General features: G+C 47.2%; 6 protein-coding genes and 1 long non-coding RNA gene across 8 annotated transcripts; 2 read left to right on the top strand and 5 right to left on the bottom strand.

Moving 5' to 3' along the window:
* The first annotated feature begins 32,221 nt into the window (after positions 1 to 32,221).
* On the top strand, positions 32,222 to 34,002 carry LOC109770355 (aquaporin NIP4-1-like). The gene is made up of 3 exons (XM_073495834.1): positions 32,222 to 33,022; positions 33,164 to 33,580; positions 33,697 to 34,002. Exons 1-3 carry the CDS (start codon positions 32,879 to 32,881, stop codon positions 34,000 to 34,002), a joined length of 867 nt encoding a protein of 288 aa, XP_073351935.1. The 5' UTR covers positions 32,222 to 32,878.
* Positions 34,003 to 35,919: 1,917 nt separating this feature from the next.
* LOC109770339 (uncharacterized) lies at positions 35,920 to 48,114 on the top strand. Its single transcript, XM_020329045.3, has 4 exons — positions 35,920 to 36,055; positions 36,132 to 36,333; positions 44,292 to 47,428; positions 47,539 to 48,114. The coding sequence occupies exons 2-4, from the start codon at positions 36,298 to 36,300 to the stop codon at positions 47,540 to 47,542; spliced, it is 3,177 nt and encodes a 1,058-aa protein (XP_020184634.1). The 5' UTR covers positions 35,920 to 36,055; positions 36,132 to 36,297; the 3' UTR covers positions 47,543 to 48,114.
* On the bottom strand, positions 41,470 to 49,879 carry LOC120976328 (uncharacterized). Its single transcript, XM_073509744.1, has 4 exons — positions 49,659 to 49,879; positions 49,341 to 49,410; positions 43,515 to 43,649; positions 41,470 to 43,426 (listed from the first exon to the last, which is right to left on the bottom strand). Exon 4 carries the CDS (start codon positions 42,417 to 42,419, stop codon positions 42,015 to 42,017), a length of 405 nt encoding a protein of 134 aa, XP_073365845.1. The 5' UTR covers positions 42,420 to 43,426; positions 43,515 to 43,649; positions 49,341 to 49,410; positions 49,659 to 49,879; the 3' UTR covers positions 41,470 to 42,014.
* Positions 49,880 to 50,829: 950 nt separating this feature from the next.
* On the bottom strand, positions 50,830 to 52,192 carry LOC109770347 (uncharacterized). The gene has a single exon (XM_020329051.4). The coding sequence runs from the start codon at positions 52,142 to 52,144 to the stop codon at positions 51,032 to 51,034; it is 1,113 nt and encodes a 370-aa protein (XP_020184640.1). The 5' UTR covers positions 52,145 to 52,192; the 3' UTR covers positions 50,830 to 51,031.
* A 12,041-nt stretch (positions 52,193 to 64,233) lies between these two features.
* LOC123493413 (uncharacterized) lies at positions 64,234 to 70,024 on the bottom strand. Of its 2 annotated transcripts, XM_045234504.2 has the most exons (2): positions 64,799 to 70,024; positions 64,234 to 64,694 (listed from the first exon to the last, which is right to left on the bottom strand). In XM_045234504.2, exons 1-2 carry the CDS (start codon positions 67,744 to 67,746, stop codon positions 64,691 to 64,693), a joined length of 2,952 nt encoding a protein of 983 aa, XP_045090439.1. In that variant the 5' UTR covers positions 67,747 to 70,024; the 3' UTR covers positions 64,234 to 64,690. The 2 variants fall into 2 exon arrangements, with proteins under 2 accessions (XP_045090439.1, XP_045090438.1); XM_045234503.2 differs by having other exon boundaries at positions 64,234 to 70,024.
* A 135-nt stretch (positions 70,025 to 70,159) lies between these two features.
* LOC109770330 (uncharacterized) lies at positions 70,160 to 74,092 on the bottom strand. The gene is made up of 4 exons (XR_006671520.2): positions 73,943 to 74,092; positions 73,503 to 73,738; positions 71,188 to 71,597; positions 70,160 to 71,025 (listed from the first exon to the last, which is right to left on the bottom strand). It is a non-coding gene; the product is annotated as an uncharacterized lncRNA (long non-coding RNA).
* A 37,700-nt stretch (positions 74,093 to 111,792) lies between these two features.
* Positions 111,793 to 113,214, bottom strand: LOC109773169 (aspartic proteinase nepenthesin-1-like). Its single transcript, XM_020331871.4, has one exon. It carries the CDS (start codon positions 113,165 to 113,167, stop codon positions 111,893 to 111,895), a length of 1,275 nt encoding a protein of 424 aa, XP_020187460.2. The 5' UTR covers positions 113,168 to 113,214; the 3' UTR covers positions 111,793 to 111,892.
* Positions 113,215 to 144,179: the final 30,965 nt, after the last annotated feature.

Here is a 144,179-nt window from a genome sequence, read left to right as displayed (position 1 = left end):
TGAAGACATTGCTTGAGACTGGGACGTATAAAAGTCTGAAAGGGCATCAGACACTATGTGATGTCCTCAAAAAGCAGATTCTGAACCGGAACCCTAGAAAAGAGGGTGTTGGGTTTGAGAGGAAAATGAATGTTGATGGTTCTTAGTGGAAGCCTGAGCAGTACCTCAAAACCACATGGGTTGCTGCAAAGGGACCTTCAGTGGATCCATCCACCTTATCTGGCTTCACTTGTGCTAACCCGATTGTCATTGATGAATCCTTTGATGCAAACTATAAATTGTTTAAGAATCAGAATGGTGAAGTGTTTGCCAGGTATATTGGTACTAACTGCAGTAATGGACCACCTATGGAGAAGATCTGGGTGCCCAAAAGGTGTCTTGAGAATCTTCCTGTGAATGTCATCATGACACCACAAGGGAAGAAGACAAACCCCAGACCAATGGCTTCATATGGTCCAAAGGCTTCATACAGACAGAGGACTCAAAAGAGTCACCCTAACGCCAATGTTTTGCAGGGAAATCATACTCAAACTTATGATTATGAGCGTGTGTCCTCAAACCGCTATGTTCATAAGACTAAGAACTATTCTGCTTATTCATATGAGTATTATTCACCTCCTGCAATGCTATTTGCTAGGGATCCAAAGCCGAAGTTCTCAGATGCTGCACTTAGACTCATTGCTTCTAAGCCACCCCTGGAGATGTGGGTGGTTAAGAAAAATTAACTTTCTTTTGCAGGGAAAGGTCTCCAGCCGGAAATCAAAGGCGTCCGATGCTTATGCCGGGGACCTAAAACATCTTGTGGGGCGCAAGATAAAATGCCCAAATGGTCTTACTATGTATTTTGTTCCTAAATCGCTTGCCAATCATCCTATCAGTCCTAATCTTGATCTGAGCTTTGATAATCCTCTTGTCCGTCAAATGTTTATGCTTCACCATACTCTTGGTGAAGCCTATCCCCCTAACTGTACTGTAGGGCATGACATCACATGCTTCAGAATGGATTATGGACAGTGGATGCACTAATCACATGACTGGTGATCGAAGTCTTCTCATGGACTCAACCTTACATCCATCTGACAAGAGTCACATCACATTTGCTGACACTGGTAAAAGCAAGGTATTGGGTCTAGGTAGAGTTGCAATCTCAAAGGATCAGCACATGAACAAAGTGATGCTTGTTGAATCCCTTAGTTTCTACTTAATGTCTGTTTCGATGCTTTGTGATTTAAACATGATTGTGATATTTGGGAAATATCGTTGCCTTGTTTTGATGGAATCTGACAAGTCTCTAGTCTTTGAAGGGTATCGGAAAGATGATCTATATATGGTAGATTTCTCAGCAGGACCACAGTTGGCCGTATATCTTCTAGCAAAAGCTTCAGATTGCTGGCTCTGGCATCGGAGGCTAGGACATGCTGGCATGAGGAACATGTACACTCTCGCGAAGAAGAAACACGTCATAGGCATCGAGGGCGTCAAGTTCAAGAAAGATCATCTGTGTGGTGCATGCGAAGCTGGAAAAATGACCAGGGCCAAGCATCCCTCGAAGACAATCATGACGACATCTCAACCCTTCGAGCTGCTACACTATGACTTATTTGGCCCTACTCACTATTCTACTCTTACTACCACTGCTTGCCTCTATGGCTTCGTCATTGTTGATGATTATTCAAGATATACATGGGTGCATATAATTCTCTACAAGAATGAAGTGCAGGATGTCTTCAGACGCTTCGCAAATCGTACCATGATAAACTATGGCATCAAGATCAAGCACATCAGAAGTGACAACGGCACAGACTTCAAGTACACCGGCCTCGATCTTTACCTTGATACATTAGGGATCACTCATGAGTTCTCTGCTCCATACACACCTCAGCAGAATGGCATCATGGAGCGCAAGAACAGGACACTCATTGAGATGGCTCAGACGATGCTTGATGAATACAAGACACCAAGGAAGTTCTGGCCCGAAGCCATTGATACTGCATGCCATGTCATCAACCGTGTTTATCTTCACAAGCTTCTGAAGAAGACATCCTATGAGCTCCTAATTGGTAAGAAGCCAAACGTCAGTTACTTCAGAGTATTTGGTGCTAGGTGCTGGATCAAGGATCCACATCACACTTCAAAATTTGCACCGAAAGCACATGAAGGTTTTATGCTTGGTTACGGAAAGGATTCGCACTCCTATAAAGTCTTCAACCTCTTTCACTATAAAGTGGTTGAAACTGTGGATGTGCGGTTCGATGAGACTAACGGCTCGCAAAGAGAGCACCTGCCAAATGTGCTACATGAAGTCCCTCATAGTGAATCAATCAAGCTGATGGGAACTGGAGAAATCATACCGTCTGAAGCATAGGCTGAACAGGAACTTATCATTTCTGCACCTAATCAACCTGAAGACAATGCTCAGCCTAAAGACAATGCTCAAAATGAAGACAATGATCAGCAAGAGCAAAATCTTCGTCCAACTCATCCTCGTGTTGCAAATGAAGTACAGATTGAGAAGATAATTAATAGCATCAATGCACCTGGTCCACTCACTCGTTCAAGAGCAACACAACTAGCAAATTTCTGTGGGCACTTTGCACTTGTCTCAATATCTGAACCCAAGAAAGTTTCTGAAGCCTTCATGGAACCTGAATGGATTCAAGCTATGCAAGAAGAGCTTCAACAGTTCGAGCTGAACAATGTATGGGAATTGGTCAAGCATCCTGATCCTCGTAAGCACAGTATCATTGGCACCAAATGGATACATCGCAACAAGAAAGATGAGCATGGTCAAGTTGTCAGAAACAAGGCTTGTCTCGTTGCTCAAGGATACACTCAAGTTGAAGGGATTGACTTCGATGAAACATTTGCTCCTGTAGCTAGGCTTGAAGCCATTCGCATAATGCTAGCCTATGCAAATCATCACAACATCCTTCTGTATCAAATGGATGTGAAGAGTGCCTTTCTCAACGGCAAGATTGAAGAAGAAGTGTATGTTGCACAACCACCTGGGTTTGAAGATCCAAAACATCCTGATATGGTATACAAGCTCAACAAGGCACTGTATGGCCTCAAACAAGCCCCTCGCACTTGGTATGATACACTCAAAGACTTCCTGAAGAGAAAAGGCTTCAAACCTGGTTCCCTGGATCCCACTCTCTTCACGAAGACATATGATGGTGAACTCTTTGTGTGCCAAATCCATGTGGATGACATTATCTTTGGCTGCACTAACCAGAAATACAGTGATGAGTTTGGACACATGATGCAAGAGCAATATCAGATGTCCATGATGGGTGAGCTGAAGTTCTTCCTAGGTCTTCAAATTCATCAGCAAAGCAACGACATCTTCATATCTCAAGAGAAATACCTCAAAGACTGCCTGAAGAAGTTTGGAATGCAAGATTGCAAAGGTTACACGATGCCAATGCCAACCAAAAGTCATCTGGGTCCTGACGCAAATGGTAAAGAGTTCGATCAAAAGGTATACCGCTCCATGATTGGTTCTTTACTTTATTTATCTGCATCTAGGCCAGATATCATGCTTAGTGTTTGCATGTGTGCCCGATTCCAAGCAGCACCAAAGGAATCGCATCACTTAGCTGTGAAGCAAATTCTTCGATATTTGGCTTACACCCCAACACTAGGATTATGGTATCCAAAGGGCTCAGAGTTTGATCTAGTTGGATTTTCGGATGCTGGTTATGCTGGTGACAGGGTGGATCGCAAGTCTACATCAGGCACATGTCACTTTCTGGGACGATCACTTGTCTATTGGTCTTCAAAGAAGCAGAACTGTGTATCGCTCTCCACAGCTGAATCTGAATACATTGCTGCTGGATCTTGCTGCGCTCAGCTTCTATGGATGAAGCAAACTCTCAAGTACTATGGCATCCATCTGAAGCAAGTACCACTCTACTTCGACAATGAAAGCGCCATCAAGATTGCCAACAATAACCCAGTTCAGCACTCGAAGACAAAGCACATTGAAATTCGTCATCACTTCCTCAGAGATCACGTTATGAAGGAAGATATTGATATCATTCACGTCAACACTGAAGAGCAATTGGCAGATATCTTCACAAAGCCCTTGGATGAGAAAAGGTTTTGCAAGTTGCGGTGTGAGCTAAATATTTTGGAATCCTCAAATGTCCTGTGATTAGGCACACATCCTAACACTTATGCATATTGATGACTTAGATGTGCAACACACGAAGTAATGTATATCTTCAATCAATGAAGACACGCACTCTAAGTGTGAATACATTAATGCGGAATTTGACTTCGGAGCGCCATGATAATTGTGCGCCGTGTCTGGGTCTAATACTTCCTATACGGTGGGTAACGCCACCACCAAACTTTAGTTTGGAGTGGTTCATTTGGCTTTACATTTGCTATGTCTTCGCATTTGATTTATCTTCAACATTGATTTGTCTTCATGTTGATCTTCACTTTGTTGTTTTAGTCTTACTCAGATATATACATATATTTGTGTTTTGTCCTCTACAACATTCACTTATAGCTATGTCTTCTCGTTTGAATCTTTTGGACTAAGTGAATGTGATCGGACCCTAACCTCTTCTATGCTTCTACCTCAAATTCTATCTATCCAAATCATATGCATTCTATTGAAACCGTCGAATGTCTTCTCTGCGTCCTTGTCAGCAGAAGATACAGAGACAAAAATTGAATCTGTTTTAAATGCTAAATCCTTATTGGCTGAAACTCGGAGAAGCCGTAATGACCACCCGACAGTCCAACCGTGCGTGGGAACATGGAACAACTTCCAATGTGTTGCATGTTTGCCACGTGTCCCTCAGATGTGAACCGCCAGGGGCACCTGCCTAATTGCGCTATGCTGTCCCTCTCCTTCTAAATACACATCTCATTGCGGTCAAAATACTTCTTCCACCTCTCAACCTCGCACGAACCCTAGCACCACCGCTAGCTCCCAACGACGCCGGCGACGAAGCGCTTAGCTGCCGCGACCTCACCGACGCCGTCCTCGCGCTGGCCGCGGACCTCGTCTTCTCCGCCGCCGCCGTAGGTGTCTTCCGTCGCCAAGTTAGGGCACGGAAGATCGAACTGCTCGGCCTCCTCTCTACTCCGTCTAGCAGTTCTTCATGTGGTAATTAAATCTTACTTTTACTGCCTTTTTGATCTGATAGATTCATCCTTCTCAACCAAAAGTGGTTTCTGTGCCTACAAATTTGGATCTATCCTGTTCTGCATCTCATAACATGCCTAGTATATTCACTTATGCTTCACACATAGTTAGATTCCTCACTTGTACCTATTCTTGGATTCGTACAAATCTGGAACCAACTCTCAACATATAAGTGAATGTCTTCGCGCTATGAGGTCAATGTCTTCAAAACTGATTTATCTTCTGAGAATGCATATGACCTCTTCCCCTTCCCTCGCATCTCTAATGCTGTCACAGGTACATGTCCGTGGGAGAATCCCTTGGTTCTCATAGTCTGCATTCATTTGCAGAGTTCTTACAGCATCACATACATTCACCAGAAGCTAGTTCCTGTCTGACCAGCAGATGGAAGCCTTTGCAAGTTTTGAAGCCATTCAGTTTGAACTACATGGCCAAAGAAAAGTCAGCTAGAAAGGGCGGCAGACAGCGCCGTGGGGGCACTTCAAGGGATTTGCCACCAGATCTCTATGAACTGTACAAGACTGATCCTGAAGAGGATTACAATCAACACAAAAGTCGAATCCAATGGATTCAGAGATATTGGGCCGAGCAATGGTTCAAATACAGGTTCATGACCCAGGAGTATGCTGAGAAAAATGCCATCAAGTGTTCGTGGGGTGATATTCTCTTTCGAAATCTTCAACCCAAGAACAGAGCTGAAGCTATTGCTCAGGGTTTCTATCCTTGTATGGTTCGTGGACCACAGCCTGCCAATGCCGACCCATCGTCATTGCTATGGTGTCGTGACGACAATCTTTTCAAGAGAAACTTCCAGACTGCAAAGGCATCGGCCAAAGAGAACAAGAAGTCACTGGGATTAGACTTCAACCCCGGTCCATCTGCTCCTCGGGCCGATGGCACACGTGATGCTGAACCCAATGTCATCGGGCCCTTCTACAACCTTGAAGGTCTTCTCACTCACATTGCTGTTCAGGGGCTAGTCGTTGAGCACTCTGCAGACGACGCTGATTCTGATGAAGCACCTGCTCCACCCAAGCCACAAAAGCAGAAGAAACCAAAGGCTTCAAAGCCCTCTGCTGCACCTAAAGCTTCGCGTGCGAAGCCACTGCACCTCCTGAAGCCAGTGTGCAGTCTGAAGATCTCTCTCGCATCTCCAAGAAGACCGAGAAGAAGAAGAAACCCATCCAAAGTTCTGGTCAAGCACTGACCCCTGCTGCCGTTCTGAGGAACGAGACTGAAGCCATTGATCTGTCAAGTGACGAAGATCTTGGTGATGATGCTCTTGAGCTGCTGATAAAGAGCAAGCAAGAGGCGGAGATCTTCAACAATCTGCCCCTCTTTGATGTGGACATCTTGAATAACTTCATTGATGAGTGGTTTGAAAATCCGAACCTCAGCATCGATGATCTTCAGCTTCCAATTGGCATTAGTGTCTCCTTCCATGGAGCCATTACTCATGAGCTGGCTCTGGCTCAGAAGATTGTCGAACTGAAGAACAAAATTGACTATGAAAAGGCTCAGTTCAAGGAGCACATGGCCAAGCCCAGCGTGGCTGATGTTCAAAAATTCAAGCAGATGCTGCATGACCTCAAGGAGGCGTTTCACAAGAAACGGGAAGAAGCCAAAGGTTCAAGAGAGCGAATGAAACACCTCACCGCCAAATCTGTTCAAGCTCACAATGAAGAGAAAAGCGCAAGGCTCTTGGGCGTCCAGGCATTGACCCCAAGATGGCTGCCAAGAAGAAGAAGCCAGCTGTGGCCCAAGCTGAAGCATCAGGGCGGGAAGCACCTCGCATTGTCTTCCCTGCTAGTATGACAGGCATGAAGCCTAAGGTCCCCACAGTTGCTTCGGAACTTAAGAAAACAAGGGCAGCCGAAGCCGAAGCCCGAAAGTGCAAGAACAAGAACACCACTGACGATGCTCCACCGACCAAGAAGAGGAAGACAAATAAGAAAGACCGGGCTGCTACCACAGAGCCCCTTGTCGTCGAGCCAATCTCAGTTGCTCGTCCTGCGTCCGAACACCGAGAGCGTCAGTTAATAGTTCACGAGCCTGCTACCACAGAGGCTCCTGAAGCTGAAGAAGATCCAGCTATTGACCCCACCGCAGCTGAAGACATTGGTCGCCAAGACAATGTAAATGATGATAAAGTCCTTCCTCAGATTGAGCACCAAACGTATCATCGCCTGTTCTCACGAACAGCGAACTCATCAGCATTGGTCGTCCTTTGACGCCAATCGCTCAGGATGATTCATGGGCTGATCGCCCTCAAGACTCCCCCCGTCAAGAAGAATCACCAAGTACTCCCCCAACTCAAGTCACCACTCCGATGCTTGATGATGACGACTATGTGGTCTAGCCAACTCCCTCTCCAAAAGTGTCGCCCGCATTTCGAAGGCTTCGCAAAGGACCAAGGCTACAAGTCGCTCTGTCGAGCGTTCCAGAAGGAGATGAGCACCACAACTCAGTGGCATGACAAGTGTTTCCTGACGCCACTCTGACTGTGAACGTCTCTGAGTCTAAAGCAAAAGCTGCTGAAGACATTCCGGCTGCATTAGCCGATGATCAGCAAGAACCCCGACAAGAAGAAGAGAGTGTTGCCACACCCCCTACCAACCAAGAAGATGTTCTTGAGGAGAACGTGTCCGACCCTCCAGCTACTCAAGTGGAGGTTGATAATACTGAGGCGGCCACCAACACCAATACTGAAGCCAATGACGTTGTCATGGCTGAAGCAAATGTGGCGCCTGAAGTTAATGTGGCGCCTGAAGTGAATGTGACCCTAGAAGCCACTGTTGCACCTGAAGCCATTGCGCAGCTCGAAGCCCATGTCAATGCCGATGCTCCTGTGCCCCCTCCAAGGCCTCGTACCATTGAGCTGGCATTTGACCGCGGCCAACCTGTCATGGTTCGTTGGCCTATTCTGGTTCCTCCTCCTGCTCCCGAACCACAATTTGATTATCATGTGGAGCACAGGCCTCGGGTCCAGAAGCCAAAACCTAGGCTGCCAAGGTTTCCAGGTACTGCAACTTCACTAGGATCGTTTAATGTGAATGGCTTCATGGCACACAACACCTTCTTTGACAGCGACAGGAACCCATATTCCAAGCCAAGAATATCATCTGATAGGTTCTGCAGTTATCAGCAGCGCAGTTACTATTCCTGCATTCTATACAATCAGGGGCGCATTTTTTCCCATATGCGTCTAGACTGCGAAGCCATTGCTGGCCTGCCATGCTTGGAAGAAGCCCTCGACTATTTCAGAGATGCAGGCCTTCTACAGTTTGTGACACACAAAGAAAATTGGAATGAAGAACTTCTGTTGCAATTCTATGCCACCCTCCACATTCGCGGCTACAACAGGGATCCAAAGACATGGGTCCTTGAGTGGATGACAGGCAATGTGCACCACGAAGCCAAAGCTCTTGATATTATTGAGCTCACTGCCTTGCCCACTCCAGGAGAACTCTATCAACCTGGTTGTCAGCTTCACCGCAATGCTTTGGAGAGCATCTTCCAAAAGCCAGAGCCAAACATGAGCCAAATGCTGAGCATGATAAAGCCACTGCCGCAAGACGCTGAATATCCAAAGGAGTTCTTTGTTGAAGACCTAGAGTATCCGCTCCGCACTATTTATCATATCATCAGGCGAACTCTATGGCCTATCAAAGGACATTCTCCTGCAGCAAAGCTTGAAGGAGCAATGAAGACATTGGTTTTCTATATCTTCAATGACATCAGTTTCAATGCTCAAGACTTCTTCATCAGGCAATTTGCTGCATCTGGCTCTGATCTTTTTGGACTGAAGTTTTATGCTCCGTGGGTAATGCGCCTCGTCAAGCTTCATTCTGCTGTCAACTATCAGCCTTCTGCACGCAATCATCTCATATTCTTGCCGGAAGTTGATCTGTCTGTCGAAGCCATCTACCCGGTGTTGGAAATATGCCCTAGAGGCAATAATAAAATGGCTATTATTATATTTCCTTGTTCATGATAATTGTCTGTTGTTCATGCTATAATTGTATTAACTGGAAACCGTAATACATGTGTGAATACATAGACCACAACATGTCCCTAGTAACCCTCTAGTTGACTAGCTCGTTGATCAATAGATGGTTATGGTTTCCTGACCATGGACATTGGATGTCATTGATAACGGGATCACATCATTAGGAGAATGATGTGATGGACAAGACCCAATCCTAAGCATAGCACAAGATCGCGTAGTTCGTTTGCTAGAGCTTTTCTAATGTCAAGTATCATTTCCTTAGACCATGAGATTGTGCAACTCCCGGATACCGTAGGAATGCTTTGGGTGTACCAAACGTCACAACGTAACTGGGTGGCTATAAAGGTGCACTACAGGTATCTCCGAAAGTGTCTGTTGGGTTGGCACGAATCGAGACTGGGATTTGTCACTCCGTATGACGGAGAGGTATCTCTAGGCCCACTCGGTAATGCATCATCATAATGAGCTCAATGTGACTAAGGAGTTAGCCACGGGATCATGCGTTATGGTACGAGTAAAGTGACTTGCCGGTAACGAGATTGAACAAGGTATTGGGATACCGACGATCGAATCTCGGGCAAGTAACGTACCGATTGACAAAGGGAATTGTATACGGGATTGATTGAATCCTCGACATTGTGGTTCATCCGATGAGATCATCGTGGAACATGTGGGAGCCAACATGGGTATCCAGATCCCGCTATTGGTTATTGACCGGAGAGTCGTCTCGGTCATGTCTGCATGTCTACCGAACCCGTAGGGTCTACACACTTAAGGTTCGGTGACGCTAGAGTTGTAGAGATATTAGTATGTGGAAATACGAAAGTCGTTCGGAGTCCCGGATGAGATCCCGGACGTCACGAGGAGTTCCGGGATGGTCCAGAGGTAAAGATTTATATATGGGAAGTCCTATTTTGGCCACCGGAAAATGTTCGGGATTTTTCGGTATTGTACCGGGAAGGTTCTAGAAGGTTCCGAAGAGGGGCCCACCTGCATGGGGGTACCCACATGAACGTGGGTAGTGGGGGCAAGGCCCCACACCCCTGGTCAAGGCGCACCAAGATCCCACCTTAGAAGGAATAAGATCATATCCCGAAGGGATAAGATCAAGATCCCTAAAAAAGGGGATAACAATCGGTGGGGAAGGGAAATGATGGGATTTCTTTCCCCCACCTTTGCCAACGCTCCAATGGACTTGGAGGGCAAGAAACCAGCCCCCTCCACCCCTATATATAGTGGGGAGGTGCATGGGAGCAGCACCCCAAGTCCTGGCGCCTCCCTCTCCCTCCCGTGACACATCTCCCTTCTCCCGCAGCGCTTGGCGAAGCCCTGTTGGAATCCCGCTACTTCCACCACCATGCCGTCGTGCTGCTGGATCTCCATCAACTTCTCCTCCCCCCTTGCTGGATCAAGAAGGAGGAGACGTCTTCCCAACCATACGTGTGTTCAACGCGGAGGTGCCGTCCGTTCGGCGCTAGGATCATCGGTGATTTGGATCACGACGAGTACGACTCCACCAACCCCGTTCTCTTGAACGCTTTCGCTCGCGATCTACAAGGGTATGTAGATGCACTCCTCCCCTCTCGTTGCTAGCATCTCCTAGATTGATCTTGGTGACACGTAGGAAAATTTTGAATTTCTGCTACGTTCCCCAACACCCGGAGCCTGCCAAGGAGCCAATTTATCTTCACAATGTCGATCACCAAAGCTTCACTCAACCCATTGAAGGAGTTCTTGCTGCTACTCATGTTTATCCTTTGGCTGGCAATACACGTGCACCTCATCGTGCACATACTGAAGCCACTGAAAGCACAATTGCTCAAAGGCCTCGGAAGCGATCTCGTGTTCTCGATGACCGAGAGCTACTCGTCGCCCTGCATCAAAAATAGGATAAGCATCATGACTGGCTGAAGCGGCAGATGCAAAGCCTCTTGGTGGATGTTAATCGCATTCGAAACCTTGCCACCAAGAATGCTTTTGTCACTCATGAAACCTGTCGACGGTCGTGGAAGAGTCTGACATTGCTGAGGTCTGAAGATGATCTTCACCAAGATGGCTTCACAGAGAGATTGAAGTTTGATTCCACTCCTCCCAGGAACGCTGTCTTGCGTCGGACTCCCTCACTCGAAGACTCTGACTAATCTTCCTCAGCAGCAACTGTTAATGCCAGAGTCATTGATGAGGAAGATGATGCTACTTCACCAACTACAACTTCGCCTCGCATCGACACTGCACCAAGTTCTTCTGCACCACCGGACCTCAACGACGACCCTGCTGCTTCACCTACTCCTCATGGGGACGAGTAGACGCTCTATGTCTTCAAACCTTTTTGGTCCTTACTGACAAAAGGGGGAGAAGCATATGAGTTGATAGTCTTCCAACGGGTCCATATGGGTGGTTGCTATACTTTTTGCTAAGTGCTTACAACTCTCGCTTTTGATACATTTGGTTCTTTGAGTTGTAACATTTAAACTTGATGGTCGTCTGCTACCTTTTCTGTCAACTATGTGATGCGATGATAAATTCCACATGTGCGACGATAAATTCCGCACGAAGTCATTTCGCAGACGTCCATTTTTCATTATGCATGTCATTATGTTTGTTACATCTTTTCATGCATGATGAATTGTCTTCATAAGTTGAAGATGATCTCCACAAGTACAACCTGCCATGTGCATTTGCATTCCAAAGCAAAACACTTATATGCACATCTTCAGGGGGAGCCTTTTGCTACTTACGAAGACAATACCTTAATCCTTTACAATTTCACATACTTTTATCCCCATTGAAAACTTCAACCAGTTTGTCATCAATCACCAAAAAGGGGGAGATTGTAAGTGCATCTAGTGCCACCCCTAGTTGGTTTTGGAGTATTGACGACAAACCCGGTTGAGGGACTAATGTGTTTGTGAGAATTGCAGGATAACATAGGTAGTAGTCCCTCATTGATTCGGTTTACCTACCGGAGATGACCCCTAAAAATGTGTGAAGACATTGAAGACAATGGTTGTATGTGAAGACAATCACAACGAAGATTATGACTCGAGAAGACATTTACATGAAGACTACGGAGTGCGAAGACATATTTGTTTCGTAGTTTCCTTTTCTTCTTTGTTGAGTCATAGGAACCACCGTACTGTTAAGTGGGGTCCAAGTGAACAAAGTCAGAGTGACTGAAGTGATGCTCAACCAAATCCTATGTCTTCGAGCGAAGACAATGAGAGCAAATCTTATCCAGAGTTGGATGAGTCAGCTTTACTTGTAGCCCAAGTCAAGCTGTCGCGTGTGTTTGAAATCTGACCGTTGGAACACGTGTCAGTTCCTTAGTGACCCAGGGTCATTTCGGATAAATCAGGTCGGGTTGCCTAGTGGCTATAAATAGCCCACCCCCTACACCACAAATTGGTGGCTGCTCAGAGTTAGTGCACGGCTTTTGTCGTTTGAGAGCAACCGACCTCGAAGCCTTTGAGAGAGAGAAATCCTTGCGAGGACAAAGCCCAAAACACCCAGAGCCAAAGAGTGTTAGGCATCACTGAAGTCTTTCTGTCGACGTGATCTGAAGACTTGTTACACTTGAGGACTGTGAATCCTCCAGCCGGTTAGGCGTCGCGTTCTGAGCATCCAAGAGTCATTGTGGATCGCCGGTGAACGAAGTCTGTGAAGGTCTGGAAGTCTACCTCGGAGACTTACCAGAGTGATTGGGCGAGGACTAGGTGTCCTTAGCTCAAGGGGAATAAGGTGAAGACGTGGTCTTCTGAGTTGAATCTCAGCCTCCCTAACCAGACGTACAGTTGTCACAGCAACTGGAACTGGTCCAACAAATCCTTGTCCTCACCAAGCAACTGGTTCTATCTCTTCCCTCACTTATTTACAGTTTGTCTTCGTGAAGTCATTTGCATGCTTGCCTGATCTGTTTGACTTCACTGTGTGACGACTATTGTGTTTGGCTTCATACTATCTTCCATCTTAATCCATACTACCTAGCTGCTAATAGTCTTCGTGCTTTAGCTTCATTACTTGCCTGACTATGGCCTGTCTAGTGTAGTCTACCTTCCGCTGCATATCAATAGGTTCATTTCAATTGTTTGTCTTTGAAACTCTCATGTTTTGAATACTTTAATAAAAATTACCTATTCACCCCCCTCTAGTCGATAACTAGCACTTTCACAAACACTTACAATGCATAGTCACACTCACAAGTCATACGCAGCTATAGGGGTGGAATTCGAGCCGAGTCGAGCCAGCTTGACTTGACTCGCTAAAGCTCGTTTCATTAACGAGCTAGCCCGACTCGACTCGTTACTATAACAAGCTCAAATCTAAGATTGGCTCGACTCGTATAACTCACGAGCTGGCTCGTTTAGCTTGTTAAGCTCGTTAAAGATATGAACATCAGACCTTACAAATACGATAAAAAGAAACTCAGAATTTAGCATGTGCATATGTGATCATGTACGCATGAGTCTCCTGGGTAGCTCGGCCTTGAGCGTCTGGGCCTTGTGTTGGGACGCAAGGTGTTTAGTGGTTGTATTTTACTACCCTTAAAAAACACTGATTTTGTTGGGACGCAAGGTGTTTAGTGGTTGTATTTTACTACCCTTAAAAACACTGATTTTCTTTTACCAAGCCTAACGAGTTACACAAGTACTCGTGAGATCGACTCGTTTAACTTGGTCTGTAAACGATCTTAAACTAAAACTCGGCTCAGCTCGTTATTCTTCGAGTTCGAGTCGATTCGAGCCGAGTCTCGAGTTACTCGTTTAGCTCGCGAGCTTCGAGCTTTTTTTCCAGCTCTACGCAGCTATGTAGAGATACATGCATGCACACACACATAGGCAGCAGTTACAATTCCACACACATAGTAAACAAGCAGTCATTATTTTTGCAAGACTGTGAGCCTCACACGTGGTACTCCCTCTATCTCATAGCGATAATCCTACACCTACGAAGACTAACGTAATTCTCTTACGTAACCTTCCATCAATACTCCCCCCCCCCTTTTAAGTGTGGTGGGGCCCACCTTCTCTCTAACCCCAATCATAATGTGCCACCAGTCTAATCACATAAGGATTACGTTAAACCATTCGTAGGTGTAGCATTACTCATCTTTTTTAGAATGAAAGGGCTGCGCCCCTGTTCCATTTCATAAAGAAACAAAACAACAGGTTCAGAGTATATTATATCAAGAGAGCTCACGACGGACAGCAGGCACGCTGCCGCAGTAAAAGCATCACAAAGCTATAGCAACGCAAAGCCAGAACTAAAACCAGCAAAGTAAAATAGCAAAATAGCAAACACCGCTAGAAGCACTTCCAAACAGAGTGAAGCTACAGGCATATTTGCCAAAAGAACAGATCTAAATGGTATTTCCACGCCTCAGCCAGGATCTGGCCACAGCAACAGAGGAGGGCTTCTCGCTTCCGTCTCGAACTCTTTCATAGCCCACCCCAGCTTGTCCCTGGCACATCCTGAGGAAAGGCACTCCCATGTAGATAGATTTGACGTTGTTCTCTTCCAAATAGCCTGTAAACCAGGCCAACAAACGTTATTGAAAACCATGTCGTTGCGAGTTTTCCAGACCGCCCACAGCCCAGCTGCATGGACAGTATTAATGGCAGAAAACTTGTCTCCCCTGAGCCAGTACGAGGAGATAGACATCATATTGATGTCTTCACTCACTCCAGTAACGGCACAGATGGCTTTCCAGAACTCGACAGCAACAACACAAGCACTAAATAAATGGGAACAAGATTCTTGCTCTGAGCAAAATACACAAGAAGGATCACCCACCTCTTGTCTTTTGCTCAAGTTATCTCTGGTCAGCGGTTTATTATTGACCAAAAGCCAGAGAAAGATCTGAATCCTGGGGGGGGGGGGGGGGATTTTAAGTTTCCAAACAGCAGGAGAACTAGTAGGCAGAACTCCTCTGAAATTTATAAACTTATAGAAGGATTTAACTGTATAAACCCCTTTAGAATTCAGATTCCAAACTGGGGAGTCATCCTCATCTAGCAAAAGAATGGAACTAGTAATTTCTACAAGTTCAAACCAAAGAGCCATCCGCTCCTGAGTAAAACATCTCCTAAAAGTAAGCTTCAGGGTATGGCCATCCCAGATTTTATCAATAGTGGCATTATGTTCATTAGCTAGGTTATATAGATCCCAGTACTGGGTAGCCAAAGTAGCATTGCCAAACCAATGATCCTCCCAGAATCTAGTCCTCTTACCATTGCCAACCTTCCAAGGAAGCCAATCTTGGCAGCTTGTGCTGCCCAGAGCACCCCTTTCCAGAAACGGGAGGCTCCAGCAGCAGAACAAGCAAAAATGTTATGATTCTGAGGATTATATTTGGAGTCAATAATATTCTTCCAAATTTTGCCCTCAGAGTTGTAGTATCTACTAATCCAAGAAGCTAATAGGGCCAAATTCATGTCTCCTATGTCAGTAATACCAAACCCCCAAACTCCTTCCTCATATTGATGGAGTTCCAGGCAGTCAAATGATACTTGTGATGGCCCTCATAATCATCCCAAAAGCAATGAGCTAATTGGGAGTTAATGAGTTTAATAGCCCACTTAGGAAATTTTATAAAGCCCATAAGATAAGTAGGGATACTAGCTAAGCAGGCTTGGACTAAAATGAGTCTCTTGCCAAAGGAAATCAGTCTCCCCCTCCATCCAGTTGCTTTCTTGATGATCTTACCAACAGTAGGTTGCAGATCCTCTTTTCTAATCTTGCTAAAATGCAGAGGGGCACCCAAGTACTTAATAGAAAAAACACTAATTTTACAAACCAAGGTTTGGGAAAAAACTAAAGCCTCATCCCTATCTATATTAATAGGAACAAGGTCACATTTGTGAAAATTGATCCTCATACCGGAAATCTGCTCAAAACAAGACAAAAGCAATTTAAGGTTTTTGGCAGCATTACTCATCTCAGAGTGTAAGACAGTTTTTCACACTAGGAAGTACCTTAAATAACATGACCAACATCACCGGCAGAGCTATGTGCACTTCAAGTTCAGCCCCCCCCCCCCCCCCCCCCCCCCCCCCCCCAGCCTTTGATTAATTCATGAAGGATCATTTTTTCAGAGGGCTTAGATTCTATTAAAAAAATCAGTATTTTCGCCCCCCAAGCTACTGATGACGGGTGGGGCGGTGGTGGGTATTTCCAAACGTGCCCGGTGTACTACATAGGATACAGGGGAGTCGATCCGGTCGGCGGAGGTAGCTCTTTCTGCCCCGCCGCGAAACCGGCCAAGATGGAGACAGTGGCTAGCGGCCGGCCCGGATGTCAGTGGGCCGGTGTGAGTGGAGAGTTATTTGGGTGTGAGTGGATAGTTATTTTGCATAAAACTCCTTAGGCTTTAATTAAACGTCACAAAAAAGGATCACTGTGTATTCCTAATTAACATGGAAATCTTACCAGCCTCGTACGGGGGTTGCGAACCTGGGACCTCCAGGTTACATAGCATGTACGCTAGTCGCCGGGAGAAACAGTACTTTGTGTTCAAATGTTAGCTGGAAACTTTTATCTCTTCGGTTACTAAGCTCCCAAGAAATAGCGATCGCAGAGCGATTCTGCGTTTTCTCTTACTGCCCTGTCCCCACCTGACAGATGGTAAAATGCCCGTGTCCACTGCCTGGGCTTTGCGCATGTCACCCATTTGCCATATCGCCGGTTCCTGATGGGCCAGGCGTTGCTTAGAGCATCTCCAGCCGCGCCCCCAACAAAGCCCCCCAGGCGATTTTTCGGCCGCCGGCGCCAAAAAATCGGCCCAGTCACGTCCCCAGGGGTCCTTTTTCACAGGCTCGGGCCGAAATTAGCGCCGGCGGACCCAACCCGAACCCGGCGCGCTGGGGGCGCTCGGGGGCGCCGGGCGAATCGTTTTTGGCGCGAAAGCGCCGCGGGCCAGCCGCGTCAGCGACACCGCCCGCCTCGTCTTCTCCCGACGCCTCGGTTTCCCGCGGGGAATCAATGGCAAGGCTGCCGCCGGTCAGCTTTGCCATTGATTCCTCACGGGCGGCGCGTTTACGGGGCGGCGCGCCGACGCCTCCCCTCCCTCGAACGCATACACACGAACGCGGCGCGGCTATATATGGCCTCGCTCGCTTGTGATGAGTGCCACCTCTCCACCTCTCCCGAGCGCCGCGGCCGAGCTCTTCTCCCCCAGCCCTCCCTCTCCCGAGCGCCGCCGCCGATCTCTTCTCCCCCAGCCACTCCATCTCCCGAGCGCCGTCGCCGATCTCTTCTCCCCAGCCACTCCATCTCCCCGATGGCTGAGCAGCGCCGCCGAGGCCGCGACGAAGGAGGAGTCGTCATCATCGACGACAGCGACGACGACGACGCGCCGCCGCCAAGCAGGGGCGCCCGAGTCAAGGAGGAGAAGGCCGACGATGGCGGCGACGACGGCGACTTCTCGGCCTTCAGCAAGTTTTTTTAATTAGTTTTTATATGTAATGGCGACTACTCGACTTAAATCTGCGAATATAAGCCCAAGTTTGCCGAAATTTGGCGTGTTTTAGCCGAACTTTGCGTAAATTTGCTACACAAAATTTTTTCCCCACGCATGGGGCCGGCCCGGGGGCGGCGGCTGGGGGCCAACTCGCCCCCAGGCCCATTTTTTTCGCTGGGTCACCCACAGGCGGCGATTTTAGGCGCCCCCTTGGGGCCAACGGCTGGAGATGCTCTTACATGGGCTTTCATCACCGCTTTTCTCAGCAGGCAGGCGGTTGCGTGGACGGTGATAAAAACACGCATTGAATGGCTGGCTCATGGGGATAAAAACACTTATTTTTTCCATTTGCGAGCAAGAAGGAGATGAAGGAAAAAACAAATTAAATCTTTTCAAAGGCCAGATGGTAGTGTAACAGAGGATACAACGGAGACGGAAGAAATGGCAACGAATTTTTATGGTTCTTTTTATAATTCAGAGGGAACTAATAATATGAACCAGGTTTTGGAGGCAGTCCCGGCGAAAGTCACTCAGGCGATGAACAATATTTTTAATGCTGAGTACACTCAGGACCAGATTAAAATCGCTCTGTTTCAAATGTTCCCGTCCAGGCAGATGGTTTTCCAGCCCACTTTTTTCAGCGTCACTGGGATGTCTGTGGGTCTGATGTCACGGGAGCTATATTGCGCATAATTAATGGTACTGAGTTTGCAGAAAGCATCAACGAAACTATTTTTGTTCTAATACCAAAGGTAAAGAATCCCACCTTACTATCAGAGTTCAGGCCTATTTCGTTGTGCAATGTTCTTTACAAAATTGCCTCTAAAGTTATATAACGTCCGGATAATCAAGCTACAGTAACCTCTGCTAATGATGCCACGTCACTCCGTTACTATCGCTAATCTCGCATTAGTTCAAAACGATTCGAATTCATATTTGAATTTTTCTCAAACGTCAAAGACTTTCAAATATTAAAACAAAAATGTTCGGTATGTGACTTAATTAAGTTTACTAAATTAGGTACAACCTATGTATTTTTACAAAACTAAAATGTTAGGTAGATAAAGAGAAAACAGAAAAGAAAATAAAGAAAAAAGAAAGTATAAAAAATAAAAAAAGGCCCCCTGGCCAACTAGGCCAGACGTCCCAGCTCACAGGCCAGGCCGGCCCACCTGGCCCAGCCGGCCGACCCACCCCCACTCCATATCCCCACCAGGGGAAACCCTAACCCACTACCGCTCTCCCACTCCCCCCCCCCCACGACGCCACTCCCTCTCCCCCTCTCCTCTCGATCCCATCTGGATCGGGGAGGGGCCCGACCCCGACGCAGCCCGGATCGACCGCGTCCACCGCCACCCGAGGACCGTGACACCGTCGTCGCCGGACTGCCTCCCCGTCGTCCTCTCCGTCACCTACTCGTCTCCGTCATCTCCGCGCGTCGTCCCCGTCCTCCCCCACGAGCCGCTACCCCCAGCCTCGCCGCCCCCTGTGCCCCTGCAAACACCGGTGAGGCCCTCGGCCTCCTCTTTCCCCCACTGCCACTGCGGTCCTCCATCGCACGCGCCGGCCGTGCCCGCGCCACCGCGCTCACCTCGCCGCGGACCTCGCGTCGCCGTTGGTACGCCCGGCCACCGCGCCCCCGCTCTGGCCTGCTCCGCAACGCCCAACACGCCGCCCCCCTATCGCGCCCGCCGTCGACCCTGGCCCCCGCACCGCGCTCCTCCCCTCTCTCGCTCGCGGCCTTAATCGCCCCCGCGACCCCCTGCCCCTGCTCGCGCGCCTCGTCGCGCTCACCCGCCCGGTCCCCGTGCTGCTCCTCCGCCTGCCTCTCGGCTGCGCCCGCACAGGCGCGCCGCCACGGCCTTCTCCCGCTCGCGCCTGCTGCCATGGTCGCGCGTGCCTGCCCCGACGCCCCTGCTCCTCGCGTCGCCGCCCCCGGTTCCCCTGCTGCTCGTCCTCCCCCGCGCCGCCGCATTCGGCCCGTCCCTGCTTGCCGCTTCCCCGACGCGGCTTTGGCCACTCCTCGCCCCCATCCACCATTCGCCTCCCTCGCCCTGCTGCCTTCCCGCCGGCGTCCCCCTCCGGCGACCGCCCGGCCTCGCCGGCCTCGTTCGCCGCGGCGCCCCTGGGCGTGCACCCGATCGGGTCGCACCCGAAATCCGCTAGCGCCCGAACCCGTTTGGCCCCTGGGCCTATGATAAACGGGCCCCAGCACCCCAGAACGGTTTTATAAAAAAAGGGAATTTAAAAAAAAATAATTAATTAAAAAATTAATTAACTTAATTAATTCTGTATTAGTTTAACCTAATCATTTTAGTTAACTAATTAAGCCTAATTAGTTTACCCTAAAACCTAATCAACCTATCAATGTATGCCAGGTGGGTCCCACTGGGCCCACACGTCAGTTTGGCCAGTCAACACCTCTGTTGACTGCTGACGTCATGATGACATTAGCAAACCCTATTCTGGATAATGTGAATTAAATTAATTAAATAAATTCTAAAAATGATTTAAAACTTTAGAAAATCTTATAAAATAAACCGTAGCTCAGATGAAAATACTTTCTACATGAAAGTTGCTCAGAACGACGAGACGAATCCAACTTCGCAGTCCGTTCGTCCGCCACACATCCCTAGCGTAGCGAACATACAACATTTCACCTCCGGTTCATCTGCCCAAAAAGCAAAACAGCGGGAATACTTCCCGGATGTTTGCCACCTTCGCTGGTATTACCTACCCCTGCGTTAGGTCACCCTAGCACTACGTATTGCCATGTTATACTTTGTGATGCTTTGATTGCTCTGTTATTTATTATGCTACCCCCTCCGTTACTTCTTTTCGGTAGACCTCGAGGCCATTGCCGTTACCCCTGTGATCGACTACATCGACGGCGACCCCTCCTTCTTGCCAGGGCAACCAGGCAAGCCCCCCCTTGATCACCAGATATCGCCTATTCTTCTCTATACTGCTTGCATTAGAGTAGTGTAGCATGTTACTGCTTTCCGATTAATCCTATTCTGATGCATAGCCTGTCTTTGCTACTACTGTTGTTACCTTTACCTGCAATCCTACATGCTTAGTATAGGATGCTAGTATTCCATCTGTGGCCCTACCTTCTTGTCCGTCTGCTGTGCTATACTACTGGGCCGTGATCACTTCGGGAGGTGATCACGGGCATATGCTATATACTTTATACTGTTACATTACTTATGATACTGTTCGGAGATGGGGGCTGAAGGGGCAGGTGGCTCCATCCCGGTAGAGGTGGGCCTGGGTTCCCGACGGCCCCCGACTGTTACTTTGTGGCGGAGCGACAGGGCAGGTTGAGACCACCTAGGAGAGAGGTGGGCCTGGCCCTGGTTGGCGTCCGCGGTTACTTTAAAATAACACGCTTAACGAGATCTTGGTATTTGATCTGAGTCTGGCCACTGGCCTATACGCACTAACCAACTACACGGGAACAGTTATGAGCACTCGACGTTGTGGTATCAGCCGAAGCCTTCTTGACGTCAGCGATTGAGCAGCGCGCACTGGATTGGACCGTAAGCCTGCGCTTGTATTAAGGGGGCTAGGTCTGCTTCCAGCCGCCCTCGCAGCGTGCAGGTGTGCAATGGGCGATGGGCACAGACCCATGCGCCATAGGATTTAGACCGGCGTGCTGACCTCTCTGTTGTGCCTAGGTAGGGCTGCGACGTGTTGATCCTCCGAGGTCGGGCATGACCCAGGAAAGTGTGTCCGGCCAAAGGGGATCGAGCGTGTTGGGTAATGTGGTGCACCCCTGCAGGGAAGTTTATCTATTCGAATAGCCGTGATCTTCGGTAACAGGACGACTTGGAGTTGTACCTTGACCTTATGAAAACTAGAACCGGATACTTAATAAAACACACCCTTCCAAGTGCCAGATATAACCCGGTGATCGCTCTCTCACAGGTCGACGAGGAAAGGATCGTCGGGTAGGATTATGCTATGCGATGCTACTTGGTGAACTTACCATCTACTCTCTTCTACATGCTGCAAGATGGAGGTGGCCTGAAGCGTAGTCTTCGACATGATTAGCTATCCCCCTCTTATTCTGGCATTCTGCAGTTCAGTCCATCGATATGGCCCTTTACACATATACCCATGCATATGTAGTGTAGCTCCTTGCTTGCGAGTACTTTGGATGAGTACTCACGGTTGCTTTTCTCCCTCTTTCCCCCTTTCCCTTCTACCTGGTTGTCGCAACTAGATGCCGGAGCCCAGGAGCCAGACGCCACCGTCGACGACGACTACTACTACTACACCGAGGGTGCCTACTACTGCGTGCAGTCCGCCAACGACGACCAGGAGTAGTTTAGGAGGATCCCAGGCAGGAGGCCTGCGCCTCTTTCGATCTGTATCCCAGTTTGTGCTAGCCATCTTATGGCAAACTTGTTTAACTTATGTCTGTACGCAGTTATTGTTGCTTCCGCTGACTCGTCTATGATCGAGCACTTGTATTCGAGCCCTCGAGGCCCCTGGCTTGTATTATGATGCTTGTATGACTTATTTTATTTTAGAGTTGTGTTGTGATATCTTCCCGTGAGTCCCTGATCTTGATCGTACACGTTTGCGTGTATGATTAGTGTACGATTGAATCGGGGGCATCACAAGTTGGTATCAGAGCCGACTGCCTGTAGGAATCCCCCTTTCACACTCCTTGGCCGAAGTCGAGTCTAGACATTGCAAAACTTTTACTAACATGGCTGTGTGGCTTACGGGCCCACGTCGCCATTGGGTGGTATTAGGATCTTTTACTCCTCGATCTTTACTCTGGGACTCTGAGCTCTCTTCTATTCGGGTTAAATGATTTTGCTAAAAACAAAACTAACTTTAGGTTCTCGAAAGTACTTTCTCCCGGAGAGCCCCTCACTTCAGATGATCGCCTGCTGCACTAGAAGATTCCGAAGTTACTCTACGATGTTCTCTCGAGTCTTTGTGCCATCGCATTTGTGATTTCCTTCCACCGCCAACCCCTATGAAAACTGCACTTCCATTCATACAATCATTCCCCGTTGATCTTATTATTACAAGATGTCCTGAAATACTCTCTGTTGTCCCGAGAATCCTTTGAGCTCACTGCCTTGCAGTTCTTTACCACATGAATCCCCCTACAGATAATTCCTCACACTTATCGAGTATCCGTTCATCCACAGTCGATTCCTGTATTTCACAAAAGTCTTCGAAATACCATTCGTTCTTCTAAAAATCCTTGACATCCTAATGCTCGTGAAATGCTTGCTTACTAGCATTATGATTAATCCCATAAGTCTGGTAATCTTATTAGCATCCTTTGTCAATATCATTTTCAGTCCATTGATTCAATATGTTGCGTATGCTCGCAATCCTCAATCATATCCTAGAATTCATCCTTCCCGCCCAGACGTCATTTTTTACATGTGCTGGATCTCAACAAATCAAATTATCGTCGGTTGTACCCCTAAGCTTACTCAAGTTATCCATCCTTAATCAGAGTGTTTGCTTCTGATCCCTTGATTTGGAAATCAAAAGTCCTTTGCATCTGAACTTTGAATTAGTCAGTTGTTTCTATAATCCAGTGCCTTTGCATTGTTTCTTCCTTTGATTGTGCCGGTACTCACATTAACACTGTTATGGACCGTCAGATACTTTGTTGGATTTTATCTGACAGCGTCCTTCATATTCAATAATCTTCTGAGCCGTCCGCGGATACATAATGCCTTGGGTAAATTGTATCCTCTTCTTTCTCAACCTTGTGCTACTTTCGAGCTTGTATTATTTACTCTGAAGTTTGTGGTATATGTTCCTAAGATGCCCCGATGGGTTGAACCAACGCCTTCCCTAATCTGTGTGAGTCCGGAAGATTTCACGGGTCATACTTATCTGGTATTGCACCAGGTAAAACTTTCAAGAACTAATGTCATTTTTGAAATACGAGAGGTGAATGGAAGGTTATACATTGAAGAAGTGGGAGTCGACCTTGAACTTGTGTTCATGCCCATGGACCCGATGTGGAACTTATCATGGAAGCTTCTTGCAAAATATTTAATCATTTGGGTAATTCTTTTGGTGTCATTAAATTGGATCCCCTGCAGCTATGCTTCCGACCATATTCTTCTTCTTTGATCCCATTTCTCGGACAAGTTGAAGTACTTGTCTTCTGCAGGTCAATACATCTATCCAACCTCTATTCTGCTCTACCTTCGAGTATACCCTCAGGTATCTCGAGAATATCACGGCTTCTTATGAGTTCTTCATCAACTATTATTCTCGCCGATTCCAGTGCCCCGAGGTTATGAGTTAATAGTCATTTGAGAACACCGATAAGTGAATCGATTCAGCACGCCGATTCAATAACTCTATTCATGGCTTATGAGTTTAATAATCCTTCAAGTCATTCCTAGCCTGATTGGCTATATCATTATCGTGCTAAATTTTAACCGTGCCACCCGTTCCTTATTACCGGAGCACATCTTTCGACAATAAGCTAAGCTTACGTCGATTTCCTTGTCTTATCGTTTCACCTCGAACCACAATCTGGATTCTGAGTTTATGACGTACCCTTGGTTCCAATAACCCTTCGTTTCATCATTCCTTTGGCATGATGTCGTCGCTGATTGAATACATCTTCATGAAATCTCTCAACAAATGTGTCGTGATCATCATCAACCTTATGAGCTCTTCCAGGATATCAATCGGATTCATGATGAGAAATACCATCCTTGCCCTCGACGAATTGTGTTATCATCGGCCACTTTATTGCCTTCCCTCCAACACAAACTTGCTTGTGTTTTGTGTTATACCTTGATTTCCTTGCTATCCAGCATTTGTTCTTCTTTACCTTGGAATATTACCACCTTTTATGTCAAGAATGTCGTGGGAATTTTACCACCTCTTGAGAATTCTTGATACAATTAATACTTCTCACCATCACCATTCCTTCTTGGCCCCGTGTTGTTTCCAATCGAAAAACCGACAATTGAACTTGGATGTGCGAATTCAAAACTTCTAGCGGTCCTATTGCTTTGAAGTTAATGGTCGACATTTCAATCTTAGACCATTGGTTATCGAATCACCATTCTAAGCATTGATCGTACTACCTAAGCCCATATTTTGGGTGCACTTTTCAACCAATGTTTAATTGTCTATGTTTTCCTCGAGCATACCTCATTATATCATTTGATCCGACAAATGTTATCTCCTTGTTCACATAATTGTGGAAATCCATATTTTGGAAATCCCAATGAATTGTCGCTGAGATCATCAGCCACCTCCTCGTCCTCTCCTTGGTTTAATGATGACGAACCCTTGTCTCAGAACTGGCTTCCTTGGTTCAATTCCTGAGAATCTTACAATGTCGTCGCGACAATTTGGGTTGCACCTTTCCTCTTAGGCATCCTGAGTCTGAGTTATCCTGACACCAATCAGATCTAAATCTCGGTCAGATATGATGGTTGGAACATATTTCCAAGAGTTATAACATCTTTAGATGACCGGGTAAGGTGATGTCATGCCTAGCACACCTGGCCGGAGCACCTGGTGTTATAGTTTCCTTTTCTGCAAGGTTATCCATTCATCCATGAGGAAATTGTAAGACTTATTCTACAAGTTGTTCCTGATGGATCCTTCCTGCATCCAAAGTCCGACCTTTGCTTGAAGACCATGTCAATGCTATCTCGAAGCTTGTCTGTGGTACTCCGATTTAAAACAAGAACATTTGAAGCCCAATGCTAAATGTTTCTTGCTCAATTATCCAAACACCGTTGTATGGATAATGGCATGGAATTTCTCTTCCTTTTCCTAAAGGGTTTTCTACGTTATATCCCTTCATGGATATCATGCTTTGCTTGCCCTTGGGAAGGATATACCCCTGAAATATGTGCTTAAACACATTTTCCTTTCCATTGTTTTGTTAATCTGATAAACACCTTTTCCTTTCCATTGTTTTGTTTAACCTTTCTGGTGATCTATATGATCTAAGTAGTAATATTCTTCTGCCTATGTAAACACCTAGGTGTACAATCGTGTCGGTAAGACCCTGTTACTATTGTTGATGACATTCCAGTAACCACCGATGGACGAGAACTTTGCCTATTGGTCCGCCTCGTTCAACGAGCAGGATAATGGTTCTCTTCGTCCCTCGCCCTTGGTACCGATGTTGTTGCCGACATAACTGACAGGCTATCCTCTGACATGCCTTGCTTACATGATCGTGTAAGACATCGTCGCCTTCCTACTTTTAACCCACATGGTGTGCCCATAACCCACAGATCCACAGGATCGAAACCTGACTCTCCTGTACACCCTGTTGTCAAAGTTATTCCTCGAGCTAGACTTCGTATGTAATTCATGGGCCACATGCCTAGTAATCTATTCTGGTATCAGACGCAATACTTACTATCGCCGCTCTGAACCCCTTTCTCACTCTGGTTCAGACTTCGAGCAACTATTTGTCCGCTGGGAACCTCTTATTGTACCTTTGTACCTTACTCTCGATGTATTTTATATGTTCAACTCGAGAGATAATCTTATGCTCATTCATGGGTTAACCCCAGATTGTTTTCCCTCATAAACATTCTGTCGTAGCCGAGCTTCCCCTTACCTATTCGTAAGTACATTGGAGTTCCTGAAGAAAAGGACGACTTCACCATGATGACCTGAAGCAGAGTAATGAAGACATCAATGTATTGGATCGGCCTCTTCTAGAAGAGCAAGCTAGAAAGAGAAGACCCACTAGATTCGTTACCAAACCTTCCCCCCTTTCACTACCTCTTAAATCTTGGGACGAGATTTCTTGTAGTGGAGGAGATTTGTAATGCCCGGATAATCAAGCTACAGTAACCTCTGCTAATGATGCCACGTCACTCCGTTACTATCGCTAATCTCGCGTTAGTTCAAAACGATTCGAATTCATATTTGAATTTTTGTCAAACGTCAAAGACTTTCAAACATTAAAACAAAAATGTTCGGTACGTGACTTAATTAAGTTTACTAAATTAGGTACAACCTATGTATTTTTACAAAACTAAAATGTTAGGTAGATAAAGAGAAAACGGAAAATAAAATAAAGAAAAAAGAAAGTATAAAAAACAAAAACAAAACAAAAAAAGAAAAAGGCCCCCTGGCCAACTGGGCCAGACGGCCCAGCTCACAGGCCAGGCCAGCCCACCTGGCCCAGCCGACCGACCCACCCCCACTCCATATCCCTACCAGGGGAAACCCTAACCCACTACCGCTCTCCCACTCCCCCCCACGACGCCACTCCCTCTCCCCCTCTCCTCTCGATCCCATCTGGATCGGGGAGGGCCCCGACCCCGACGCCGCCCGGATCGACCGCATCCACCGCCGCCCGAGGACCGCGAAACCGTCGTCGCCGGACTGCCTCCCCGCCGTCCTCTCCGTCACCTACTCGTCTCCGCGCGTCGTCCCCGTCCTCCCCCACGAGCCGCTACCCCGAGCCTCGCCGCCCCTTGTGCCCTGCAAACGCCGGTGAGGCCCTCGGCCTCCTCTTTTCCCCACTGCCGCTACGGTCCTCCATCGCACGCGCTGGCCGTGCCCGCGCCACCGCGCTCACCTCGCCGCGGACCTCGCGCCGCCGTTGCTACGCCCGGCCACCGCGCCCCCACTCTGGCCTGCTCCGCAACGCCCAACACGCCGCCTCCCTGTCGTGCCCCCCTTTGACCCTGGCCCCCTCACCGCGCTCCTCCCCTCTCTCGCTCGCGGCCTTAATCGCCCCCGCGACCCCCTGCCCCTGCTCGCGCGCCTACACGCCTCGTCGCGCTCACCCCGCCCGGTCCCCGTGCTGCTCCTCCGCCTGCCTCTCGGCTGCGCCCGCACAAGCGCGCCGCCGCGGCCTTCTCCCGCTCGCGCCTGCTGCCATGGTCGCGCGTGCCTGCCCCGACGCCCCTGCTCCTCGCGTCGCCGCCCCCGGTTCCCCTGCTGCTCGTCCTCCCCCGTGCCGCCGCATTCGGCCCGTCCCTGCTTGCCGCTTCCCCGACGCGGCTTTGGCCACTACTCGCTGTCGTCGACCATTCGCCTCCCCCGCCCTGCTGCCCTCCCGCCGGCGTCCCCTCCGTCGACCGCCCGGCCTCGCCGGCCTCGTTCGCCGCGGCGCCCCTGGGCGTGCGCCCGAAACCCGCTAGCGCCCGCGCCCGTTTGGCCCCAGGGCCTATGACAAACGGGCCCCAGCGCCCCAGAACGGTTTTATAAAAAAAGGGAATTTTAATAATAATAATAATAAATAAAATATTAATTGATTAATTAATCAAAAATTAATTAACTTAATTAATTCTGTATTAGTTTAACCTAATCATTTTAGTTAACTAATTAAGCCTAATTAGTTTAACCTAAAACCTAATCAACCTAACAGTGTATGACAGGTGGGTCCCACTAGGCCCACACGTCAGTTTGACCAGTCAACACCTCTGTTGACTGCTGACGTCATGATGACGTCAGCAAACGCTATTCTGGATAATGTGAATTAAATTCATTAAATAAATTCTAAAAATGATTTAAAACTTTAGAAAATCTTAGAAAATAAACCGTAGCTCAGATGAAAATACTTTCTACATGAAAGTTGCTCAGAACGACGAGACGAATCCAAATACGCAGTCCGTTCGTCCGCCACACATCCCTATCATAGCGATCATGCAACATTTCACCTCCGGTTCATCTGCCCAAAAACGCAAAACACCGGGAATACTTCCCGGATGTTTGCCACCTTCGCTGGTATTACCTACCCCTGCATTAGGTCACCCTAGCACTACGTATTGCCATGTTATACTTTGTGATGCTTTGATTGCTCTGTTATTTATTATGTTCCCCCCTCCGTTACTTCTTTCCGGTAGACCTCGAGGCCATTGCCGTTACCCCTGTGATCGACTACATCAACGGCGACCCCTCCTTCTTGCCAGAGCAACCAGGCAAGCCCCCCCCCCCTTGATCACCAGATATCGCCTATTCTTCTCTATACTGCTTGCATTAGAGTAGTGTAGCATGTTACTGCTTTCTGATTAATCCTATTCTGATGCATAGCCTGTCTTTGCTACTACTGTTGTTACCTTTACCTGCAATCCTACATGCTTAGTATAGGATGCTAGTATTCCATCTATGGCCCTACCTTCTTGTCCGCCTGCTATGCTATACTACTGGGCCGTGATCACTTCGGGAGGTGATCACGGGCATATGCTATATACTTTATACTATTACATTACTTATGATACTATTCGGAGATGGGGGCTGAAGGGGCAGGTGGCTCCATCCCGGTAGAGGTGGGCCTGGGTTCCCGACGGCCCCCGACTGTTACTTTGTGGCGGAGCGACAGGGCAGGTTGAGACCGCCTAGGAGAGAGGTGGGCCTAGCCCTGGTTGGCGTCCGCGGTTACTTTAAAATAACACGCTTAACGAGATCTTGGTATTTGATCTGAGTCTGGCCACTAGCCTATACGCACTAACCAACTACGCGGGAACAGTTATGGGCACTCGACGTCGCGCACTGGATTGGACCGTAAGCCTGCGCTTGTATTAAGGGGGCTAGGTCTGCTTCCGGTCGCCCTCGCAGCGTGCAGGTGTGCAATGGGCGATGGGCCCAGACCCATGCGCCATAGGATTTAGACCGGCGTGCTTACCTCTCTGTTGTGCCTAGGTAGGGCTGCGGCATGTTGATCTTCCGAGGTCGGGCATGACCCAGGAAAGTGTGTCCGGCCAAAGGGGATCGAGCGTGTTGGGTAATGTGGTGCACCCCTACAGGGAAGTTTATCTATTCGAATAGCCGTGATCTTCGGTAACAGGACGACTGGGAGTTGTACCTTAACCTTATGACAACTAGAACCGGATACTTAATAAAACACACCCTTCCAAGTGCCAGATACAACCCGGTGATCGCTCTCTCACAGGTCGACGAGGAGAGGATCGTCGGGTAGGATTATGCTATGCGATGCTACTTGTTGAACTTACCATCTACTCTCTTCTACATGCTGCAAGATGGAGGTGGCCTGAAGCGTAGTCTTCGACATGATTAGCTATCCCCCTCTTATTCTGGCATTCTGCAGTTCAGTCCACCGATATGGCCCTTTACACATACACCCATGCATATGTAGTGTAGCTCCTTGCTTGCGAGTACTTTGGATGAGTACTCACGGTTGCTTTTCTCCCTCTTTTCCCCCTTTCCCTTCTACCTGGTTGTCGCAACCAGATGCCGGAGCCTAGGAGCCAGACGCCACCGTCGATGACGACTACTACTACTACACCGAGGGTGCCTACTACTGCGTGCAGTCCGCCAACGACGACCAGGAGTAGTTTAGGAGGATCCCAGGCAGGAGGCCTGTGCCTCTTTCAATCTGTATCCCAGTTTGTGCTAGCCATCTTATGGCAAACTTGTTTAACTTATGTCTGTACTCAGATATTGTTGCTTCCGCTGACACGTCTATGATCGAGCACTTGTATTCCAGCCCTCGAGGCCCCTGGCTTGTATTATGATGCTTGTATGACTTATTTTATTTTAGAGTTGTGTTGTGATATCTTCCCGTGAGTCCCTGATCTTGATCGTACACGTTTGCGTGTATGATTAGTGTATGATTGAATCGGGGGCGTCACAAGTTATCTCCAACAGATTGAAGCAAGTCTTACCAGATATTATCTCACAAGAGCAATCAGCCTTTGTCCCGGGTAGACTTATTACTGATAACATTATCACAACGTATGAATGTCTCCATTTTATGAAGAGAAATAATGCAAATGAAAACATGTATTGTGCACTTAAGCTAGATATGATGAAGGCATATGATAGAGCGGAATGGGATTATCTACAAGCCACAATGTTGAAACTTGGTTTCACGAGAGGATGGGTGGACATTGTGATGAGTATGGTTCGCTCAATCAAATTCTTAGTTTTATTTAGTGGCAAGAAATTACATGAATTCACACTGTCGAGGGGTATTCGACGGGGAGACCCAATTTCTCTATACTTATTCTTGATTGCAGGAGAGGTCCTTTCGTGCCTCCTAAAATCTATTGACGAGTCATCCAACTTGGATGGCGTTCAGGTGGCCCCTTTGGCACCACCAGTCAACCATTTACTATTTGCAGATGACATCCTGCTGTTTTCCAAGGCCAGTGTGGATGCGGCAAACGAGGTTATCCCGTTGTTGCTCAGGTACTGTTAAGCTTCTGGACAGCGGATAAATAATGATAAATCATGAATTTTGTTCAGTAAGGATTGCTCTAAAAGTGTAAGGCTGGAAGTCAAGAATCAGTTACAAGTTCCAAACGAGTCTTTGAGTGCAAAGTACTTAGGCTTGCCATCAGACGTGGGTTCATCAAAGAATGGCTCCTTCAAGTACCTGAAGGATTACTTGTGGAGCAAAGCGTAGGGATGGATTGAACAGTCAATGTCGACAGCAGGGAAGGAGGTCTTAGTAAAGTCAGTCGCTCAGGCAGTACATGTGTTCTCTACGTCATGTTTTAAACTCCCAAGAGGATTGTGTGAACACCTGAACAGGTTGATTCGAAAATTATGGTGGGGAAGCAAAGATGGGCACAGAAAACCCCGTTGGGTGACCCAACCAAAGAGCATGGGAGGTATGGGCTTTAAAGACTTCGAGCTATTTAATTTGGCCTTATTAGCCAAGCAGGCGTGGCCTATGTTACAAAACCCAAATAGCTGAAGTGCGAGAATATTAAAGGGGGTTTACTTTCCAAATGGGAGTATTTTGAGTGCTGACCTTGGGAGCCACCCAAGCCAAATATGTCGTGCCATCATAGAGGGTAGGGACATTATGAAGCTAGGCCTGATTCGGCGAATTGGTAATGGAACAATGACGAATATTTGGAGAGATAACTGGATTCCGAGGGACGTCATGATGACGCCTTATGGTAGACGTAACAAGACTACTACTGAACTAGTATAGATCAAAGTTACCTATCGCTCTGCATTCTGCATTTACATTTTTTAGTGTTTTTTAAGTTATTGTTTAGTTTTTATGATATATAAGTTTCCAATATAAAATACAATAATTATCAATACACAATTATTTTCTATTTAAATATTTATTCTATTTTCATTATTGTGTAGTTAATGAGCTAAACATGCATTCAGCAAGAAAAATAAAATAATGAGGTAAACATGAACTTTTTCTAAAATTTCTGTGGATTTAAACAGTACAAGGTATATTATAAAATATTGTGTGATTGTTTTGGTATCAGCATTCAGGACCACAAGCACGCACAATTATTGTGTATCTTCATGTATTTTTAAAATACATAATTATTAAAAAAATCAAAAACATTGTATTTTCAAAACTATGTTGAACATTTTTTATTCAGATGCACTAATACTTTCTATAAGTTTACAGTAGTTGTAATATTTTGTTACATTTTTTTCAACCAAAAAATAATATAAAAATAAACATGAAATTAAAAATAAATAAAAAGAAATATTGTGCACGCCCGTATTAAAATAAAAATAAGAGAAATACTTGAAGAGATAAACAGAGCTCGATATAGGACTTCTAGCTTGTCTTAATTAGTACCAGAGGTTGGATTTTTTTCGTCACCTTGGGCGGGATGTGCACCACCGACGGGGAGGTCCGGGTGTTTTATTTTACTCTTTTTTTCCTATACTGACCTTTGGGGGCCATATTTTAATTTGTGCTGCTTTCTTACATAATCAAATTAAATGAGATGGTTTCTGCAAAAAAACATCATACGCACACCCAGCGCTTGCTCACTGCCAGACACTAACATGTGGGCCAACATCGTGCTGGCATGCCATGCAGGCAGGCCATACACCCGGGTACGTATGGAGGCACCGTATGTTCACCGTAAAACAAGTTATGACATCATTTTTGTGTATTTTACAAGTTTTGGGTACCAAACTGAGCGGTCCGAACAAGTTAAAGCACTCGTGGTATATTTAACTCTTTTTTTTTCTTGTGAGACGATTAGGAGTCTGTTCTGAGAACAAGTCACGAGTGAAAGAAGGATGCACACAAAGCGAGTGCGGCAGTGGGTCGGTTAATTCAGTTGATCGATCCGGCACGTACGTACACTCCCGTAGCATCAGTTCCTCCTCCGCATGCCAAGAGCGTGCGCGGGCTGCTCTGTTCCAACGCAACCAATTTGCCCATCACACACGGTGGGTGGTCGACACGAGACGACTATATTGGCGGATCAATGGCGTGAGGAGCAATCGCAGATGAACACTCGAGAGAATGAACAGTGCAAGCTAGCTCGCTCTTGGTCCACTGTAACCCACAATGGATCTTGACAAGACGAACACGGTGGTCGGCGACGGCGCGGCGAATGGGCAGGACCTAGAGCAGGCTCGCCGCGGCCAGGAGCTTCCCCCGGCTGCAGGCCATGCCACCAAGGGCCTCGCCGTCGGCCACCTCATCCGAGAGGTACTACACATGCATGCTCTGCGTTCACGCCATGCAGAGGGACGAGCACATCGAGACCATCAATTAATTTGCATCATTTCTGAGCATAATCTTAGAGTGTCATCAGTTGATTAGCGAACTGATGATCTTGTTAATATTAAGCTGTTGCTCGAGGGCGTGGCGACGTTCCTGGTGGTGTTCTGGTCGTGCGTGGCGGCGCTGATGCAGGAGATGCACCACGGCCTGACCTTCCCGACGGTCTGCCTTGTCGTCGCCCTCACCGTCGCCTTCGTGCTCGGATGGATGGGCCCCGCGCACCTCAACCCCGCCGTCACCCTCACCTTCGCCGCCTTCCGCTACTTCCCCTGGCGCAAGCTGCCGCTCTACGTCGCCACGCAGATCGGCGCCTCCGTGCTCGCCTGCCTCTCCGTCAACGCCATCATGACGCCGCACGACGACAACTTCTACGGCACCGCGCCCAGGCCCCCCGGGGCCGGCGCCCGGCTCCCGTTCCTCCTCGAGCTCCTCGCCTCCGCCGTGCTCATGATCGTCATCTCCACCGTCGCCACAAGCAACGCCGTAAGTACACGCAAGGATTTATTTTATTGCATGCGGGCGGGAGACGAAACTTTGGGCCGGAAACGAACGACACGTACCTGATCGACCGCTTCCATTGATGATTGGCTTGCATGCAGAGCAAGGCGGTGGTAGGGATCTCCATCGGTACGGCGGTCGGGACGCTCGGGCTGGTCATCGGGCCCGTGTCCGGAGGCTCGATGAACCCGGCGAGGAGCCTGGGCCCGGCCATCGTCTTCGGCCGCTACACCTCCATCTGGATCTACGTCGTCGCGCCCGTCGCCGGCATGCTGCTCGGCGCGCTCTTCAACAAGGCCGTCCGGCAGTCCGACGCGATCGTGGGCTTCCTCTGCGGCGGCAGGGGCGCGTCCAGCAGGGTGGTCATCGTCGGTCGCTCCGTCACAGGAGCGCCTGGAACGAACTAGCCAGCTAGCCGTTTTGGAAGTGGCATCAGTTGCTGTAGTCCACTTGTAAGAGCATGGAGATGGTGTAAATCACCAAAAAGCACTAAATGTATAACTTTACTACATCATCAAAAAACACATAACTCCAACAAATAATGTAGAATCGATAATCTAAAATTTGTGCTCCACCAGATGATGTAAAAACGGCCAACGGTCACGCGGCAGCAATGCTACAGCCGCACACTTCAGCCACACAATTTCAAATAAAAATTATCTCAAATTAAAATACAAAATTTCATTGGTCCACAATATCAAATTATTACATAATGCATCAGCTCGGAGGCACTCTTTGCCCTCGACAAGATCCATAAGGCGGGTACCAACATCCTTTATAGGAGTAATGCTATGCATTCAAAGTACACACTAGTTACTATTAACTCCGTCTGGATTTATTAGTTCTCATCGTATTTTGACTAGCAAACAAAATATTAACGCATGTCATAAAAATTGTATTGTTGGATTTGTATTTGAATGTAGTTTCCAATGACGTTATTTTTGGACCCTCATTAGTGCCGAATGTCAGGTATGAGCACATGGCAACTTCAAACGTTTTCGATGGCAAGTGTAGTTACGCGAGGAAGCAACTTTAGTTGGCAAGCATGACACCTTTCGTGCTTCAGTTTATTTTTGACAGAAACTTGCCTTGTGCCATTGGAATTTGCCATCCTTGCATGACTGAAATTGCCATCAAAAACCGTCAGGGTCGGAGTGTCACGCACCTGACGTGTGACACTTATCATTTGAGTTATTTTTTCCTACGTACAACTCATACTATTTTGTTAGTTAAAATTATGATCAAAATACGAGAAGGATTAGTAAAGCAGAATGGAGGTAGTAGCACATAAGCACAGTGCCAGCCCACCATGGCCTAGGGCCGGCCCTGATGTAGACATGCCTATGTACATCTACGTTGTACCTTTGTGTTTCTAATCTAAAGGAAAGAAAAAGACGAAAGCAATGGGACATATGCGGAGATGGAGACGGAGACCGTTGATTAGAATGAGCAAGGAATTGCCGGGCCAGAGTCAAACAACACTCCGGCGTCTTTTACTACCATGGAATGAGTAAGGAATGACGGGATGTGTCCTACATTTTACCATGGAGCAAAGGAGAAAGGGACTGCTGCACTTTGCTGTAGCATGGAAACCAAAACCGGCAAGTATGACACCTTTCGTGCTTCAGTATATTTTTGACAAAAACTTGCCTTGTGCCACTGCAATTTGCCATCCTTGTGTGATTGGAGTTGCCATAAAAAAACATCAGGGCCGGAATGCCCCGCACCTGACATCTGACACTTATCATTTGAATTATTTTTTCCTACGTATAACTCATACTATTTTTTCCATCAGTATATTATGATCAAAATGTGAGAAAGACTAGTAAACTAGGACCGAGGTAATAGCACCTAAGCACAGTGCCAGCCCGCCATGGGCTAGGGCCTGCCCTGATGTAGACATGCCTATGTACATCTACGTTGTACCTTTGTGTTTCTAAAGGAAAGAAAAAGACGAAGGCAATGGGACATATCACATCTACAGAGACGGAGACCGATGATTAGAATGAGCAAGGAATTGCCGGAGGCAGAGCCAAACAGCACTCCGGCGTCTTTCACCATGGAATGAGTAAAGAATGACGGGGATGTGTCCGATTTCGGGGTTGCTACATTTTACCATGGAACAAAGGAGAAAGGGACTGCTGCACTTTGCTGTAGCGTGGAAACCAAAACCGGCAAGAGCATCAGCATCTCAACCAAAAGAAAAAGCAGAAACAAAAAAGCAGCAGCATACATGCACACGTCGCTTCATGCATGCTTTAGCAAAGAGAAAACATGGCTTGGCTTGCAACCACAAGCAAAGGACCCTCTATTTAGCCACTAGTCATTCGTGCACTCTTTAGTTACAAAATAGGAGGAGCCAATCTGTTCTACCCCTTCTAGACCGGCTCTCGCATTCCTTCGGTCAAGAAGTTCTTCGCTTCTGTTTTGTCAAGCTAGCTGCTCTTGTCTGCTATCAAGGTCAAACTTGTGCCACATTAAACCTTCGCACCTCATTGTCGTTAACAAACGTAACATGCTGTTGTTGTGTGTGCAGGCGCTGCGGCAAGAGAGATCTTGGACTGATGGGTTAGACTGATCGGATCTGCGGCGGCTTTCCTCTCCTGTTCTTTGACAGAGGAATTAATGTATTCATCATGAGTCCTCATCAGTTTAAGATTGGTTAAATTTTCTGCTGGTTTTCTCTCTTGCATTGGGCTTCGATGGACGAGGAATCCAGTCCCCCTGAAAATGAGCTGGTAATTCTCTTGTGCATTTTATACGTTCACAAAGTAGTACGTAGTACATGCATGCAGTGGCGTTCTCACTGAAATTGTATGGGACATTCTTGGTTATGAGATAGCGAAAATGGCCATGGCACGCTAACACACAACTATATATATTTGTAGGCATGTCAAATCTCTCTGCTAAAGGACTAGATACGTGTAGCGATGCTCTCGCTTTGTCGTTTCGCTCGGTAGGAAAGAGGGCCCCAGAATGCACTGCCTTCGGAAGGGTGGTTCTTTTTGTTCTGTTTAAGATGAAATTAAGTGTCAACATGAAATCAAAATAAAGATGAGCCTAGCTATTATCATAGAACTGCACAAGGAGTGAAAAAGGTGTGGAGTCAAGCAATGTATCAGTCAAGTCCTAGTGTTTTTTAAACGGAGGCAAAAGATTAATTAACAGAAAACCAGGCAAAACTGTCACAAAATCCGAACATAGGAAAAACCCTGGATACATGTATATCATTGTATGCAACTTCATTACTGCCTCTCCGGCCATACACCGGGGCTGGCCCTGATTACGGATGTGTCAATGGCCCATTAACTTGAAGGAAAGAAGGCATAACAATACAAAAAGCAGGGCCTGAATGTACTATATTTTTCAAAAAGTATGACTAAAACCAAAGCATACAAATAATCTTCTTCTTAATATATATATACGATCAATTAATTTACTGCTAGCACAAGAACCAAGGACCATAGTGGGCCAATAGCAAGGAATTGCCTCACACAACACATCAGTATAGATCAGTGCGCATCTGCTCAAAAAACAATACAGGTCAAGGCATATATATGTTTTGATCGCTTTTAGCGTAGGAAATCAAGAGTCACAATTAATCCATGGGAATGAAGAAACAATAAGTAATACTCCCTCCGTTCCATATTACTCGTCGCTGATTTACTAAATCAGCGACGAGTAATATGGAACGGAGGGAGTAGTTCTGTCATGTTACATGCAGAAATAAAAAAAAAACTCACCAGGAGATGAAAGAACATATTAAGGCTCCAGCCTCCAGGAACCAACATCACCTTCTTTACTTCATACTCATTTAATTTCTGGAATAGGAGAATATAAGCTTCAGTGGCCAATGAATAATTTCTGAAATTGGTATGGCTATATAGCAATATTGTGTACTACAACACGTAAAAAAATCAACAATACGAAGTGCCATATTAGTCTTTATGTGTGAAGTCTGAAAACTATTCTTAGATTCCCATCAAGGCAGATTGATTTACAGCTCTAAATCCAGATGCAGCAGCTCAAACCGTGAACTCACAATCAAGTTTGCATCCTAGGTTTTAGGAATATCATAAGAAGCCAGCAATTAACACTAGTAGAAAAGGGGGCTTTTGTCCCGGTTGGTAAGGGCCTTTAGTCCTTCTTACACGAACCGGGACTAAAGGCCGTCCACGTGGACGCAGCCTGGAGCTCCACCTTTAGTCCCGGTTGGTGTTACCAACCGGGACTAAAGGAAATTTTATGATATATTTTTTTGAAAAGTTTTTTTGCGATTTTTTTTTATTTTTAAATTTCTGAATTATTTTAACCTCTAATCTCTAATCACCACCCCTCATCACTGCTCAATTTATCCTCTAATCTCTAATCACCCCTCATCATTCCAAATCATCTAACTTCCCGGACGGTCACCCATCCTCTCACTACTCCAGCCTGGGCACGCTTAACTTTCGGGTTCTATTCTCCCTCGTTTCCAAGTCTGCACTTGTTGTTTTCCTAACAATAATAAGATGTCAATTCTATTAACCCTCAGGAATTTAGCTTGAGCATGAAGTGACACATTTCACTGTTTGAGTTTGAAACTATTGTTTTAAAAAACAATAATTATTTAGTAACACTAATATTTCTGGAATAATTAGTTTGACCATTGTTTGACCACTGTTTGACCACTGTTTGAACACAGTTTGACCAGATTTGACCAAAATTCAAAAAAACTGAAATAATTATTTAGTAACACTAATATTCTAGAATAATTAATTTGACCATTGTTTGACCACAGTTTGACCACGATTTGAAATTTTTTGAATTTTATTGCCTCTCCAGATCTTAAAAGCCCCGTATCTTTTTTTCTGTTAGGTTTTTGAGGATTTTGAAAATGTTTAACAGGGTTCCCCCCATTAAATTCGGATGTAACTTTTCGAGTAGATGATTTTTCATATAAAAAACTTTTTCATCCGAGTTCGTATGCAAAAGTTATGCCCATTTTAAGAAATTCCAGGGAGATTTTGCAAATAAAGTCGAAATTCATATTTGTTAATTTTCCCAACAACTAGACCACATATCACATGGGAAACTTATTTTATTTTATTTTTTTGACATTTCCATCATTTTCTTTTGTTTTTTCTAAAACTGAAAAGGCGGTCCACGGGGGCGCGGGGGGGGGGGGGGGGGGGGGTAGAGTTTGATGGGCCCTTTAGTACCGGTTCGTGCCATGAACCGGTACTAATGCCTCAAAGCCCATTAGTACTGGTTGGTGGCACCAACCGGTACTAATGCGCATCGCACCCTTTAGTCCCGGTTCGTGGCACCAACCGGGACTAAAGGGCCCAGGTGAACCGGGACTAATGCCTTAGCCGCACGAACCAGGACCAATGCTCATATTAGTCCCGGTTCGTGACTGAACCGGGACTAATGTGAATATTGCTCTGTGACGAAAGCCCTGTTTTGTACTAGTGTAAAGGTGATTGCCACATACATCATCTGGAGATTAAAAAAAAGCCCAAATCCAAGAAGAAAATGTATTCAAAGTTGAAATCCAAAAATCAATGGAATTACACCGCGCGCTTCTGTCAAAACATTGAACTAGCAAGACATCAAAAGAAAGATTTTATCGACCATGCAGAACACTCAAATGCCGAAACGAACAGGTCGGGTAAATTCCACTAAAGTTAAAAAAAGAGCGGCCCTACTCACGATGGCCAAATTCTCCTTATCTTTAGCAATATTTATTAAAAATATATTATATTGTATGAGAATACATGCAAGAGGAACACCCTTATCATTTGAGCGAAGTGTAGGCAGAAAAAATGAATATGGAATGAGGATAAAGAGACCCATCTATCTACAAATTCTATTTACCAATTTCTAGATCAAATACTTGATGCACCATTTACCACTACAAACAATTTGTTTTTCTCTTTATTTCTTCCCCTAAAAGAAAGCAAGATTTGAACTTCCAAGACATCAAATCCCCTCCCCATTGGTCCTAAAACAAAGAAAGATAGGTATCTATTACAAAAAAGATAAGTCTATATAGATTAGGGTATGTACCACTAATCAATCTTTCAATTGAACGTAAATGTATTCAATGTCAGACTCTTCATCCTTGGACCACATTTGAGGCACGTAAGCATATGACAATACTCTACAATAGCAACCACTGAAATCACCTTTCGCACCACCTATGCTAGCGGAGGAAGCTCCTCCGATTATTGCAGAGCCAAGAACGCATAGATGGTGACATCTGTAAACTTAGTATATTATAAGCTAGCACATTATAGAAAGGCCTATCAAAATTTATGAATCAATGACACGATATTATGAAAACCTCTAAGAAAACACTCACAAACTAATTCCTCGTATTAATGAACTAATTCGACCAACTTACATGCTTCCACTCCCACATCACTTCCATGTGGTAGAGAAAATGTTGAAAAGCTCATGTAAATGCGCAATAACAAAACATTCAATGCCGAAAGATTTTCTTGTCTTCCACCGTCTCAATACGAAAGATCAATACAAAGATTAATGCAAGCACTACAATAACTTTTTTCTGACATGTCCACAACTACATATATATATATCACTATTCACTGACACGACACAACTACAAAGTAGGGAAAAACACAATATTGAGATGGTAACAATATAGATGTATCAGCGAAGTTTACAAGCCTATCTATAAGTATAAATGGAGAATGTGGTATCAAGCATAATGTCCCTAAGCTCGACACCAGGAACCATATAATTTGAATTTATTCAATCCAAGACTTATGTGCTATTTAAGTTTCATCAGCCAGACCAACACAATAACTTTCAGAAAAAGCTCGTCTTAACTTTTGACACTGAAGGACTCCCTCCGTTCACAAACATAAGGACTACATAAGGATTTAAATGAGTGAACAAACACACTAAAACGTCTCTATATACATCCCATTCACAAAAGAAGTTAGAACATCTAATATTTGTGAACAGAGGAAGTACATAAGAGTTACAAATAATTGCCCGGTCTGTAGGTTGGCGAAATTAGCAGCTTTAGTGCCTTGTGGGTATTGGGTAGCTTTCCTAGGGACTTATCCCACTATCTGACCTGAACTACAGTGAGAACATTCTCCAAGATTCTGGAACAAAGCATCTATAAATGAAAAACCATGAAGTGGCAGCGAATAAAGGAACCCGGAGAGGTACTATATACTGAACAGGGCATATATAACTGAACAATACATGTAGATGGTGTTGGAGCTGCATCTCGCAGCATACTCCTCCGTGCCTACATTTGGAATTCAATCCTGCCATACAACTCATGCCACTACTTATGTCTATTAACTGCATGCATTAACCACTAACTACCTATCCTCGTCCAAAGCCACGCAATGCCTCCTGGAACCTCTCCATGATCCATTTGACTCGACTCCTAATTAACAGCTTATTGACTTAGAAAACTGCATGCGGCTAATTAACCATACGTGCATGCATGCGACTGCTCGCCCATGCACTTCCTCCATTTCTAAAGAACTTGGCAAAACACACGCCCACTAACACAAATCCTAATAAAGACTTAATACATTATGTGAATCCGCCATTTTACCTTGTACCGGAGTGTTTGCCGAGTGTTAATTCACGAGTACTCAACAAACATAGCCTTTGCCGAGTTCTTCGGAAAGTACACTTGGCAAACATCTAACAGTAGGTAAACTCAAGGTTTGCCCAGTGTTGCACTCGGCAAAAAAGAAAAAGAACATAGAGAAAAAAGAGCAAAGGCGCATCTTTGTGCATTGTCTAAAGAAACACTCGGCAAAGATTTTTTTCTATTTTTCTTTTCTTTCACTTTCTCTTATTTCTTTCCTTTTGTATATTCGTTATTTTATCTCTATCCTTTTTATTTTTATTACTTTATTTTGTTTTAATTTCCTGTTTTTTTTCCTTTTATTGTCTTTCTATTTATTTTCGTTTGTGTAACACGAAAAAGTTGATAAAAAATAGGTTGGAAAATAATACTTGTGTTAATGAGTCTATATATATAGACCTTATTCAAGAAAATAAAAGGAATTACGAACATCGTGGTTCCCGTAGCCGTCCCCAGAAATGGAGCTTACTGGTTTTAAATTTCTAGAAAATGCAAATGAAGTCTAAAACAGAGGCCCGTATATGTTTTCTTCTCTGTCCGAACGGCACTGTCCAGACCACTTTTGCAATCCGACAGAGACCCGTATATGTCCTCTTCTCTGTCCGAACATACGGATTCTGGTGCCGGACATCCAGCTGACCAACGACAAATCACCACGTATCCACGCCCCCCCACCCCCCTCTCTCTCTCTCTCTTCTCTGTCCTTAAAAAAGAAAGCACAGACCGTGGTGCCACCACGAGGGCATCCGCCATGGTGGCCGACGAGCCCTCCATCCCCGTCGCCGCCTCCTCCTACCTCTCCTCCCCATGGCCGCCGACGAGCTCTCCATCCCCGTCGCCGCCGATGAGCCCTCCATGCCCGTCGCCGCGGAAGATGTTGAGCGCTGCCGCAAGGTTGGTGCGGGCGTCCTCAGTGCCGTCGTAGTGCTGGTGGATGACGCGGATGAGGGAGAGGAAGACGCACGCCGACACCGAGAGTAGCTGCATCCAGGAAAGCTCGCGTAACTTCGTCACCGCGCGCGCGTGGACGCGTCGGACGCAGCTGTCGTTGTGGTCGCGCACCCGCGACCACGCGACCACGCTTGTTGTGGCCGCGCCCGATGCCGCTTCTGTTGTGGCCGTGTGCCCGCGCTCACGCTCGTCGTCGCCGCACCCGAGCTTGCGTGCCGTTGTGGCCGCGCATGACGACGCTGCCATTGTGGCCGCGCGCCCGTGGTCAGGCTCGTCGTCACCGCGCCCGAGCTTGTGTGCCGTCGTGGCCGCGCCCGACGCCCCTGTCGTCGTGGTCGCGCGCCCGAGCTCGCCTGCCTCCGTTGCCGTGTGCGCATGGCCGCGCCACTGCCATTGTGGCCGCGCCCTTCGTCGCCGTGCGCGTGGCTGCGTCCGAGCTCGCGTGTCGTCGTCGCCGCTTCCCGAGCTCGCATGCCATCGTCGCCGCGTGCCCGTGGCTGCACTCGACGCCCCTACCGTCGTGGTTGCGCGCCCGAGCTCGCCGGGCTCTATCGCCGCGCCCACCCGACCCAAAAGCTGGTCGCGCCGCGTCGCGCCACTTTCTCAGCTGGCCAGGCAGTGCTGGCTCATGCCGCAACCACGAGCTTGCCGAACCGTGCCAGCATTTCCAGTGTCCTGACCAAGTCGCCACGCCGCACACCAACCGATTCGATAAAATGTCCGAGAAAACAGAGATGGATGTTTGCATCTAGCGTTGAATTGCACGCTTCTGTATCAGTGTCCGGACCTCTGTCCGGACGTAAAAATGGACATTTACAGTACAAATATACAGGTTAGCGTTGAAGATGCCCTAAGGTAGGGCACGAATAGGACTTACACTACAAGGTAGGGCATGAGTAGGTAGTCCTCCTTATTTGCATTTCATGTGGTCATGCAGATTCGTCATTTCGGTTGAGAGGTCTTTGTACACATCGTAATATGGCGTGATCAGGGATATGAATATCCCACCATTTAGGACCCTTTTCTCCCTTGTCTGATTGGGGAGTTTCTTCGTACGCCAAGGATTTCTTCATCACCCACGTCTCACCCGGTTTATAGTTGATACCGGTGCTGGAAAATTATGTGTCCCGTCGCCCCAGTACCGACACCCGCCACATAGCCAGTAGCCGGCTTCATCATCTTCTCGAGAGCCTTATGAATGCCTTGTTAATAGGTTCTTCCCACCATTTGGCAGACTCCTGCCTTTGCTTTATCTGCAATAATACCGTGAACCATTTAGAAACAAACTTACTTCAAAAAATCTACTTAATTAGATCAAATAAAATAAAGTGGGTTGATTACCATTTTGTCGTGCACAGTATTTGTTTTCCGGTTGACGAAGGCATATGTTGCCCAGTCTTAGGGTCAAATCTCATGCTGCACATGACAAAACCCCTTTTGCACAGGTCCTGGTATTCTGAGCAGAGGGTTCTTTACCTGCTACATGTGTTAGAAATTAATATGTGATTTTGTCATTTTTCTGTAGCTCGCATAAAAACGTATTTCATCATGGAACTTCACAGAGAAGTAGGATACATCCATATGTATATGTGTAATTGTTTTCAGAATTTTTTGAAACTTAAATATTTGAATTTCCATTGGGCATTTCCGGTGACTAGGTCGTGCAGCCAAGCTATCTCAAGGACTACCTAAATGCAGAGCACGCAGCGCACACATTAGACCGTGCCCTCGTACGGCTACAAAGCTAACTGAACAAAACGAACAAGGAGAAACTAAATAAAGATAGTTCTCAAGAAGCAAAACATTCAGCCCTTGATCCGGTGGACCAGCATTAACTAAACAAATACTCCCTCCGTTCATTTTTATAAGACGTTTTAGACATTTAAGACAGCACCTAAAACAATTCAACTTCAACTGTCTTAAACGACTTACAAAAATGAACAGAGGGAGTAATAATCATTAGATTTTCATAACTGTACCAAAACAGTACTAATTATTGTGATTCAAATGAGTGCTCAAACATCAATTTCTTTGTACAGATATGCACTAATGGTAGTATACATTATATTAGTGGTGCAGCTAGCAAAGGTGTTCTAACTTATTAACATGTCTTGACAGCCCATTTGGTCAAAGGATGTTAATGGCGCCAGAGAGGAAATATTTCAGTTTCTTCGAGTCGAGAACAACTTGAAGGTCATCTATATTGATGGTTGGGATGGATTCGGGGCATCCGCCATTCTTAGATCCATAGCAGAAGTGCTCCCATCTAGGAGAACCACTGCAGAACTATGCTTTGATAGAATAATTTATGTAGATTGCTCTGAGTGGAAAAATAGAAGAGCAGTGCAGAGGACAATTGCAGAGGAACTGCAACTTGACCACTCAGTGATGGCCATTCTAGATGAGCAGGATGAAGAGGATGATTTTAACAAAGTTGATGAAAGCTCAAGGAATGAGATACACAATGTCGGGAAAGTGATTAATCAAACCCTGAGGGGCACCAAGTTGATGATGATTTTTCTTAATGGAAGTGATGAAGAGGTTGACGTAAGCACCTTTGGCATTCCTCTTGCAATATTTGACAACAATATAATAATATGGACCTTTAGCAGAAGGAATCACGTCCGTTCAAAGGATGCACTAAGATATACTCATGCTTTCTCTCTTTTCTATCATTCTATCAAAGAATTTTCATGGCGGGAGTTTCTTCGACTGTTGTCTCAACAAGCTATTGCCATAGTTGCTCGCAATCCATTTGTGCCAGAGATCGACCCAACAATGGTAGCAGATTGTTGTCTCTATGAGTTATTCCTGCATTATAATTTCCACACTGTCACTGAGTTTAATTGGGTTGGTCATGCTTCCAACTTTTGGATATGTGATGCGATCATACAAGGGGACAGGGCAATGGATATTAGTAATCTGTTGCATAGAGAGATAAATTGGGTGTGTGATTCCTCTTTGCCTGATGGTGTGCTTGAAGAGTTCATGCGAGATTTCGTGACTCCTTTTTGGCTAGTTACAGATGACTATGCCTATGAAGAAGGTCCATACCGTTGGATATCAATCACATCAAGCAAAATGGATTTGCAAACTATATTGATGCGCAAAGAACAAAGCAATATGGAAATACAGGGCTTGCGAAATATACCTGTAGAGACATCATCTTTCTTCTTGGCATTTGAAAGTTCTAGTCAACAACGATGTTTACCAGATGGCTTGTTTGAATGTGCCAACAAGCTTGGTGTGCTAATTCTCAGTTGCTGTGCCTTCGATTTTGCATCACCCCCTTTCCAGAAGTGTCAGAGCCTAAGATTTCTTGGATTGAACCATTGTACAAATAGTAAATCAGGTGAAGGAGAGGATAATGCAGAGTGGACATACTTATGTAACGTATCGGTGTTGGACCTACGTTACACAGAATGGAATGAAATCTTATGTGAAGAAAAGATGGATCTCATGACTAACATCACAGAGCTAAATATAGAGGGAGTCTGGAGTCAGCAGTGCGTAGGTAACCTACAAGGTCGACTACCTAACCTCCAGAGGCTACGGATAACCAAACCAATATATAAGGGGAAGCCAGCAGAGGATTTTGATAACTCTTTTGTAGATAAGACAAGTATGAAAATACTCGACTTGTCAGGGAACAGTGACATGGAAATTCTTCCAGCAAGCATATCGAAGGCAAGTAGCCTTCAGTTGCTTGTACTCGATGGTTGCAATGGACTGGAAAGCGTTGGCGGGCTTCCTTCCTCCCTTGAATCCTTTAGCTTTAATGGACATGGGCCAGCTTCTCAATGGACACAAACTGTTGCGCTACCTCCGGAACAATTCCGCCGGTCCACAATTGAAGACTCTAACATGGATATTAGAGTGTCTGAGATCTCCTTAGCAGGCTGCACACAGTTGAAGAACCTGTTTTTGTGTTGGTTACCCAACCTTGTGGAATTGGACCTCTCTGGAATTGCAATCAAGATATTTGACTTGAATACTATGGTGGTGCAAGTCCCGAAGCTCAAGAGAGTATTTCTAATAGGATGCACGCGACTTCGTGCAATAATTCCGTTGCACGAGAGTGGCTCTGAGATAAAAAAAGAATTGGAGTTATTGTGCATAGACACCCGAGTTGGAACAGTGTGTTCTCGGCCATCCATCAACTGGACCAAATCCTTCAAGTTCGAATTGCATGTTGTTGCCGCGGATGCGAGGCTTACTCGCTCTGTGAAGGGTCTCTTGTTGCCTTATGTACAAAAAGGCATAATGAAGGATGTTTCTTGTAATATCCATGTCACCTCCTCAGCTGTGCACAATGAAGTTGTTCAATTTGAAGCAACCAGCCCAAGTGATCAAGAGAGTTTGCAACAGCTTATTCCAGCAGGCCCGTATAGTGATGTCCTTGGCATGGTTGGCAATCCCCCATTGCAGGATTTCCCGCAAGCTCCGACGACTACAAAGCGGGACCATCATATAGAGATTGCTAAAGGGAGCAGCTATGTGGAGAGCGAACTGCTAGGAGATCTAGGTTATTTGGTGGGAACTAGTGCCGAGTCACTGCATGTGCATGACACATCGATACGTGCAATTGCTCTTTATGAGTTTTATCAGTTTGCCCTTAGGTGGTGCTGCGTGGAGAGGTGCCCAGAGTTGGATGTCGTCTTCCCTTCGGCATCGACTGGATTTAATGTACTGCAGACCTTCTGGGCGTCGGATCTCCTAACAGCCCGCTGGATTTGGGGTAAAGCTTCATACAAGGGTTTCTTTTCCCACACCACCAATACCTTTCCAAATTTACAGCACCTCCACCTGCGCTCCTGCCCTACACTCCAGTTTGTGGTCCCGCTGTATGGCTTGTCCTTCCCCAGCTTGAAGACCCTCCACATCATCCACTGTGGCGACCTCGTGCATGTCTTCGAACTAAACATGGATTACCCAGAGGAAATAACCATCCTCAGTGCAAGATTTCCGAAGCTGACCACCATCCACCTGCACGACCTCCCGAAGCTGCAGCAGATATGTGAGATCAAGATGGTGGCGCCCGCGCTCGAGAGTATCAAGATCAGGGGCTGTTGGAGCCTGCGCCGGCTTCCATCCGTGGGCGCCCGTGGCCAAGGCAAGAAGAAGCCGGCGGTCGAGATCGAGAAGGACATGTGGGACGCTATGGAGTGGGACGCCGACCACCGCCCCGATCACTTCGAGGTGCCGGTCCACTCGCGCTACTACAAGGAGAAGCTACCCAGGGTCTCCGTTCTGAGGTACGCTATGTGCATATTACTACCGAGTCCATCTTTGTACGATTGTACTGCTTCATGTGGTTGCATTCAGTCACTCACCATTTTGTTTCTCCGACTCCCACATCGCCTAGGTGAACTCTGTGCTGCCGTGTTAGTTTCTTCCGTCGCTACATCAAAACGATGGGTGGGTGCTCCTGCTTCTGCTGCTGAATCGAGTGCTTGGTTTGCTTGTGTGTTTGCTTGGATTGATATTGTGTGGCGTTGTTGCTAATGCCTGTTGTGGGAGCTTATGGTGGCTCTCACCTTGTGTTATATTGTGGCTTTCAAATAAGAGGGACAGGTCGGTGCCTGCATACACTGACCTGGCCGATGCGTGCGTGGGCGCGTGTGCGGCTATGTGTGTGCATCCACCAGGCTGCATTTGCGCGTGTGTGTGGTTTAATGAGTGCCTGCTTGCTATGCGTGTGGAATTGTAATAGCTGTCTGCCGATGTATCTCTACATGGCTAGCTGCTTGTGAGTGTGACTATGCATTTGAGAGTGTTTGCCATGTATTATTATCTGAACTTCTGAACCAAAAAGCGGCTCAGCTGGTTGTGTGTGCGCTTGTGCGTGCATTGACCTGCTAGCTGCTTGTGTATCTGTTTGCTATACTTACGAAAAAAATTGAAAAAGCAGCAGCTATCTGTGCTGGTTGTTGCAATCGCCTGGCTCTCTGTGTGAATAATTGGCCCATCTGTGAAATCTGTGCAAGTCAAGCATCCGAGTTATGGCTAATTTTTATTTATTTCTGAGAATTGAAATAGTGGTTTAAAGTATCGCACCGACACTACTGCAGATTATAGTGCTCATGTGTTTCAATGATCTTACTGCTATTTTTAAACACAAGCTATTTTTTGGGAGAAGCTCATTTGACTACGGTTGCAGTTAACTCAACTGATAGTAATACACCATGCTAGTAACTAGCACAGTTCATCTAAAAAAAGTAATTAACTAGCACAATTCAGCAATATGGCAACTATTTACTACTAGGACGTTCAGTCCGAAGGACCGTCAGGTACCTGATCGGAGCACATAACCCATCAGGGCAACTACCCAAAGGAAACAAAGTTGGCGGCACACTCTGATCTCGCAGACATCCTACTTCAACCTTCAACCTTGCGGCGCATCAAAATAAAATTACTCAGCTTCTGCAGCCAGCTCTGCAACCATCAACTCTAATTATATGATCAGATGAAGGTACTTAAGAAATCACCCTCACGAGAAGCAATTAATCTCACTCTCCTGCACTATCGATTTCTAGAAACAGTTGGATCCGAGGATTATTCAACTTTATGCACGCGAATGAAGCTTCTTAGTTAAGCTCAGATACACCTCAGAATCTGAGATGCATCCAGCAAACGACAATAAATGGACTAAATCAAGTAGGACTAAAACACAGGTCAAACTGAAAAGTGATCATGGAATACTTATGCTTGACGATATCATTACTAATTAACAAAGCAATTCGAACTTAGATGAACCATGCCTTGCATAGCTCAATTCGATATTTCGCTTGGATTGCTTGATGAGTGGGGACTCTAGATTATCAACAAACTCCTGAAGCTAGCTATGTGAAGCAAAATTCGATATTCTAGTTTTCAGAAAATTGACTCCATGCTGGTCATGTTATTTACTTATGAAGCATATAATATTGCTCCATTCTGAAAACTAGTGCTAAGAACTACTGGAATCTTCCCAACATGTAAACATGATTGAGTGGTCAATCTAGACAGATGGTATTGACTATTGAACTTAATTACTCCCTCCGTAAACTAATATAAGAGCGTTTAGAATACTAAAGTAGTGATCTAAACGCTCTTTACAGAGGGACGGAACCACGACGAGTAAATCGGAACGGAGGGAGTAGTTTACAGAGGGAGTACTAGATTTACCTTGTTTGCATCTGCCATCTGGCCGGGCCGTCGAAACTGGTCAGCAGCGACACCAATCCAACTCTGAAGTCTGAATACAGCATGCAGGTAGTTGAGTTTGCAGATTCAGACAAAGACAAATGAACCAAAGAAAATATACAGGGTTCGATTCAGATTTCACTGCAGCTTCCCATTCATCCATACCAATCCATGCATCACCAATCCATACCTCATCAATTCATCAGTCATCAACTCATCATCCATCCGTACCAATCCATACATTGCGCATTGCACCAAAAACAGAACAGAACAGAGGCAGAGTTTGACAGAGGAGCTTGCCTCGCGATGGAGTTTGGCTCATGGTGGGCCGTGCCGGTCCAAGGAGCCGGAGCTGGCTGTGGCTGGTACAGGCTCGTGGTCGGCGTAGAAGCAGCCGCTGGGCCGGAACCAGCGGTCGGACGCAGCCGTGTCGCCGGAGCAGTGGCGGCGATATGGGAGGACAGGGAACGAGAGAATGGGAACCCCATTATCCTGTTCGATCTGGCCCATTGAAGTGCGAGTTGTTTTTTCTTTTCTTGGGGGTTTTCGTCACCACAATTTTTTTTTCTTTTCTTCATTTAGTTTCGCGAGCGGCAGCGAGCGCCCGGCCGCCGGCTAGACCAGTCCTTATTTATTTATTACTTATTTTTTGTATTCCTATCTAATTTAATACTTTTTTTCATGTGTTCTACTACCAATCATCCATAGGTTTATTTTTTATGTTAAAGCTTGTCCAAACGTATGAAAGAACTGGATTTGATTTTAAAGTTTGAGGATGCTCCACTCTCGATATTTTTTAACAACATACCAACAATACGGCGAATTCTAAATTCTTGGTTCCTCCTAAGTCAATCTTCTGCGAGCTAATGTGTCTACAGTATGAGAATGTATATTTCATAATGACACTACTAATTCAGCGTATATTTGTTTTTGAAAGTTAGGGACACATTGTGACATTTGGCAGCAAATGATGCAGCAAATTCAGCACAGAATACTCAGCTTCTAAACTTGCTCTCCAACCATGCACTCTAATTAGTACAAGATTATTACATGGCAATACTGAAGAAGAGATAACAGTATTGCCTGCATTGATAACCATGTACTCCAGTTAATTTCACTCACTTTCAACACTTGATTTTTCAAAAACAGTTGATTGATTCAAAGGACCGGTTCAGTTTGATGAACAAGACTGAATGTTCCTAGTTAAGCTCAACCACCTCAGATGCATCCAGCAAAGGGAAAAACTACTGGACCAAATCAAATAGCATAAAACACAGGTCAAAATGCAGAGTATAAGCATGGAATATTTGCATTCAACAATATTGCCATCACTTAATTAATAGTAAAACAACTCCAACTTGTATTGAACCATCCATGCATAGCTCAGTTCAGTATTTTCACCTGGAACGGTTCATGAGTGGAACCTCCAAATTATCAACAAACTGAAAAGACATAGTATTTGGAGTTTGCATATGAAAAGTACTGTTTTCACATATTCATTTCTTAACTGATAGTGATACACATGATGTAAAACGCAACAGAAGGAACCACTACAATTCAGAATTACGGCAACGATTTGCTGGAGCACATAACTCATCACTGCAACCAAAAATTCTAGGACACCAGCATCATCAGAACTAGTAGTACCAAAAGTAAACAGACAGTTTAATCTCTCACACAGCCTGCGGCATACGGCGCAGCAAGTCGAGGATCGGACCGGAAGCTTCAGCCTCGGCAGCCAGCTCTTTCGCCATCACCCCCGCGGCCAACAAGTCCTGCCGCAGCTCCGCGTTCAGCACGAGGTGGGAGAAATGCTGGTCCAGCACCAGGCCCATCGCCCTGGCCACTGCCACAAGCGACGGCACGCTGTCGCACTGCTCCAGCTTGTGGATTTCCACCGCCTCGGGGCAAGGCTGGGCCTCCGGGAACCTGGAGTACTTCCCCACCCACTTGGCGAGGTACCTCAGCAGGCTGGCCACCTCCCCGCCGTCCAGCTCGGACACGGCCGCGGCGAGGACCAGCGAGTCCTCGACGTTCCTCGACGCGAAGAGGTAGTGCAGGCACACCTCCGGGGAGGTGAACCCGTCGTGGCCCATCATGAGCAGGATCGCGGCACGCCTCGTGACCTGGGCGCCTGTGGTGGGCTCGTCGACGGCCATGTTGGCGACGGCCAAGGCGGCCTCCTTCCAGCGGGTCTTGACGGCGACCATGGCGTCGTAGGCCCGGTCGGAGGCCGGGGAGAGGAAGCAGCGGAGCGCGGCGAGGAGCTCGGCGGACCGGAGGTCGGCGGCCTGGCGGAGCACGGCGCAGAGGAGGTCGGGGCGGGCCGCGGCGTCGAGGGCCGCGAGGAGGCCCTGCGGCGGGTGCGGGAGCGCGCGGGTCTCCGCGAGGGCGAGCAGCACGTCGTACTCGGCGAGGCGGGCGGCGCTGGAGGCGAGGAGCGGGGCGAGCGTGGCGGGGAGGAAGGGGGCCGCGGCGCGGACGGCGGGGAGGAGCTTGGCGGGCGGGGCCGGGAGGGCGAGGGAGCGGGAGAGGGTGGTGAGGAAGGAGCCGAGCAGGGCGCGGAAGCGCGGGGCGGTGAGCGCGTCGGCGGAGAGGGAGACGGCGAGGAAGGAGGCGGCGGTGGCGAGGGCCGGGTCGGCCGGGGCGAGGGCCCAGTCGGCGGGGTCGATTGGGGCGGGGAGGGCGGTGGTCGCGGAAGGTGGTGGCGCGCCCGGGGTGAGGACGACGGGGTGGTTGGCGGCGGCCGCCGCGGCGGGGCTGGTGATGGCGGCGAGGAGCGTCATGGCGCCGCCGCGGGGGAGGGGAGGAGGAGGGGAGAGGGGTTAGGGTTAATGGAGGGAGGGATCGGTTGGTTGATTTTGTTTTGTGGAGAATGAACCGAGCGGCGGCTTGGGCTTGTGGGCTTCTTTTGTTGGGCTTGTGGGCTTTTTTGTTGGGGGGTTTGGGGCCTTTGTGTTCCGTGGGTGCATGTCCTCCGGCCCGGCAGCACAAAACACCTCGAAGAGCATCTACACCCGCACGCCTTAAACCGGTCTCAAAGAGCTTCCTCCCTCTCCGCGCCGCCAGCCCGAGACCCTCCACTTCTCTCCCTCTCCGCCTCCTTCTTCCCTCGTCGTCCGCCTCCGTCATGGCCCGGCAAAAGAAGGCCACTATATTGTGGCCCGAAGCGGCGATTCCAAATGTTGGTGGAGATCTGGCGAGGCGCACCGCCCGCATCGCAGGTGGCCTGCCTCCGGACTAGTCGGAGCCGAAGGAGGAGGAATAGGAGGGGAAGCAGCAACCTGCAGCGGAGCAATAGCCGGAGCCCATGGAGCAGGCGGAGCAGGAGCCGGTGGTGGGCTTCGCCATGGAGGATGCCATGGAAGAGTACAAGGCCACCCAAAGCGGCGGAGATGGTGGAGTAGACCGCCATCTTAGAGTCGATCCAAGATGAGACCGCCATGGAGAGGAACTGGCGCTTCATTCAACATCAACGTGCGGAGACCGACGCACTTTTTCGTCGAACTAGAGGTGGAGGAGGAGGCGGAGGCCGACGCGAAGGAGCCATTTGTAGGAGGGGTAGTTGTGGCTGCCACCCATGTATCCGGAGCCCGGCGCGGAGATCGTGGACATCTTCGACAACAACGAGTAGGACAGTGTAGGTTCTCGTTGTAGATCATTCTTTTGATTGGTTTTAAGATTCAAACTATAAGATATGTAGATGCAGAGGATAAATTTTAAGGGTTACCCGGTCAGTGTTCGTGAACGCGCTCGGGCACATCCGCAGGCATTTGAGGGCCAGTGTTTGCTATGTCTTGCCGCAGATGCTCTAAGAATACCGCATGAAAAGTGACAGAGTATATCTCACCAACTGTGAGACCCAAGGACGACTCGAGTTTCTTGTGAAGCAGTTTTGAAAAGCTTCCATGAACATTTTCTTTCCTTTTTCGTTTTCAATACGTTTTCTATATTGGTTTTCTTCATTTTTCTTGCTTTTTGTTTTTTTTCTGTCATCCATAATACCTAAATAATTTATCCCATTATATTATTTTTCTTGACGTGCGCAGCATATTCACCTACGTCAGGGTTTTATTACTCCCAAAACTTCGGGAGGGAGGAGTCAGTCCAGGACCGCCGCATCGTGTTTCTTCTCCCTCTGTCCCCGAATCTATGTCGATCTCTTGGCCTCCTCTGCCTCGTGGCGCACCACACCTTGGTCGTCCACCGTCTCCCCAACCCCCAGTCCCTCCTGCGGCGTGCCTCGGATCTCGGAGACGACCCACCGACGCGATGCGTCCTCCCCGGAGAAGTCGTCGGCGGTGCCAACTTGTAGCCATCGCTCACCTGTGTGGAAGGTGGTAGGATTCCCGATCTGAAGTTGGGAAGCCAAACTTGACGATTTTTTCTGTTGTCTTCCACATCAGTCAGCGGCCATGCTGCTCTAGAGGATTTGCTAATCAAGTTTCGCCCATGGAAAATCAATTTGCTGGAGCGCTTACATCGACCCCCCTTTATATTAGGAAGAGGAGGAGGCGGCTTTCATGCCTTCCTCGATGCATCTCCCCGAATTTCTTCCTTCTCCAGGGCTGAGACCTCGCCGATGAGCAGGTAACTAATCGCTTACATCCATCCCCTTTTATATCTCTCAAATTAACCTCACCGTGTTGTTGATTTTGCTTCACGTGCGTGTGTCTGTTTCCGCTCTACAGGGCGAAATCTCAGATCTTACATGATTCGCCGATTATTTTTGTCATGCTTTCTGTAATTATATTCATACATAGATAGATGAATTTTTGTATTGCTTGCATCACCAATGATGCATGCTTGTTGACTTGTTCTTCTGGATTTCCTACATCAGTACAAGAAGCATCGATGGTTATAATACTATATCCAAACAGGAAAAATGATTAGATCAGGTTGTCAGGCAGTTCAAGCGGTCCTTGAGGACTGCAGATTGTATCTCTTGCCCTATGTTTTAAAATTTACTTCCATAGGTCCAAGCATATGCCGTCTCACCATCATGTCTCGGCTTTACCATGAGTTCTTTTTCTTCTTTATTTCAGTTTCTTTCAAACATCAAGATTACCAAGCACAATGCAAGTCAGTATACAAAATAATTATGTTTCAACTCATGTACGCCTAAGGTGTTGGCTGCATGTTGTCATGAAAATAGTAGCTACACGGATCATCAGATTAAGGTAAATACATATCTCAATACATCATTTGCTCATTAAGTATAATTTCTAATTGTTGCTTTGTTAGGAGTAGGAAATAGTAATACAGAAGTGTCCTACTTCTACTACCCACGAAGGCGAGACGTCGGTGCGGTGTCATGCCCCATCCCCTTGACGGCCCTGCGCACCGCCGAGATGGAGTTCGACTAAGGTACTAGCTTCTTACAGATCTCACTCGTCGATTGATTTGATTTGCCGCATTGGGTGATATTTGGGTCTATAATTTGCGTTTTCAGTCGATGAAATTGCACAACTATAGAAGCTGAATTCGTTGTTATTATTATGACGAGGAATCATGATACAAGTTGTTTTTCTCGTTGATAATGCCCTGCAATTAGCTTCTCTGAATTGCGAACATGTTCTGAATTCAGTAGCTGGAGTTCAGAATGGCAGAAACCCAAGAATCGATTGAATATATATGAATAGGTTCTGTAGGTGCAGACACTACAAAATCGAGCAGTTCTTGTGTAGTATACAGAAAACACACACTAATTTGCACCTGCGGTTAAACATTCAGGTAATAAATACACCTGTTGAATGATTCCTCAATTGAGAGCCTTGTATTATGATAAAACATATCCTGTTTTGAAACTTGACTGGTCAGTGGTTTAATTTGGAGTGCACTTGGCCTGGACATGGGAGGATAAGATTATATTTTAACTGGCTTACCCCTGCTCCATGAAAAAGTGCTATGAGATGAGGCGAGAGGTACATGTTCAGACTGAAAGTTCAAATAAAGTGCCAATGTTACAAGGGGACTGTTTAGCAGAATCAAACATGACAGCATTAACCTGTCATTCATTGGCCTATAATACCCAGAATTGAAACCCCAGGTTAAAAGAGAATGTATTACTTCCAAGGGCCTAAGTTGCAGAACAAGGAAATTGCGACCCAAAGTGTAAAGCCATTTAGAAATTTTATTTTTTTGAAGCACATCCTATTAAACCAAAGGGAAATAGGTACAGAAAATACACTTCTTTCGAAAGCAGAGGTAGCATCCATGAAAGAAGAAAAGTGCAAAACAACCCCTGCATCATCAGTAAACAATGAAATCAAAGTCCTACAAGATTTTGTTCCTCACAGACTTATCTTTGTTTAGAGAGCAACAGACTGCATAATTAAAAGTAAATGAATATATGCAAGCGGGTAAAAGTAGTAAAAATGTACGACAATTTGCCTTACAGATAAAGTAGCACAATCAAGAAAATGTTTGATACAACTTGATGACGCTTTAATAGAATTGAAAATAGTGTGGAAACCTTCTATGTGGCTAAACAACACCACATCCAACCCTATTAACTCTACACCAAGTCTAGCACCGAACCACACCACTAGAGTGCGGAACCATCGTCTCCTGAACCGTCTCCTCCGTTGTTGTCTCTGTTGTCTCCTCTGAGGTCGAGGTCTTCTAAATCGTTTGCTAGTTTGGCCTTTCGCACTTTAAACTTCTTGTGAGGTGAATTTATCAAGGCATCAGCAAGCCATTTTTTGAACTGTGGAATGTCATGCTGTGTAGTACGAGTTAGACATTAGGACCGTTTTGTAGTTGTATATGTGAAAGTAAGTCAGGTGGGAAAGATGTAGGTACTGGTCGAATATCGCCGTACCTGGTCTGTCTTACTCCAGTCCAATGTTGGATGTACTTCAACATCCATAGAGCACGGGAACAGCCATCTGTTTGTTGTGCCACTTCATAATCAATGATAGGCCACAAACTCACGGGAATGCCCAGCCATCTACTTCCTTGCATGCCATTTTCCATCACAGCTATATCTATGTGTTTCCACCCCAAGAAGGTGCAAGTAACATCAGCACTAAATGTAGTACAATATTGGTATAAACTGTAAGTTCTATAAAATGTTGTTAGAGGCTCACCGCAGCAATTACTTCTTTGTGGTTGTTGCGCGATTGGAGTGAGTCAAGAATTTGAATCTCCCTCTTGACAACAGCCAGGAACCAGTGGTTCTTGGGAATATTTGATGGTAGGAAAATCTGCAAGGAAAGTTTGTAAGTGATTTGAAGTGGCTAAAAATATTTTTTTATTATTATAACTGAAGGGATGTTGTTACCATGTCATGCAGAAAACGGACTAGCAGGCAAAACCTGAATAAGTTTTCCCAAAGGAAGCTCATCACTGACTTGTGTGATGATTTTCTGAATATTATGCAAACTAAAAAGAGCACAGTCCACCGTGTCCCCTTGATGTGGAACCTGACAGTAAAAGGTAAGATCGTAAGGCTAATAACAACATCGAACTGAAGAACAACGAATCATCAAGCATATAATTTTGAATTTTCAAATGCAAGCCAGGAAAACTTCCCATTCTATTGTGGAGAAAGCTGAATGAAAATATTTACCTCAACTTCTTTCATCGTGATTGCATTGTGGATATCCAATGTTTCTCTTAAGAATATGTCAATAATATACTAGGTTTCAGAGTGTATCATAGAAAGATTCAAATTTGTTTTGACTTAGCCTGCAAACCAGATGCTAAATGCTTCTGACTCTTGGGAATAGTTACCTTTGAGTGTGATCAAAATAAGCTTTTGGATCGTGCAAATTCAATGAATCCATAAGGCATACGGTGGTAGTTTCACTTACCTTTAGGCTGTATATGGTGGCTAGGCTTTAGTGAGAACTGATCTATTGGACATCAGAGAATAACTTGATCAACAGGATAGTATTCTCAAAATGCTAACTTGCAGAGGTCAACAGGTCATTATTGTAATACATGATAGTAAATGTATTCAAAATTAGTTCCTTAATAAAATACTCACGTGGCATGCACAAGGAGAAATAAGTACTTGATGTCATTTTTATTTAGACCTCTGTCGTCAAGTCCCTTCATTAACCAAGTTTTCTGCTTCGGAAAAACCAAGATATATGAGGCAGGCAGTGTCAGTGAAATAATAACACAACATGGGAATTTAAGAATGTTACCACTGTTGTAAAATCTCCCGAAACTATCTTCTGCCAGAAAAATGGGTCGCAAATATAATACTGGCCCTGTATATTAGTATTAAGGCCAAGAGGTGAAAAATCTCCTCAGAGATGTCTACAGGAGGTAATTACAAGTAGTTGTTATGAAAAAGGGAACAAAGAGGAACATAGAAATGATGCACCCCAAAAAAGCAATATTTATCGAGTATACAGTTCCACCATTGTGTTAGTGACAAAGTCTCTAACTAAGAACTTAAGGTGTGTATAGTAAAGCATCATTACATTTTTATTGTAAGCATCGTCAGCAGAATACTCATATTCAATCCAAGTTTTAGCCTGAATTTGATGCAAAAAATATATCAAAATTAACTTGTGGGAAAAACTACGAAATGACAGTTGCTACAAAGGAAATGAATTAGTTTGGCTTAATTCAACTTTGTGAAGACCCTTGGACTTTTTTTCATTGTCGTCCAATGCAGTCAATGAGGGCTTCATTGCTTGATCGGATGAAGCTAAAGTATTTAATCAATGGTCCCCGAACAACTTTTAGCTCATTTTCAAAACCATTGTTGTGAGATAGAGCATATTTGTAATTATTTCAAGAAGGGATGACCAATCATCACTGGATAATTTGGTAATGTACCCCTCTAGAATGCTCTTCGTCTCGTCCGGAATAGTGTCTTCCTGAGATGCTACATAATCATATGCTTATTTATATCGGTTGGCGCAGGAAGCAGTTTGCTTCGACTGAACAAGTAGAAAATATTAGTATTTCACATGTTAGACATCATGCGATGAATATAGATGAACATGACAATTTTTTTATATTTGACTTACCTGCTCTCTAAAAGACAAAATATGTAAGAATTTTTTCATCTTCATGTTTGTCCTCTCCGGAATTGTACTCCTCTTCGGGATTGGCCGCAAGGAGGTGGTCACGGGCATCACATTTCTCCTCTTCCCAAACATCATTAGAATCGTCGACCTCCTCATAGTTGTCCTCTATTTAGTAAACCAATTCTGGACGATAACGACTATCTGAGAGTGTCATGATCTGCAAAAAATATATCATTTCACATATTCCCGTATGAAGAGAAAAACTAACATTTTAACATGATGCATGTTCTTCTGAAGTATATATATGTATAATCAGCAACCACTTTTAGATTGTCATAGTTGCCCTACCATTACTTTAACCACTTGATATGTTTATCTCTTATATGCTGCATCCATACACATCTTTGGGCATGTCGACTGCTTGATCATCTATCAGTTCAAGAAATATAGCTTGTAGAGAAACATGTGATAATGTATGTAAGTTGACAAAATATTGGCAAGTTTATAGTCAGTTCAACATGAATCATTTAAAGTCAGTTCAGTTCAACATGAACAAGTGCTTCGACAAAAACATGTGAGTTGAACTGGCTAACCTCTAAGTGACCTACTAACCTCTAAATGATTCATGTTGAGCTAACTTCAAACTTGCCAATATTTTGTCGAATTACATACGTTATCACATGTTTCTCTACAGGCTATATTTCCTGACATGATAGATGATCAAGCACTCGACATGCCCAAGGATGTTTTCCCATTGATGCAATATTTAAAAGATAAACATATCAAGTGGTTAAAGGGACAACACGGCAACTATGACAATCTAAAAGTGAGTGCTGGTTATACATATATATACATTAGAGAACATGAAACATGTTAAAATGTCAGTTTTTGTCTTCATACGTGCATATGTGAAATGCTATATTGTTTGCAGATCAAGCCACTCTCAGATAGTTGTTATTGTTCAGAATTGGTTTGCAAAATGTAGGACAACTATGAGGACGTCGACGATTCTAATGATGTTTAGGAAGAGGAGAAAGATGATGACCGTGGCCACCTCTTGCGGCAACCCCGAAGAGGAGTACAATTCTGAAGAGGACAAACATGAAGGTGGAAAATCCTTACAGATTTCGTCTCTCAGAGAGCAGGTAAGTTAAATATAAAAAGTGTCCTGTTCGTTTATATTCATCGCATGATGTCTAACATGTGAAATACTAATATTTTCTACTTGTTCAGTCGGAGGAAGCTGCTTCCTGCGCTAACTGATATAAAGAAAACATATGATTATGTAGCATCTCAGAAAGACACTATTACGGACCAGGTGAAGATCATGCTAAGGGGTACATTACCAAATTATGCAGCGATGATTAGTCATCCCTTCCTGATATAATTACAAACTATGCTCTGTCCCACAACAATGATTTTGAAAATAAGCTAAAAGTTGTTCGGGGACCAATGATTAAATATTTTGGCTTCATCTGGTCAAGCGATGAAGCCCTCATTGACAGCATTGGCCAACAATGAGAAATAGTCGAAGGGTCTTCACAAAGTTAAATTAAGCCAAACTAGTTCATTTCCTTTTGTAGCAACTATCATTTGGTATTTTTCTCACAAGTTAATTTTGATATTTTTTTTTGCATCCAATTCAGGCTAAAACTTGAATTGAATATGAGTATCCTGCTGACGATGTTTACCAGAAAAATGCAATGATGCTTTATTGTAGAAACCTTAACTTCTTAGTTAGAGGCTTAGTCACCGACACAATTAATGGTGGAATTGTACGCTCGGTAAATAGTGCTCTTTTGGGATGCATCATTTCTATGTTCCTCTTTGTTCACTTTTTCAAAACAGCTACTTCTAATTACCTCCTCTAGACATCTCCGAGGATATTTTCCACCGCTTGGTCTTAATACTAATATGCAGGGTACTAATATGCAGGGCCAGTATTATATTTGTGACCCATTTTTATGGCAAAAGATTGGTAACATTCTTAAATTCCCACGTTGTGTAGTTTTTCCTGACACTGCCTGCCTCATATATCTTGGTTTCTTCCGAAGCAGAAACTTGGTTAATGAAGGGACTTGATGATAGAGGTCCAAATAAAAATGACATCAACTACTTATTTCCTTGTGCATGGCAAGTGAGTATTTTGTTATTTCCTTGTGCATGGCAAGTGAGTATTTTGTTAAGAAACTAATTTTGATCAAATTACTATCCTGTATTACAGAAATGACCTGATCAAGTATTCTCTTATGTCCAATTGATCAGTTCTCACTGGAGCCTGGCCACCATATACAGGTCTGAAAGTGCAGAAAATGAAACTACCATCACATTCCTTATGGATTCACTGAATTTGCACGATCTAAAAGCTTTTTTTGATCACACTCAAAGGTAACTATTCCTAAGAGTCGGGAGCATTTAGCATCTGCACATGTTTTGCAGGCTAAGTCAAAACAAATTTGAACATTTCTGTGATACACTCTGAAACCTAGTATATTATTGACTGATTTCTTAACAGAAATGTTGGATATCCCAAATGCAATCACGATGAAAGTAGTTGATGTAAATGTTGGATATTTTCATTCAGCTTCTCCTCAATAGAATGGGCAGCTCTCCTGCCTTGCATTTGAAAATTCAAAATTATATGCTTGATGGTTCGTTGTTCTTTAATTCGATATTGTTATTAGCCTTACGATCTTACCTTTTACGGCCAATTTCAACATCAGGGAGACACAGTGGACAATGCTCTTTTTTCAGTTTGTATAATATTCAGAAAATCATTACACAAGTCAATGATGAGCTTCCGTTGGAAGAAATTGTTCAGGTTTTGTCTATTAGACCGTTTTGTGGCCCATAGAAATGTGTATCATTCTTTACAAACCACAACGCAGTGCTTGCTTGAAGCACAACGAGAGAGTGCCCTTGGCATCCTTTTCTTGTCGGTTTCATCAAAGTGCTTTACAGCACGATATCCTTGTTTGCGGCACAGAAACATCCTCCGATATGCATTTTCCTTGTTTCCCTTATATTTCAGATCTCCCTTTCTAACACCAAATCCTTTGTTCTTCGCATACACTAAGTAGAACTTGTATGCTTCGTTCTCACTTTTTAATGTCTTCCTAACCATCGAGTCGTACTCCATAAATTCATCTATCGAGATGCCTTCACCAGCCATGACGTTATCCTGCCATAAGAAACATCAAAACTTGTTACATATTTACATGAAAGAAAATACACTGGAACTAAAACATATTAATTATAAATTGTAAACAATTATCATCTGTAACTGAACTGAGAATCTGTGACATCCTTACTAATTTTCTGAGAAGCCTACAATCCTACTGGGCATAGTAATTTAACCCCTCATTTTCATGTTCCGAGAAATCTTGGTTTTCAAACAATTGTATTAAGTTCTTGTAAGAATTAACACGTATCCCACAATTTCAAACTCATAATCTGAGGTGATGGCAAAGCATTTCAGATACAGTACAAACCCTCGGATGCCATCATAATTTATTGTCTGTTCTCACACACACTACTATTCGTTGGTAGCAAAAATGAGAACATCTAAAAACCTCACACACTCTACTAAACCAGCATCCACACGCACACAAATCTAGCAGCCCTTTTCAAATTCCTATTGTGTGCACAGCCAGCATCCATGTACACAGCTATGGCGTTTGGGGAGCACCAGAGGCAATGTACCTATGCGAGGGATCTCAACCACGACGCGTGGAGGAACAAATCTCGGGCGCCGTCCGAAGATCCTGCGACGGAGAGAGGGCCACAGGGCGGCTCGGACCAGCTGCGCTTTTGAATATCTTGGGGGGCCTTCCAAGATCTTGCGGCGGCGACAGTAGGGCGGGAGAAGGAGCTGCCGCGCCCCTGTACGACTCACGCCACGGCCGCCGGGCAGCTAGGCGGCGGCACAAAAATGAAGAACGAATGAGAACGAAAACCTATGAACTAAGGTAGGGCAATTCTTTTCCAGGTGTGATTACTTACGTTACTAATCATTGCAATTACCCATATTATTAATCAATAACATTATCATTAAGAAAAGACTAATCTACCCTTACAGCCAATTACTAAAATGTCCACAAGAGAAAAAAAACAGGGATAAATAATGACCATTGGATCAATTATATAGTACCCACAACTTACAGGAGTATGATGCACCGTAAAAAGTCTCTTCCTGTTCAATTGTTTTGCCGATGCACTGCAGTGATGAGTTATGTGGTCTAGTGCAACGGTGCATGTTTTTGGCTGGGAAGCTGACATGTGTTCAGAGTGATGTTGCCTCAATTCTAAGCTCTGCTGTTTGCCTAGTTTGCCTAGCTCTTTTGTTGGCATGTTCGATGCTGAATTATTACTAGTTATAAACTAGTAGACATTCATAATCAGAATCATGTGTTCAATATCAGCTGCTGAATTCTTTGTTATTAAGATGTATAGAGTTAACTAAGTTAATTGTAGTCCCTTCTGTTGGCATTTACATCATTACATGATCTGTGTCACTACCAGTTAAGCGATAGAATGTGTGAAAGCAATACTTTTTGTATCCAAATCCAAAATTTTCTAGTGGCGGTTAGCCTAAAGGAGATTTCAAATAATTTTACCTTGTGCACCTGTGTTGTTATGCCACTAGATTTCAAACACAGGATCACCTTACATACACCGCTCATAGACCGAGTAGAACAACTCTACAGTAAGCTGTTAGAACCTGGCATTGGAATATGCTCAGACTTCAGAAAACAAACATCGGCTCAGTCTGAGACATTCTCAACACGTGGTAAAACGTGATAGCCAACACTTCCGAGCACGGACGCCGGAGATCTGGACCACCCGATGGGGAGAGCCGCGTGCTAGGTTGGTCCATCCCAGATCTAACGAGAGGGGCACGGGGAACTGCCTCACGCCAGGAATGCCGTCCACCGGTACCCCGCTGCCCAAGCAGCCAAGGAAGTCTGGCTTACCGTGCCAACGAACGCCCACCACCGGCGGATGGACGCCGTCCTCAGCAATGGAGGCCGCCGCCTCAGATCTAGGTCCTCACCCAGGCATGGGATCAGCCGAAGGCCTCGCCGCCCCCTTCATTGGCGGGTGCATGGCAAGCCGGCGACCCCCTCCAGAGGCGACAAAGGAGAGAACGAGGGAAGGAGGAGCCGCTGGAGGGCAAGGTTTCGGCGGCGTCTGAGTCGCCCGTGATGGAGCTGTTGGATAAGTGAGCAACTACATTCACAGGAGGGCCAAAGGCCAATACATATACATGTGTAGGGTAAAGTGTAAGAGACCCCTTATACAATGGGGATAAACCGAAAAGGGCTATACACATCTAACAGGAGCGACGTGGGGGTGACGCGAGGTACCTTAGATCTGTTATAAGTTGGGTAAAGAATCTCTTTGTTTCTTGAAAAGCATATCAAACTAATCACACATGCATCAGCCATCAGGTCAGCTGCATCTGTGATATTACATCACTTGCTTTACTTCAAAAGCATAATAACAAACAAACCACACTGTTTTTTATTATTTTTAGGGGGGAAAACTCATATACCGAGGAATCTGTTGGAACCTAGCATGTGTTCTTCATATACAAAGCGTTGCATATTGTTAAACTAAATTGTACTTTATATTATTGGCAAGTTAGATTAATACATCGGCATTCAGATTATCACAAACTTTTATGAAATACAAAGCACTTGATGGATTCACAATCTGTTGGTGAGGTTTATAAAAAAAAGAATTAACACCCCAAACTGCTACCTAATTTTTTTTATTTTTTGACGGGCAATGGCAGGTGCTCTGCCTTTTCATTTAGTAGAGGGAAAAGCTGTACATAGTAACATTTGCTACCTAAAATAAGCATAGAGTTCACAAAGAGCCAAGCAATTGCAACAACCAGCACAGATAGCTGCTGCTTTTTCATTTTTTTCATAAGTATAGCAAACAAACACACAAGCAGCTAGCAGGTCAATGCATACACAAGCACACACACAACCAGGCAAGCTGTTTCTTGGTTCAGATACATGGCAAACACTCTCAAACAATTCACACTCACAAGCAAGCTAGCCTTGTAGATACACGCAGGCACAGATAGACATAGGCAGCTGTGACAATTCCTCAAACACACACGCATAGCAGGCGTCCACAGCAAGCCGCTCCAATTTCAAACCACGCGCACGCACACCGTCCACAGCAAGTCTCCTGTTTGAAATCCACAATATAATAAACGGTGAGAGCCACCATAAGCACACAAAGCACACAAAGCAAACCAAACGCATGATCCAGCAACGTCCATCACTTTCATGTAGCAACGGAGCACACAGCAGAGTGTAGAGTTCACCTAGGCGATGTGAGAGACATGGAGAAACAAGATGGTCAGTAACTGAATGCAACCAGGAGCAGTGGCAAATGGACTCGGAAGTCATTTGCATGTATAATTAGTACCTAAGGACGGAGACCCTGGGCAGCTTCTCCTTGTAGTAGCGCGAGTGGACCGGCGCCTCGAAGTGGACAGGGCGGTGGCGGGCGTCCCACTCCAAGGCGTCCCACACGTCCTTCTCGATCTCAATGGCCGGCTTCTTCTTGCCATTGCCATGCGCACCCACAGATGGCAGCCGGCGCAGGCTCCAGCATCCCCTGATCTTGATGCTCTCGAGCGCAGGGGCCACCATCTTGACCTCGCATATGTTCTCCAGCTTCGGCAGGTCATGCAAATCGATGGTTGTCAGCTTCGGGAATAGTACACCAAGGGTGGTTATTTCTTCAGGGTACTCTTCGTCCAGTACGAAGACGTGGCTGAGGTTGCCGCAGTGGATGATATGGAGGGTCACCAAGCTGGGGAAGGAGGAGACCCACACCGGGAGCACAAATTGGAGGCTGGGGCATGAACGCAGCTGAAGGTGCTGTAAACTTTTGAAGGATCCAATCTCACCATATCCATTAAAGCGTGAACCTTTACTCAAAATCGAGCGGGCCATCATGAGATCTGACACCCAGAAGGTCTCCAATGCAGTAAACTCGAATGAATTCCCAGGGAAGACGGTATCCACTTTTGGGCACCTCTCCACGCAGCACCACCTAAGCACCCACGAACTGTATTTAGGCATAATAGCACGTACCAAGATATCATGCACATGCAGGGATTCCGCATGATTTCCCATCAGTTGGCCTAGTGCTTCGCCAAGTTCTCTCTCCACGTAGAAGCTCCCATCAGCAATCTCTACATGTCGATCAAACTTTGTAGTCGGAGGCTGTGGAAAGGCCTGCATTGGGACAACGCCAACCATCCCAAGGACATCACTGTACCGGCCCGTTGGAATAAGCTGCAGGCTCTCTTGATCACTGGGGCCAATCATATCCTTGTTGGTTGCTTCAAATTGAATAATCCCGTCATACATAGGTGAGGATGTGACGTGGATATTAAAGTGGACACCACCTTGTCTATAATTAAAGATCAGATTCGACAAGGAGTGAGTAAGCCTTGCATCTACAACAACACCATGCACCTGCAACCTGGTGGGTTTGTTTTTACTGATGGATGGCCGAAGAGGACACACGATTCCAGCTCGCGTGTCTACGCACAGCAACTCCAGGTCAGGAACACTCTCGTGCGAAAAGGTTATTGCACGAAGGTGCTTGCATCCTATTAGAAACAGCCGCTTGAGCCTTGGGATTTGCACCACCATAGTCTCGAAGTCAAGTATCTTGATTGATGTTCCAGAGAGGTCCAATTCCACCAGGTTGGGTAGCCCACACAAATACAAATTCTCCAACTGGGTGCAGCCTGCTAAGGAGATCTTGGATATTCTGACATCCTTATTATCTGTTCTGCTGGATGGACGAAATTGTTTTGAAGGTAGCTCAGCAGTTTCTGTCCATTGAGAAGCTGGCCCATATCCATTAAAGCTAAATGATTCAAGGGAGGGAGGGAGCCTACCAATGCTTTCCAGTCCATCACAACCATCAAGTACAAGCAACCGGAGGCTAGTTGCCTTCCATAGGCTTGGTGGAAGAATTTTCATGTCACAATTGCCAGACAAGTCAAGTATTTCCATACTTTTCTTATCCGTAGAGGAGTTATCGACATCCTCTGAGGTCTCCCATTGACACGTCGGTTTGATTATTCTGAGCCTCTGGAGGTTAGGTAATCGCCCTTGTAGATCAGTAGTGTATTGCCAGCCCCTGACTCCCTCTATATTTAACTCTCTGATATTTTTCATGAGATTTAACATTTCCTTGGATAAGATTTCATTCCAATCGGTGTAACGCAGGTCCAACACCCACAAGCTACTCAGACATAACCAAACTGCATGATTCTCTCCTCCAATAGTTTTGTCATCTGTACAGTGGTCCAGTCCAAGGAATCTTAGACCATGACACTTCAGGAAAGAAGGTGAAGCAAAATTGAACGCACAACAATAGAGTGTTAGAACGCCAAGCTTGCTGCAATAATCAAAAAATTCACCTGGCAAAGCTCTTGGGGGATTGGATATTTCAAATGCCAAGAAGAAAGATGACGCCTCTGCAGGTATTGCTTTCATCCCATGTACTTCTGCATCTCTCGACGTGACCGAAATCCAACGATATGGGCCTTCTTCATAGAGATCGTCATCTTTAATTGCCAGAAAAGGAGACTCTGAATGTTCCATGAACATTTTAAGAACATGATCTAGCAGAGAAGCGTCACACTTCCAATTTATCTCTAGATGCAATGCATTACTAATATCCCTTGCTCTTTCCCATTGTATGATCCCATCGCATATCCAATAGTTAGAAGCATGAGAAACCCAATCAAATTTAGTGACGGTGTGGAAATTATAGTGTAGGAATAACTCGTAGAGACAGCAATCTGCAATAATTGTTTGGTCAATGTCCAGCCTACATGGGTTGCGAGCAACTATGCTACCAGCTTGTTGATGTAGCAATCCACGAAACTGTGAGCTTGTCAATTCTTCGATAGAGCAATAGAAAAAAAACTCAGTAGATCTTAGCTTGCTTGCCACCTTGGATTGGTTATGATGCATGGACATGTAGCTTCCGCTGAAGGTCCATATCACCCTGTTGTCGCCATATCTTGGTAGAGGAATACCCATGGGACCTACGTCAACCTCATCATCACTCCCATTAAGAAAAATCATCATAAGTTTGATATCCCTCAGGGTCCTATCAATCACTTGACTAACACTATCTATCTCACACCTTGAGCTTTCATCACGTCCCCAAAAATCATCATCTTCATCTTGCTCATCTAGAATAGCCATTATAGAGCGATCAAGTTGCAGTTCCTTTGCAATTGCCCTCTGCACTCCTCTTTTATTTTTCCACTTTGAGCAATCTATAAGAATTTTTTTGTCGAAGACTTGTTCCGGAGGGGTTCTCCTAGATGGAAGCATTGCAGCTATGGATCTAAGAACAGAGGATGCTCCAAATCCATTCCAACCATCAAAATATATGACTTTAAAGTTACCCAGAAGAAGATTTATTGTCTCTGTGGCGCCGTCAACATCTTTGCGGCCGAGCCGCTGAAGTAAAACACGTTAATAAGTGAGAACGCCTTTGGTAGCTGCAACGCTAATAATAATTTAACATATACCAATACGCATCTATGAACAAGCTAATTTGTTGGAATAATCTTTGGTTAGATGCTTAGTCGAATTGGAGTTGGACAGTGTTGTCCATGTCCGAGTGTGATAGGTATTTTTTTCCGTGTTCTGTGCAAGTTTCGTTGTTAAACAGGCTATTTGGCTTGCATGAGGTGGTCTTAGACTCTTACTGTTTTTTTTTGTGCGATGGTTTTAGACTCTAACTAGTTGAGTAGGAGTCAGTTTCAGACTTGAAGTCCTAATCGATTAGGTACTATTGTTGTACTCCCTCCATTTTTATTTAGTCTGCATATTAGCTTTGGTCAAAGTCAAGCTTTGTAAACTTTGACCAAGTTTATAAACAAAAATATTAAAATATACAATAACAACTCAATACAATTAGATTTATTATTGAATGTATTTTAACATTATATATATTTGTCAACTCTAATATGCGGAGTAAATAAAAACGGAAGAAGTACCTATGTGTGGATAAGCACATGAGTGTGGCGTAGTGCTTTGGATCTGCTCTGGTCTTTGTTGGCGGGAAGAGGCAAAGCAAGGCACTGGAACCGAAGATTTGCATATTCTATTTCTCGAAAATACATTCAGTGCTTCGGATCCTTTATAGTGAATTTAGACTTTTTCTTGCTAATTTATATAGTTCATAATCTAACTTGCAGATTCTATTTTATTTAAGGTTTAATATAGTGTATGCATGAATCATGAAGGATTTCAGGTTTGCTTGGTGGATCTGTTTGTTACAGTATATGTGGATTGTACTAGCCCTTTCCATCAGTTTGGACTTTTGGTTGCGTTGGCTGGTGCATGAAGCTTAACATGGTATCAGAGCTAAGGTCTTGAGTTCAAGTCCTGGTTTGCGCAATTTATTTAAAAATTGCTGATAGCCCCCCTTTGTGTCCACGTAGAGGCCTCCTGAGTCATACGCGAGTTTCGCGCGCCGTCGCTCTCTTCCAGTTGCACGTGTTGACTTGTCTTCTCCGTCACACGTGAGAGGGGGTGTTACAGTATATGTGGATTGTACTAGCCCTTTCTATCTGTTCGTACTTTTGGTTGCGTTGGCTGGTGCATGAAGCTTAACACTGTTCTGCGGCAATTTTGAAAGAAAGGGGCATCGATGAGATATGACTACCTCCTAATCATGTGCAATTTCCCAACGAATACTCTATTTCTCATGTTTTGGAAGAACCAGCAGCAGCTCAACATTCAATGCGCCTGATTAGATGAAGCTTCTATCTTCCAGAGCGTTTTGGTGCATTATTAGATACTCCCATTTGTACACTTGGAGCTTTCTTTTTATCATTTGTGTTCTGTTTGTGGCTAAGCCAGCAGTTGAGCTGAATCACTTTCTACCATGAGTGAGTACCATGAGTGAGAAGACTCCAGTTTGCAAGAAACTAAGAAGCAATGGTTGGTCCATCTACACACAAGATACTATCAAGGCATGGTGCTTTTACATTCCAGAAATATTTGGTAGTTGCAGGATAGTTGCAATGTAGGGCAATTAAGAAACACGAGCTCAGAGATTAACTCTGTTTGGTTCAAAGATTGAATTCAGTTAACTTGTGATCAAATTTTAAGATCGCGGGCGGCTGGCTCATGCAAACGCTACAACCGCTATAGCCGGAGATAGCGGCCGCTAACCCAGTTCGCGGGAACAGTAACATTTGCATATTTATCTCAAAAAGCAGGGTATTTTTCAGCAGAAAATAGAGGATTTTCTGATGCAGAGGAAGCAGAGAGCAGAAGTTGATGGTCAGAGCTGGTTCTTGTTCTTGATCTTCATTTCCTGCTTGTTCTTCATCAACATTTGGCACCACCTAAACCTGAACCGCTATACCTGAACCTACAAGTTTGCAATGCAATCCCATAAGCCTGACCTGCTGCTCGTGGTCGCGGAGCCGTCGTCGTGTAGAGGCCCCTCGTCGCCGGCTGCCTTGTCGTGGTCGTTGCCTTGCTGCCTTGCCGTGGTCGCGGATTCGTTGTCATGCAGAGATGCCTCGTCGCCGGCTGCCTTGCCGTGGTCGTTGCCTTGCTGCCTCGCTACCTTGCTGCCTTGCCGCCTCTCCCGTCACCGGATCCGGTTTCCGGCGAAGCAGCAGCCGGCTTGCCGACCGCAGCTAGGAAGAACAGCGCAGCCGCCGCAACCTTTTCGGTGGGAGGGAGAGAAGGGAACGGAGAGACGACGCTATGTTTCGTGGAGGAAGTGCTATCTATCCGCAAGCATTTGGGCTGACCGCTATTTGGGCCTCTCTTTCAGAACTCCGCCCCATCCCAGCGAAACTGAAGCGAACGCAAAGTCAAATCGCGCCGTTTCGCGGGCGATCGTGCAATTAGCGGCAGTTAGCGTTTTTTAAGGCATTGCGTCGCAATTAGCGGGGAGGCCTCCAGGCCGCGATTGCGCCGCGATTGCTCACTTTTCGCCCATGATCTAGAACTTTGCTTGTGATCTATTTAACCAGAGCCTCATATTATATTGAGTTGCTTATTAGGAAGCTTTGCTTCTACTCCCTCCGTCCCATAATATAAGAAACATTTTTTACACTATACTAGTGCGAAAAACACTCTTATATTATGGGACGGAGGAAGTATTTATGACTTAATTTTGTCAGCTTTATTTCTTGCACCTTCTGGTTGTATATCTTCTTGAGCAGCAGACATGGAGTTAGAACTTACTTTTGTCAGCTTTGCTTCCATTAATGACACTAATTGTTGGTGGGGTACGGTGTTCCCTAGTGGTCAGTTATAACGCTCTAGTAGCTCCAATCAGGAAGAAAACAACATATAACGCTCTAATAGCTCTATATCATGCACGATTCACGGTTATGTAAAAAAAATGCCATACACAACCATGACAGGCTCAACAGAATTATTCCTAGCTATTTAATTGTGAACGTAAGATGCACAAAGAGTATTACCCATGGAAGAGGACTACGCATGACGAATTCCTCTGCTAATGACCAATGGAGAAAATCTATTGCAAATTAAATCAATCAATCTCAACCGGTGAGGACTCGATCAAATTCAACCAGTCTAACCCATTGGTCGGAAGATCTCTCGCCTAACCCCCTGCATCCACAATAACAATCACAACATGTTACATCCATTTGTGCTTCGCCCCTGTAGACTAACATAGCAGTGCTGCTTAGTTACATGCGAATTTTTGGCAGAAATATAGTTAGTGGGTACGAAAGAAAGGAAGCCAACAGATGCTAGCTAGAAAGTGCGTACCTTGACGGCCGATAACAGCAGCTTGCCGAAACACAAGTATTACACTGAAATTTCCGAAGTACTCCAATCTTTTCCTTCTACTATGGCTGCTGATATCCACCCCAAAACCGGAGCAGAAATGCAAGATACGACTGCAGGAGTAGGAGGCTTTGCACCCAGAAGCTTCAGACAGCAGCAGCCAAGTGAACCAACTAAAGAGTGCACGATCCAATCTTCATCTATTGGGGAGACGTGATGAATTCCTCGTTTAAGACCATGAGAGAGAGCGAGGGAGAAGCAACCGAAAGACTCAAATCAATGTTCAACTGAGGAGAACTACTCAGGATGAAATACTCCTTGGAGACCAAGAGAGAAGATCTGCTCTGCAAATTCCATCAGTCTAACCCGTCGGTTCAAGATCTCAGCACCACCTACAAACACAAGAACAAGCACAACATGTTAAATTTGTGCATCACCATTGTTAACCAGTACCAGTACACAACTACATATATAAGGAAACATTGGCGAGGGCTGAGCTCGAGCTGCTGGAGCGCCGTGAGGTCGGCAAGCACCGGCAGTATACGGTGGCACGCTTTGGCTAAAGCAGGGGAAAGCATGCTAGCGATGGCGTGAAGACACATCCAACATCGCGACACTGCTATAGTTCATACCATTCCACCTGCAGCTGCAGTGACGATGATTGGGACAGGGACAGGAGAGGACCTCCTACCAAATACTACAAGGTGTTTTTTGCAAGAAAACGACACACGTGAGCATGCCAATAGCTATCACCGAAAAAGGGTTTCCCCCGCTTTGTATTCCAAAGCAACCAGCCAACATAGTACTCATCTGACGCTGGGGCGAGCAGCACAACAAGCCCAAAGAAAAAAAAAAAGAAACAGAATGCCAACAATGGCAGCTCGACAAAGCACGGAAGGCCCGCCACCGCTGCGCCCTCCGAAAACACCCCACCACAGCCCGAGGCTCTGAGTGCCGCATACCAAGCATCACCTCCAAGAAGGTATGCGACGCCGACGCTGCTGCCCGGACAAGTCCTAGGGTTTCCCCTGGTATGCGGAGGAAAGTAGGGGGGTGGCTACCACCGACGCCCTTCAAGAAGGAATGGTGGCACCCGCCGGTGTCACCGCATCGGCGCCGGACGAACCGGCAAGGATTTCTCCCGCACACCAAACACCACCGCCCATCCGGAGCCAACCATCCAAACGACCACCCAGTGCGCCACCGCGGTTGCTTCGCCGCCCACGCCGTCTCACTACGAGCACCACCACGAGGCCGAGAAGACCGGAGAGAAGCGCCACACGACGAGAGCAGCAGCACCAAGGCCGAGCGGAAGGGAACCACCTCCACCGCCGTCATGCGAGAAGCCGAGCCTCTGGCACTGTCGCGGTAGCCGACCGGACACGGCAGCGGGGCATACCAGGCCACCCCTGGCCCGGCCAGGCCCGAAACAGGCCCGCTAAGCCCCGTCGGCCGTGCTGCAGCAAGCTGGCGTCGGTGCCGCCAGCCCCCGTCGCGCAACGCCGCTCCCCTGCATCCCGGGAATCACGCCGCCAACCAGCCCCGCCGCCGGCCCGCCCAGGCCCAGATGGGCCCCGTAGGGCCTAGATCTGGGCCGGGCGCCGCCGCCAGGACGAGCCACAGCGCCACCCCGCCACCAACGACGGCGCCGCTGCCTAGCCGCCCGCCTGCTCTGCGACAAGGGACCCCGCCGCCAGCTGGACCGTCGCCGCCTAGGAGCACCCCCCGGTGCAACTCCGCCCCGCGCCGGAGCCACCGGGAGGGAAGGCCAGGAGGGCTGCCGCCACCAGCGACCCCGGGGCCAGGCCGGCCGCGGGCGCCAGCGACGGCGGCGGGAGGAAGGGGAGAGGGGGGCTGGAGGCCGGAGAGAAAGGTGTGCGGCCGGCCGCCCGCGGGGAGGCCACGCGGTCGCGAGAGCTCTCCTGAGTCACCGGCCGTGACAGTTTCGATGCTCTCCTCCACTACCTATCTGGTCCGACGTGGGCTGTTTGTGACATTGGGTGATCATTTCACCAAGTTCTGGGTAGGCAGCTCTAGTTGGGGTCACATGCCAAAGCCATTTCATGACCTACTTTGCCATCCAATGATCTGTGAGATAACGTACCATATATAGCGCTCTAACTATCTAACAGCTACATTAGTCATGCATGATTCGGGGTCGATATAAGAACAATTAATGGTAGACGCAGCCATGAAATGTTCAAGAGAATTACTAGCTCCGAGCTCAAAGAAAACCATGCTTTGTGAACGTAAAGCATGTAATATTACTTTGTGGACGTATGCACAAGAGTGGTTACCGTGGATCGAACAGAACTCATGATCTTTGAAAGACCAAGAAAGAAAAGCAGCAGCAAACTTAACCAATCATCAACTGGTGACTAGTACTCATGATGAATTCCTCCGCCCAAGACCGAGAGAGAAAAGCAGCAGCGGAACTTAATAAATCTTCATATGCTGAGAATTACTCGGGATAAATCTTCATCAGCTGCAAATCTGATGAATCTAACCCATCGGTTCAAGATCTTGGCACCACCTACAAACACAAACACAACAATTAACAAGCACCACATGTTAATCTTGTGCTTCACCATTGTTAACCAGCACCAGTAGTCCAGTACTCAGTTACATATATATACACAATTTTTCTTTCGGTGGAATAATAATTAGCTTAGAGGGCATGAAGAAAGCAAGGCAGCAAATGCAATTGTGTGTTAGTGGCTACCCAGTACATGCATACCTTAACAGCAGACAGCAGATGAGAAGCCTGAGATAGCAAAAACTTGGATTGAAAATTTTGAACTACTCCTATCTGCTTCGTCAGTTGTTAAACAGCTAATGCATGGGTGCGAGGCTTTGCCCACAGAAGCTGCAGAGCAATGAAATTGGCTCCTCTCTGCTTGCGACTAAAGAGTGCATGATTCCTTGCTTGATACCTCCTCCATATTGATGCAGTTGCTGCTTTGTTTCTGGCTTCCACCCTTCCTCTTTGCCAAAGCATAAAGCAACGTATGTATGCTGCTGCTTTGTTTTTGCCTTTTCTTTTTCTTTTCCAAAAATGACTGAGATGCAGCTGCTCTTGCAGGTTTCATTTTTTGCTTTTCCCAAAGAGAATTGTTTCCTGCAAACACTACAGATTTCCTTGGCGTTTTGTGCGGCTAGAGATAACTTTTGTTCAGCAAGGTCTCTGTCTCCTAAATGTTTAGCCGAACTCCCTCAGTCTAAAATATTCAACACGTATTTTAACTGCCCCGGTTCAATCTTTGAACAATCAATCTAACAACATTATATTATTATTGAAAAAATCATTCAGATTTCGATGTTCTAACTATTCAAGAAACATTGAAGAAGAAATTTATGATCAAAGCTTGAACTTGGTCTTATAATTAAATTCAGAGCACATCTTGCCTTTTTGAACTTCTGAAAGCATTCCTGATTACTTCTAAAGTATGAAAGCAAAGGTTCTTCCTTTTTTAAGTCATCCAACAATTCCAAAGAGCAGCAGGGCAAGCTTCAAGAATCCACTATTTCTGGACAGTTCTAATCCGGCAAAAAAAAGAACCCGAGGGTGTTATTGTTGTCTCCTCAATAACCATCTAGACATGCAAAAGGCCATCAGATTAAACCGAGGGTGTTATTGCTATTGTTTTTCCAAAAAATTGTTCCATATCGTTAAACTAAGCTGTATTTTATTGGCACTTTACATGATGTATCATTCGGAGTTTTTTTTTTTTGCGGAATAAAGGGAGATTTAAATATTAATCAAGCAACGAACATGTCTGCCTTACAAAGGTCTGGCACCTCTCTAGGTCCAGAACGAAGCCAAACGGCAGTGCGTTTTTCTGTTCTGCCAAAGTTGGCCAAGAAGTGGCTAACACTGTTTTGTTCCCTCTTAATATGCTTGATAATAAACTCCCTTCCTTCATGAAGCAGAATCTTAGTATCTTCAATCATCATGGCGTGCACTGATCTATCTCTGCTGGTGCTTTGGATGGTGCGGACTACCTCAAGGCAATCGGTCTCAACAATAATTGGCAAGGTTGTCCACTGAAGCGCAAGTGAAATCCCTTCTCTACATGCTGCAATCTCAGCTTCCAGTGGAGAGTGACAAGAGCGCAGCTCACGGCATGATGAGAAGATAGGGTCTCCACCTTCGTCACGTAGCACCATGCCCGTACCAGCCGTACGGTCATGCTCACAGTAGGAGCCATCAACACTCAGAGTTGTCCACCCTGGCGGCGGTGGCGTCCATCGGAGGGGGGCCTCCTTTACAGCGTCCGCACGCGATGATCGGTTGCTGAACTGATCAGCATCAGTGACCATCTTCCCCTTGACCTGATCAGCTGTGGGGTGCTGCTGAATAGCAACCAAGGACTTCACATAGCTCAACAAGAAGCGTCTTGAGGATTCAATATCCGGTGGCTTTTTGTTATGCACAATTTCATTTCTCACATGCCAGCAGCGCCATAAGGTCATGAGGAGATGCAGCCGCTCCGTCTCCGAGATGTCGCCAATGGTATTCAGGAGCCACTCGGGGCCTGTGTGTGCTATCTTCCGGACGTCCGGTAGCTTCCAATGGGACGCCATTGCCTGCCAGAGGGCCACCGCTCGCGGACACCTGCAAAATGTATGGAATGTGTTCTCCGGCTCGGATGCACACAAAGGGCATAAGTCAGACACTTCCAGATTACGTCGTTTCTTATTAACCCATGTGGCAAGAGAATCAGTAATAAGTCTCCATGCAAACACACGCACCTTAGGAGGAGCAGGGCACCTCCATAATAAAGCCCAGACGGCTCGTCGCCCGTCCGGTGCCCTGCTCGCCGCGACTGAAGATGGCCGGAGACGTTCGTTTAGCGTGAGCTGGTACGCGCTCCGAACCGTAAAGGTACCACTCCGTTCAGGTGACCATGCAAGCACATCGTTCCCCAACCTAGGACAAGCTTTGATTTTGACAATCTCTTCCACATCCACTGGTAGGAAATATTGCTGCAAGGTGTTCATCTTCCAGTTACCATGATCGTCCAGAAGTTCTGAAACTCGCCTAAGCCGGCACCGACCGTGAGGTGTGATAGGCAGTCCTGCTGTTTCACGACGCATTATCCATTTATCCCTCCAAATTCGGATGGATTGCCCACTACCCACACGCCAAACCAACCCTTTTTTGAGCAGATCAAGCCCGTGTAGAACAGCCTGCCACGTTGGAGAAGCCCCACCTGAGAAAACAGTATCCTCCAGATTTCCATTGGGAAAATAGCGAGCTTTTAGGAGCCGGGAACACCAGCTATCCGGGGCTGTCAGCAGCCTCCACTAGTAGAAAACAGGGCTTAGGTCATAGGACAGTTTTCACATTAGCCCCGGTTCAGTCACGAACCGGGACCCATGTGGGCATTCGTCCCGGTTCGTGAGCCCAGGGGGCCGGCCGGGGCCTCGTGGGCATTGGTCCCGGTTCGTATGGAACCATTTGTCCCGGTTCGAGCCACGAACCGAGACTAATGGTCCTCGCTCCTGGCCCACAACCATTTGTCCCGGTTTTTGGCATGAACCGGGACAGAAGGCCCGGATTTAGTACCGGTTCATGCCACGAACCGGGACCAATGAGGTGCCTATATATACCCCTCGCGCGCGAGCAAAGCACTCCAGTGCTCTGTTTTTCTCTGGCCGGCGAGGGGAGGGCTTTGTGGTGCTCTAGCTCACCTCCTATGCACATGAGGTGTTCGATGAAATGCCCGAGCCACACTAGTTAAGCTTTGTCCTCTCGAAGCTCGACCTCAAAACTCCATTTTCCTCGAGATTTGTCTAGGTTTAGCGGCCCGTCACGTCCCATTCCCGTCTTCACCGCCGTCGACCGCCCGCGCCGATCTCGTCGCCGGCACCACCGTGGTGAGCCTCTTGTTCTTATCTTCTTTTTGAAAGAAAAAAATTCTTACTTTAGATAGATACTTGTCTAATTTTCTTACTATTTTATTCCTTCTTATTACATAGTGCGATGGTTTTGGTATCCGCCCCCGTCGGCCCTCGTCCTGTCTATGATTCGGATATGGTATATATTATCTTTTTATAACTATTTGATTCATTTATTGTTTATGACAAATATACCGACCAGCGTGACATAGATTTTATTTATCTAGGAGGTGGTTGAACCGGAAATTCTAACCGACCCTATTGTCGAGAGGTTAAATTTAGTTGAAGAAGAAAACAATTACTTGAAGGAAAAAATAAAAAAAATTGAGGAGGAGAAGATGATATTGGAGTTGCATGTTGCGGATGTCGTCGATGATCACAAGATCAAGATGGATGCAATGCGCTTAAAGATTAGAAAGATTAGAAAATATGCCATTCATACCGAGGCTTGGTATCATTATGCCGTTGGATCAATTGTTACCTTGGTTGCGGTTATGACCGCATTGAAATGTTTTACATAGTTTCAATGTATGGTTTAATTAATTAGATGCTCTGGAGAGCTATATATATATGTTGTTAGATGAGAACTATGTATGTACTTTGGTTCTAATGTGATGATGAACTTCTATTAATTTGGTCACTTAATTATCTATTCATGATGTTCTGTAATGGTTTTTGACACACTTAATTATATATAATGCACGCAGATGAACCGGCAATGGATGTACGGTGACAGACACACCTCCGAGTACATTAAGGGCGTGCATGATTTTTTCGAAGTGGCTGAGGCAAACAAGCAGAATGGTTTTATGTGTTGTCCATGCCCTATATGTGGGAATACGAAGTCTTACTCTGACCGGAAAATCCTTCACGCCCACCTGCTTTACAAGGGTTTCATGCCACACTATAATGTTTGGACGAGGCACGGAGAAATGGGGGTTATGATGGAAGACGACGAAGAAGAAGAGGACGATGACAACTATGTGCCCCCTGAATACGGTGATGCTGCAACGGGGGAAGCTGCAGAAGATCAAGAGGAACCAGACGATGTGCCCAATGATGCTGCAAGGGGGGAAGCTGCTGAAGATCAAGAGGAACCAGTGCCCGATGATGATGATCTCCGCCGGGTCATAGTCGATGCAAGGACGCAATGCGAAAGTCAAAAGGAGAAGCTGAAGTTCGATCGCATGTTAGAGGATCACAAAAAAGGGTTGTACCCCAATTGCGAAGATGGCAACACAAAGCTCGGTACCGTACTGGAATTGCTGCAGTGCAAGGCAGAGAATGCTGTGCCTGACAAAGGATTTGAGAAGCTATTGAAAATATTGAAGAAGAAGCTTCCGAAGGATAACGAATTGCCCGACAGTACATACGCAGCAAAGAAGGTCGTATGCCCTCTAGGATTGGAGGTGTAGAAGATACATGCATGCCCTAATGACTGCATCCTCTACCGCGGTGCGTACAAGGATCTGAACGCATGCCCGGTATGCGGTGCATTGCGGTATAAGATCAGACGAGATGACCCTGGTGATGTTGACGGCGAGCCCCCCAGGAAGAGGGTTCCTGCGAAGGTGATGTGGTATGCTCCTATAATACCATGGTTGAAACGTCTGTTCAGAAACGAAGAGCATGCCAAGTTGATGCGATGGCACAGTGAGGACCGTAAGAAAGACGGGAAGTTGAGAGCACCCGCTGACGGGCCGCAGTGGAGAAAAATCGAGAGAAAGTACTGGGCTGAGTTTGCAGCTGACCCAAGGAACGTATGGTTTGGTTTAAGCGCGGATGGCATTAAACCTTTCGGGGAGCAGAGCAGCAATCACAGCACCTGGCCCGTGACTCTATGTATGTATAACCTTCCTCCTTGGATGTGCATGAAGCAGAAGTTCATTATGATGCCAGTTCTCATCCAAGGCCCTAAGCAACCCGGCAACGACATTGATGTGTACCTAAGGCCATTAGTTGAAGAACTTTTACAGCTGTGGAATGGAAACGGTGTACGTACGTGGGATGAGCACAAACAGAAGGAATTTAACCTGCACGCGTTGCTGTTTGTAACCATCAACGATTGGCCCGCTCTCAGTAACCTTTCAGGACAGACAAACAAGGGATACCACGCATGCACGCACTGTTTAGATGACACTGAAAGTATATACCTGGACAAAAGCAGGAAGAATGTGTACCTGGGCCATCGTCGATTTCTTCCGACCAACCATCAATGTCGAAAGAAAGGCAAGCATTTCAAAGGCGAGGCAGATCACCGGAAGAAGCCCGCCATGCGTACCGCTGATCATGTACTTGCTATGGTCAATGATTTACACGTAATCTTTGAAAAGGGTCCCGGCGGACTAGCTGTTCCGAATGACGCTGAGGGACACACACCCATGTGGAAGAAGAAATCTATGTTTTGGGACCTACCCTACTGGAAAGAGCTAGAGGTCCGCTCTTCAATCGACGTGATGCACGTGACGAAGAACCTTTGCGTGAACCTGCTAGGCTTCTTGGGCGTGTATGGGATGACAAAAGATACACCTGAGGCACGGGAGAACCTGCAACGTTTGCACGAAAAAGACGGCATGCCTCCGAAGCAGTATGAAGGTCCTGCCAGCTACGCTCTTACGAAAGAAGAGAAAGAAATCTTCTTTCAATGCCTGCTCAGTATGAAGGTCCCGACTGGCTTCTCGTCGAATATAAAGGGAATAATAAATATGGCAGAGAAAAAGTTCCAGAACCTAAAGTCTCATGACTGCCACGTGATTATGACGCAACTGCTTCCGGTTGCATTGAGGGGGCTTCTACCGAAAAACGTCCGATTAGCCATTGTGAAGCTATGTGCATTCCTCAATGCAATCTCTCAGAAGGTGATCGATCCAGAAATCATACCAAGGCTAAGGAGTGATGTGGCGCAATGTCTTGTCAGTTTCGAGCTGGTGTTCCCACCATCCTTCTTCAATATCATGACGCACGTCCTAGTTCATCTAGTCGACGAGATTGTCATTCTGGGGTCCGTATTTCTACACAATATGTTCCCCTTTGAGAGGTTCATGGGAGTCCTAAAGAAATATGTCCGTAACCGCGCTAGGCCAGAAGGAAGCATCTCCATGGGCCATCAAACAGAGGATGTCATTGGGTTTTGTGTTGACTTCATTCCTGGCCTTAAGAAGATAGGTCTCCCTAAATCGCGGTATGAGGGGAGACTGACTGGAAAAGGCACGCTTGGAGGGGGGGACTCAATAATATGCAGGGACGGATATTCTTGGTCTCAAGCACACTACACAGTTCTACAGAACTCTACCTTGGTGACCCCGTATGTCGATGAACACAAGAACAGTCTGCGCTCCAAACACCCGGAGCAGTGTGACGACTGGATTACATGTGAACACATCAGGACTTTCAGCAGTTGGTTGGAAACACGTCTCAGAGGTGACACCACTGTTTGTGATGAGTTGTACTCGTTGTCCAGGGGACCATCTTTGACTGTATTGACTTACAAAGGATACGAGATAAATGGGAATACATTTTACACGATCGCCCAAGATCAAAAGAGCACCAACCAAAACAGCGGTGTCCGATTTGATGCAGCAACCGAGAGGGGAAAGGACACATATTATGGTTACATAATGGACATATGGGAACTTGACTACGGACATGATTTTAAGGTCCCTTTGTTTAAGTGCAAATGGGTCAATCTGTCAGGAGGCGGGGTACAGGTAGACCCACAGTACGGAATGACAACAGTGGATCTGAACAATCTTGGGTACACTGACGAACCGTTCGTCCTAGCCAATGATGTGGCACAGGTTATCTATGTGAAGGACATGTCTACCAGACCGAGGAAAAGAAAAGATAAGGAAGCGAATACATCATACGATGAGCCAAAGCGGCACATAGTTCTTTCAGGAAAAAGGGACATTGTGGGAGTGGAGGGCAAGACAGACATGTCTGAAGATTATGAAAAGTTTCATGAAATTCCTCCCTTCAAAGTCAAGGCTGACCCAAGCATCCTGATAAACGATGAAGATTATCCATGGTTACGGCGCAATAAGCAAATGACACAAGCGAAGAAAAAGTGAAGACTTTCTCCCGCAACTATTATGATGATACCATGCCAACTTTGTAATAGACGAGTATGATACCATTGTCCGTTTTGTACAAGAAGTGCACCTAGTTTTTGCCGTAACCCTCTCAACTTTCTTGCACATGCTATGTGGATGAAATGATGATACCATGCCAACTTTCAACCTTTTCAGAGTTCATTTGAAATGCTTTATAAGCCCTGAGTGCAGAGAGGTTAGGCCCGTAAGCCTGCTTTAGAGAGGAGCTCGACAGCTCAGGCGCACCGCACCTTATAAACAGGTGCGACTCTCTCTTAGCTAGCGAGATGGGACTAAACTCACCACCACGCCGCTGTGCAAGGCCATTGGTCCCGGTTGGTGGCACGAACCGGGACCAATTCCACCCTTTGGTCCCTGTTGGTGCCACGAACCGGTACTAATGAGGCTGTGGCCCCACGAGCACCTTTAGTACCTGTTCGTGGCACGAACCGGTACTAGAGTTTCTTACTAGCTAAGCAGTTTTTTAGTCCCACCTCGCTAGCTGAGAGGCACTAGGAGCGGTTTATAAGCCCTGAGTGCAGAGACGATGAAGAAGAGGCGCAATGCTCACGTTGCTTAGCTTCAAGCCTTGAGGAATAAGGTAGACTGCATCGAGCTATGTGCAGTGCAGTCTACACTATTCCGAAAGGCTCGAAGCAAATCAACGCGCATTGCGCCTCCTTTTTATTTTTAATCATTAAAAGCAAAAAGAATTTTCATAAAGAACTTTTTTGATAGAAACTTTAATAGCAGAAAGAATTATCATAAAGTAAAATAAATAAGTAATTAGAAACAAAACAAAATAGAATAAATAAGTTTTTTGTTGTAAGTAGAAACAAAAAAAATATAGCAAAAAAGAAAACAAAAAAACTAAATACAGCAAAAATAATTTTCATAAAGAACTAATGGCACTAATAGAAAGTTTATATGTTTTCTAAAACTAATGGCACTAACAGACAGTTTATAATTTTGCTGACCTCAAAGCAAAAAGAATTAAAAAATAAAGCAAAAAACAAAAGAAAATAAATAATGCAAAAAACAGAACCAAAAAACTGGGAATTTTTTTTAAAAAACTGCCACCTATTGGGCACCACGGCCTGAATACGACTAGAAACCCAACCTGGGCCAGGATTCAGGCCCGCAGAAGGCCCAATAGGCCAACAGACAGCACAGTGTGACATTAGGCCCGTAAGCCTGCATTTGAGAGGAGCTCGAGAGGGCAGCCGCAGTGGGGCTTATAAACCACTCCGAGCCCCTCTCAACTAGCGAGGTGGGACTAAACTTTTGGCCGCGGGCAGCGCAAGGCCTTTGGTCCCGGTTGGTGGCACCAACCGGGACCAATGACCCCCCTTTAGTCCCGGTTGGTGCCACCAACCGGGACCAAAGGCTGCCGCTTCCCGCCCTTTGGGCTGCTGAAAAGGGGCCTTTGGTCCCGATTGGTGGCACCAACCGGGACTAATGCCCACCTTTAGTCCCGGTTGGTGCCACGAACCGGGACTAAAGGCTTTGCTATATAAGTCCACACTTAGGAAATTTTCGAGATACCTCGCCAGTTGCCCCCGACGCCACTAGGCTGCCCGTGCTCGCCGTCGCCGCCCGGTGCTCGTCGCCGTCGCCCTGCCCCCACGCGCCGCCCCGCCTCGTGCTCCCCTGCTCGCGCGCGCCTCCTCGGCGCCCCGAGCCCCCCTGCCCGGCCTGCGCGTGCTCGCCGGCGCCCTCGCCGCCCCCGCCCCGTCCCGCCCCCGCGCGCCGGCGCCCTCGCCGCCCTTGCCGTCGCCATCGTCCTAGCCGCCCCCGTTGTGAGAGCCGCCGCCCCGGCTCTGTTTTTTTATTTTTATTAGTTTGATTTTTTTGTTCATATGTGATGTATATGTGTATGTGGCTATAATGTATATGTGAACAAATTTTTTTTGTATGTATGTAGATGTTCAAAATGTATGAATATATATGTCAAAAATGTTTTCTTGTTCATAGAAAGTTTTTTGTTCATATATAGAAAGTTTTTATATATGACAATGGATATATATTCGATATATATGAGAAATGATGATCCACATGGAAAAGTTTTATATATGCAAAAGTTACAATTTAAGAAAAGTTTTATATATCTAGCTAGGAAGGGAAGAAGAAGAAAAAGAAGGATAGGAAAGAAGAAAATAAGAAGAGGAAAGAAAGAAGAAGAGGAGAGGAAGAAGAGGAGAAATAAATAAGAAGAGGAAAAAAGAAGAAAAAGAAGAGGAGAAGAAGAAAGGAATAGAGGAGAAGAAGAAAGGAATAGAGGAGTTTTTCTTCTTCTCCTCTATTCCTTTCTTCTTCTCCTCTTTTTTTTCTTCTTTTTTTTCTTTTTTTTTCTTCAATCCTCTCCTCTATTCCTTTCTTCTTCTCTCCTCTTTTTATTTCTTCTTCGTTTTCTTATGTTTTATCGGGTCTGTCGTCGTCGATATATACCCCCTCCTGATAACTTCAACACGTGGGGGGGGGGGTCGATATACCCCCTCCCCGATAACATTATTTTCCCGTGTATGTATGTTGTCGTTGTCGATATTACCCCCTCCCGATAACTTCAACACGAGGGGGGGTCGATATACCCCCTCCTCGATAACATTATTTTCTCGTGTATGTATGTCGTCGTTGTCGATATAAAACCCCCTCCCGATAACTTCAACATGTGGGGGGGGGGGGTCGATATATACCCCCTCCCCGATAACATTATTTTCCCGTGTATGTATGTCGTCGTTGTCGATATATATAACTCCGTCCCAGATAACTTCGACATGATGGACGGTCGATATGTATACCCCCTCTCAACCGTGATAACTTATACCACGGGAGCACCCCCCGGCCCTCTCGCTCGACCAAAACTCTCGAGGACACCCAAACCCTAGAAAAAAACGATGTCGGTCTCCTACCCCCTCCCGCCGCGCCCCTACCCTTGAAGCGTTGCCTAGGCCACCCCAAACCCGGAATAAGCTAGGTCTACGTTTGCACTAATATATACACCTGCTGTCATGTTTGTGTAATAATTGCCATGTTGTAATATTTGCAGAAACAATGGAGCACGGACGAGATGAGCAAGCAGAAGAGGTGTTGGGGGACATAATCTTAGCCGGAGGTGATATCTTGTCGTATCTTAACGACAATGATGGTCTGGAAGAACAGGGTGAAGAAGCAGGCTGCGGTGATCGAAGAGTGGAGGAGGAAAGACATGATTATGATGGCTCCGGTGACCCAATGCTGGTGCAAGAAGGAGCCCGTGGTGACGGCTCCGGTGACCGAACAGAGTCCGGCCAGGTAAATATATTAGTTAAGCCTGTGCTGACTAGCTAATTAATGCATTCATTGTTTTGGTATGTACACATATTAATTAACACTCATCTTCTTCTTTTTTCTAGCCCTCCGGATCGAGCACAACTGCGGTAAAGAGACGAGGCCCGAAGAGAAAGTTGCGCTCGGATGAAAGGTTTGAGATCACAGCAATCGTGCGCGACGGCCAACCGATTGAACCCCTCCGGACAAAGGATGCTTTTGCTGCTCAGTGCGGGGTTCTAGTTAGGGACAAGATCCCGATCAGCATCCACCAATGGTATAAGCCTAAGAAGGAAGACCTTGAGGTGTCTTATGTCAATGATATGCAGAAAGATGTTCTTTGGACTGAGCTGAAGGCAAATTTCACCCTACCGCCAGAGGAGGATCCGGAGAAGCCAGTTATAGAGCAATTAATCAAGTTTCATGCTCTTAAGAAGATGGCAGACCTATTCAGGAGGTGGAAGAATGAGCTGAAAACGTTTGTCGACAAAGAAGAGACACCTGAATTCATCGGCCGGTATGAGAAGATCAGAGATCACTGGCCCGCATTTGTGGCCCACAAGACATCGGAAAAGAGTAAGAAGATGTCAGCGACAAACAAGATGAATGCTGCGAAGAAGAAGCTTCACCATCGCACGGGGTCAGGTGGCTACCTCAAAGCCCGGCCTAAGTGGGCCAAGTCTGAGAGGGATCTGCTTGATAAAGGGATCGAACCACAGACAATGAACTGGCCAGACCGTTGCCGGACTTGGTTCTTCGGGGCTGGCGGAACCTTGGACCCTGTATCAGGGAGGTGTCGTTGGACGGACGAGCAACTTGCAATACCCGTCAAGAAGATTCAGCACTATATCGATGCAGCGCAGCAAGGGACGTTCGTTTCAGACAGAGAGAACGACGAGCTCACAATGGCCCTCGGGAATCCTGAGCACCCTGGACGGACACGAGGCACGCCAGGCTCCGTTCCGTGGAAGGCTGGTTTTCCGGACGCGGGCGGTTACAAAACCCAGGAGAGGAGGAAAAAGTGGAGCAGATCCAAATTCAGCGTCTGCACGAAAGGGTTCAAGTGCTGGAGGAACGAGACAGCAATAGAGATGCCGAAACTGCCCCCGAAGCTACACCGCCATCTCAGCGTAGAAGCAGCGTGGCTTCCACCGAGCTGCCTCAGCTGGAGCATGCGGCTACTCCTAGCTACCCCGTGGATGCTATCACGGAGTCTCAATATTGCCACCTTATGGCGGAATGGCAGAACTTGAAAGTCAAGGCGGCTGTTGGCTCTGTTTTACCTACTGAACCCGGCGCAACCTACCACTGCCGGCCGATTCCAGAAGGATATGCTAGGGTGATGGTGGATGAAATAACGGAGGGATTTGAGGACCTCCAGCTTGACCACCCTACCGGTGAAGGGGAGACTCGGCTGGGTTTAGCTCTGAAGACTCCATGCCTATGGCCGAAGGAGCTCATCAAGCTTCCGAACTGGACGGCTCCGGCGAGTAAGGGCACTCCGCCTCCTCCTCCGGCGAGTGATCAGGGCACTCAGCCTTCTTCTCCGGCGCGTGGCGGCACTCCGCCTCCTTCTCCGCCAGCGCCGGCGCGCCAGAGCAGCCAGCCTCCTCCTTCTCCGCCTCGTCAGGAAGGGCGGAAGAGACCTGCCGCCGCTGCGGCTGCTCCGGCGCGTCGTAGTCCTTCTCCTCCGCCTCGTAAGCAAGGAAAGAAGACAGCCGCAGCCGCTCCGTCTGCTCTACCGGCGTCTAGCAATACAGCTGCCAGAGGCGGGAGGCAATACAGATTCGGTCCTTCTCTGAAGACTCCAGAGAAGTTACCATATGAGAGGACCGAGGAGGAGAACGCGAAGATCGTGCGAGCCGAAGTGAAGAACTTCTTTGAAGGGGTCAAAGCAAAGAAACATCCACCTCCGGAGGAGAAGGTAGATCCGGTGAAAGCAAAGCGCACTCTGGCTGCCCTGACAAAACCACCAAAGTCTCCGCCGAGAGGCAACTATGAGCGCGTTCTTGGAAAGGCATATGCCGGAGCGGAGCGGTCGGGAAGTACTGTCAGTGATAAAAGGATGAAAGAACGACGAGCTGGGAAAAAAATTGCCCAGCTCGGCGAACAAGCGAACCAATCGTGCCCCCCGCTCAAGGTGTCAAAAGACATCGTCGCTAATGAACCGGGTATGGTGCCCGGTTATAGCAATCTTGGAGATTACCTGCCCGACGATGTACATTATGAAATAATGGAGGTGGACGAACACAAATACCATTACGGGAAGCCTCTCGTCAAAGATGTCAGATCTCTAAGCACGATGATGCGAAGACTACATGATTGGTACATGAAAACCTGCAGAGAGTCTGATGGGATGAGTATTTTGACGCTGAGAGTTAAACCGGAGCATGACCTCATTGGAATTGAACTGCTGAATGTTCCATTTGAGGATTTCTTCCAGTTTTACAATCAAAAGTCCCTTGATAAAACAACGATCACTTGCTACTGTCTGTAAGTAGTACTACTTATGTCATTAAGTCTCTCTATATAGGTCAGCTCTTTCATTGCATGTATTTATACATATCCTCACTATATTATGCAGATTGAAGATCGCCGAATTGAAGAAAAGACTAATCGGTGATATTGGGTTCATTAACACAAATCTCATAGATGCATATACGGTTGAAAAACATCCCAAAGAAGCCGAGGCCAACTTGCTACAATCGTTGGTATTAAATCAAAACAAAGATATAATACTCTTTCCTTACAACTTCAAGTGAGTGTTACTGTCTTCTGCATATTCGGTTTCCCTTATTAGTCCAGGTTATGGTAATGTAATTGATGACTTATGCATGCATGCACAGCTTCCACTATATTCTCCTAGAGATTAAGCTTGAGCCGGGAGTAGTAACCGTCTTAGACTCGAGACGAAAAGATCCCCAGGACTATGCGAACATGACTCAAATGCTCCAGAAGTAAGTTAAATCGATCGTTATCCACCATATCAGCAACTTTGTTCATTTCCTGATATCAAGTAATTCTTTTCTTTGTCTGGCAGGTTTGGAGAAAATTCACCTCAAAAGCCCCGGGGCTGCCGAACCAGCTGCAATTTAGACACCCGAAAGTAAGTACTATAGTACCATGTTCCGCGCATCTCCTAGTGATTCAAGCGCTAGTTTGATCAATACCATTTAGCATGCTTGCTTATCAGTTTGATTGACCTCTATTTCTTGTAAAGTGGTTGTGGCAGCAACCCGGGAATAATTACTGTGGATACTACGTTTGCGAGTCCATCCGCTACCATACGTGTGAGCGGGGCTCCACTGAAGAACAATATGAAGTGCGTAAGCAATAATATTCACAATTTTATTTTATTACCATCATTTGTGTTGAGTTTCATTTATTCATATATATATGTATTGACCCCCTTCTTCAAATTAGATTTTGCGGAAGCGGGATCAACTCCTAGCAGAAGATCGTATGCTAGGAATTCAAGAGGAATTGGCGGCATTCTTCCTTGACCACGTGATCGCTGAAAACGGAGAATACTATGTGGACCCTGTGTTCATACAATATAATTAGGAGATTGTATTGTAAGAGATAATTATTTTTATATATGTAGCCGGTAGTGTCGGATAGATATACGAGAACTTGTTGTTCGACCAATATCTCGGAGAAGGAGTGGTGGTCGATATCACTTCTCTCTGTATGCATATGTTCATGACGATCTTCTGTTTCCTTCATTTGATTACTAGCTAGCGTGTCTAGTCCTCTCCATACGTATATAGTACGTAGCGCCGACCAAGCACGGAGATAAGAGAGGACACTTCTCTCTATTAATTAGCTAGCTAACACAATATATGAAACACCTAAATTAACCCCCCAAAACCCCTAAACCACCCCCTTTCAAAAAAATAAAAACCTCAGCTCCTGCCAGGTGCTGACGCGTGGATGCCTATTGGTCCCGGTTGGTGCACCAACCGGGACCCAATGCCCTCCTGCCTGGGCTCCCCGCACCGGCCACGTGGACGGCCTTTAGTCCCGGTTCGTGTAAGAACTGGGACTAAAGGTCTAGGGCATTAGTAACGACCCTTTAGTCCCGGTTCCCGAACCGGGACTAAAGGCCCTTATGAACCGGGGTAAAAGCCCCTTTTCCTACTAGTGCCCTCCCTCGTCTGTGCAAGGCATTGGCATGCCACAAGGACATCACAAATGATTCCCCATGCCGCTAGCCGGCATGATTTCATGTGCCACCTTGCTGATCTACAATTCCTGGCGATGAAACCCTAGCAGAGCAATAAATTTCTCGAATATTGCGTGCGTCCCCGAAAAATGCGAGGCCGTGGGACGTGCCATGCGGTTGCCCCGTATTAGAGCACGAAAAGTTTCGAGGCCAATGGAGCAACATGACCAGCACTTCCTACACAAACCGGACATGTTCCCTCTCGATACCGAGATACTAGCTCGGAGACGGCGCGGTTTACAAGCGGCCTCAGGGGAGGCTTACTCGAAAAGCGTCCAAACTTTTACCAAACCCTACAGAGGCCCTTTTGATGACACCGCGAGCAATCCTACCATCATACGATTTTCTGAGGATTTCATCGGTTGCATCAGGAATGACACCGACGTATTTTTGGTAACCCGGTGGCAGGGCATGCCCCTCCCTCGTCTGTGCAAGGCGTAGGTGTGCCACAAGGACATCACAAATGATTCCCCATGCCGCTACCCGACATGATTTCATGTGCCACATTGCTGATCTGCAATTCCCGGCGATGAAACCCTAGCAGAGCAATAAATTTCTTGAATATTGTGCGCATCCCCGAAAAATGCGAGGCCGTGGCACGTGCCATGCGGTTGCCCCTTCTTAGAGCACGAGAAGTTTTGAGGCCAGTGTAGCAACAGGACCAGCACTTCCTGCACAAACCGGCCACGTTCCCTCTCGATACCCAGATACTAGCTTGAAGACGGTGCGGTTTACATGCGGCCTCAGGGGAGGCTTACTCGAAACGCGTCCAAACTTTTACCACACCCTACAGAGGCCCTGTGATGACACCGTGCTAGATCCCGAGCAATCCTACCATCGACATCACAAATAGTCCATCTCCTTAACAAGGGTGTAATGAATACCGAAGCTTACTGCATTTGGACTATCCCACTATTTATATTTAAACAGGTCTTGTTGCTTGTCTGTAGGCGAGGTGGGACTAAACTTTGATGGTGGCCTTATCTTTACCGAGAGCCACTCTGGGCAACTGCTCGTTTACCGAGAGCCACTCTCGGGTACCAGAGTATAGCCTGTAGCTTGTGTATTTTGCATGAGAAAATTTGGAAATATATGTAGTGAACAAATTAAATTTTTCTCGTGAGAAAAAAATATAGGCCGATAAATCCAAAAAAATACATCAGTCATCCGTAATCTCCAGTTGAAGAATATTCCCGATGAATACAGATGATAAATCATATTCATCCTGCATATCCTCCAAATAGAGTGCAAGGAAGACCCATGCTCGTAACAATCTAATAGATGAAGGTATTTAAGCAGGTGCAAGACTTTCTCGGGGGCCGAGGTGGGACTAAACTTTGATGGTGGCCTTATGTTTACCGAGAGCCGCACTCGGCAAGTGCTCATTTACTGAGAGCCGCACTCGGCAAGTGCTCATTTACCGAGAGCCACTCTCGGGTAACAGCCACTAGAAGATTAATAGTGACTGTATGGACTCTTAGTAAAGAGAGAAGATCGAAGCTTACTGCGGTTGGACTATTGAACTATTTAAACATGTCATTTTGCTAGTCGGAAGGCGAGGTGGTGCTACCTCTCGAGCATTGCGTTGGTTTTCCCTTGAAGAGGAAAGGGTGATGCAGCAATGTAGCGTAAGTATTTTCCTCAATTTTTGAGAACCAAGGTATCAATCCAGTAGGAGGCCACGCTCAAGTCCCTTGCACCTACACAAACAAATAAGAACCTTGCAACCAACGCGATAAAGGGGTTGTCAGTCCCTTCACGGCCACTTGCAAAAGTGAGATCTGATAGAGATGATAAGATAATATTTTTGGTATTTTTATGATAAAGACTAAAAGTAAAGAAAGCAAAATAAACGATAATAGAAATAACTTGTTGACGGGAGATTAATATGATGGAAAATAGACCCGGGGGCCATAGGTTTCACTAGTGGCTTTTCTCAAGATAGCATAAGTATTACGGTGGGTAAACGAATTACTGTCGAGCAATTCATAGAATTGAGCATAGTTACGAGAATATCTAGGTATGATCATGTATATAGGCATCACGTCCGTGACAAGTAGACCGACTCCTGCCTGCATCTACTACTATTACTCCACACATCGACCGCTATCCAGCATGCATCTAGAGTATTAAGTTCATAAGAACGGAGTAACGCTTTAAGCAAGATGACATGATGTAGAGGGATAAACTCATGCAATATGATGTAAACCCCATCTTTTTATCCTCGATGACAACAATACAATACGTGTCGTTTCCCCTACTGTCACTGGGATCGAGCATCGCAAGATTGAACCCAAAGCTAAGCACTTCTCCCATTGCAAGAAAGATCAATCTAGTACGCCAAACCAAACTGATAATTCCAAGAGACTTGCAAAGATAACCAATCATACATAAAAGAATTCAGAGGAGATTCAAATATTGTTCATAGATAATCTTGATCATAAACCCACAATTCATCGGATCTCAACAAACACACCGCAAAAGAAGATAACATCGAATAGATCTCCAAGAGAATCGAGGAGAACTTTGTATTGAGATTCAAAGAGAGAGAAGAAGTCATCTAGCTAATAACTATGGACCCGAAGGTCTGAGGTAAACTACTCACACATCATCGGAGAGGCTATGGTGTTGATGTAGAAACCCTCCGTGATCAATGCCCCCTCCGGCGTAGCGCCGGAAAAGGCCCCAAGATGGGATCTCACGGATACAGAAGGTTGCGGCGGTGGAAATAGGTTTTTGGCTCCGTATCTGATGTTTCCAGGGTATATGAGTATATATAGGCGAAAGAGGTCGGTCAGGAGAGCTACGAGGGGCCCACGAGGGTGGAGGGTGCACCCAGGGGGGTAGGCGCGCCTCCCTGCCTCGTGGTCTCCTCGTTGATTGCTTGACGTCCACTCCAAGTCCTCTGGATCACGTTTGTTCCGAAAATCACGTTCCCGAAGGTTTCATTCCGTTTGGACTCTGTTTGATATCCTTTTCCTTCGAAATACTGAAATAGGCAAAAAAAAAAGCAATTCGGGTTGGCCTCCGGTTAATAGGTTAGTCCCAAAAATAATATAAAAGTGTATAATAAAGCCCATTAAACATTCAAAACAGAATAAATAATAGCATGGAACAATCAAAAATTATAGATACGTTGGAGACGTATCAGACGGGACTAAATCTTTGCCGAGCGCCACTCTTGGCAAAGAGTTGCAACCGTAACCGTCCCGTTAGTCGCCGCCGAATGTGCCACGTGACAAAACTTTGCTGTGTGTGGCCGGATGGCCCTCGGCAAATAGTGCCTTTGCCGAGTATAGCCTGTTTGCCGAGAAATACTGTCGGCATTGTCGCGTGTTTGCCGACTTACTCCCTTTGCCGAGTGCGACTCTCGGCATTTTTTACTTTGCCGAGTGCCCGTGTTTTGGCTCTCGGCGAAGACGCCAACACCCGGCATATACGAAAATTCCAGTAGTGAACCTGGTCGACGCTGCAATCACAGACCACACACAAACGCATCGGCCAGGTCTGTGTACGTAGGCACAAACCTTTCCGCTTCTTATTCGAAAGCCACAGTGTATGGTGAGAGCCACCATAAGCTCGCACCTGAGGCATTGGCAACAATAACACACAATAGAAATCCAGGCAAGCACTACACTCCTGGGCGGCCTTCAGTACTGGCCTCTTGGGCTCTTAAGTACAAGACTCTGAAGGCTGCTAGCTTTTGATTGGCTTGTTGGAGGCTTTTTCATGTCAATGTTCCCTGACAAATCAAGTATTTCCATGTTTGGGTTATCTATAAAGGAGTTATCAACATGCCTTGATGCCTCCATTTACATGTTGGTTTTATTAGTTGGAGCCTCTGGAGGTTAGGTAGTCGCCCTTGTAGGTCAGCGGCGTACTGCCAGCCCTTGACCCGCTCTATATTTAGCTCTCTGGTATTTGTCATGAGATCCATCTTTTCTTCAGACAAGATTCCATTCCATTCAGTGTAACGTAGGTCTAGGACCTGCAAGCTACACAAATATAACCACTCTACATGATTCTCTGCTTAAAAAATTTCCCCATCTTAGTTCATGACACTTCAGGAAAGGAGGTGACGCAAAATTGAAGGCACAACAACAGAGAACTAGCACACCAAGATTATTGGAATGTTCAGACAAGCCAATTGGTAATGTTGGTGGAGCATTGGATATTTCGAATGCGAAGAAGAAAGGATTATCCCGCTGCAGGTATTGTGTCCATACCACGTACTTCTTCATCTCTCGACGTGGCCGAAGCCCAATGGTATGGGCCTTCTTTATAGACATCATCATTTTTAATTACCAGAAAGGAGACTCAATGTTTCATGAACATTTTAAGAACATGATCAAGCAGAGAAGCATCACACTTTCAATTTATCTCCAGACTAGACACAATGCGTTACTGATATCCCTTGCTCCCTCCCCTTGTATGATTGCATCGCATATCCAAAGTGCTTACCTTGATGGCCGGTAACTGCAGCTCACGAAAACACAAGTGTTCACATTGAAATCTCTGAAGTACATTCTGATCTGAAATTGCTCTTCTACTATGACTGCTGCTAATCCAGCCTAAAACGGAAGCTATAGTGCAAGATATGCATGCAGGGGCAGCAGCTCCTCCTCTCTTTTCTACTCCTTCCCTCCATTTCTAAATATAAGTCTTTTTAGAGATTTCAATACCAACTACATATGCATGTATGTAGACGTATTTCAAAGTGTAGATTCATTTGTTTTGCGGCAATTCATCCTCCTTTGTTTACAGAAGGTAAGAGAAAAAAGGGGTAGCATAACAAACCCCAACAATGGTGTCAGTGTAGCCTGGCCGGACGCCTCACCTAGAACTGCCGGAGAGTTGTTTGGTCCGAGGCCTGGCTCCGGCTCAGGCCCCGGACAGATTAGGTTACGGCGAGCGCGCCGGTCCATTCGATTCCGACCCTCCGTCCCCGTTGCCCCCCCTCCCCTCTGCTCCGCGCCGCCGCCACCAACTCCGGGCCCGCCGGTCCGCCCGCCACCACTTTCGCCTGCCCGCTGCTCCCGGGCACGGCCCGATCTCCGCTTCTCCCCGTGCCGAAACCCTTTGCTGCGGCATGGCGCCGCGTGGGGATGCCAAGGTTGAGGAGGAAATGAGCGATGGATTTTTGGTGGTCTCCGATGAACTAGGGATCAATTCTTGAGACCAACAGCGCCAGATTTGGGGGTTGAATCCACCGTTTTCATTCAGCAAACGTAACAAGCGAACGTGCGTTCCATAAGTGTGAGAAATAAATAAATAAATACTCTACTGATCCAAAAAAAAACTCTAATACTCTACTGATCCAAAAACAAATAAATAAAGCCAGCCTTAAAAAAATCCCTTTTTAATTTTTTTCTTTTAACCATAAGAAAAACAAAGGATTCTTTAGATGAGGGAGTTGCTGCAAAATTTCCTTTGAAATGTAGTGCAGTGGATTTCTTATAAAAAATCCCCGCATGATTCAATCCTATGAATCGAATAACCAACATTAAAAAAATTCATAACCCTCCACTATTCCTATGAAAATCATTTAAATCAAAGAGGCCCTAAATGGGCGCAAATAACCTAAACCCCACTGACAATACCCAATACCACTTTAGTGCCCTTTTTTTTTTAACCAAAGGCAGACTCTCAATCCCAAAGATTGGGAAGAAAACTCACCGTGGTGGGTAAGAAAACTAAATATGAGAGCAACCCTGCTGGTCCATCCAAAAAAACACCCAACCGATTTTTTTTTTCTTTCTTCTTAAACTTTTCGAGACGAACAAAGGACATGCCCTTGGTCCCAAAACATTAGGGACGAAAATTCATGGCGGTGAGAAAGGAAACTAATGGTGGTGGGGGAGGACTAACATGTCGGGAAAAATTAAAGCACGCCGCGACACAGGGAAGGACCACGGTCAAAGTTAGAGTTGTCTTTGGTGATAGACATAAAAATGTTTCAAAATATGTATTCTACAACTCTTAAGGTGGTTGTAGAGTAGTCTCACCTGATATCCCTATATCTATTTTGATTATGGCCAACTGGATGGTTCATTATTGGATGAAATTACCACAATAGCCCTAGGAGGAAGGCCATTTATGTGTATCGTCAGAACTACCAATCCTTTTGTTCCTTCGAGTCAAGTTTCCTTTGAAACCATCTCTCTTAGCTCTGGCACCCCCGAGCATAACTGTTTGTTTTTGGCACTTCCAAGTGTTCTTTATCTAGTTGTGATATAGGTCTGATACTCCCAAGCAAATTCTTCCGCTACCTTCGAATTGCGACTTTGGCATTTCTATAATTTCATTTGAGAGCTACTATATTTACTTTGGTACTACCGAGCAATTTGTTTTACCCGGTACTTCCAAGCAGTTTCTTTTTTTGTAGTAAAAGAAACACATATTAGATTAAAGTGGATGGATCCAAGTGACCAATGTCGGTGTCAATACCGACAGATCTCGGGTAGGGGTCCCGATCTGTTAGATCAGATTGATGGGTAACAAGAGAGAAAACACACGAAGTTTACCCAGGTTCGGACCCTCTCTATGAAGGTAAAACCCTACGTCCTGCTCATGCTTATATTATGGAAGTATCAAGGTACAGAGTCGATCTATAGTGAGTCGTGGTCTAAACCCTAGGGGTATGATGAATGCATGAATGGGTGTATGGATGGTCATCCTCTATCGACTAGCCTGGCCTCGGCCTATGTAATGTACCGGAAGCCCAGGTTAAAAAGAGTGCTATTTGGCTACGTCGGTGGAGAGGAGTCCTTGTCTTGATCACTAATGGGTTGCCCGAACTGGCCCATTAGTGAACCGCCATGGGGGTCCTCGGCCTGACCCACCTGGTCGGGAGACGATGTGATGAGTACCCCCTAGTCCAGGACACCATCAGTAGCCCTCTTAACCTGTCTTCAAGTTGGGGATGCTTGTTCGGTTCTTTCGAGTTGTTCTTCATCTTCGGCGACCAGTCTTGAAAGCTCGTTCAACAAATTCTTCCCATCTCTGATCTTGAGGATCGCCGAGGTGCATCCGAAGAGTTCACACGTCGGGCATCCGAGGATCCCCTTTAAGTTCTCAGCCTTTATCAATGCCTTGTTGCATTTACGCCACACCTTTGGTTTGAAGTTTTTCCCGTGCCGTGGTGTTCTCTCTTACATCCATGCTCCAACGCCAGACTGCATCCGAGGTGTATGTTTGCAGCCGAGCTCCGACACATATATGAATCCGAGGTGTCATAGGTCACCTTGGATTGAAAAAGTTGGAGGAGTTCAGCCGAGCTTAATGCCAGAAATGCCTTCTATGGAGCCAACCACTTGCATCCGAGATTTATGCTGGACTGTTTCCGAGATGGTGCACCACCTTGGCCGTGAGCTTATTTTTTGTGGATTTTTTTCATTGGTGCAATTTATTCTCTGCCGAGATGTATAACCAGTAGCCCTCAAGGTGCGTGTCGGCCTAAAATCCGGGGTGCGGCTGAAGGATAAAACAAAACCGCTGATCCGAGTAGCCCCTGAGACTCAGGTCGATTCGCGAAATCAGCCTGAAGATCAACTCCTAGCTCAGCAACATACTTAGGAACGAAAACACAATGTGCATAGTCCTCCAGACACAGGTTGAGTGCGGCCGACCAACCTGAGGATAGTAATCTCCACGGAAACTGTTTTGCACTTTTTAAATTGTTTGCATTGAATCGTCAATGCAGTAGCCCCCGAGACTTGGGTCGGGCAATATGGCCAACCCTAGGATCGTATCTCCTCGGGAACTAGTTAAATCGTCGTGTACATTTTGACAACGCTGTCGTGGAATTGTCACGGCAGATGTCCTCGTGCAAGGACTTAGTCATGGAGCCATTGCAGCTAGGAAGCTTAAAGGGGTTAAACGGGACAAAGGACAAGAGGATTATACTGGTTCGGCCCCTTACGTTGAAGGTAAAAGCCTACTCCAGTTGAGGTGGAATTACTTAGGGTTTCGATGACCAGGAGCTAAACTGCCCTGCCTGGCTATCGATCTGATCTTACTTGTCCTGAACCACCACCACGCCCCGCGACCCTCAGAGTCCCGGCCGGCTCATAAACTGTGTCCGGCTTGGACTCTTAAGTATTCTTGCCTTACACTACAAGTCATGCCACAACGGCGGTTTACCACTACGGGCCTTAAGTCGCCTCTAGGCCTTAGACCTATTACTAAACCGCCATCCTTAACCTGTCCTTGGGCTTCTGAATGAAGAGCTGTCGCAACGTAACCCGGCCCATCTCGGGCGGGTTACACCAGTATCTATATCCTCAACATTAGGCCCCAGATTGATTTGAACCGGTTCATGTCAATCTTCAATACCTTAAGAGAAAATCTTCCGGCTTCTGTTTGCGCGAAGGTTATAACCCACCATGATGTCATCCTCTGGATTCTTGGTAACCCACCGTGACGTCATCCGCCATTAATGCACGTTCTGCCCAACGTATCTCAACGGATCCTTATCTTTAATAATTATCCCGAAAATCGAGGCGCCTCTGTAGCTGGATAATCATGTCTTCAGCCTCCTCGTTTCCCGTGGCCACTCATCAGCCGTCCCTTATAAATAGGCCCGACCGGGTCCTCTCTCACTCTTCCCTTTCCGTCGTCTTCCTCCTCTCAACGCCTCAGAGCCCGAGCTCCGCCGCCGCCGCCGCGCCTCTCGTCTTCCTCAGCCTCGGCCGCTGCATCAACCTGAGCTAGTCCAGAGAACGGCGGCGACTCTCTGCAGTGAACCTGCAACTGTAAGTCCTCTTCTTCTCAAACATCAGATCCGCATTAGGGTTCCGCGTTCCTCCCTGTTCTTCGTAGTTCATCTCTGTTCTTTTATAGTTCTTCCACCGCGACTTCTTTTGATTCGAAAAACAGTACAGAACTCCTGCGGTAGTGGTTTCGCACCCATTTCCAATACTAGCAGATCCCTTTTGCTTGCAAAAAAGACCTCATTAGGACTTATGAACTTCTCTGTGCCAGTTTTTAGGTCTAGAAAATTTTCCTTTCTGGACGATCGTTTGATCCAAAATAATTACTGCAACCTGTGAAACTTGTTTGTGCAACACTTAGGCAAAAATTGCATCTGTTAGTTATGGCGGCTCATATCACCGGCTTAAAAAAGGCGATGCTTCATGAATATTCCGGGTCATCCATAACAGAGTCAAATAACTTAATTGCTCACGATATCCATAGCGGGTTAAATATCCTGACACAATTAGCCATATATCATTAGGCCCCTTCATAAGCCGCCACCTTAAATACTGAACCAAAATTTTCCTCCGGCTTAAATTTGAACCGGAAATTTTATTTTGTCATAGGCTTCCATCCTTCACAATGCCGCCCAAGGCGCCCATTACATGCAACTGTGTTAGATCCAACATTACTGATAGCACCTTAGCTGACTTCGTGAAAACGGGTTACCTGCCCAAGAAAGAGGTCATGTCCTATTGTGCTCCTGACCCGTCCGAAGAGAGACCTCAACCCAAGGACGGAGAGCTTGTCATATTTGCTGATCACATGAGCCGGGGCTTTGCTCCTCCCGGCTCAAAATTCTTCAGAGATGTTCTGCACTTTTTCGACCTGCGACCTCAAGACATTGGACCCTATTCCGTGTCAAACATTTGTAACTTCCAAGTGTTCTGTGAGGTGTAGCTTGGAGAAGAGCCCAGCTTACTACTCTTTAGAGAGCTATTCTATCTGAACTGCCAAAATGAATGTGCCAATGGGCCCAGCCTGGAGCTCGGTGGAATCTCAATCCAACGACGGAGAGATTGTCTCTTTCCTTATGCTGAGCCGCCAAGCCACCCGAGGGACTGGAACCAGACATGGTTCTACTGCCAGGACACTTCTCCGGCTGATGAGAATCCACTGCCCGGCTTTCGTGCCCTGCGTCTGGAATCAAATCACCCCTTGCCAAATAAACTATCTCAAGCTGAACGTCAGCCACTTACTCCCACCATTAACAAGATCAGAGCTCTTCTGGGGAACGGCCTGAATGGCATTGATCTGGTCCGGGTCTGGATTGCCTGGCGGGTGATTCCTTTAAGCCGCCGCCCCGGCTTAATGTGCGATTATATAGGCCGGAAGGATGATCCTCTTCGGCACAGTCCCAATGACTTACCTGAGGACGTCATTGACGACATGACTAAGTCTCTTCTGAACGAGAGCTTGGCAGATTGCGGGAGAACAGGCTTAAGTCCTTTCTGCAAGGCTAACCCAGCCCCAGCGGTAAACTATTGACCTGAACACCTCACCTTCCATTTTAACGATTTCGTCTTAACTTCAAGAACCTTTGTTGTATTTTACAGGCTAATGATAAATTCTGGAAGGTCAAGTATGACCATGAAGCTGCTAAGAAAGCCAGAAAGGTTAAAAAAGCTGCCAGGAAAGCCGCTCCCCGCAAAAAGGGTAGTAAACCTAGCGCCTCGGACCTGCTTCACCTGGAAGACACCTCCGAGTCAGAGGTAGCCCTTGACTCTTTAGGCTCCTTTTTTAACCATCTTATTGGCATGGATTATCAGCGGGAGGACACCGGAACGAGTCATGAAGTGATTGAAGAGGTAACTATAATTTCCTCCGACTCGGAGCACTTGCCAAGACTGAAAGTCCGAAGAGTAACCCGGAAAGTAAGATTTTCACATCCTTTAGCTTATCAAGATCCTCAATTTCTTTTGAAGCGACAGATTTATGAGAGTCGAAGGCAGACCCGAACCAGCAAGGATGCAGACCTCTCCTCCGGCTTACCCGAAGCATCAAGGAAGCGCCGGACCGAGGTTATCTCCGACTTATATCCTTTTCATCCTTTGGCGGGCGTCACTCGTCAACCACTCAATTCTTCCGATTCAAATTATCAGGGAACTTCACCTTCCTCCGACGACTACATGCAGTCTAGCTTGCCGGCTTTCAAAACCGCACCCGGGTAATGATGATCAGCTTATTTTGTGCTTATCTAACTTGCACTAACCCTTCAACTTTCAGTGTACAAGTAAAGCCCAGCAAGAGGGCGAAGAAAAATAAACCGGCCGAAGAGCCGGTCCTGACTGAACGTGATGCTTCTGCTCATGAGCCGCCGTCTGCACCAGCTCCTGAAACCACCACTGCTCCATCTGATGAACAAGTTATGGAAGGTTCTGATAACCCGGAGATCCCCAGCCCGGCTCATCCAGATGATCCGGACGTTGTAATTACCCGGGCCGAGTTTGTTGAACCGGGAAGACCCACCGTGTTGGCTAGGTTCTCTGCCAAGGAAGAACTTCTGGAACGCCGCAGGGCCAGGCTGGACATCACTGATTATGCTAATCTGAGCATTGGAGATATTGTCTCTGGCTATATTAATCAAGTGCACAACAGCCGGGACATGGAAATTGATATGGTGAAGCAAATACAGCAAAAGTCTGAGGTATGACTCTCTTGCTTATTCCATAGTTATCTTTACCATGCCAGCCCCCAAGTCTATTACTTATGATGAAATATGTTGTAGACTTAATACCGGCTTAATAATCACTGCAAGAAAACTGGCTTACCTGGTAACACTCAAGGGCCGGGTTAGACAACATAGTTGAACCGGTCCTTACCTTATTTTAATCAAGTAGTTGAGCAACTTTACACATTAGCCCCCCAAGTGCCGAGTACCTTTGCCTGCAAAGTGCTTGGGACTTATTTTCATGAACCGGCACTGTAAATAGAGCCTTTCAGCATACATTAGCCCCCAAGTGCCAAGTGTCTTTGCTTGCAAAGTGCTTGGGACTTGTTGCATTATAATCACCCTAACTGTAACCCGGAATTTTGTACAGGCCGCCTATAAGAAATTTGAATCGGAAATCTCTGATCTAAAGAACCGCCTGAAGACTCAGGAAAGTGAAACCCAAAAGGCCAACTCCAAATTTGAATTCAGTGTATCTGCACAAGAGAAACTGAAGAAAAAGTTTGAAGCAGAAAGAAAAGCCTGGGCGGATGAAAAAACTGCTTTGCTCAGCCGGGCCGAACAAGCGGAAGCCACTCTTACTGAAAGAACCGCCGAGCTATCCGGCTTAAAACGCCATGTATCTCAGATGGTCTCCGCAATCTTTGGTAAGTTACTCTGTAAGTTTCTAACTAGTTTACATCGTTCATTTGCCATAAGTATCTCAATTGCCATCAGCTCACCTGACTTTGTAATGCAGGTCCCAGGAGTTCCAATCTCAATCAGAACGTGCTGACCAAGCTGAAGGCGGTTTATACCTTGGTAGAACAACTTTACACCGGGTCACAACGTGCCTTAGCCGTTGTGGCTCTGTCAAACGAAGTTCCCACTCATCTGGCAGATGTACTCAGGCGGCTTGCCGTGCTTCCTCAACGCTTCCAAGAGTTAAGATGAGCTTCTGCAAGAGCCGGAGCCATAGCCGCTCTAAGCCGGGCCAAGGCGTTTCTACCGGAGCTAGACCCGGCCGACATCGCCCTTGGGTATCCTAGCTTGAAGGAAGATGGCACTCCCTTTGACCAGAAAGACTTCGCCGCTTGTGTGAAGAGCGTACGCCCAGTGGCCACTTTGATTGGTAATGACACAGACCTTACCAAATATCAACCGGGCTATGACGCGGAGAATCAGAGGATCCCAACACCTCGTTATGAAGCAGTCAGCCTGATTCCTCCGACTCGTAAGCATACCTTCGCCCCTGAAGTTGACCCGGCTGGGTTAATTGATGATGAAGCTCAATTTGAAGCCTTGAGTGGCATTGACTGGAAATCATCAACCTTCCAGGACATGGAAACGGCCGGAGGAGCGGAGAGGGATGAGCCGGAAGCTTCAGCCCAACAAGCACCTTTGATTTCTTAGGCGGCTCATGGTTATGTCTCAAAAACAATGCCTCACCTTTTGGACTCGGGGAGTCCTGTAATAGAGTAGGACGAACACTTAATTTTGCCGTGCCATCATGCACGTGTGTAGCGCTTAACTATATTTAAACTGCCCCTTTATATTCTTCCGGGTTATGTTTGATCCTCTGCTTTCCTTAAGTTTAAAGAGCTGTCTTTAATTGTCCTGCATAGAAAACAAATCACAAGTCTCTAGGCGGCTTACCGCATGGAGAGTCATATACTTTACATATAACCCGGAATATGAATCAAAGTCATAATAAACCGGCTCTCAATTATATCTTCGAGATAACCATAACATCATACCTGCGAGCCTTCAAGTACACTTCCGGTTTATGTAACCCGAATAATGAGGTTGAGAACTCAACTCCGGTTCACCAGCACATATAATGCTTATTATGTGCTATCAACATTATTAATCAAGGTTAAGCCGGTGGAATAAGAACCACCCTTGAATACTTTTGATATCATCAAAAGAACTGGTTTGCAAACCAAGAGATCTCAAAAATTTAGGGGCTTCTGATTCGAATACGACCAGAGAACCGTCCCAAAGGGGTTAAGCTAAGATTCGAATGCGATCATATAGCCCCCAGTGGCTTTGGCGTTGCCGATCAAGAGGGTACCGACAGCTATGTTCTCTTTTGTTCGAATACGACCTATGTTTGAACAGGAAGCCGCCAAATGACTTTGAGAGTTGTTTAACGACGCTGATTCGAATACGATCCACGTCGGTTCCCAAAGGGGGTTGAGCTATGATTCAAATATGATCAAAGAAAAACTCCCCAATGAGCTCGGCAATATGCCAATCAAGTCGGTATCGACAGCTATGTTCTCGTTGGTTCGAATACAACCTATGTTTGAACAGGAAGCCCCCAAGTGATCATATTTTTAACGGCTAGATTCGAATACGATCATAAGCCGGATCAACCTCCTAGTGACCATGTAATATTACAATGAAAATAACAATGATACATTTACCTTTGGAGGAAAAAAGGACAGAGGTCCTGCTTTATTATTTATCACAATATATACATGGCTATAGAAATATGTACATTATGAGAGCCGGTGGCTCAAGTGTAATAAGGCCGAAGCTGAGCTATGTTCCATGGCCGGCGGGTCTCCTCCTCCGACTTACGTGAATCTTTGTGCTCCCGAACATCGATAAGGTAGTATGACCCGTTGTGCAAGTTCTTGTTGACCACAAAGGGCCCTTCCCAAGGTGGGGATAGTTTGTGTGCATCTATTTGATCCTGGATGAGCCGGAGCACCAAATCACCTTCCTGAAAGGTCCTGGACTTAACCCGGCGGCTGTGATAGCGGCGCAGGTCTTGTTGGTAAATCGCCGAGCGAGCTGCTGCTATGTCACGTTGTTCGTCCAATAAGTCAAGAGCATCTTGACGCGCCTGCTCATTATCCGCCTCGACATAAGCCGCCACTCGAGGCGAGTCATGGCGGATGTTGCTAGGGAGGACCGCCTCAGCTCCGTAAACCATGAAGAAAGGTGTGTAACCCATAGACCTGTTAGGAGTAGTATTGATGCTCCATAATACGGAAGGTAACTCCTCCACCCAACAACCCGGCGTCCGTTGCAAAGGGACCAAAAGCCGGGGCTTGATGCCCTTCAAGATTTCCTGATTGGCTCTCTCAGCTTGACCATTGGATTGAGGGTGAGCCACTGATGAAACATCAAGCCGAATATGCTCTCGTTGACAAAAATCCGCCATGGCGCCCTTAGATAGATTGGTACCATTGTCAGTTATAATGCTGTGTGGAAAACCAAAGCGAAATATCACCTTTTTCATGAACTGAACTGCCGTGGCTGCGTCACACTTACTAACTGGCTCTGCTTCAACCCACTTTGTGAACTTGTCAATTGCCACCAAGAGGTGGGTCTTCTTATCTTTGGACCTTTTGAAAGGCCCAACCATATCAAGCCCCCAGACTGCAAACGGCCAAGTGATTGGAATCATCCTCAACTCTTGAGCCGGCACGTGAGCCCGTCTTGAGAACTTCTGACAACCGTCACATTTACTGACCAAGTCCTCTGCATCAGCGTGAGCCGTCAGCAAATAAAAACCATGACGAAAAGCCTTGGACACAAGGGATTTTGAGCCGGCATGATGGCCACAATCCCCCTCGTGAATCTCACGTAAAATTTCTTGACCTTCCTCAGAGGAAACACAACGCTGAAAAACTCCAGTGACACTGCGATGATGCAGCTCGCCATTGACAATTATCATTGACTTAGACCACCGGGTTATTTGTCTGGCCAAAGTTTCATCCTCAGGCAATTCTCCCCGGGTCATATAAGCCAAGTATGGCACTGTCCAATCTGGGATAACGTGGAGAGCCGCCACCAACTGTGCTTCTGGGTCAGGAACAACCAAGTCTTCCTGTGTAGGTAACTTGACAGAAGGGTTATGCAGAGTATCCAAGAAAGTATTAGGCGGCACCGGCTTTCACTGAGAGCCTAACCGGCTTAATGCATCAGCCGCCTCGTTCTTTCTGCGATCGATGTGCTCTACTTGGTAACCCTAAAAATGTCCAGCAATGGCATCAACTTCGCGGCGATAAGCCGCCATGAGGGAGTCCTTGGAATCCCACTTGCCTGATACTTGTTGGGCCACCAAATCTGAGTCGCCAAAGCACCTTACCCGGCTAAAGCTCATCTCCTTAGCCATCCGAAGACCATGGAGCAAGGCCTCGTACTCAGCTACATTGTTAGTATAGGGAAACATCAACCGTAGTACATAACAAAACTTGTCACCTCGAGGGGAAGCTAACACAACTCCAGCCCCCGAGCCCTCCAATTGCCTGGATCCGTCGAAGTGAATAGTCCAATATGTATTATCCGGTTTCTCTTCAGGCACCTGCAGCTCTGTCCAATCGTTGATGAAATCCACCAATGCTTGAGATTTGATAGCAGTGTGTGGCACGTACTTTAGACCATGAGGCCCGAGTTCTATGGCCCACTTAGCAACTCTTCCTGTGGCTTCTCTGTTTTGGATGATATCTCCTAGGGTGGCCTTGGAAATAATGCTTAAGCTTCCGGCTTGCCATGAACAGCCCATAAACAAGCTTCTGCCAATGTGGATACCGTTGCTTAGACTCAATAAGTACTTCACTGACGTAGTAAACCGGCCGCTGAACCGGATGTTCCTTACCCGCCTCCTTACGCTCCACCACCACAGCCACACTGACGGCTCGTGTGTTAGCGGCTACATACAACAACAAGGGCTCCTTATCGATAGGAGCAGCAAGGACTGGCGGCTCAGCTAGCTGTCTTTTCAAATCCTCAAAAGCAGCATTAGCAGCGTCATTCCAGACAAAATCATCTGTTTTCTTCATCATGTGGTATAGTGGCATGGCTTTTTCACCCAACTGGCTTATAAACCGACTCAAAGCAGCGATGTGACCCGCCAGACGCTGGACGTCATTTATGCACGCCGGCTTAGCCAGAGAGGTGATTGCCTTGATCTTCTCCAGGTTAGCTTCGATGCCTCTATGAGAAACCAGAAAACCCAAGAGCTTGCCTGCAGGAACACCAAAAACACACTTGGCCGGATTAAGCATCATCTTGTAGACCCGGAGATTATCAAAGGTCTCTTTCAGATCTTCTACCAAGGTTTCCTTCTCTCTGGATTTTACCACAATATCATCCACATAAGCATGAACGTTGCGCCGCTGGTAAGTCGCCTGTGCACTCTTGAGCCCAAAAGGCATAGACACATAACAGAAGGCTCCAAAGGGAGTGATGAACGCCGTCTTCTCTTGGTCCTTAACTGCCATTTTGATCTGATGGTATCCAGAGTAAGCATCCAAAAAACTCAAACGCTCACAACCTGCCGTAGCATCAATAATTTGATCAATACGGGGGAGAGCAAAAGGATCAGCCGAACAAGCCTATAGTCCACACACATACGCCAGGTGCCATTCTTCTTGAGCACGAGCATCGGGTTAGCTAACCATTCTGGATGAAAGACTTCAACGATAAACCCGGCCGCCAAGAGCCGGGCTACTTCCTCACCAATGGCTTTCCGCCTCTCCTCATTAAACCGCCGGAGGAATTGCCTGACTGGCTTAAATTTCGGATCAATATTGAGAGTGTGCTCAGCGAGTTCTCTTGGTACAACCGGCATGTCAGAAGGTTTCCATGCAAAGATGTCCCTGTTCTTACGGATGAACTCGATGAGCGCGCCTTCCTATTTCGGATCCAGATTGGCACTGATGCTGAACTGCTTAGATGAGTCACCTGGAACAAAGTCAACAAGTTTAGTCTCATCGGCCGACTTAAATTTCATTACCGGCTCATGCTCCGTGGTTGGCTTTTTCAAAGACGTCATATCTGCCGGGTCAACATTATCCTTGTAAAACTTCAACTCCTCTGTTGCACAAACAGATTCAGCGTAAGCAGCGTCACCTTCCTCACACTCCAAGGCTATCTTTCGGCTGGCATGAACCGTAATGGTCCCATTGTGACCCGGCATCTTGAGCTGCAAATACACGTAACACAGCCGTGCCATGAACTTGGCGTAAGCCGGCCGCCCAAATAAAGCATGGTACGGGCTTCTTATTTTAACCACCTCAAAAGTCAGTTTTTCCGCCCTGTAGTTGTACTCATCTCCAAAGGCCACTTCCAGCTCGATCTTACCGACTGGATACGCCAACTTACCGGGCACCACCCCATGGAAAACAGTGTTGGACTGGCTGAGGTTTTTATCAGTTAATCCCATACGACGGAAGGTCTCATAATAGAGGATGTTGATGCTACTGCCTCCGTCCATGAGCACTTTAGTGAATTTGTACCCCCCAACCTGAGGAGCCACCACCAAGGTCAGGTGACCCGAATTATCAACCCGGGGAGGGTGATCTTCCCTACTCCATACAATAGGCTGCTCAGACCATCTTAAATAGCGTGGAACCGCCGGCTCAACAGCATTTACAGCCCTCTTATGAAGCTTCTGGTCTCGCTTGCACAGACTGGTAGTAAACACATGATACTGTCCACCATTGAGCTGCTTTGGATTGGTCTGGTATCCCCCTGCTGCTGCTGCTGATTACCCTGGCCAGATTGTTGATTAAATCCTCCTTGAAAATTCTGAGAATTGGAATTAGAGCCGCCGCCCGGGCCATGAAAGCCGCCGGTGCCGGAGCCGCCGCCCTGCCCATTGTTGCCATTAAAAGAGTTGGAATTTTTGAAGGCTTTCATGATTGCGCAGTCTTTCCATAGATGAGTGGCCGGCTTCTCCCTAGAGCCATGCCTTGGACATGGCTCATTCAACAATTGCTCAAGCGTCGGGCCTGACCCGCCGGCTCGGGGAGGTGGTCTCCCCTTACGTCGGTGGTTGTTACCCTGCGCATTGGTGTTGGCCACAAACTCCATACTGCCATCAGCCTTAGTTTGTTACCTCCCTGGTTCGCCGGGTTATGCTGAGGGCCCTTGCCGTCGCCATTCTTTTTCCCTTCCCTGTCCTTTCATCATCAGACGCGGGATCCTTGGTACTATCAGAGTTGGCGTACTTGACCAGAGCCGCCATCAGCGTACCCATATCATTGCAATCGCGCTTGAGCCGCCCGAGCTTCATCTTCAGGGGCGCAAAACGACAATTTTGCTCCAACACTAAGACTGCAGAGCCGGCATCCATCTTATCAGATGAATGTATTATCTCTTTGACCCGGCGAACCCAATGGGTTGTAGACTCGCCCTCTTGCTGCTTGTAGTTAGTCAAATCCACAATTGACATAGATTGCCTACATGTATCTTTGAAGTTTTTGATGAACCGGGCTTTTAGCTCTACCCATGACCCAATAGAATTAGGCGGCAGTCCTTTCAACCAAGTGCGGGCAGTCCCATCCAACATCATGGTGAAGTATTTGGCCATTGCCGCTTCGCTGACCTCCAGCAACTCCATAGCCATCTCGTAGCTCTCGATCCATGCTCCGGGTTGTAAATCAGCCATGTAATTAGGTACCTTCCTAGGTCCTTTGAAATCCTTGGGCAGACGTTCATTACGGAGAGCCGGCACCAGACAAGGGACACCTCCGGTCCTCGTAGGTACGCCTGCCTCGATAGAAGCCGTCGGATAAACCGGGAGGGGCTGGTAAGCTGTCAGCTGAGCTGCCTGCTCCGCCTCTTGTCGTGCTCTGTCTTGGTCTACCGCGTTAAAGGCTCCATTATGTGTCGGGCCGTGGCCAGCTGGCAAGTCACGGCGCCGGACGTTGCTTGAGCCGGTCGCTGAAACCATGTGTCTGCTATAACTTGGGCTCCGGTTTGGACGAGGGGTTGAATGAATCCTGTCCCGGCTATATGAATATGCCTCCTGTTGCGCCAGAGCCGTCTGAAGAAGTTCTCTGACCCGGCGGGTTTCGACCGCCGTCGCAGAGTCGCCCTCGACTGGGAGAGCCGCCAGTCGCGCCGCTGCGGCGATCATGTTTTTCAACGGGTTGGCATAATGACCTGGTGGTATAGGCACGTATTGAGGCGGGGCAGTGTTCACACGGGGAGGCCCCATCACTTGCGGTTGAATCAGCGTTCCAGCCCCGGGTGCCGTGATTTCTGGCGGGTTACTGGGCCCTACACCAGGCGTGTTGAAGAGGTTTCGAGGATCGTAAACCGGAGGGAGTCGAGATTGAGCCTTCTGATGCCTCCTTCTCATGATCTCATTGGATGCGTTCTGATCCATCGTGAGCCGGAAAGACTGCGCCTGAATCAGCTGAGTCTGGGCGTCGAGAGCTGCCCGTTCTACAGCCATCCTAATCCCTTCCGCTGCCAGATCTTCCTTGGCTCTCGCTATATCCAGTTTTAACTGTTTCACCTCCGCATCATGTTGAGCTTGATCCGCTGGGACGACCGTAGCGGTTAACAGGGCCGTCATCTTATCCGTGAGATCCATCAGCACCTGAGCCGGCGAGTGCACAGGGCCTCCTGCCCCAGCGGCGGAGCTTTGAACAGGTTGTGTGCCGGCCATGAAGATTCCGACCCGGCTCGGCGGCTCAAAGGGGTCCGGAATACTGTCGACATCGGAACAACCCCTGAGCCTGCCATCTTGAAGTTGATATAACGAGTCGGTCTCACCTGTGGACGACTCACCGTCAGAGCGGGTGGCCGTCTCCTCGCCAGATCCAGATCCTTCAGAGAGTTCTCCATGGACACATCCCACGAAAGCACGCTTCAAGGCCGGCAGAGTCCGGGCGGGTCTTGCACGCTGAGCCGTCTCGACGGGGTCGGTGCAGATGTCCGGCTCAGGGCCCGGCTCGCCAGTCTTGCCAATGAAAACGTGGATTCCGCCGAAGGGGACCCGGTACCCGTACTCAATTGAGCCGGCGTCGGGGCCCCAGCCTGCGTCGTCGATGTAGAGCTTGCCGCAACGACTTCTGGTCATCCGGCCCACAGCGTATCCCTTGAGCCCTTCGAAGCTGCCCTTCAAGAACTCAAATCCACTGTGCGCTGGCCCCACTGTGGGCGCCAACTGTCGTGGAATTGTCACGGCAGATGTCCTCGTGCAAGGACTTAGTCGTGGAGCCATCGCAGCTAGGAAGCTTAAAGGGGTTAAACGGGACAAAGGTCACGAGGATTATACTGGTTCGGCCCCTTACGTTGAAGGTAAAAGCCTACTCCAGTTGAGGTGGAATTACTTAGGGTTTCGATGACCAGGAGCTAAACCGCCCTGCCTGGCTATCGATCTGATCTTATTTGTCCTGAACCGCCGTCGGGTCGTCCCTTTATATAGAAAGGTTAACGCCCCGCGGCTCTCAGAGTCCCGGCCGGCTCATAAACTGTGTCCGGCTTGGACTCTTAACTATTCTTGCCTTACACTACAAGTCATGCCACAACGGCGGTTTACCACTACAGGCCTTAAGTCGCCTCTAGGCCTTAGACCTATTACTAAACCGCCATCCTTAACCTGTCCTTGGGCTTCTAAATGAAGAGCTGTTGCAACGTAACCCGGCCCATCTCGGGCGGGTTACACCAGTATCTATATCCTCAACAAACGCCGAGGTGAAGCTCGGCAGGAAAGATGCCAAACTGTGGGTCGGAAAAGATTTCCCGAGCAAAACCATCACGCAGAACACCTCGATCAACAGGACGTCCCGCCTCCTCAAAGGAAAACATAAAATGGGTTAATGGTGTTATAAGCTTGAAAAAACCAAAAAAACTTATGTGAAAACTTCACGCCGGAATTAAATCAAGTTTTTTGGTGTCAATCTAAATATTGTCTTTCGTTGTACTTTAACATTTCACATCCCATCTCTAAACTGCAAGTAGGCCAGCCTTCGGCTTCAACCTGCTTATCCCGAAGGCAGAGTGCTTCTCATAGGCCAGTTTAGCGAACAAAACTCGAGCGGCTTTAAAAAGAAACCAGGTTATCCGGCTATTGATCATACACTCGAGTCGAAAAGGAGTGATGGAAAAGGTCTTTGCAACGACTAAGTGCAACTCTAGCAGACCCCGCATTTTGCCGACCTGTAAACTGTGTTTGCAGGTCGCACGGGGGCGCTTATGCAGGCTGAAAGTTGCGGCGGCAGAATAGAAACCGCAAACAAACCCGTAATTTTTAAAAAAGTTGTTTCGCGCGAGAAATTTAAGCAGCAGCTCGCTGGAGCTCGCTCACATAGATGGTTCTTCTTCGCATAATAAGTTCGTACACTCCACATACATACATATTAAAGGTCAGAGATGCTAGACAGGGCCCACGCTACCGCACTACTACAACAAAATTGAGCTCACCGTAGATCTTGCGGTAGCTGCCCACCGGCGGCGATCAGTCGGAGTCGGAGTCGACCTCGATGTAGAGCTTCGCCTGCTCCGCCTTCATCACGCGCAGGTCAGCCTCCTTCGATGCGTGCACCTGCGATGTCGTGACGCCCGTCTCGAGGAAGAGCCGGTCATACTCGAGCTCGCGCCGGATGCGCTCTTCCATCTCCTCCTGCTCCCTCGCCGGCCGCTCGAGGAGCTCCTCCTGCCCCGTGGGGAGGTAGTCCTCGGGCCTGATGACGCCTCGGCGCGGCGGCGCATCGGTCACGGCCTCCTCCGGCTCCCTCTTCACCGGAATGAGCCGCGAGCTCGATGCGCCCGCGGATGAGCACCCCGCGGAACCGTGGCCGTATGAGCTCCCCGCGGACCAGTTGCCGGAGGAGGCGTGGCGGCGACGGGCGAGCTCGAGATCGAAGTCCTCGAGCTCATGGCGGTTGAATGCCGGCGGCGGCCGGGCCGCCGTCAGATCTGGCGCGGCAGCGGCGCTCCGCCTCATCCCCCGAGTCGTCCATGGCGGTCCAAGGCTCGTCGGCGGCGACAAATCGAGTGGCGCGGTGGGAAATTGGAGGGGAACGCGGCTGCGGGGGGATAGGGTTTCGACCCGCATCTGCCCCGCAAACCCGCAGTTATACTGGCCCGGGGGTTGCGTTTGCGGGCTGCGGCAAACGGGCCGGACACCGATGCGGGTTTTGGTCTGGCCAGAAAAATGGGCCGAACCCGTATATTCGCCGGAATTATGCTGGTTTGCGCCGGATGCGGGGTCTGCTAGAGTTGCTCTAAGAAGGCTATACCGCAGTTGGTTTGCTCAGTCTACAAATAAATATGTACTACTCTAATCTAGTTCCAATATAAACTGATATATTTGACTAATCTCATCATCATTCACAAGACTAGGCTAGGCTATTTCAACACTGTTTAACATGTTCAAAAGAAAAGTGGTGTGCTGTATAGATGACTAGATGCTATTTTGCTCCACATAGATGATTAGGTACAGTACTTGATAGGTTGCTCCCAGATTGACATTTTACCGATCAGTTTAATTAATATTTCGAATTTGATATGTTTAACATGGTGCAGCTTTTCTCTGCTGTAAATTGCTGGCTTAACCCTTATAACCAGACTGAACATCCAGAATGCAAGTCAAGGCCTGACAGCGGTCTTTCTGCAATTACCAATTTGGACCCTGGTTATATAACAGGTAGACTATATACCTTAGTTATTTGTTACTAATATTAATTTTCTTATACTAATGGAAGAAAATGAAGGAAATATGTTCTTCTTCTTTTTAATTTCCACGTGCCGAATTGTTGACGAAGTTACACATTAACAAATGGACCTCAAACCCAGCAGAATCACTGCATATTCTACCTCTTACGAGCAAATCGTTGATAGAATGACTGAAAACTTTGAGCCAAAAGAGTATTCTTCAACAGGACTTTGCATGAACATTGACCAAATCTGAAGGATCGATATTCACTGTTTCGTTGATCACATGGGCCAGAAGTCAGAGCGTGAAGGATATCCACTGTTCAGCATATATGCTTGCTTCAATCTTCAGAGCTTACTGCAGTCGGTGGGCCGGAATGACAGCTGCCCTACGGTCATGTCGAACAGCATCTGTATATTCTGCTGCTGGAAGTTGCCCAGCACGGACGTGGACTCAGGCGTCGTCCCGGCGATGTTCAAACATAAGGACGAGTCCTCTTGGTTGTAGGACATGTAGTTGTCCCTATGCAGCCTCATATCCGCACCGCCGGCAAAGTGCAGCACCAAGTCTGGCAAAAACGGCTCACCGGCCGGAGCTGGGAAGCAAGGGCTTTCCAGGCTGGAGGCGTTCACTGGCGGCTGACCAAGCACCTGCGCCACGTGGTCGACGACCTCCCTGAAACCGCTTTCCGCGAGGATGGTGAAGGTCGTCCCGGAGTCCACGATCATCCCGCCGGTGCCGTCGGTACTCAGGTCGAATGTGCCGTTTGGGATGGGAAGGCGGACGTCGCCGAGTGATATGCCCTGGAGGGAGACGAAGTACCTCAACGGGTTCTGCGGGCTCTGCATTAGCGGCGTCGACTGCACGACGCCGGGCCCGGGGGCCAGCTCCGCCATGGTGCCCAGCAAAAATGGGCTATCCAGAGTAGAGTTGAAGAAGTCGGTGAGACAATAGGAGAACTTGCCGACGCCTAGCTGCGCCAGGAGCGATAGAGTCCCGCGGCCGAGGCCGACCGTCCCGGTGGAGTTGAGCGAGTCGCCGCCGTTCTCGGTGCCGCAGCCGAACGCCACGCCGCCGACGGTGACGGGTGCGCTAGAGGAGCCAAGCGTGAGCGTCTCCGTGCCCAGGATGCCAGCCGAGTAGGCGCCGTCGCCGTAGGCATAGCGGTACCGGCAAAGCGAGCTTGGGGTACTGCAGTTCCGGCTCCATATGGGCAGGCACGTGGCGCTGGAGCAGGGCAACGGGGAGAAGGTGGACGAGGCTGAGGGGTCGTAGACGGGCGTGTCCTGCGGGAAGCACAGCTTGCATGGCTGGCACTGCGTCCAGGTGAGGTCGCTGCCGGTGTCGGCGAGGGCGACGAACGGCACCGGCGGCGTCCCGATGGCCAGCTCCATCAGGTATTCGACTTGAACAGAGTGGAGCCTGGGCGAGGTTGCGTCATAACCTGATAGCGCCCGGAGGCGGCTTCTATGCGCGGCCCGGCGCATGAGCTCTGTCTTGGTGAAGCCGCCTTTGGAGTCGACGTGGGTGAGCGCCAAGCGGTAGCCGGATGGCGCCGACATGGCCAGTGAGGTAAGTAGGACCAAGCTCAGGGCTTGCAAGGCACCCATGCATTTCACCATTAATGGATGATCGATGCAAAGCTCTACCAGCTAGATGTCTAACTTCTAATTCAGAGCTGCTAGCAAAGCTAGGTTGGCTTGAAGAATCATGTTAAACATTGCATCTCTATTTATACAAGGTTTTGACAACGTCAAGATCACCGATAAAGCATGTGAACAGGAAGAAGATGGTTAAAAGTTGTGGACAGCCACCGGCCTCTGAACCTGCAGGTGTCGCCATTTGCCGCTGATGCTAGATCAATACAAGAGGATAAGACACATACCGGCAACCAGTCCACAAGACTGCAAACAACAAAATACAGCCAGCAACTACACGTATTTGAGTAGGTCATTGTTTCTTGGCGTTTTAGCCGCTATGTCCTATGTGTTGTGGCAAGGACATAGGTTTTTCAAATAAGCATATTCGTAATCATACTTAAGTGAGATTTTTTTGGGGGGTTTAGTGGTGAACTGACAGCAGACTACAAGACTGGAAAAAAAAATGAAACAGAATCAGTGACTGCGTCATTGAGTATATCATTCGTTTTTGGCGTTTCTTCATTGTGCTGTCTGTGTTAACTCAATGACACAGACGTCGCAAATGATAAAACAAACGCCAACATTGAAGGTAATTTTTGACATAATCTACCTATATGGGTGCGTTGGCTTGTACGTAGTTTGCGATTTATGGAAATGTGATTGTTGCTAACTTTGAGGAGCCTTTTTAGCTTAGTCGTCAAGCATGCGTGCAAGGTGGATTGTACATGGTAGAATTGATTCTTCCTTTATCATGATATTTGCAGATTGGCAATGGTACTTCCACAAATTTTTGGTCAGAAAGGTGGCTTACAAGTGAGCCTTTATCAGTTGCATATGTGTGCCTTTTTTCACACACAACCAAATCGTTTGAGCTTGTATCAACAGTTATATCAGGAGGATTATTGGACTTATCCCTGTGAAACCGCTAACTGATGATGCCATGGCACTATGGCAGAGCTATCCTCTTTCTCTCTTGTATTGCAGGATATCCTCCTCTCCTCTGTACCAGATATGGGCGTGTTCTGCTTGGCAACATACCCTTCAGCACAAAGGCAGCATAGTATACACACCACTCTGCCACCCGGATGTTGCAAATGCAAGTATTATGTGGAACGATCCATGGACCAATCAAGGTGAAGATCTTTGCGTGCCATTTCTGCAAGAACAGGTTAAATACCAAGCAAAACCTGTTCAAAAAGGCTCGCATAGAACATCCCAGCTAGCCCATGGATAACAGACACTCCGGATGACCGGACCCATAAGCGTTTGACACGCGCGTATTCATTTCATTTGGTCAAAATGAAATGACATTACAAATCTTGTAGTGTATTCATTTGGTAGAATCTAAATTCTGATATCAATTTTCATGTTTGGCTACCACCTAGAAATTATGAAACCAAGGGGTAACATGGAGTGTGGCCTGTGTGGGAGCAGGATAACCTGACGTCACTTGTCTGGAATTTGACAAATGAATTTCAGCACTCAATGCCCTGACAGACAAACCACACTGTACGAAAGACAACATTGCCAAATGGAGTACAAACCTATCACTGTCTCTATGAAGAAAAAAGGCTACAACTGTCAAAAAAAATTTGAAAAAAATACCAATGTTAAGCCCGTTCTAAAGCTTCTGTTTTTCCCGAATTCTGAATTTCTGATTCCTGTACTGTTCTCTCGCTCTGTTCTTGGTCTTATGTGGTTTGACTAAAATGACGAGTTAGCAGATGTTAAGACTCTGTATACGTTTTTTTTTGGAACATAGACGCTAGACGCGTCTGGCTTTAAATTAATAAAGCCACTCTGTATACGTTTGTGTCAAAAAAAAGGGCGCCTAAAAAGAGAGAGAGAGAGTAAAGTACAGCACTAGTCCAGAAACTTACAGGAAATGAACACTTTAGTACACGAACGCAAAAAACACACACATAAATCCATGAACTCGTGCTAGTGATACAAGTTAGTCTAAAAACGATTCGGCAAAACTAAAAATGAACACGTGGCATGAACCTGGACCGCAGCTTGTACCTAGATTTTCTCAGGAGGCTTCTTGCAAGATCGCCAAATTCCCCATTCCTCCGGACAGTGAGATGAGGAGTGGGGAGGGAGCACTGGCGCGGTAGTGGAGGCCGTCCATGCTTGACGGCAGGGAGGAGGACGCCTGTGTTGGAAATTTTGGGCTATGCAGTCTACCCTCTAATTTCTCTGTCTTTTCCGTGGTGCCGCTCACAATGCGTATTGAGGCTAGAGGATAGGGACCTATTTATAGACTCAACTTCCAGGTGTTTTAATATTCCACCTATTTCCGGAAAGATCCGTATGACTCCTGAACAATGTTACCAACCACGATAAAACATGTTAGTTTTCCGAGTCTAAATATACTAGTCCCTAGCACACATGTGTGAGTCATGTGCCTTGATTAGATTGTATATGTGAGATCAACTTCCAATCTTAATCATGTGGGTCCGCAAAACAAACCCATCTCTTCAACCCTGTGATGTCCCGGGAGAATACGTACGTACATATAAAATTCAAGTAGAGTCGACCCATATTAATTCCTCTATTGTATTCCATCACAGTCGTCCTCGGCGCCTTGAATATTACTTCCTCAAGTGAAACACCGCATCAGTTATTCCCCATCACAAATATTAATAATATGAATAATTCCATATTGAGTTAATCATGTTGAATAAATGTTGAAAGCCACATAAAGATCCAACATCTCCCACTTGGCTGAAACATAGTAATTATATATGAAGTTCCATGTACAAACATGTTTTGAAAAGAATTCCTGACTGTAGGTAGTGAACCTGCACCATATTAGTATTATTATACAAATAAATCAAACATACGTACCTGAGTTTAATCATCCCACACCTCATGTATACAATGTTAATTTCCTCAATTGTGTTTACTTTTAACCATAAATCTCTAAAATAAGTGACAGGTTGTGATGCACATTCCACGATCATATATTATGTGTGAGATTCCCTTAGCAACACATATTTCCTTCCACCGCTTGAACGCGGCAATAAATTCCGGTAGCTAAAGTTGATAGTATATCGAAGATACAAAAGATTCAAGTACCATTATTATCCCCTTTTCCATAGGAGTTCAATTCCTCACTGAGTTTTTGGTTCCCTCTATCAAGGTACTTTAACAAGTTTGCGATTTTCCATAGAAATCGTTTCAAAATATTCCCTATGTAGTTCCACTCCCAAACATAGGAAGCTTCAAACATTCCTTTCATATAAAAGTTAGAACATGACCAAGCTTTCACTTGCATCAATGTGAATTTGTAGATCACCGCCTTGATTCATTTAGAAAACCATATTTCCTGCTTTCCATTGATGTGAAGCTTTATAAGACCATACATTAATATATTGGATTAGCAAACCATGTCTTTATTTCCTCTTTCCCGAAATTCCAGAGAAAGAACGTCCACAAAGTATATTTCCCTTTGTGTAAAGAACTGAATAATAAGAGTGACATTATAATTAATATTCCAGTGAGCCAAATTTTCTTATAAAAAAAACTCACATACAATAAGCTTGCGGTTGTTTGGTAAGGTAATAAGTTCTCAAACTTTATTCTTCCTCACTGAGTTTATTCCTTCCCGCATTTCTTCCACCCATAGCTTGCACTGATGGAAAAGTAAAGCTTTCATAGGAGACTTCAGTTATTCCTCAGAATTCCGAGTCACTTCCCCCAAAAACACACCATCATTATCCAGACATAATATTCCAAGTTATTTCCTCCCACTTATCCTAAGCATGTTAGTGTCAGGAGTTTCATTTGTAGTTTCCTTCGGGGTCAAGATTATAGTCTAGTATGATTGCCAATAATTCCACCGTCATCCATATAAACATTATGCTCCCACTTTCCACCAGTTTTCCTTTTCCAGATCAAAGAAATACCCTTGATCCACTAGAATAAAAAATTAACAAATTCCTGGTGTGTGCTTTGTATTAACTGAGAATTTCCTTCCAAGATAAAATACTTCCTTCCAGTCAACAAACCATAAGGAGTGACTACGCTTGATGAAGAATGACATAAAGAGATGACACTATGTAATGCTTCTTCCAAATAACGAGGAAGTATATGCAAAGTCCTGTTCAATTCCTCCATGCAGGTGGAGTATATGGTATATTGCAGTAATGAATGAAGTTCCATGCTCTTTGCATATTCAGTTGATATATTCCTGAAGTGTACTTCCCCCACCAATCAGTTGTTAAAACTGTGAAATCCTTTAATCAACTGATTTCCCACTTCAGTAAACAATGTGACATGCACAATAAAAATTCCGACTTGTATTTTGAAAGGTATACATATAATCATATAAAGTGCAATCATCGATGAGTAAAATGAAATAAACACTCTAACCTGTAGTGGGAGTGTAAAAAAATATATACCGTCGGTATATATAAAAGAATGATGTGAAGCTTCTTATCTCCTTCCACCTTAAGAAAAGGTGTGCAAGTTAAATACCCAATATATATGTGCTTCAGAAAACCAAATTCCTCCCACTAAAGTTTTGAATTCCGGAATTAGTAAGCCACCCGATTCGGTTCCATGATATGTGACCAAGTCGTCCATGACAAAAAATAATAAATTTCAAGCATGTGTTCCCATTATCATCAGCATTCCTCTCTATGGAGTTATCTTCCCCAAATAACAGTTGGGTTTGCTAATTTCCAATGGACCATCAAGAAAGAATAGACCATTGTGTGAAATCTGGCAATGCACTAGTTTTATCATTGAGTAATATTTCCCCTCTTCCTTTTAAAGATAGTATTTCATAAACAATGGGTTCCAAGATAGAATCATAAATTAAATCCCTTCACATTGAAGTCACATACAAAGGGTCCGTTAAGTGAGAGCAATTTTCCTTAATTTTCCACCGAGTGGTACCCATCTTCCTCCATAAATAAGTAATTGTCATAATAGACACTTTTTGTATTCCTTCTCATTCAAATATTGTTCCTCCTGAACGGAGTTTGAGGGCATAATTTCCAATTCCAAGTTTATGATATATTGACCTGCCTTATTAATTTTAGTATTTCCTTGGAATTGCTTGCATGGAAGTAGATGATATATAACCAGAATGCACAACACAACTATTTAGAAAAAAGTGGTAAATAAAAAAATTCCGTTCATACAAATTAGACATACCTTCCTCTTTGCCAATTGCATTGATATATTATTATATCTTCCACTTTGAGGTGTAACCAGTAATATTTGGTCAGATCCTTCCCTCTGAGAGTTTCTATTTTCCTCCATAGAGGAAATAATGTTCCATATTGCACATTATCAAATGAAGTTAAACTGGAAAATCAATTATTTTGACCAATGTTGGCAGAGTTAGAAATAACCAATATAAGCCAGCAATTTGTATTCCCCAAGAGATATCACACCGAAAAATAAAGAGAGTATTCCAGATCGCACCAATTTTCCATGCCTTTTGTTCACTATGGTATGAACCTGACATAAGTATCCAAGCCATTTGACAACCATAATATATTTCCTTATCCTCAATAGCGGATTTCTGAATTTGGCCTTGTCCAGTTTGTTTCAATCAATAATGTGATGGTTAATTTCCACGGAAAATGCAATCATAATATTCCATCTTCCAAACTATGATACTAAATTTATGGATTGTAAATACCTCAGCGAACGGAGGGAAAAGTGTTACCAATTGTATATTAGGCGAAGACAGATGCAGAAATTACGCCGATTAATTCCTTGTGATTTCCGTCCCAGATCAGGGTGCGCACAAGTTTTAAGACAAGAAATACCAGCCTTCCTCGTTATAATCTGATCCTTATAGACAAATAAAGTAGACATGGACTTCAGCATGTAGATGCGTATGTAAGAATAAATTCTTGCTCCTTGTGCAAGATAGACCAGTAGAACAAGTAGTACTGTATATATAAACAACAACAACAAAGCTTCCTTGATCCGCAGTAGCGAGAGATTTCCTGCGCCATCTTTGGTGCTCGTGTCCTTCCTAATCAATTTTGACTGGCCCACCTGCATCTTGTCTCACCGGCTTCTTGGTTATGAACAGCAGCAGCAGGCGTGGGCAAGCCCTGCAGCTTCCGTCTTCCCCGAGCAGCTAGCTCGCTTGGCCGAAGGCGTTGGTCCCGCGCGGGTTCGACAAACGACGAGGTGCGGCGAGAAAACCCCGATCCGACAAGGTCGACGGCTCGACGGCACGTCGGAGCTTAGATGGACCGATCTGTAGCAAGGTATCTCGAGGAAGCGCAGAACAAATCGATCTAGTTTGCTTCCCGATTCCTGATGCAAACATGCACGTACTACAAGTAACAGTAGCTCACGGTGACTTGATTCGTAGGCTTGCTCGTTCAGCATGGCAGATAAAAGACAGTTATAGAAGAGATTTCCTGCACCTGGCGGAGCCACAAGGTCCTAGATCTTTGCTCGCTCGGCCAGCCTCGCCTTGGGTTCGTTATGGACTTATGCGCCATGCCTGCTGCAAGCCCCAGTTGGGTCTCCGTCTCGCTCAGCCGTGCAGAGGCTGCAGAGCAACAACAAAACAGCCGCTGCTGTCCCGATCAATTGATCCACCGCCGCCGGTACGTGCTGCTGCCTGCTGCACGTGCGTGTTCTCCTGCGTGTGGCGAGAGGGCGCCGGTTTCCGCGAGGATAAACTCATCGTGATGGAGGGGGCACCGGGGCAGGATGGTCCAGGCCTCCAGGGCAGTGTGAGGTCGACGGAGTCCCTGCAAACAACAAAGTCGATAGGTCGACAGAGCGCACTGAACGGCGACGGATCGTGGCATGGGGGTGGTGTAATTGGCCGGGTCGTCGGGTCGCCGCAGGTGGACTTTATCCGGAGATGCGGTGTGCTTCTGTCTTGTTCCTCGATCAAACGAGCGTAGGTGGAGTTCGTGATGGCGTCGGAGGCCACCAGCGGTAGAGGCAGAGTATGCATCGGATTCCCTCGTCCATGATTAGGGTTCGGGCAACCGCGACCCAACCTTGCTCATGATACCAATTTTGGAAATTGTGGGCTATGCGGTCTACCCTCTAATTCCTCTGCCTTTTTCGTGGTGCCACTCACAATGCGTATTGAGACTAGAGGGTAGGGACCTATTTATAGACTCCACTTCCAGGTGTTCCTCTTTGATACTTCACCTGTTTCCGGAAAGATCCGTATGACTACTGAATAATGTCAACTACGATGAAGTATGTCAGTTTTCCGAGCCTAAATATACTAGTCCCTAGCACACATGTGTAAGTCATGTGCCATAATTAGATTGTATATATGAGATCAAATTCCAATCTTAATCATGTGGGTCAACAGCCTGCAGAGCCGGTCCTGCAAAACAAACACTACTGGAATTTTCCTCTTTGCCGAGTGTTAGGATCTTTGCCGAGTGCATTATGTCGGGCACTCGGCAATAGTATCTTTGCCGAGTCCCAAGTAGAAAGTACTCGGCAAAATAGCGAAACTCGGCAAACAGGTACTTTGCCGAGTGTTGTGGACAAAACACTCGGTAAAACAATAAAACACGGCAAACAAGGTCTTTACCGAGTGCTACACTCGGCAAAAGGGGGTCTTTACCGAGTGCTACACTTGGCAAAAGTGGGTCTTCACTACGCTGCACGGTTTTAACTGTACAGGTTGCATACGACCTCGGATGAAGATGTTCCAAAAATCAAAGTTGTTATTTTGACGAGACCTAAATTTTTCATGTTGAGAACTTTTTCATTTGAGGTCATATTAATTACACTTTTTGCCATGTAAATGTTTGGTCTCAAATCACCAATGTGATGGCCATATTTATTGCATAGTTTATGATAATGTGGTGAAGTTGGCCATATAGGTGCATCTTGCCATTACAAACAGTGTTGCCAATAAAGTTTCCAACTTTTTTTTACAAAAGAACCATTTTTGATTTTCTAAAAATAAGAAATGAGTATTTTTTGTGAAGTAAGTACAAAAATAGTGTGCAAAATGGCACTAGTCCAATTATCACAGTAAGTAGACCATATTTTATGCACAATTCGTTCACAAAACGGGCTATCGTGTATGAACAGTTATGGTTTCAAGTCAAATGACCAAGGTAATGGCCATATTCATTGCATAATCTTTTATAATATGCCCAAATTAGACACATAGGTGACTATTGACATTACAAACAATGTTGCCAAATAGAGTTTCCAACTTTTTTGTACAAAAAAATCCTTTTTCATTTTCTAAGTGTCAAAATTGGGTATTTTTTGTAAAGTAAGTACAAAAAATAGGGTCCAAAATGGCACCACTCAAATTATTGCAGTAAGTAGACCACATTTTATGCACAATTCACAAGTTTCATGGATTTTCTAGTTTTCTTGCTACTTTTGCACATTTAAATGACCTTATGTCAATTTCCCGAAAGTAAGTCAAAATTGAACTGCAAGTGTATGATAGCTCAGTCATAAAAATTGGCAAAAAATATTTTTTTGTACACAAGTAGTCATTATATGGGAGAACCACTTAGAGTTTGAGAGTTTTGACCCCTTGTGATGAATAGCCATGTCGACTATTTTGACCCCGTTTTGGAAAAAAATGAAAGAAAAAGAATACAAGTTTAAAAAATGCAATCCTTTCGCATAGAGTCTTTTTATGTGTACTAGTTACGAGGAAAAATGCCAAACTTTAAATATAACAAATTTGAAAAAAGAATCCTTCACAAAACGGACTACCGTGTATGAACATTCGTGGTTTTCAAGTCAAAGGACCAAGGTGATGGCCATATTCATTGCATAGTCTATTCTAATGTTCCCAAATTAGACACATAGGCGCATCTGATATTACAATCAATGTTGCCAAATAGATTTTTCAACTTTTTTTTACAAAAGAATAAATTTTCATTTTCTAAGTGTAAAAAATGGGTGTTTTTTGTGAAGCAAGTACAAAAAACAGGGTGCAAAATTGCACCACTCCAATTATCACAGTAAGTAGACCATACTTTATGCACAATTCCCAAGTTTCATAAGTTTTCTAGTTTTCTAGCTACTTTCACACATTTAAACGACTTTATGTTGATTTCCCGAAAGTAATTCAAATTTGAACCACAAGTGTGTGATAGCTATGTCCTAAAAATTTAAAAAAATATTTTTAGGTACACAAGTAGTCATTATATGTAAGAACCACTTAGAGTTTTGAGAGATTCGACCCCTTTCGATGAATAGTCATGCCGACCATTTTGACCCCATTTTGGAGAAAATAAAAGAAAAATAATAGAAGTTCAAAAAATGCAATAATTTCCCATGGATTCATTTTATGTGTACTAGTAGCGAGGAAAAAATTTCAAACTTGCAATATGACAATGTTGAAAAAAAATCTTCACAAATCGGCATAGCAAGTATAAACATTTATGACTTTCAAGCCAAGTGACTATGGCGAAGGCCATATTCATTGCAAAATTTGTGATAATGTGTTGAAAATTGGCACATAGGTACATCTCGCCAATAAAAACAATGTTGCCAAATAGATTTTAGAATTTGTTGTACAAAAAAATCATTTTTTTTTCATTTTCTATGTGTCAAAAACTAGATTTTCTATTTGCAAAAAGGCAAATGAAGTAAGAAAATTGTTTTATTCTAAGTTTCAAATTTTTCGTGGCAACTGTTACATGTGAAAGGACTCATTCTCAAAGGATTTGATTTTTTGAAATTTTATTCATTTTCTTTTTTAATTTTTAGAATGGACAAAGAAGCACAGATTCAGTTACTTGCTTCTGATCGGCCAATGCTTGAAGTCATGGATCGATGATATGGCATGTCCTGATTGGTGCTCCTGGTTTATGTCTCTCTCCCTTATCTCCTCAAGTGCACAGCCGCAGCCAGCACCTCACGCCTCATCTCTTCGCTGCCTCGCCGGAGTCGCCGCTCCTCGCCGTAGACGCCGCTCCTCGCGCCGCCATAGGTCCTGTCCGCTTCTTCTTCTTCTTCTTCTTCTTCTTCTTCTTCTTCTTCTTCACCCAAGCAGCAGCAGCAGGCTACACTCGCTGCTCCTCGCCGGACAGCAGCGGTGCAGCCGCAAGCATCGGCCGAAGCACCAAGCAGCAGCAAGCACGCGCAAGCAACAACAGCCCCGGCCGCCGCTGCTGCTCCTCTTCCTTGGCCACGACAGCAACAGGTGGTCAAGCACGTGTGCAAGCAGCATCAGTCCGGTGGCTTTGACGCAAGGCGTGAGGAGGCGGCTGCTCCGTGCAACACTGCATCTCGCCGTCCTCCTCTCGATCTGTGCCTTCCTTGAACGTCGGAGGCCTGTGCGCAGCTCACCAACGCGGCCATTGCGGCACTACGGCGACCACCATGGGTGCATGGGCGGGGCACACGCGATGGGAGCAGCGCCGGCGACTGGATTTGGCCACGATTAAATCTGGGACGGGATCGGGCGGTGCAATTTTTTTTTTGTTTTATTCACTACTTTTACCGGGTGGCGCTCTCGGCAAACCTCCTGCGCCATGTGGCTATAGCGCCGTTTGCTCTGTTTCTTCTGATCACTTTTCTTTGCCGAGCGCCTCTATTTGAAACTCGGCAATGTCTTTGCCGAGTGTCCGACAAATGGCTCTCGGCAAAAATCTGTTTGCTGAAGAGGTGTACGCCGGGTTGGCTTTGCCGAGTGCAACTCTCGGCAAAGACTTTGCCGAGGGTTCTTGGCCCTTTGCCGAGTGTTCTTGGCACTCGGCGTACGTGACGATTCCAGTAGTGAAACTCAGCTCTTCCACCATGTGATGTCCCGGAAAAATACATACATACAAAATTCCAGTAGAGTCGACCCCTATTAATTCTTCTATTGTATTCCATCACAATCGTCCTCGGCACCTCGAGTATTACTTCCTCGAGTGAAACACCGCATCAGTTATTCCCCGTCACAAATATTAATAATACTATAATAATTCCACATTGAGTTAATCATATTGAATAAATGTTGAAAGCCACATAAAGATCCAACAGCCTGGTCCCTTGGCTTCACCGCTTGGGAGGACGTTGCGGCGTTCTCGGGGGACCCCTAGGAGCTCACTATTGCAGGCTTCGCCGTGTCGTCTACAAGTGCCCGTCTGTCGTCTGCCCGTCTCCGCGCGTGTGCGGGAGGTACCATGCGGCCTCGCCGCGGGCTCCTCCGTCACCGGTCGTCGACACCCGTAGGCCCACGCACGGGGAATACGTGCCACAACTTGCCAGGATCGATGCGCCAGGGGACGGCACCGTGCTCGTCTCGCAATCGAGTTGTAGGGCCTGCGCGCCACCTACAACGAGGACCAAGTAGGATACTGCATTTGAACCCCGAGCTCTAGGGAGATCGGAGCTAGCGCTCAATCATCGAGCACAATACATGGAGGAATGGGGAGTTTGGCGATCTTGCAAGAACACCCATAGAAAATCTAGGTACAAGCTAGCCGCGGTTCAAGTTCGTGTCATGTGTCCATTCTAGCCGTTTCGTCTTTTGGCTAATCTGACACGAGTTTTCTTTTTGCGTTCGTAAGTTAAAGTGTTCATTTTCTTTGAATTTTTTTAGGAATCATTTTCTCCGAGTTCGTGAACCACTCCTACGTGGTGGTTTTACTTAAAAAAAACTCTGTATACGTTGTCTGCCTACCGGATCGGAGGAAGAGATCCTAGCCGTACACTTCCAACCAGGCGTCTCAGATTGCCTCACGCCAACTCGTCCTCCCCTGCGCTTCCAGAAAGGGACAGAGCTCCTGTCACTCCTTCCAGTCGACCAATCTCCGACTGCAACAGCCAAATCACCTCGAAATGCCTCGATGGCGGTTCCGATCCGGCGACCTCGCCTGCGCGATGGCTATCGCGGTGGCAACAGCAGCAGCCATGGGAGGAGCGGCCGCCGGGGTGGCAAACGGCAAGGCGGAGTTCGACTACCAGAATTCCCCAGATTACTATGTTCTAGCTATTTCTGTTGATCCATTTCTAAAAAAAGCTATTTCTGTTGATGTTATTGTACTCAGTCATGTTTTCTCCCAGTTGATCGATAGACTAGACTAGACGAGATATGTGATGATTTAGTACTTGCTTATTCCGTGTGATTTAGAATTGGAACAGTTTCTGTTGGCCTAGAGTTTTTAGACTGAAACGTCCTTTCCAGAACTTGGTGTTCAGGTTTGTTAGTGAAGTAGGTGGCCGAATTAAACCGCTCCATTGATTCTGTGTGATCTCAATGGTGTTTAGGATTTATCTGTGATTAATTTTTGAAGAAACTTACGTTTACCTATTAATCTGCATGCGGTTAATTTTGTAATACCTTAAGTATGTTCTGCCAATTCACCTACTGATTGGGTTTTCAACCTCACTTCCTGAAACTGAAAATGCTAAACCTTAGTTGTTGTGCTCAGTTTACAAATAAATATGTACTACTCTAATTCCAACATAAACATACATATTTGACTAATCTCATCATCACAAGACTAGGCTAGGTTATTACAACAATGACTAACATGTTCAAAAGAACAAGTGGTGTGCTGTGCAGAGGACTAGAGGCTATTTTGTTCCACATAGATGATTTGGTACAGTACTTGATATGATGCTCCCAGATTGATATTTTATAATCAATTTAATCTTTCTAATTTGATATGTTCAATATGGTGCAGCTTTTCTCTGTTGTAAATTTCTGGTTTAAATGCATGCTACTTGACCCTTATAACCAGACTGACCATCCAGAATGCAAGTCAAGGCCTGATAGTGGTCTTTCTGCAATTACCGAGTTGGACCCTGGTTATATAACAGGTAGACTATATACCTTAGCTATTTTTTACTAGTATTAATTTTCATATTCTGTCCACTGTACGTTTTATACATCATCTGCAGTCTGCTTATTATCTATCTTAGTGCATAGACGAAAAATATGACCATCTATTAGTGTAACTGTTCCTGTTGAATCTAATGCAAATGAAATTATACAGTCAACTGTTACAGTAAAGTTCCAGATGATAAACGATAGTTTCTGGAACGAGGATATGCTATGTTCTCAGTACTTTGAATATTTTCTTTCTTTGCACATAACCTACATTTATTTACTTTCATTGACATTATGTGGCATGAGACCCAATCCCAAGGAACAGGATAGCCAACTAAAGCTTATGTAGGGATTGCAAAGTGCATGTTTGAGTTTAGTCTCACCTTACTAGTTTAGAGGGAATTAGAACAAGATATAAATCCAAGTGTCAAATGCTCCATCCCTGGGTTAATCCTTTTACTTAAAACAAGGGTGAAAGTGTAACTGGGATGGTGCGAATACATGGTCTGCCCAGAGTGGGGCAGGCCTCAGTCTAATTAGGCTGGGGCATTGCACATTTTTCGTAGTCAGCAATTACCCATGTTATTTCTAAAATGATGAAAAAGATCCCTACATTTTGATTTTTCATCATTGTTAGTATATTGTCAAACCACCCATCTCATATCTTCATGGAACAAGAAAAAAAAAAAGCAAGAGTTGATTTTGAGGACCCAAAACACCACATGCTCGGGAGGGACCCCGTCAGGACGTGCGGCGGCTATGGGCTGCCCTAGGTCGACCTGATCGCCCCTAGGGCCTCGTGGATCGCCGCCCTGCAACAACAAGAGCGAATGAAGAATGAGGAAGAAGAAGAACAAGGGAGAGAGATAAAAGTAAAGGTAAAAAGTGGTAGATGAATTGATCGTTTGTGTGTTGTTCAATCGGCTGTCACCCCTTAGGTACATACGAGGTGGGTGGACTTCCCGTACAAAAAAGGACTCCAAATCATGTCCAAATCTTTCCAAAATTAACCGAACTCGGATTTAGGTAAGTCTGGAACATCAGTTCAGTTTTAGGTCTCACAGGCCACAAACGATCTCGGATGAAGATGAGTCCAAAATAAAATTTGACCGCTTCGACGAGACGAACAACTTTCGTGTTGAATGTTTTTCTATTCGAGGCCCTCTTCATGGCCAAATCGCTCGTGCAAAACAGACCGTTACTCGCGCTACCCATCAGACATCAGACACCGTGTCTGATGGGGCGCGCCACTTTTGCCTGTGACAGTGCCGCACTCAGGTGGCTGTAACTTTTACATACGATCTCAGATTGATACGATTTTTATATCAAAATCGATTGTTTCGACGAGATGAAGACAATTCGTGTAGATCAGTTTTCCATATGAGGCCGTCTCGGGGCATAATTAGCTGAACATTGTTCTGGACACAAAATCTCAGTATTTCGAACACAACTTCAGCCTTAGAAATGAGATCGGATGGCTATGGCCCAAATATCAAAGTTTCTCCTTTTAAAGATACATAACTTTCTCACTTTGAGCACTTTTTCATTTGAGGCCATCTTAATTATGTTTTTGACCAAACCAAAATCTGATGTCAACAGTAACAGAACAGGTTGGCGTTATATACGACGCAATGATGTCAGGCTTGCGTGGCCGTTAAGCCAAAATGAGCAAAAGCTCATATTCCTCCGGTGGCTTGGCTTTGGCTTCGGTTGAGAGTTATCCAGGGATCACATGCTGACATAGCATGGATCATTTGGTCATTATATTAATCCCATCAATGATCGATCGAATCCCACTGGTAGCTTAACTGCTTACCCAACTGCAGGACGATACAGAACTTTCTCACTTTGAGCACTTTTTCATTTAAGACCTTCTTAATTATGTCTTTGACTATGTCAAAATCTGATATCAACACCATGTTCTGCCACATGCCCACATGAAACCCCGCTGGTTGAGGGCCTCTGTGATGATCCATTGTTCCGTACGACTTCTGCAAGGGATTTCACAAGAAACAACTTAACTTTTGGTAAAAAGAATCCCATGAATCAAAGAGGCTCAGTAATCTAATTCAGCTGGACCTCCGTTGGAAATATTCAACTGTTATGATCGGCATTATTAGGGGCTTAGCCCAATGGGCCGTGGTTCAAGTTATCTTATCATTATTAGGAGCTTAGCCCAATTATCTTATCGTTATTAGGATCGTTTGCTTAGGAGTCAAGTAAACCTCTCTATATAAGGAGAGGAGATGTATCAATCTAATCAAGCAAGAAGCAATCATTATTTGCTCGGCTTCCCGAAGGGAGCCGGGAGACATAACCCTAGCCGCCTCTTGCGCCGCCGCCGTCTCTTCTTCATCGCGCCACGGCGCCCCGCCGCCGGTAGCCGCGGTCGGATCTACGCCCTAGACCAGGTAGGATCCTAACTCCTACCAATTTGGTATCAGGTAGCTCGGTTTCGATCATGTCTGCACCACCTCCCAACCCGCCGCTGCCGTCACCACCGCGCCGCTGCCCGTCACCACCGCGCCGCTGCCTCTCCCCACCGCGCCGATGGACTCCACCGCCAGCGCCTCCACCGGCCAGACGCCGCCGCCCTCCACCGCGTCGTTCGTCACCATCTACTCGCCGGCGGAGATGACCGGGGTCCTCAACGACCTAATCACCGCCTTCCAGGACATACGCCTCTACCTGGCCGGGCCTTACGGGCAGCCGCCACCCTTGAAGCCGGCCGCCGCGACCGGGCCAACTCCCCTGCCCTGGTACGCGGCCACCACGGCGCCGATCGGGCCTCTACACCACCACTGGCCCGGTCAGCCGCCGCTCGCCGTCACCCCCCACTGGCCGCAATGGCCGGCTCCGGCGCTCGCCGCGGCCCCGACGCCTCCCGGGTTCGGGGCAGCCGCAGCCCCAGCTGCCGGCCCCACCGCCGCCTGCTGCCGCGCCTCAATGGCCACAGTGGCCGGCCCCGGCGCTCGCTGCGCCCCCGACGCCTCCCGGGTCCGGGCAGCCGCATTCACAGCTGCCGGCCCCACCGCCACCCGCTGTCGCGCCTCAGCGGCCACAGTGGCCGGCCTCGGCCCTAACTGCGCCCCACACGCCACCCGGGTCCGTACCGCCGCAGCTGCCAGCCCCGCCCCCGCCCAGCACGGGGCCCGGGTCACCCACGCAGGGAGGCGTACCGATCCAACAAGTGCGCTTCCCGCCGTCACCGTCCCCAATGCCGGCCTGGCTGACCGGATCATCACCGCCACCCGTCTACACGTCGGCTGGAGACCTGCCGACACCCACTCTGCAGTTCGGCGATCCCTCCGGCTTGGCGGGGCACTCCATGGGCCGCGGCCATGCTGTCCGGGCGCCCCAATCCTCGCTGCTTCGCACCTCCGAGCTAGTCGGCCACGACGCTCCGACTCAGACACCGCCGCGGTTTGCCAAACTGTACTTCGCCACTTATGACGGCACGGAGGACCCCCTCAACTGGCTCAACCAGTGCGAGCAGTTATTTTGCGAGCAGCGCACCCTCGCCTCGGAGAGTACCTGGCTCGCCTCTTACCACCTCCGCGGCGCGGCACAGACCTGGTACTACGCCCTCGAGCAGGACGAGGGTAGCATGCCCCCTTGGGAGCGCTTCCGCGAGCTCTGCCTCCTTCGTTTTGGGCCACCGATCCGCGGGAGCCGCCTGGCAGAGTAAGCCGACTTCCCTTCACCTCCACGGTTCAGGACTTCGTCGACCGTTTCCAGGCCCTGGCATGCCACGCGTCGGGCGTGACGGCGCAGCAGCGGGCCGACCTCTTCGTCGGTGGACTTCCGGGTCACATCCGCGTGGACGTGGAGCTTCGGGGACCCCAGGATCTCCAGACGGCCATGTACTACGCCCGCGCGTTCGAGCGCCGCGCGGTGGCCATCCAGCAGGAATCACCGTCCCGGGCCGCTGGGTCGCTACCCTGGCCGGATGTTCCCGCGCAGGGTCGGCCTGCTCAGGCTTCCGCGGCACCCCTCGACGCGACCGCGGCGCGCCCGTTCCGCCGGCTCACCTCGGCCGAGCTACTCGAGCGTCGCCGTCAAGGGTTGTGCTTCAACTGCGACGAGCCCTACACGTCCGGCCACGTCTGCCCGCGACTCTTCTACCTGGAGGCTGCAGACTACATTCCGGAGGACGCCGTCGCCGCCGACCTGGCCGCCCCAGCTGTCGCGAAGGTGTTTGACGCTGGTTGATCACCTCGAGGAGTTCAGCAAGCGCTTCCCCACCTTACAGCTCGAGGACGAGCTGTTTCTGCAGGCGGGGAGAAGTGTTATGACCGGCATTATTAGGGGCTTAGCCCAGTGGGTTGTGGCCCAAGTTATCTTATCATTATTATGGGCTTAGCCCAATTATCTTATCGTTATTAGGATCGTTTGCTTAGGAGTCAAGTAAACCTCTCTATATAAGGAGAGGAGATGTATCAATCTAATCAAGCAAGAAGCAATCATTATTTGCTCGGCTTCCCGAAGGGAGCCGGGAGACGTAACCCTAGCCGCCTCTTGCGCCGCCGCCGTCTCTTCTTCATCGCGCCACGGCGCCCCGCCGTCGGCAGCCGCGATCGCATCTCCGTCAACCCTCCCCCTTCCCGTACAACCTACGTCCTAGACCAGGTAGGATCCTAGCTCCTACCATCAACACAGACGACTTATCAAAACAATCCGTGCAAATAACAAGAAACAAAACGATGATAATCTGGAACCCACTGTGAATCAGTGGTACAAGCTTACAAGGTAAAGATTACCAATGAAGATTACTGCAAAAGTTCACCCATGTATTACAAGCTACCGAGCAATCTCGTTAAAACATTCCTGGCCGGTGACACTACCAAGTAATCAGTCAAATTGTTGCCGCAGAGCCATCTCAGTTTCGCTTTTCCATGATGCATGCGACGATTGCCCTCTCATCCTCTTGACTTTCTCCTTGTCTTTGATACCGGAACCCTTCTACTTTTCTGGCTCTTTTGTCTGCGCCGGTCTATCATTGCAAACAGGGCATACCATACCTTGTGCGTGTGAATAGGTCTTTGGTATACCACATTGGAGACACATTCTACAAGTACAATGCAAAAAGGAAAACAATGTTTAGAGGTCTACAAGACATAACCAGGTATGACGGTAGATGGTGTAAATAAGTAGCCAAGATGTATGCTTTTTGTTTAGTTGTGTGATAGTTATATTGGAGAAAGTGACCATGTTGTTACCTTAAAAGATCGGCAGCATCTTCTGGACCAGGATTTGTAGCGCCCATTTTACTATTTCCTTCAATGGAACCTGGAGGATCGGCACCACTATTTGTGTCGCTGCTCACTCTTTCATGAGTGGCAACCAACTGTGGTTTCACCTTCACAACCGCGCCTGAACATAGCTTTCTAGTCGAGTCAGATTAGCCAGGGGACAACATCCATGTATTTGAAATACAGTAGAATAATTGAAATGGGGAGATGAAGGAATGTTATCATATGCCAGCACATAACATTAGATCTGTTTTACTATGTATCTCATCATATTCAAGCATACTAACAAGCTATGGTATGTTGAAATTCAGTAATAGTGCCAATCCAATTCAAAAGGCCAGCTATATCCATAAGATGAACATTTGACAGAACCTGGAGGATTGGCACCATTCTTCATGTCACTGCTCACTCGTTCACGAATGGCAACCATCTGTGGTTTCGCCACCACGACTGCACCTGAATATAGTTTTAAATTCGATTAGCAAGGAGCAAGCAAGAATTTGAACTAGAGTAATTGGTGTTAGATATTGTTAGGAATATAATCAGATGCTAGCCCATTTGATAAGATCTGCTTTACAATCTCATATTCAAGCATGTGAAGAAACTATGAATTTTGCAGTTCAGTCATTGTGCAGATCGAATTCACAAGGGCCAATTATATCGATATGGCAAACATGCACAAATGATGACATTTCTTTTGCACATGTCCATTTTAACAGACATTTGCTTGCCCATATATTTCCAGGTAAAACTTAATGCAAGAAGTAAAGCTAGATATTCCTTTGGTCTAACAAAAATACCAACTAACCAAGTAAGAGTAGGGTACCAGCACAAATCCCATCTATATATTCCTGCCTTATTCTGTGACGTGACTCGTGAGAATGTGAGACTAGATGGCAAATTGCCAACTCAAAGAAGCAATTTCTAGTACCAGTACGAATATCACACGGTATATAACTTATTGCAACCCTCACGCTGACCACCCACCAAATAGGTGCTGATATGCCCAAGCATCACTGAACCGAATTAGAGCATCCCTCGTCTTTTGCATAAGTGTATTGCATCCCTAATAACCTTTTTTCAAGGAAGTTAAGAACCAGAACATGGATTTGTGATGCAATTGACAGCACAACTAAACACAATAGCCATGCAATTCTATAATCAAATATCTCAAACGAGCAGTAAGTAAGTTAACACAAGAAGCAACAACAAGACTTGTCTTAGAGCATCTCCAACAGCCGCGCTAAACAAGCGCCGCACCGTAAATTTTGCCATTTTAGCGCGCGCGCAACCTGTAGACAAGGTCCAGCGGGCGCGCAATAACCGCGCGCGCGGCATATAGAGTTGGGCGCGCGGTCCGAATCGCCAACTCGCGCTGTGTATTTGGGGCGCCCGCTTCCGGGCACACACGAGCGCTCGCGCCGCACTCTCTCCTCCCCGCCACCTTCGCCCCGCGCGCCGGCGCCGGCGAACTTGACCCGATGGACGCACGCGCCGGCACCCTGCTCACCCCATCCTACAGCCGCGACCCCTCCACCGCTGAAAACCCTAGCGCGGGGAGCGTTGGCCTCGCCACCGCCGGAGCTCCTCCGAGCATCGGCCTCACGCGCGGCCTCTTCATGCCGCCGCGGATGACCTCGGCGGCGGGTGGCGTCCCCGCCCCCCCACCCTCGAAGCTCCCCAATGCGGCGCGGCAAAAGAAGGGCAAGACATCCCCGAAGAAGAACAAGGCGGCGGACGGCTCCGGCACCTCGAAGGCGAGGAGAAAGAAGCTTGCAGGGCGTGTGACGGGCGTGGCGGCTACCGAAGCACCGGCGAGCTCACTCGTTGAGCCGGCGGTCGACGCGCACAACGTGTTCGACGATATGCCCCAAAGGTAGAAATTTTTTCCAACTTTTCTTTTCTTGTTATTTTTTGAATGCATTCATATAGATAGCTTATTTGCACTCTGCTATATATTTTGTAGTGTCAATGATGATGCATACATGTCAACTATGGGTGTTGGCTCCAACAATTCGCATTGGTCTCAAACCAATGACATGCATTTCCAAGACCATGAGTTCGAGGTGGACGAGGATGGTGAGGGCATTGTCGACGCGCCGAAAGGAAGAGCGGGCAATTACACCAACGCCGAAGACATCTTGCTTGTTTGTGTGGAATTTATATGTCATGTTCATTGCATTTTGAATGTTTAAAATCCATTTTGTGTCCAAAATGCAATATATGCAATGCCTCAGCGAGTCGCGCGCGCTGCATTCTTTGTGCGCTGCTGGAGTGGCGCGCGCGCTGCATTATAGCGCGGTTGTTGGAGCCAGCGCTGCCGGCCGCGCAAAACCAGGCGAAGGGCGCGCGGCAAAGTAGTTTTTAGCGCGCGGCTCGTTGGGCGGCTGTTGGAGATGCTCTTATAATACGCTAAACAGGTAAGCAAGAGACAGTGCATTACTTACTGGAGTAGCACGAGAATCACTTGGTCAAGTGTCAAAAAACAGCCAATTCTAAAGTAACCCAATGACCAAATACGATAATCTACAGTCGAATTAGCACTGATTTAAACATCTCACCTCCGTGGAGCAGAGCTCTAGCACGCCGAGCGCCTCATGCGCCTCTTCGGTTGAGGAAGTCCGGGGGCCCAGAGATCTCCGCAAATACATCGAGCGCCGAGGGCAGAGAGGAGCCCCCGCCACTACCAGAAAAACTTGCGATGCTGACGGCCAAACCTATGCCGACGGCCCCCGTCGGCATAGATGGGCATATCCCGACGGCCCAGCTAAAGCCGTCAGCATAGCAAGGCCGTCGGCGTATGTCAATCTATACCGACGGCACCCGTCGGCATAGATCAGCCGTCGGCCTTGCAAGAAATATGCCTACGGCAGCCGTCGGCATATCACGTGGGCCCGTCTACCCGGGCGGCGATGGCCGTTTGACGGCGTCAGGCTACGCCGACGGGCTAACTGTCGCCGTCGGCATAGCTATGCCGACGTCATCGATCCACGGCGCCTGCCACGTCATCGATCCGCGTCGCTCGTCGGTCCCGTGGGGTGGCATATCTATGCCGTCGGCATAGGCCTGGCCCATGGATCTTCCCACGTCATCGATCCCCGCCCTACGCCACGTCATCGATTCAGGGCTCTACCGTTCCGTGGCCAAAGCTATGCCCACGGCTTTGCCGTAGGCATAGTTTTCCAATAATATTTTAATATTTTATTTATTTTCTCTTTTTATTTTATATTTTTTTCCAAAACTAATTTCATTAACTTAAATGTGCCTTAAATGTACAGAAAACATATATCGATTGCCCCCCCCCCACACGGGCCTTGCTTCCGTCGTGTCACGGAGAGGTTAGACGGGACGGGGTACCTGTGGGGGGTAGCAATGCCGCCAGGTGTTGCGGTGGGCCCTCCTACGGTTTTGGAAACATGGTGGCTGGCGCAGGCACCCGGCACGCGGCTCAGGGGTGTGCCCCCCCTCATGGGCGTCGCTGCCACCGTGTCCCGAAGGGGGGAAACGGCCACGTCGGGCCAACGTGGAGGGAATCTTGGGGTGGGTTGTGCCGGGACTGTGTTGGGGGTTGTAGTTATGGCTGGGCTATGACAACCAAGTGAAAAGGTCCACCGGTCAAACTCCATCCGGCGAAAGTCAAAGGGCTAGACCCGGCGGTCGTCTGTGTCAGGGTTAGACGGGACGGGGTACCTGGGGGTAGCAATGCCGCCAGGTGTTGTGGTGGGCCCTCCTACGGTTGTGGAAGCATGGTGGCAGGCGCAGGCACCTGGCACGTGGCTCCGGGGTGTGCCCCCCCCCCCTCACGGGCGTCGCTGCCCCGTGTCCCGTAGGGGGGAAACAGCCACATCGGGCCGACACGGGGAATATTGGGGTGGGTTGGGCCGGGACGGTGTTGGGGGTGTAGCTATGGGCTGGGCTATGACAACCAGGTGAAAAGGTCCACCGGTCAAACCCCGTCTGGCGAAAATCAAAGGGCTAGACCAGGCAGTCGTCTATGTCAGGGTTAGACGGGACACGGTACCTGGGGGGGGTAGCAATGCCGCCAGGTGTTGCGGTGGGCCCTCCTACGATTGTGGAAGCATGGTGGCAGGCGCAGGCACCCGACACGCGGCTCCGGGGAGTGCCCCCCTCACGAGCGTCGCTGCCGCCGTGTCCCGGAGGGGGGAAATGGCCACGCCGGGCCGACACGGAGGGAATCTTGGGGTGGGTAGGGCCGGGACGGTGTTGGGTGTATAGCTATGGGATGGGCTATGACAACCAGGTGAAAACTTCAACCGGTCAAACCCCGTCTGGCGAAAGTCAAAGGGCTAGACCCGGCGGTCGTCTGTGTGAGGGTTAGACACGCGAAGAGCAATCCGCGTAGAGGGAAGTATTCAGATACTTCTCTATCACCAAAAATTATGAAAAATTACCATTAGTCCTATAGCACATGTGCCCACGTCGTGTAAAAAACTCATGATTTTATCGCACTCCAAGTATTTAATAATATTCACGCCGCATCGTTACCGCAGAACGTCTACTACTGTGTCATCGCCGTCCGTGAGGGGGGCCACACCCGGGAGACGCGTGCCGCCTCTTCGGACATGCCACCACACCGTACGGCATGTATGAGGGCCCGGTGCGACGCTCCGGTGGCATTGCTACCCCCCAGGGCCCCCGTCCCGCCTAACCGTGTAGCGTTTGACCACGGGATCTAGCCCTTTGACTTTGCACGGACGGGCTTTGACCAGTGGAACTCTCCACCCGGTTGTGTTAGGTCAGCCCATAGGAACACTTTGGAACAACATCCGGGCCAAACCCACAGCAAGATCCCCTCCGTGTAGACCCGACGCGTCCGTTTCCCCCCTCCAAGTGCCGGCGGCGGCGCCGTCCGTGAGGGGGGGCACACCCCGGAGACGCGTGCCGCCTCTTTCGACATGCCACCATGCCGTACAGCATGTATGAGGGCCCGGTGTGACGCTCCGGTGGCATTGCTACCCCCCAGGGCCCCCGTCCCGCCTAACCCTGTAGTGTTTGACCACGGGATCTAGCCCTTTGACTTTGCACGGACGGGCTTTAACCAGTGGACCTCTCCACCCGGTTGTGTTAGGTCAGCCCATAGGAACACTTTGGAGCAACATCCGGGCCAAACCCACAGCAAGATACCCTCCGTGTAGACCCGACGCGTCCGTTTCCCCCCTCCAGGTGTCGGCGGCGGCGCCGTCCGTGAGGGGGGCCACACCCCGGAGACGCGTGCCGCCTCTTCGGACATGCCACCACACCGTACGGCAGGTATGAGGGCCCGGTGCGACGCTCCGGTGGCATTGCTACCCCCAGGGCCCCCGTCCCGCCTAACCCTGTAGCGTTTGACCACGGGATCTAGCCCTTTGATGTTGCACGGACGGGCTTTGACCAGTGGACCTCTCCACCCGGTTGTGTTAGGTCAGCCCATACGAACACTTTGGAGCAACACCCAGGCCAAACCCACAGCAAGATCCCCTCCGTGTAGACCCAACGTGTCTGTTTCCCCCCTCCAGGTGCCGGAGGCGGCGCCGTCCATGAGGGGGGCCACACCCCGGAGACGCGTGCCGCCTCTTCGGACATGCCACCACACCGTACGGCATGTATGTGGGCCCGGTGCGACACTCCGGTGGCATTGCTACCCCCAGGGCCCCCGTCCCGCCTAACCCTGTAGCGTTTGACAACAGGATCTAGCCCTTTGACTTTGCACCAACGGGCTTTGACCAGTGGACCTCTCCACCCGGTTGTGTTAGGTCAGCCCATAGGACCACTTAATCTGGAGCAACATCCGGGCCAAAGCCACAGCAAGATCCCATCCATGTAGACCCGACACGTCCGTTTCCCCCCTCCAGTTGCTGGCGGCGGCGCCGTCCGTGAGGGGGGGCACACCCCGGAGACGCGTGCCGGGCGTTTGCAACGGCCACAACACTTCCAGACTTGTGAGAGGCCGCCTACGCAAGATTTGGCGGCATGCTAGCCCCCGGAGGCCGCCGGCCACAGTCGTAGACACGCGAAGAGCAATCCGCGTAGAGGGAAGTGTTCAGATACTTCTCCGTCACCAAAAATTATGAAAACTTACCATCAGTCCTATAGCACATGTGCCAACGTCGTGTAAAAAACTCATGATTTTATCGCGCTCCGAGTATTTAATAATATTCACGCCGCATCGTTACCGCAGAACGTCTACTACTGTGTCATCGCCATCCGTGAGGGGGGCCACACCCCGAAGACGCGTGCCGCCTCTTCGGACATGCCACCACACTGTACGGCATGTATGAGGGCCCGGTGCGACGCTCCGGTGGCATTGCTACCCGGCCCCCCTAGGGCCCCCATCCCGCCTAACCCTGTAGCGTTTGACCACGGGATCTAGCCTTTGAGTTTGCACGGACGGGCTTTGACCAGTGGAACTCTCCACCCGGTTGTGTTAGGTCAGCCCATAGGAACACTTTGGAGCAACATCCGGGCCAAACCCACAGCAAGATCCCCTCCGTGTAGACCCGACGCGTATGTTTCCCCCCTCCAGGTGCCCGTGGCGACGCTGGCCGTGAGGGGGGGCACACCCCGGAGACGCGTGCCGCCTCTTCGGACATGCTACCACACCGTACATAATGTATGAGGGCCCGGTGCGACGCTCCGGTGGCATTGCTACCCCCCCAGGGCACGCGGCTCCGAGGTGTGCCCCCCTCACGGGCGTCGCTGCCGCCGTGTCACGGGCGTCGCACCGGGTCCCATACACACGGTAAACTAAAAATCTAAAAAATGTAATAATTGAATTTATTAAAAACTCCGGTATTCATCATGGAAAACGTACTATCACGATTAAACCTTCTGTGCCCGGGCACCGGGCCGGCTGCTCGGGCACTGAAAGCTTAACCGTTATTGTACATTTTCTTCATATAAGTCTAATGAATACCGGAGCTTATAACGTATGGATTAGTGAACTATTTAAACAGGTTAAATTGCTTGTCCCTGGGCGAGGTGGGACTATTTCCTCAAAAAATTGTGGTTGCCATCTATGCCTACGGCCTGGCCGTCGGCATAGGGCTCCTATTTATGCCCGACGGCATGGCCGTCGGCATAGGGCCACCTTATCAACTCGGCCGGCCTCCTCCTCCACTCATTTCTCTCCCTCTCCCCTACCGCACCTGACCCCGACCCCGCACCGATACAACCGCCGCCACCCACCACCTCCGCTGCCCGCCTTGAGCACGCCACCGCCTGCCCCGAGCCCGCCGCCGCCCGCGCCTCCCCGCCCCGACCCCGCGCCGACCGCCCCGAGCATGTCGCCGCCCACACCGATCCCGCGCCGCGCCGCGCCGCCCCGACCACCCGAGCCCCGACCCCGCGCCTCCCCGCTCCGACCCCGCACCGCCCCACCCCGACCCCGCGCCTCCCCGCCCCGACCCCGCGCCTTCCCGCCCCGACTCTGGCCGGCCGACCCTCCTCATCTTACTCGGCCCTCGAAGGTGAATTTTTTATGTATTTTTTAGTGTTTTTAGTAATTTTGTAGCTAGATGGTTAGATAGGTATTTAGATAGTTAGATAGATAGTTATATAGATAGTTAGATAGGTAGATAGTTAGATAGTTAGATAGGTAGTAAAAATATGGAACCGGCATTTTGCAAAAAAATTTGGTTAGATGAGATGCTATATGTTGCATATCTTGCAAAAAAAATTGGTTCGATGAGATGAATCAATGATTACGACGAATAGATGATAATGATGATGATGAATATGTGATGACGATGATGAATATATTGTTAATGTTGTTAGTTTTTTTGCATACATGATGCAAAAATAAATGAATGCATGTTTAAATGTTTTAAATATGCTCTATGAGTTGTGATGTTCTAATTTTTTGTCGCGATGGAATTTGCAGGCTTTGTGGTGTCGCATTTCATTGGAGTGACTGTTGTCCGACGCGTTGGTCCCCCTGAGCATCCCTCTGTTGTTCGACTACTTCCTCTACAGCCGAGGGTGAGCTACAAGTCCATCTCCTCCATTTTTCATATCACTAGATTTCATTCTCAAGTCAACTCGCGTAACCTAGGCGTCTCCCGTCTGAAAGGGTTGCATCGATAAATATGCATTCAATTGCATATTTATCACCGCAGCTCTTTCGGATTGTCCAGCGTTTTCCACGGACAGCCCGAGTATGTGTAGATTGGGTATGTTGTCCATGTTCTACCCCGCTACGAGCATAAAAAACAAGGCTAACTGAGGGAAAGAGGGAGTACATGCTCAGGGAAACCGAAACCACTTTCTCCACAAGACACTTAATGTATGACTAACCCCATTAAACATTCTTCTTCTTCTATTTACCGGCACTTTCTTATGTATGGCTAACCTGTGTTTGGTGGTGCAGGAGGAGAAACTGAAGCGGCTGCTCTCACACATGCAGGCGTGGGAGATCGCCCTTATGTGGAAGGACTCCAAGCCTGGCGAGCCCAAGTACTACGGCAAGAAGACCGCACAGAGGAAGAAGGCCTACTCCGATGGGTATCTGAGGTTACATCCTGACACACCTGACCCCATTGCGGCGGATCTGGACGATAGGGTGGTGGTGGGCATGGGGCCCAAGGAGCACGGTCGGGAGGCGGTTCTCGATGCTGTGATCACTCCTACTATCTCCAACACATAGCTCCGTCGAATCGACCCGAGCCTGAGCCAGCGCATGAGCACGCCAATGACCAGTGCATAGTCATACTCCCTCTTCCAGGAGCGGCAATCTGTAAGTATTTTCCCTCTTATCTTCATTGCTCACTTTATTTTCCGCATTTAGTAGTTTTATGAGTTCCACCATGTCATACCGTAGGTCTACATGGAGTACACACGCCAGGAGACCATGGCGTGGCACGAGAGCCTTTATGCATACCATGAGCAGAGGGATCGCCAGATGCAGCACGCTTTTCAGGAAATGGCGGCCGGCAGGTTTCCTCAATTGCAACCAGCACAATGTCCTACAACACAACCAAGGCTGCTTACCTTTGAGGAGTTTGTGGCACAGAACACTGGCCCCTCGCCGGTTAGTTCATCCCCAATCTATTCACCCAAAGCATATAATGCTTTCAACACAGTCATATATCCCATTAATATGTCTTTTCAACATCCACGGAACCGGTGGATCAACCGTTGGCGGTGGTCTTCGCAGCACTCCCGAGTCACGGAGCCCGACCACTCCGATCCACAGAGGCGGAGGTGGAGGCGGTCTTGGCGGTAGCGCTGCTGCTAGCAGTGACGACCTGGGCTTCGGCGATCTTGGCGGTGACGACCTCCGCGGTGCTCGACTTCTTGGCGCTTAAGCCTTTTGGTTAATTGTGTGCTTATGCTTATGTTTCTTTAGATGACTTGTGTGTGGTGATGATGATAAACTTGTGGTCTTTGATGGTCCATTAGATGAATTGTGTGCTTCTTTATATGCTTATGCCGACGGCTAGGACGTCGGCATAGCCGCCACGTGTCAGCAACTGGGCACTTGCTGACACGTGGCACATCTATGTAGTTTCAAACGAAGCCGACGGCTAGGCTGACGAGCCGTCGGCATAGATGCGCCATGTGGCGAGCAACCATTAGTCAGCACTTGACGGCAGCCGCCGTTAGGCGGGGACGTTGCCGACGGCCCTGGCCGTCGACATAGATGTACGGACACCGTCGGGATAGGTCCTATGCCGACGGCCGAGCGGGCTACGCCGACGGATATGTTGCCGACGGCCCTATGCCGATGGGGCCCGTCGGCATAGGCCTATCCCGACAGGAATCAGGGCTATGCCGACGGCCCTGGCCGTCGGCATAGGGTGCGATTCCGGTATTGCGCCGCCTCCATCGCCACCAGAGCTAGGGTTTGCTCGGTGGCTGGGCTTCGCAGCCGGCTTCGGGGCAGCAGACTCGTCGGATCCGACCTCCTCTAGTGATGACCTGCCGGAGTCGCTCAGCTCGGCGCAAGCGCCAAGCTCATCTCCGTGTCTGTCTGTCTCGAGGCGTAACCGCGTAAGTCGCAACTTATTCTTGGGCTTTCCTGGTCGGCTGCTTCATGGCCTCTAGACTAATCTGCGCAAATCCTATCTTACTGGGCTATGAGCTGCCATTTCCCAATGAGATCTTACCAGTTCATTTTCGGCCTGAAAACATTCATTGTTTCCTTTTCGTGATGCACGCTCATCTTCCAACGGAAAAAGGGAGGTGCTACAAATCAGCCGCCGCCTGTTTAGCTGTCGGATCAACGTGCTGGAGTAGTTGGATTACAACAGGCAGCAACAAGAGCAACAGCTTCAAACGACAGCGCCATTGCAGCCCCATGCGAAGTCCAAAACACAACACAGACGGCCTCCGGTGAGCTCCATTGCAACCCCACGGAGCTCCAGCACAGCAACGACACTCCGGCGAAGCTCCATTGCAACTCTGACCAAGCTCTATTGCAGCCCCGGCGGAGCTCAACGCAGCTCCGACACTCCGGCGAACCTCCATTGCAACTCCGGCCGAGCTCCATTGCAGCCCCAATAAAGCTCCAATGGCTCCGGCGAACCTCCGTTGCAACTCCGCCCGAGCTCCAACGCAGCATCGACACTCCGTCGAAGCTCGATTGCAACTCCGGCCGAGCACCTTGGATGCAGCGTTGAATCTTCGTCGCCCACGAGCAGCGCCATGGATGCTGCGTTGAAGCACCATCGCTGCTGCGTTACAGCTCGGTCGCCGGCGAGCAGCGCCATGGATGCCGCGTTGAAGCTTCGTCACCGGCGAGCAGCGCCATGGATGCTGCGTTGAAGCACCATCGCTGCTTCGTTGCAGCTCTGCCGCCGGCGAGCAACGCCATGGAGGCTGCATCGAAGCACCATCGCCGCTGCGTTGAAGCTTCGTCGCCGGCGAGCAGCACCACAGATGATGTTTCTAAGCACTTCCTCCAACGATGGGCGGCGCCCGCCTCCGGTGCACCGGCGCGTTGCAACTTCGGGGTAACGGCCCATTGGGAGCTTGGGAGGCAGCATCGATTTGGAGCTTGGGCGCGGTTGTTGAGCGCATCCATGGCGGCGGTAGTAGAGACCGCGTGGTGGTGGCGGCGAGAGCAGGGAGCGGGTGAGGACGAGGAAAAGAAAGGGATCGATCGAATCAGGTGGAAGAGACGAGGAGATAAGGTTGAGCATGGGCGGGCCTCACCAGGACACGTGTCGCTCGTGGCGAGCGGTTTAAGCAGGCCTGTTTTCATCCGGTTGATTACAAACGTTTCCCACAGAAAAATAAGCCCACACTAGTAGAAAACTGGGCTTTGGTCACATGGCAATATTCACATTAGTCCCGGTTCAGTCACGAACTGGGACTAATGTGAGCATTAGTCCCGGTTCGTGCGACCAGGGGCCTGCCGGGCCTCGTGGGAGCATTGGTCCCGGTTCGTCCGGACCCTTTGGTCCCGGTTGGTGGGACAAACCGGGACCAATGGGCCACGCTCCTGGCCCACCATCCTTTAGTCCCGGTTCATACCACAAACCGGGACTAAAGGGCTGGTCCTAGTTGCGGCCAGTGTTTAGTCCCACCTCGCCAACCGAAGGGCGCTCACACCAGTTTATAAGCCCGTCCCTCTCTGCCTTGTTGAGCTCCTCTCAAAGTGCAAATAGATGCCCTTATACAAGGAATTTGACCTAAATTCATAGTAAATTCTTTGAATTTCATAGAAATGTATTATGAATTTAGGTTGAATTTTCTCTATAGGCGCATCTATGTTCATTTTTTATAGTAAATAAATAAATAAACCTTAATAACATAAATAAAAATGAATAAACCTTAATAAAATAAAATAAACTATAGTAACTAAAATAAATAAACCTTAATAAATTAAATAAAAATAGCAGCAGTAAAATAAATAAAAATAAAATAATTAAAGTAAAATACATAAGTAATTAGAAATAAAATAAATATGTTTTTTGTTGTAAGTAAAACAAAACAAAACAAATAAAGCAAAAGAGAAAACAAAAAACAGAGAAAAAAATTATGCCACCTACTGGGCCACCACGGCCTGAATACGACTTGAAACCCATCCATGGGCCAGGATTCAGGCCCGCAGAAGGCCCAGTAGGCCCCACAGGCAAAGAGAACGGTTAGGCCCGAAAGCCTGCAGTTGAGAGGAGCTCGAGAGGGTGGGCGCAGCAGAGCTTATAAACCACTCTCGAGCCCTCCCAACTAGCGAGGTGGGACTAAACTTTTGACGCGGGGCAGCACAAGGCCTTTGGTCTCGGTTGGTGCCACCAACCGGGACTAAAGGGTGTCATTGGTCCCGGTTCGTGGCACCAACCGGGACCAAAGGCCTTTAGTCCCGGTTGGTGACACGAACCGGGACCAACGAGTTCCCTATATATACCCCATCGCCATAGCAGAGCACTCCACAGTGCTCTATTTTTTCTGGCCGGCGAGGGGAGGGCATTTGGGTGCTCTAGCTCACCTCCTATGCACATGAGGTGTTCGATGAAATGTCTGAGCCACACTAGTTAATCTTTCTCCTCTCGAAACTCGACCTCCGAGCTCCATTTTCCCCGAGATTTGTCTAGGTTTAGCGGTCCGTCACGTCCCGTCCCCGTCTTCACCGCCGTCGATCGCCCGCGCCGATCTCGTTGCCAGCACCACCGTGGTGAGCCTCTTGTTCTTATCTTCTTTCTGAAAGGAAAACATTCTTACTTTAGATAGATACTTGTCTAATTTTGTTACTTTTATTATTCCTTCTTATTACATAGTGCGATGGTTTTGGTATCCGCCCCCGTCGGCCCTCGTCCTGTCTATGATTCGGATGTGGTATATATTATCTTTTTATAACTATTTGGTTCATTTATTGTTTATGACAAATATCCCAACCAACGTGACATAGATTTTATTTATCTAGGAGGTGGTTGAACCGGAAATTCTAACCGACCCTATTGTCGAGAGGTTAAATTTAGTTGAAGAAGAAAACAATTACTTGAAGGAAAAAATGAAAAAAATTGAGGAGGAGAAGATGATA

This window comes from Aegilops tauschii, chromosome 3 (genome assembly GCF_002575655.3).
Source record: "Aegilops tauschii subsp. strangulata cultivar AL8/78 chromosome 3, Aet v6.0, whole genome shotgun sequence".
Lineage (NCBI taxonomy): Eukaryota > Viridiplantae > Streptophyta > Magnoliopsida > Poales > Poaceae > Aegilops > Aegilops tauschii.
This window is presented reverse-complemented; position numbering and strand designations above follow the sequence as displayed.

Coding starts and splice junctions, on each gene's coding strand:
- LOC109773169 (XM_020331871.4), bottom strand. CDS start 113,167: ATGGTGAAATGCATGGGTGCCTTGCAAGCCCTGAGCTTGGTCCTACTT.
- LOC120976328 (XM_073509744.1), bottom strand. CDS start 42,419: ATGGCAGCGTCGTCATGCGCGGCCACAACGGCACGCAAGCTCGGGTGC.
- LOC109770355 (XM_073495834.1), top strand. CDS start 32,879: ATGGATCTTGACAAGACGAACACGGTGGTCGGCGACGGCGCGGCGAAT. Junction 33,023..33,163: donor TCGGCCACCTCATCCGAGAG/GTACTACACATG, acceptor GTTAATATTAAG/CTGTTGCTCGAGGGCGTGGC. Junction 33,581..33,696: donor CCGTCGCCACAAGCAACGCC/GTAAGTACACGC, acceptor GCTTGCATGCAG/AGCAAGGCGGTGGTAGGGAT.
- LOC123493413 (XM_045234503.2), bottom strand. CDS start 67,746: ATGCTTCCATCTAGGAGAACCCCTCCGGAACAAGTCTTCGACAAAAAA.
- LOC109770339 (XM_020329045.3), top strand. CDS start 36,298: ATGGACGAGGAATCCAGTCCCCCTGAAAATGAGCTG. Junction 36,334..44,291: donor GTCCCCCTGAAAATGAGCTG/GTAATTCTCTTG, acceptor ATGTCTTGACAG/CCCATTTGGTCAAAGGATGT.
- LOC109770347 (XM_020329051.4), bottom strand. CDS start 52,144: ATGACGCTCCTCGCCGCCATCACCAGCCCCGCCGCGGCGGCCGCCGCC.